Here is a 136,191-nt window from a genome sequence, read left to right on the forward strand (position 1 = left end):
ACAATGCGAACACACAATCATTCATTATAACTCAATTACAGTGATTAAAGCTGGTGGCATGCAGAGGCAGGAGGGAGTGTTGCCAACAAAATTTACACTCCGTGTCATCAGCGAGAGATAACAGCAGCTGACGCGGCCGATCGCCTCCCCTGCCATCTGCTCAGTGCGGGGGCCGCCCGAGGGGCGAGGGTTGCTGCGCGCTAATGGTGGACGGCGGAGCGGAGAGCTGTGGAGATGCGCTGCCTCGGGCTGGGACTGGGATGGCAGCAGCCCTGGCTAGGGAAGCCAGCCGCGACCCCTCCCTGCAGACTTGGCTGCCCCGAGACTCGACATCTGGAATGGGGGTGTGGGGAGGCCACGGTGCTACTCTTCTGGATTGGGCCCACCACGACAGAGGTTGGGATTCTGAAGTCTGGTTTCCATCTTCCTGTTTCAGATGAGGAAACTGAGGCACAGATGCACAAAGGATCACACCCAGTAAGCCTGGGGCACAGCTAAAACACAGGCCTGCTCTGGGTCTCCTGGGAATGGTGCAAAGGAGGCAGGGAACTGAGGCCACCGTGGACTACAGGGAGAGGGCAGGGGCCAGAGTGAGGCCTGAGACCCTCGGGCCCCAGAAGGCATCAAGGCTGGTGACAAGAGGGCCCACAGGGCAATGCAAGGAGCCCTAGGCACAGAGCAGGGCTGCTGGGGGAACATCGTGGGTGGGGGAAAGATGGCTGGCAGCAGACCTGATGCAGGTGGGCTCTGGCCACAGTGACCAAGAGAGACTCAGGGGATGTGTCGAGGCAGAAGCCCACAGCTGAGGTCTGTGCTACCACAAGGTAGAGGGCTGGGGAGGGCAAGCTGCCTTTCAAGGGACGGCAATAACTCAGGCCATCCTAGAGCACTATGCTTCCAGCTTTGTCAGCCACAGGAAACAGGGCACCTGTGCAATGGACCTGCAGATGTAGTTGCTCCCCCATCTGGGAGAGTTTCCCTTCTAAGCCCCGTTGAGCAGCAGTGGGGGTGGGAAGGGTGGGATATGGGAGGTGAAGAATGGGTTCAGGCTCCTCTTCCCCCGGTTATGCACTGGGTACATTTTTCTGGCTGTGCCATCCTCGGAGGCCACCATCACCATGCTAGTCTGCATGCTGTGGGCTGCCTGACCCCCTCCTCTATGCCTCGCCCTGTCTGATGCCAGAGTAGAGTCTCCTCGTTAAATTGTCAGAGGCTCTTTGGTTTCTCCAGAGTCCATGTTAGTCCTCAGTGTTCTCCTGTCACCCTCACCCTCCCTCAGGAACCTTGGCACATACCACACTGCCCCTACTCCATGGCCTTCCTCATCCCCCCTCGTCCTTCAGAGCCCAGTTCAGACCTCACCTCTTTCAGGAAGCCATCCTGGCCCTGAGGTCCAGTGGGTGACTGATCTTTGGGTTCCCATGCCCCTGGGCCAGTTAGTGCCCTGGGAGCACTGGTCATGGAATATGGGGGCAGGGGCTGGGTCATTTCCCCACACCCAACCTTGGCAGTAGCTTGGGGGCAGGGGCTGGGTCCTGTTCATCTCTGAAGTCTGGGGCCCAAATCAAGTGGGTCTCTGGAAATGTTTGTTGACCGGATAGAGGCTGAATGAGTGTGTGCCACGGTGGCCAGACAGGACCTAACACACACAATGACTGTCTCATGAGGACTGGCTCGGAAGAGTGCAGAACACAGCCCACAGTCAAAGGGGCCAGACATCAGTGTCCTTAGAGTGAAGAGCAAGGGACAGGAGCCACTCTCCTGCTGGCTCCGACCTCTCCCCACATCCATTCGGAGCCCCTCAGTTCCTGCCCATATGACCCTCCCTAGTGTGTGCTCACCAGCTCTCCCTCCCCAGGTGACAGGGCAGGACTGATGCTCAGAGTGGGTGCTGGGAGCTGCTGACTGTGGAGGCCAGAGGAAAGAGGGAAGGTGGTGGGGGGAGCTGTTGCCTTCTCTCTCCCCCTGCAATCATGGGTCACGCCACCTAGAGACTAGGATATAACCAGCTGGGGACATTTGGATACAGCATAGAAAGAATGAGATCCAGGCAGGATCACATGGCTCTGCCCAAGATACACAATCCCCAGAATTCCCCAAGAAGAACTGAAAGAGGAAGCTGAGGAGGGTGGTGGAGGCTGGGGATGGGGTGGGGAGCTCTGCAACACAGAAACACTCAAGAGTGAAGAATCTGGGTTTTTGTTTCAGTCCTGACTCGAGGTTGTGTGAAGTTATCCATTCCTTCGTTCTGCAGGTGGTACAAGGCACTGGGGATACCAGGGGAACTGAGCCTCACAGGGGTCCTGCTTCCATGGAATTTTGTATTCCAAGTCACTGTGCCCTCTGGGCCTCAGCTTTCCCATCTGTAACAAAGATACTGGACTAGATCTGGCTTTCCCAAGCTGTGGCATGGAGGAGGGTTTCATAAGAAAGATGACAAGGCATTGAAAACCATGGGCTGCAGAGAAGGAAATGATTCTTTTCCCAGTTCTCATTTGATCATTTCTGATTTGGACAAGGAGCAAGTTTCAGCTGGGTGTGAATGGGACCAACACAGGTCGCAAACACTGGGCCATCTTCCTTCTTAACAAGGAAGGGGTGAGAAGAACTTGAGGCACAACTACTTAGAATTATTTTCACTGCATTTACAAGTATGCAGACTTTTAAATTTAAGGTAAGGAATACTGGTTTTTTATTTAGGATAATATATAAAGTTTCCTTTTACAATACTTAGTTTTAGACTTTTAAAAGTGAACTTATTTTTTTTTTAACCTATCAGGTAAATCACAGGCTGGTGGGTTCTAGACAAAGGTAAATATCATTAGATGACTGTGATTCTCTGATTGAGTAGACCTAGGTAGCTCTGCCCATGTTGGTGGGAAGGCTTAGAGGCCTGAACACCTGCGCCTCCTGGAACTGAGCCAGCAGGGCCAGAGGAGGGTGCTCACACTGATAGAAGGGTGATGGTGAGTCAAGTAGCAGTCTTGGGTAACATCTGTCCTTAGGGCTTCCTGGAGACTAGGGAGTGTGTCCCCAAACAAGCTTGAATGCAAATTACTTTCGTTGACAAACAAGCTGATCTACATAGTGCACGCACAGCAGTTGGCAGCAGCTTCCAAAGACTGCCCTGCACAGAGGGATGGCCTCTCTGTGCAGTGTTCAGCAAAGTGATTCAATACTGAGGGCTTTCTCCCTCTTCCCTTCCTCCCTTCCTCCACCTGCTGACCCTCCTGGAAGACACTAGAGGTTCTCTAAGGAGTAGCTCCAGCCCCAGCACAAGGAATGTACAAACTCTTCAGGACCATCTTAGGACAAATTGGCTCAAGCAGTTCAGGGACTGGCATGTCTAAAATGCCCTTTCCTCTCTAAACCTATGGCTCTGATGCACCCTTAAACACCTAGTCAAATGTGATCTCCTCTGGAAAGCCTTCATGAATACTTCCCCTTTTTGACCCTTCTGAGAGTCACCTCTTTCCCCCTGTTGAGGACCCCTGCAATAGGCTGTCCAGGCCACTAATTATTTATTAGTAGATTTGTTTTCCCCACTAACAAGTGCATTATGTGTTGGTGTACATCACTTATCTCTATATTTCATGCCCCTAACCTCCAACACTGGGTCTGTTCTGTCTATATTTATCAAATTAATGCATGGGTGTAGGGTCAATACGCTTGGCTTGCAATCCTGAACTAATTTTCAGATTCTATTCGCTCTACTTCTCCTTCTAAGGAAAGGAAACTTTTCATTGAAAGCATTGTTTTGGCCATTCAGCAACTATTTGCCACACACCTAACCAGATGACAGGTAGTCCATTAGGAACTGGGAATAGAGAAGTGAACCAAACCTATCTCTGCCCTCAAGAAATTCACTGTTGGGTGGTTGGAAAAGTGAGGCAAGCAGAAAATGAACAACAATAAGGGAAGGATTTGAAATTCATCTTAACTTAGATGTAAACCACTCAGAATTTAATCTACTTAGAAAGGCGATACAGGTAGAAGATCAATGAAGTTAAGTAAAAAACCTTGTAACCCTAAATTTGAATTAGAAGCCTCAGTAGACTTCATGATGTTAACAAATATATAAAAATACACACACACACACACACACACTTCTTAGCTCTGCTACTGAAAATGCCTAGAAACAATGATCATTCCATTAGCATCAAGCACCTGGAGCACCCAGATTATGGTCTCTAAATACCACTTTCCACTAATAGGAACCAAGGTTCATTGGAAAAATGGTCAACTCCACATCCAGGATGGAAAAGATAAGCCAGTGACATTATCTTTTACCAGAAAGCATGGAAGCTCTTAAAGACAAATATGGTCGGTCATATTAAAAAGACTCAGGAGGCATCTTCAAGAGGATCCTCAAAGAGGATGATTTCTGAAGTGATAAGGATAACTCCACTTGACTCAAACCTATCAGATACATTTAAATTCCCACATTCATAATGTTTAAAAAAAGAATATCTCATTGGACAATTGTTGAGGATACCAAAGAATTAACTTATTATATTGAAAATTGGCAAATAAAGCAAATGAACCAAGCATTCATCTTGCCTTTCCTATACGAACTGTTCTTCAAGGTAACCAAATGGTTGGTGAGGGGCAGTTTCTCTTTATAGCAAAATTCAAGGGAATTATGTAATTGGAATATGACCCTTTTGTGGCCCCTAATGAACTGATGACTCTGCACAATGATCATCAGTGATTGCTAACATACAAAAGGAGAAACATCTAGCTACTATGTGTGTTTCCTAATGAATCGATGATGTATTCTTGCCTCCCTCCAAAATCAAGCCTGGATCTAATCAGGTTCCAAGATCTGACTACAATTTAGCAATCAGCAAAATTCAGGCTGTGTGAAGCTCTAGGGAAAAATTTTTTTTTCCAGTAAATAAATGTGTGTGTGTGTGTATGCATGTGTGTGAGAAAGAGAATAAAATATGAAGGAGACTCTAAAAGACATATCAATTGTACTTGCTCTGTGTGGATCTTATTTGGATTCTAATTCAAATAAATATACTTTGTAAAAAAAAAAAACTTATGAGACAATTGGGGATCGCTGAATACAGATTGGATATTTGATGATATGAGAAGTTATTTTTTAGTTTTAGTGGTATGTGGGTTATATTTTTGAAACAGGTCTTACCTTTTGGAAATAGTAAAATGTGTACTAATTTAATGATGAAATGTCTGGAATTTCCAGTGGCGATGACAGATGGAGATGGGTGGAGTGTAGATAAAAAGAGATTACTCCTGATTTGATAACTGTTGAAGCTGGTTGGTGGGTACATGGAGATTCATTATTCTGTTCTCTCTACTTCTGTATCTGTTTGGCATTTTTCATAATGAAAAGCTAAACAAGTCTAATCCATGCTGCCTCTGCATGAGAGCACTGCCCCATCCACTTGTAAAATCATTAGAACCCCAAGCTGGAGAGAACCCAGGGATTGATTATTCACCTGCCTTCAAGCATCACATAAAGGATGAAAAGATCAAGGACTGGAGAGACCCCGTGATATGACTAAGGAGATGCAGTGAGCCTGGACCTTTGCTCTCTGTCACTGGGCATGGACGCCCCCACCCCAGACCCCCTTTGATTCACCAGCAACTGTAACGGGGGCAAGTTCTTAAGTCTTGACCTTCCTGGCCTTTAAAAAAAACTTTAATTATAAAATATTTCAAACATTTCACAAAGAACAGAAAAAAACACAACACTTCTAAAGCCACCATACAGATTTTTTAAAATGTGAACATTTTAACATTCTCTGCAGAGTTTCTAAAAAGTAATAAAATGTGATAGGTATAGCTGAACTCCCACCGACCCTTACCTTCCTTCCCTCCCCACAGATAGCCATTATCATGGTGGTGTAGGGTGTTCTTTCTACTCGTGTGTGTGTGTGTGTGTGTGTGTGTGTGTGTGCGCTTAGAGAATTGTTTTGTGGATTTCTATTTTATATAAATAGTATCATATCATGTATTTCCTCCCACAACTTGCTCTTTTCACACAACATTGTGTTTTTGAGATTTATCCAACTGATACAAAAAGATCTAGCTTATACATTTTAATGCCTGTGTGCAATTTTATTATAGAAAAATGCATAGATTTTTAAAAATCCATTCCCCCATTAGTGGGCAGGTTGTTCCAATTATATTTGCTCAAACAAGGAGGCAGTGAAGATTCTGTACATATCTCTTCATGGAGTTAATGAAGAGTTTCTCCAGGACACATACCTGGAAGTAGATTTACTGGGTCACAGGGTTGTGCTGCTTCTCCTTCATGATTGCCAAACTGCTTGGCAAGAGTAACCTATTAGTAATGATAATAGTTGTTTGGCAATCAGAGTGGTTAAACCAATTTATGCTCCCACAGTGTTTGACAATACTAGTCATTCACCATCCTCGTGGAAGCTTCATATGATCAAACTTGAAAACTAGCCAGTCCAATGGGAATGGGTCGTTCCATTTCATTTTGTTTTGTAAATTTGCATTTCCCTGATAGCTGGTGAGATGAGGCATCTTCATGTGTTTATTGACCATTCCTGCTTCCTCTTATGTGAATCACCTGTTTCTGTCCTCTACCCATTTTCCTCTTGGGTTGTTGGCTTTCAATGTACCAATTTAGAATAATTCATTATATATTCCAGACACCCTTTTTGTTGGTCAGTTATAGGTATTGCATTTATGTTTTTTCATGTTTTGTTACTTTATAGTATCTCCTGTTGTATAGCTATTTTAAAATTTAATGTCATCAAATTGATCTCTCTTTATTTCACTATAGCTTTTGCTTATTGTCTTGTTCAATAATTTTTTTCATCCTCTGGGTCCTGAGGTTGTTCTCCAATATTCTGTACTAAAAACTTAAAAACCGAACGTATTTTTGTGTACTGTGTGAGGTAGGGATCCATTTTCCCACCATGAAGATGGCCTGTCGTTCCAGAACATTTTGCTGAATAGTGCTTTCCTCTACTGATGCATAATGCCATCTATGTGACAGTCACATTATTGCCTACGTAGAGGTCTACTTATGGACTCTCTATTCAGTTCCATTGGTCTATTTGTCTACACATGCAGCAAGAGCACACGTTCCTGCTTACTGTATCTGTAAAGTAGTCTTGATATCTGGCAGGCCAAGTCCTCCTTCCTTATTTCTTTTCAAAATTATATTTGCTATTCTTGGTCCCTTACTCTTCATATAAATTTCAGTATCAGATTATCAAATTACATAGAAAACATTTCATTTGGATTTGTTTAACATTCTATTTATAAAAAGTTGTAAAAGACACCTTTTTTTTTTTTTTTTTTAAGACGGAATTTCGCTCTTGTTACCCAGACTGGAGTGCAATGGCATGATTTTGGCTCACCGCAACCTCTGCCTCCTGGGTTCAAGCAATTCTCCTGCCTCAGCCTCCTGAGTAGCTGGGACTACAGGCACGCCGCACCACCATGCCCAGCTAATTTTTGCATTTTTAGTAGAGACGGGGTTTCACCTTGTTGACCAGAATGGTCTCGATCTCTTGACCCTGTGATCCACCCACCTCGGCCTCCCAAAGTGCTGGGATTACAGGTGTGAGCCACCGCGCCCGGCCCTGTATTTTTATCTTTAAAGATCTTACGTAGTTTTACTTGGATGGACTCACAGGTAGCTTTGATTGCTATTATAAATGCATTTTTCTTTACGTTTTCTAATTGGTTACTGCTTATGAATGGGAATGCTATTGAAATGAATTTTGATCTTGGATCCAGGAACTTGACCAACCCCCCTTATTAAACATTTTTATATTTTCTATATATCTAGTCATATTATCTGGAAATAGTTACAACTTTGTTTCTTTCACTTCAATAATGACACTTTCATTTATCCTTTTATTTTTTATTTTGTCCTATTACATTGGCTAGATCCTCCAGTACAATGATGAATAGAGATAGTACTAATGAATATTCCTGTGGGTTTTTTTAAGACATAGGATCTTGTTCCATTGGCCAGGCTAGTCTCAAACTCCTGGGCTCAGGTGATCCTCCTGCCTCAGACTCCCAAGTAGCTAGGACAACAGGTACACACCACTATCCTGGCTTATTGTTTGTTTTTCATGATGCTTCTGAAACTTTGCTATTATTTATTATTTAGCTGCAGGTCTGATATAGCTCTCCATTGTCAGATTAAAGTTTTCTTTGATTCCTGGTTTACAATTTAAAGAAAGTCATGAATAGGTGTTAAATGTTGTAAAATGGGCCGGGCGCGGTGGCTCAAGCCTGTAATCCCAGCACTTTGGGAGGCTGAGGCGGGTGGATCACGAGGTCAAGAGATCGAGACCATCTTGGTCAACATGGTGAGACCCTGTCTCTACTAAAAATACAAAAAATTAGCTGGGCATGGTGGCACGTGCCTGTAATCCCAGCTACTCGGGAGGCTGAGGCGGGAGAATTGCCTGAACCCAGGAGGCGGAGGTTGCGGTGAGCCGAGATCGCGCCATTGCACTCCAACCTGGGTAACAAGAGCGAAACTCCGTCTCAAAAAAAAAAAAAAAAATTGTAAAATGCTCTATCTGCTTCTTTTTATTGGTAAAAAGAAAATAATTTGTGCTCTCCAATAGTTGCTTATAGGGTTGTCTCAAGCTTGTAATTATGTTGTTCATATCTTTTATAACCTTATACATTCCTCTCAGCTTGATCTACCAGTTCCTATTCATGGTATGATACAATTTCCCATTCCTCTTTATAACTCTGTCCATTTTTCCCTTATGTAATTTTTGGGTATAATTCTGAGCTTGGGATCCCCACTCCGCCTTTGAAATCTTTTATTTATCACATTAAAGGATTCCCCTTTCTCTCATGTAGGCTAGCAAAATTGTTTTATTTTAATTGTGTACAATATGTCTGTGTTCGAATGGTCAAAGGGATTTCTTAGCAGCTTGTGGTTTCATTTGCCTGAGTTTGAAATTCTAGGCCTGATCTTTTCCTCTTCTAACCTGTTGCCACCAAACACTGGCATAGGGCAGCTTCCATCTGTGATACCCAGGAGATGCAAGGCCACAGCCCCATCCTCACTCCCTCTCTTGCCTCAGCAGTCCAGGAGCTCCCAAGGGCCCACTTCTGACCTGTCTGAGAGGAGCACTGAGTCTGGGTCAGGTTGAGCATATTGTGGGGTTTTCTAGGCGTTCACAGTTACTCAAATGGATGTAAGGAAGGTCTGATTTGGCCAGGAGAGCTTCTGTCTCTTGGCTTTTCTTTCCATACTGTTTTACCTAAGTAAGATCACTGATCTCCTCTACCCATGGGGTCAGTTCTGTTCAAGCTTCTATGCCAGCCCTCATGAGGCAGGCAGTCCATCATCCATCCTTCACTCACCCACCAATCCTCTCATCCATCCACCTATCCACCCATCCATCCATCCATCCATCCATTCATCTATCCATCCATCCATCTATCCATCTATCCATCCACTTATCATCCACCCAAGCACTCATTCATCTATCCATCCATCCATCTACCCACCCATTTATCCATCTACCCAGCCACTCATTCATCTATCCATCCATCCCTCCATTCATCTATCCATCTATTCATCTATCCATCCAACCACCCATCCATCCATCCATCTATCCATCCATTCATCTATCCATCCATCCATCTATCCATCTATTTATCCACTTATCCATCCACCCAAGCACGCATTCATCTATCCAACCATCCATCTGCCCACCCATTTATCCATCTACCCAACCACTCATTCATCTATCCATCCATCCCTCCATTCATCTATCCATCCATCCATCCATCCATGCATCCATCCATTCGTCTACCCATCCATCAATTCATCCATCCATCCATCCATCCATCCATGCATCCATCCATTCATCTACCCATCCATCAATTCATCCATCCATCCATCCATGCATCCATCCATCCATGCATCCATCCATCCTCCATCCAGCAGCAGTGTCATACAAACCTTACAAGTTGTGTGACCTTGGGCAACTTGAACTTCGGTTCTCTCATCCATATAATGAGTATAATAATGGAAATGACCTCATAGGTCAGTTATAAGTATCAAATTAAACACTATTTATGAGGCACTGATTGACATGCACTAGCACTCTAGAAATATTAGTGTATTATCTTCATCACACACTCACTGATTCCTTCAACTAACATTTTCCTGGGTACCTAGTATGCACCAAACACTGGAGATATGAGACAGTCACTGTTCCCCGAGAGCCCACTGTGTGGTGGGAGGGTCAGGTGGGCATCAGGAGAGAGAATATCATTAAACTAATACAGATGGTCCTTGACTTACAGTGGGGTTATGTCCCAATAAAACAATGATAAGTTGGAAAAATTCTAACTCAGAAATGTCCAATAAACCCATCGTAAAGGCAAAAGTGCTAAGTAGAACTATCTGTAGTCAGACTAACATTGTGCTTGGTATGTGCTACCTGAAGTTGGGAGAGAATACTTTGAGAGCACCAAAGAGTGGGGAAGTGGGGAGTCAGGGAAGCCTTCCTGGAAGAAGTGACATTAGGCCTACTCCTGAAGAATGAACAGAAATTCAAAGGATGCACCGCATTCCAAGCTGACAGAGAAGCACAGGCAAAACTCCTGACCTCAGGTGATCTGCCCTCCTTGGCCTCTCAAAGTGTTGGGATTACAGTCGTGAGCCATCGTGCCCGGCCCACTGGTTTATAATTTGATGAGAACTAAAACCATTAAACCTGGCCTCTGACAACTATGCCCCTCCATTTTTTTTTTTTAAATAAAACACATCTTGCTTTAAGCAAAAATAGCAAAATAGAATTGAAAAAAGCTCCAGACATCATTTCACTTCTCTGGGCTCGGGTTACTGAGCATCCGATGTCCTGGGTATCAGGCCAGACACTGTGAATTAGGATAATCTCAAGCTGGTGAAAGCTCATCATTCACTAGACTGCTCTGGGCTGATGACGTCCTGTGCACTGCCCTCCAGGGAAACTAGTCTCAGTGGGAAGAGACAAATACGTGCAGGGATGTGCTGTAAACGCTAAGGTTGTTACAAGCATGGATTTCTGTGTAAGAGGAAAGGAACACTTAGAGGGTGACAAAGAAAGGCTAGAAAAATGGCATCAAGGCTTCTTGTCACCCTGTTAAGTAAAAAGAGGGGACAACCTGGGGGGTTAAGGATGGGAATAGGATTGTTCACCATGGCGTGGGCCCCTCCTCTTAGACTGGAATGCTTCACTAACACTGATGTGCACAGGCATCACTGCAGCATGTTAAAATGCGGATTCTGCTTCGGTAGGAATGAGTGAGGGGCTCAGATTCTAGGCTCCCAGATGTGGTTCGTGCTGCGAGCCAGGGTTGGGTGGAAAGTGATGGAGGGGGCAGTGAGTGGGGAGAGGCAGCAGGAGGAAGCAGGTGCAGTGAGAGGCTCAGTGCGCTGGCATTAAGGACAGCACAGTGGGAACACAGGTGAAATGCAGGAAGGGGCTGTGCCGTCTCCCCCACTTTGATCTGTGAGCGTCTACGGCAGGGACTGACTCTTGACCATCTCTCTATCCTTGACTGTGCCCAGAAAATCTCAGTGAACACTCCAGAGGTTCCGTTTCTCCTCAGACATTAACACTGGCCTTCCTTTCCAGGACAAGCCTGGAAGGTGAGTCTTCCCTGACAGACATTCTCCAAACCGGGGCCTGCAAGCCCCAATTCCGCCCTGATCTTGGCACCGATGGGTAACTCCATGCTCTGAACACACAATCTTACTCTGGCCAGAGCTTGCTCCCAGCCCCCCAGCCCTATGTTGCATTGTCCAGAGATGGACACACGAGAGAGGCGTGGTCCAAGGAGTGCTGTTTTACTAACACCCCTGCAACCAGCGGAGGCACAGCTGTCACCCACTGCAGCCCCAGTCGGTCCCTCCTACCTGCTGGCATTGTCTCCTCCCTAAGCCTGAGAGGACCACCCTCTCCTGCTAAACGACCCTTCTGTGCGGAGAGGCCAGCTGTCCTTTCTAGTCATGAAGACTGTGCTTTATGCTGAGACTGTCACTCCTTTTTTTAAAGATGTTAGATCACCTTTCTTGTATGAAATGACAGCAGGCAATTGTTTGTGCGGATTGAGAATGACTTTGATAAAATAAGGAGTTGGAAACCACGTTAATCTCCAGTGCCCTGAGAACTTTTGCTAATGGGTTCATGAAATCCAAGCGCCAGAGGAGGGCCCCTGGGAATAGGCTCCGGCATTCTCCTCTTCCCACCCGGCCCCCCACTGCCTCCCTGGGGACAATGACCTGCATTTCTGGGTCTGCCCCTTCTGCAAATCTTTCCTTCTGAATCACCCAAAAACACACCTTTGTGACCTAGAGACTGAAGAGCTCCTCATCCCACCTAAACGTGTTAAGCTCAAAATAAAACGGTGCGGCAGGTTTTCCGGGTCCAGATGTTCACACAAACTTCGCAGTTTCACTTCAAGTTCATTACATTTAATTTTTTTTCCAAAAAGTTTTGCATTGACAGCTGTACAATACTTTGGTGTTAACCTGTGGTCTTCCTTCCACTCAGTGAACTCTGCCCTGCCCATCTGTCCAGTCCCACCCCCCCACCGTTCCTGGCGCTTGGATGGGAGGTGAGGCCGTATGGGATTGTGAAAACCCCCTCCACCGTTGGGTGTCTCGGGAGCAGCACAGGGAATGCTGTGAGATGAGCAGAGCTCACATTGATGGCCATGGGACCCTGGGAAATGGCTCAGGTTCCAGAATGTGAGCGACAGTGGCCTGGCTGTTTACCCGGGGAGGGGAATGACAAACTGGGGGAAGAGGCAATTAAGACGCAACAATCAAACCAACCTTTAAATAGTAACTTTTAAAAATATAAAAACAGTTCATTACAATGACTTTTCATTCTTCCGGAATAACGTTCTTCTACCCTCACCGTCCCTTCTGGCTAGAGCCTTAACAAGAGGTGGGAGGTGGACATCTGACACCCAGAGAGACTCTAGGCGCCCCAAGCGCCCAGCCTCGGAGAGGCACAGGGTGTGTGGCGCCAGCCTCCACATCCCATGCCAGTGTGCTCAGCTGGGGACAACCTCACTGAAGGTGGGAGGCTTTCCCTGGAGCCCCTCCCTCCTCCTCAGCAGACAGAATCACACATTACAAAATAATCCATAAAAATGCAGTATAAAAATTATCTTCGATATGCTACATCCATGGAGAGCCCGCCACCAGGACTCACAGTGGCCTTTAGCTTTTCTTTAAAAGAAAAAAAAAAAAGACCAAAAGAAAAAAAAAAAAAACAAATCCTAACACCTCAGAACATGTTGGTACTAAAACGTGGCACCTGCCAGGGGCGATATTCTACCTGCAACGTGTTTGGGCTCATGAGAAACTGAAATCTGCAAGAAATATCCAGTGTGCCAGGATCTGTGTCCCTCTCTCCCACCCCCCATCCCCCACTGCTCTGCCCCAGGGTGAGGGTGAGGGGGGATCCTTTTTTCAGACTCACAACCCTGTAGGCTAATACACTTGCCCCCGCTTCTAAGGGGAGAGGAAAAGGCTGTAGGCAGGAAGGGGAGGAAGGCATTTTATAAAAGGACGTCACTTCTAATTCCTTTTATTCAAATTAAAAAAAAAAGCACCCACATTAGTTGCTATTTTTCTCTGGTAGCTCCCTGAGCTGAGTTGCTATGCTGTCTGTCCTCTTTTTGTCCTTTTTAGGCTGCAGCCCAAGATGCAGAAGGGCTGGAGAGGGAGTTCCTTCGAACTTCCATTGCTCATAACAATAACTAAGTGTGCACCCAAGAGAAAAATCAGGCTGAGAAGAGGGGGAGAGACCAAGAAAGAGAGACACAGAGGGCAAGAGGCAAGCAGAGCCCAGGAGACCACAGAAAGCTCGGTTTCTGCGGGTGTCTGCAGGACAGGTGCCCGTCGGAGTGCCTTCCATTTCTCGGTCTGGCCGCTGGTGCTCAGTCCAGATGCCCAAACCCCTGTGGAGGCAGATGCAGGCACCTTACGGCCAACCCGCTGTCTTTTCCACACTGTAAGACTTTCCTCCCCATTCTTCAATTGGCTCCCCTCCCTGTCTTCTCTTCCCAGGTGAGAATATGTTTATTTAAAAAAAAAAAAAAAGCCACCACCACGAGTGGATTACAAATACAGCAGGCGAAATACACGGTCAGAGTTTCCGGTGGGAAGGGGCCTCCTCTCCCACTTATCAGTCCGCAATAGGAGTCTGTTATTTACACTTTTCACAAATCTTGTGCACTGCACAATCGGCAAAAAGAGATTCCCCCCTCCCCCAGCACAACAATGTGGTCCACTCCAGCATCCCCGACCCAAGGTGGGGGACAGGGCAAAAGAAAGGGGAAGAACAGACAGAGACTCATGAGCGGGTCTGTGGGGAACCAGAGCCATAAGCCTCCAATAAATCTACTTGTAGCAATTGCCAGCATTGTTCAGGGGGAGGAGGAGGAGCAGAACCCATCCGAGTCTGTGAGACACATCAATCCAGGCCTAGGAGTCCAGACCGTGACGGGGCACGCACTCTCTCAGCCGGCCGGAGCGCAGCCCTGAACGCTCGGCTGCCTGCGGCCCATCCTCCGCCATCCTCGGGGCCCCTGGCCCAGGGGTCTCCCTGTCAGAACCGAGTCGGTTTCTCCCAGAGTCTGACAGCCCTGCTGGAGTTCTTGTTTAGTAGATGACCTCATAAACTGTGGCCTTCTTGTCACCAGAGCCTGTTACAATGTATTTGTCATCCGCTGAAATGTCACAACTCAAGACAGACGAGGATTCTTTAGACTGGAGGAGGAAGACGAAGACGAGGAGAAGCAGCAGGAAGGCGTGGGGTGCGGGGAGAAAAAAGACAAGAATTCATCTTCCAGTGCTCTTGGAAACAATCGCCCTCCTCTGCCCCTCTCTGACGCTCCGACCTGGAGCCCAGTGCAGGAGGTCGGGAAACTTTAAACCACCCAAGAAGCATTTTCAGGTAAAAATCCCCTCCCACCTGCTTTTCCATAAGGAAAAGCGCAGCAACAGTCTCCCACGTGATCTTTATAGTCAGTCATAGTGGTCAGAACCGGACGCCTTAGCACGAGCCTCTCCTGAGTTTACAAATAGAAAGAAGCCTTTCTGAGCTAGGAGCTGGCTTCAGTAGCCCAGGCCCGCAGCCTGATGAGTTAGGAAAAGGGTTGGCACCTGCTGTTTGAAGCATGTGCTCTCACTAGAGACCCTAACAATGAGCTTTGACAGCCTGGGTCCAGAAAGCCACGTGTTGGCTGAGGGAATGAGAACGCAAGTGTGTGTGTGTGTGTGTGTGTGCACATGTGTGTGGGAGACCGAGTGTGCGTGAGTAAATGTGTGTGTGTGCTTATGAGAGTGCAATATGGCAGGCCTCAGATCCTGGCAGATCACAAAGAGCCTCTTCCTTCCCTCCTCTCTTTCCTGCCCACATCCCTGCTCGTGCTAAATGGAGGTGGAAACACTCACTCACTCGAGGAGGGAACGCTGCTCTGAGCAAGGCTGCCAGGTGTGCCCAGCTGCCCAGCGCACCTCCTACAAGGGGGCTCAGCAAAAACAATGCTACTCCTCGCTATCCTACAAGAGCCCCTGCTTAAAAACCGTTGCCCTCAGGGGTCAGAAGCCATTGTGACCTGCTGAAGTCCCCAAGTCCTCAGGAGAACCCAGCTTGCTCCCCGATCAGGTAGGGGCGGGGAAGGTCCAGGGCAGGTCTGACCCTGGTTCCAGGCTCCTCCTGTCCTTCCTCCTGCTATCCTCACTCCCATCACCACCACCAAGTTTCAGTGCTAGGTAGGTTCCACCCACCTAGCTCTGGGTGGAACCCAGAGGAGGACTCACGGCGGGCAGTACCTGGAATATGCTGGCTCCATAAGGCGTCCTCCAGGCGTTGAGAAGGTTATCTTTCCCAGTGCTCACGAACCACTTGCCTGCAGGTGGGAGGCAAAGGGATAGTCAAGTTGCAGCTCACTGCCCGCTAAAGCCAAGACCTGCCCCAGACATGGTGGCTGCTGTAGAAAAGCAGTGAGAACTCCTAACTTGTATGACCCTCCAATTTCAAGAGGCATTTTGCAAACAGGACACGTGGATACCCGGAGAGAGCCTTTCTCTGCAATCCAGAGGGAGGGCTGGAAGTGGTTGGGATGGAAAGAGGTAGGATTTGAGGTTAATTGCAGTGATCACACTGCCCCAGAAGGTTCTTGTTAAAGACACTAAGGTTGACTGGCCCTTCTAAATTCTGCTACTGAATTCTGCTACAGCAGTCAGTGGCTGCCCATCCTCCAAGCAGACGCTCTGCCAGGGCTCCCCCTGAGTTAAAGCCCTGATGCTCCCCTGAAGCCACTAGCACCATGCTCTTTCCAACCAGAGAGGAAAATCCACCAGGGTTCAGAAAGGGTGAGATGTTCAGACTGCGCAGCTTGTCAGTGGAGGAGCAGACATTCCTGTGAGGCTATCAGATGTGCGCCACGGTGGCTGTAACCTCAGTGCGGGACTGCCTGCACTGCTACTGTCCTGTTCCTTTGCCCCAAACCTGCAAGAACTGGCTTCTGGCCTAATGTCCTGAGCGTTCAGGAAATCGAAACAAGGATCGGGGACAAGATCACCAAAAGGTGTTGAAGGGGCACCAAGCCAGGGGTCAGGAGGCCTGGTTCCGGGGCCTGGCTTGTTCTAGAAGCTTTGGGCCCCTCTTCTGTCCTGTTGGGCTGGGCTGCCCTGGGATCCCTGCCCTGCCCCGTCAGGCCTGGGCCCGCCCCAGGCTCACCGCAGTAGGCAAACTTGAGGGAGAGCACACAGCTCTCGTGCAGGTGCAGCTGGTACTTGTCAGGCTTGGTGTGGTGCAGCACCTCCACGTTGCTGCTCTCCATGCCCACAGCCAGCCACTCCCCGGTGGGGCAGTAGCCCAGCGAGAAGATCTGCAGGGGGTGGAGGGGAGACAGACCAAGCTCAGCATTCTCTGCCCTCAAGAGCAGGCGGCTCCCAAAGCTACTGCTCACGTCCTCTGAGGCTGAGTCCCTCCCCACCCACCCAATAACCCGGGACTCTGGGAGGTCATTTTCCATCCCCATTTTATAGGTGAGGAAGCACAGACATTTTGCACTCAGAATTATTCTGTCTCTGTGACTTCTGTCTTTCCTTAAGAAAAAAGTGAGCAAAAAAAACCCCACTATTAAATTTTTGAGATTAAAATATTAAAGTGAAGAATGCAAATAAGGAATAATAATCCCTGGCATTTACTGAATGCTTTCTGTGAGTCAGGTTTATGGCTACGGCTTTTAGAGAGATCATGTCAGGCGCTCACATCAGACCTGGGAGGGAGCTGCTATTACTTCTAGTTTGTGAATGAGGATGCCAAGGATGATGTGCTCAACAGGAGTGGACAAAGAATCCCATTCCCATAGTTGGGTCAAATGTGTCCAACCCCAAGGTCACCTTCCGTTTCAATGCTGCTTCCTCCAGGAAGCCTTCCCAGATAACTCAGGTTGGTCCCAAGTCTCTTGGCAATGACCACCCTGTGAGGGTCCCTTTGTCCCTGACCCAGCCACTGGGGCCATGGAGGGAAGGGAAACATGCTGCTCTTTGGGAAGGGTGGAGTCTCGGGCTGCACACCTGGGAGGTGAAGTCGTGCTGCTGCAGCTGCCGGCCCTCCCGCAGGTCCCAGGAGCGCACGGTGTTGTCCAGGCCCCCTGTCCACAGTTTGGTGCCATCATGGGAAATGTCTATGCAGCTGGCCCCATCCGTGTGGCCCTGGAACTGCCTACAAAAGCAAGCAGGGAGGAGGGTGAGCCCTGGGAACCACAGATTGCCAGGTGGCAGCCATCGCAGGGGCATTCTGGGCAAAAGAGGAAATGGAGGCCCAGAAGGGTACACTATGCACACGGTCCCTTAGTGACCTTGCAGCAAAGATAGCCCCAGTCTCTTTCCAGCTGGACGGAAGGATCTTCCTCAGGGACAAGTCCCCTGAGAAATAGGGGGTGAAAAGGGGACCTCCCACCAGGCTTCTGAGACTGAGTCCCTCCAGGGTGGGCCTCTGGAGGAGGTGGAGCCAGAGGCTCAGGAGGATAAGGAAGGCAGGAAGACCCTGGGGAAGCTACTCGTGAGATGACCGATAAAGAGAATGCAGGCCCCACTGCCTTTAGGACACAGCTCCTCAGCCTGCACTGGACGCACCTTCAATTTGCCCTCTTCATCTATCTCTTCACCCCCACATGAACTACGGGGCTGAGGCCATGAACGCGCTGACTGATAGCATGAGTAACACAAACAACTTGTGTGTACAAGAGTAAACCGGGCTAGGCACCCCATCCACCTTTGCATGGCGGCGCAGTCAGAGGGAGATGCTCCCCTGACACTGTTTCACACAGGGAGAAACTGAGGCGCAGGGGTTTATAGTGCACTAGGTCATAGTGGAGGCAGGACGCAAACCCGTAAGTTTTATCCTGAGGCTTGTTTAGCCACCCCGAGACGTGGCTTCCCAATCTGGTCTCCTCCATCTGGTCTCTGGGCCTCTGCTCCCAGCCTCTCTGCTTGCTCCACTAACTTGGCGTCCACTTTCTTCCCAGAGCCTCTCCAAGCTCCTGGGCCCAATGGCCTCCATCCTCTGTCCCTCACACAAGGCAGGTGGAGCGGTCTTTTCACCTATGCATCCCTTATCCCAATGGTTCTGGCCACCCCACAGCGTCTCAGACAGGGCCAGCAAACAAGACCAGGCAGGATGGGTAAAAATGGCCCCAGGACCAGGCATGAATGCTCCCTCCTGCCGGCCTCACCTGACCAACGTCTGGTTGTGCAGGTCCCAGACGGCAATGTTCCCATCGCTGCAGCAGGAGAAGCAGACTTTGGCGTCGGGGCTGATGGCCAGGGCGTAACAGGCGGGAGCTGAGGACGTCAGCTCGGCCTTGATGCGGGGCGTGGGCGAGGCCAGGTCCCAGATGGTGAGCGTGCTGGCCTCACCGCCCACAATGAGCGTGCGCCCGTCAGGGAGCAGCTTGCAGGAGCGGATGTAGTTGTCCCTATTCTGGAGGGAGAAGTGGCAGGGCTGAGTGCTCCCTACTTCCCCTCCTGGGCACCAGGAGAGTCCTGTCCAGCAACACCGAGCACCCTCACCAGCCCTGCTTACAGCCTCCCCTACACCCAGCAGCTGCCAGGCTGTCCCCATTCCTCAAATTCACAACTCTTTGATCTTTCATGAATACCAGGAGGTCGGTATCAACCCCACACACAGAAGGCACAACTGGGGCACAGAGAGGTTAGTCAGCTTGCCTGAAGTTGCTCAGCCAATATGATACTGAGCTGGGTCCTGGGGCTCCCCTATGGCCCAGGCTGCCCCATCCTCCGACACCAGCTACAGGAGGCGCAGTGGCCCTGGGATTCTCACCAGGCAGTCCAGCTGGGAGATGGGGCTCTTGCTGCCCGGCTGGCTGATGTCCCAGATCTTCACGCAGCCCTTGCCACCTGTGTAGACGTGCCTCGTGGGGTTGCTGATGGTCACGGCACATACCACCTCCCCGTGGCTGAGTGTGTTGATCTGCCGGGCGTGCCTCGGAATGCCAGGGCCTGCCAGGGCGTCGTGGGGGAAGGGCACAGGCTGCATCTGCCCATCAGCGCTCACATGGAATGAGTACGCCCTGAAAAGCCGAGAACTGTCACTGCTGCCATCCACCCCTGACCCCTCAGAGTTCCCACAGGCCAGCCCAGGTCAACTGCACAGTCCCGGACTGGCTGAGACCACACCACTGCACTGAACCCAGTAACCTCATGTACTAGGACGGCTCCACCATGGTGGAGAGCGCTTAACAGACCAGCTTTGATTTTCACACCCGGTTATATATCCTTGCTCCAAATCAGATCGGAAACCCACAGGTGTCCTGGGATGCCCTTTCTCACCATCCACACATTCCCCCAGCATGCCGGCCCTGGAAAGGGCCTGGCTGAAATGCCACCTCTTGCTTTAGGAGCCGGTGGTATTAGGGAAGGGGTCTGCTTGCCCCTCCAACAGCGAATGGACAAGTCCGTGTGGGAAGCCAGCCTGGCCCGCCTGCTGTTTGAGGCTCTGGTGGGTGCCCTCTCAATCAGCGTGATTCTCGTGGACAGTGAGAACACTGTGTCAGGCAGTGTCTCAGCATTATCTGCACGCTCCATCTTTTTGTTTCATAGCAACCCAAGGAGGTGAAGGGCCAGGAGAGTGTGCCCTCCACTGCTGACAGGGAAGGGCCTGCGACCGGCAGCAATGGGCCTTCCCAGCAGGTAGAACCCAAGGGAGTTGGGGAGGTCCACGGCAGCTCCGGGTGACTCAGCGAGGAGTGTTCCTTCTCCACCAGCCCAGTGGCCATGCACTTAGCACCCCTGTGGCTCCTCTGCTGGGGGAATGTCTGTAGGTGCTCAGAAGTGTGGCCTGGCTACAGTTTCATGGGGCTGCAACCAGGCTTCGGTGCCTCCAGAGAGACAGACACCTTCCCAAAGGGACATGCACCAGGCAAACCCGTGGTGGGGGTATGGGGGGCGTTGTTGGAAGTGGGGGTAAAGTGCTCTCTCCTGCCCACCCTACAAAGCATACAGTAAGTATAGCCAAAGCTTACGGTTTTCCTCCAGGAATGGAGGCCAGGCTTGAGGGGAGGCCTGTGGCCCGCATCGGGGGGTGAGGGTCAAAGCCAACCTGTAAAGCGAGGAAGACAACCCACTGTCAGCTGCGCCACCACACACCCCCAGCCCTGCCTCCTCCACCACCCACCCGGGTCCTGCCTGCACCGCTCTGCCACTTCATAACCCAGGAGACGAGCTGAGCAGAGCAGGACCCATTGACTGAGAGGAAACCCAGGCCCAGGAGGGCTCGTGACAGGGAGGGGCTGACAGTGTAGACCCCCACTTTGAACCAGCAACCTCCCTGTTCTACAAGGCAGAGCTGGCCCCTGCCCTGCTTCTTTCCTCTCCTGGGGTCACAGTGGGCCTGCCAGTGTAGAGGAGGCTGCCCTGGGCCCAGGAGGTAAAAGGAAAACCGTCTCCTGAAAAAGAGCCCCTCTCCTTGCCAACCCTCATTTTTCTTTTTTTTCTGAGATAGAGTCTCACTCCGTTGCCCAGGCTGGAGTGCAGTGGCATGATCTCAGCTCATTGCAACCTCCGCCTCCCAGGTTCAAGTGATTCTCCTGCCTCAGCCTCCTGAGTAGCTGGGATTACAGGTGCCTGCCTCCACACCTGGCTAATTTTTTTATCTTTAGTAGCAGGGTTTCACCATGTTGGCCAGACTGGTCTTGAACTCCCAACCTCAGGTGATCCAGCTGCCTTGGCCTCTCAAAGTGCTGGGATTACAGGCCTGAGCCATCGTGCCCACCCCCTAATTCTTGTTATTCATTCACCACAATATAAAGTCTTCTTATAACGACTAGTCCCATCTACGAGACCCCTGATATCACCTGACTCACCTTGAGATTTCCAGCCCCTAGAACCGGAAAGGCAGGTATCAAGCCTGTTTCTCAGACTGAAAGGGGAGGCTGCCTTAGGTGAGGTCACAGGGCAGCTCACAGGCCAGTGGGGTAGAAACCCAGGTCTGCTGGCCCCAAAGCATGTGCCCTTCCAGCCAAGTCTCAATTGCTTCCGATACACATTCTCCCCACATGGGCAGCTGCCTGGCCTCAAGACTCTAAGGTGCCCCTTATGGTGTGGGGAGCACCCCTCCAACTCCCACCAGTTCCCAATACCATGCCCAGTCCCCAAGAAAGGAGCCAAAAGGTCTACGTACAGCTCCAAAGCTCACCATTGGTGATCGGCCGTAGGCAGCAGCTGCAGCGGCAGCGGCGGCGCTCATCTGGGGTGGGATGTTGTGGAGACCAGCGTAGGCGCCAGGGCTGGTGAGGGACCCATTCATCTCATGGTGGCTCATCATGGCGAAGGGCGCCGCGTAGGAGCTGGTGATGGAGATGGGCGTGCGCAGAGCCGAGGCTGCGAGGGGGTGGGCATCAGGGAAGTGAGCCTCAGGTGGATCGGGACGTGGCCATGGCCGCCTCACCCAGCAACAGCTCTCCTGGCATTCTTAAGCTGCCTACTCCAGGCAGTCCTCTCAGACTGAACCCACCCAACTGGGATCCCTGCCTTTGAAGAGCCAAAGCAGCTTCAAGCTTGGCAGATGCACCCGCTTCTTTTTACAGAGCAGGATATGGAGAACCAAACGGGCTTGCTCAGAGCCTCACAGGACTAATGACAGTGGTGGGAACAGATCTTGGGATCCCTGACCTGTCCCACACTGCTTTCATATGCCTGGCCCAGAAGGGGCCCCAGAAACTTTGGCATCACCTCCTCCTCAAACCTGACCGAAGTCCCCAAGGGCAGGCCCTGGGAGACACTGCCTGGGCTCTATCCCATAGGTGTGCGGGGCTCCTGCCCTGGCCACGGCCAGACCCCCTCCCCCCAATCAGATCAACTTGGCCCATGGTGCCTACCCATTATACCTATCGGGTCCATGCCCGGAGGTTTGCCCGGCATCGACCGGAGCCCTGGGGTCGTGCTGGTGCCTGGAGTTGGGGCGTCATTCCTCGGGGTTGGTGTGTTGGACTTGAGCCCAGGGGTGGAGGATTTGTCGTTCTGAAGAGGGGAGATGCAGAGACGAGGGAGGCCATGAGGCTTCCATTCTCCTAGCAGCTGGGCACAGCTGTTACGGGTCCCAGCACGAAGCCCAGCGCCAGCCCCTTACGAAGCTTCTGCCAAATAGCCTCTCAATCCTTCTCCAACCTTGTTTGGCAGGGACTGGGGTGATCACTCCCATTTTCCAGACACAAAAACCAAGGCTCAGAAATGTGAACCCATTAGTGCAGGCCCAGCAGGCAGAGGAGGTAAACCAGGGCCAATCCTCCACCCAGTTTCTTCCACTCCACCCCTCTGTCTGTCAATCAGCACCCCCTAACCTCCCGTCCCTGCTGCTCCCTTCCCACTCCCATCTACCCAGACTCCACATACATGACCAAGGTCTTTGGTCTTGGAGGAAGGTGTGCTGCTGGAAGAGGCCACCGAGGCAGGGCTGGTGGGGGCATCCTTTTTCAGGCTACGGGCCTTGTCCAGCCCATTTTCAGGAGGGGAGTGTGCCGGGCTGACCCGGGGCGTTGGGGGGTCCTGAAAACAGAAGTGATATAGAGATGCACTGAGGGCAACAGCCAGCCTTGAGGCCTCCCTGCTCTGGGAGTGGGAAGGGAGAGGGCATGGCTGATGGGGAGAAAAGCTTACCTGAAAGACTGGGGTCCCCAAGGTGAAGGGAAGCTAACTCAACCATCTAGTCTGACTGAGGCTGGGGAGGGCAGAAGGGTGACCTTCCCAATGTCAATCACAAGTTCAGGACTCCAATCCGTGTGGCTGGGATTGGCTGAGTGTAGATGCTCTCCAACTCCTCCTACCCTGCTGAGGCTGAGCCCCTGGGGCTCACAACTGTCACTTCAAGATAGGGAGAGGAGTGGGCTGAGCTGACCTGGACGGAGGATCACAGGGAATCGAAGCTGGCCCCTACCTGGGACCTTTCGGAGTGTCTCTCCGGAGACCCACTTCGGGAGGCCCTTCGGGCCCATGAATGCTCGGACACCATACAGCAAAGTCCTGCCCTGATCCTCCTGAACCCCTGAGCCCCAAGACCCCTGTTCAGGCTGCCAGGAATACTAGGACAGACAGAACAGATCCCACCTCGGGGAGAAATAATCCCAAACTCAGAGGCCCAGGCCCGCTGCACCTGGGCCTGCCATACCTCATTGGAAACATCCACCACCAGGTCGTCACTCTTGTCCCCATCACTGTCCTGTGGCCAAGAGAGAAGACAACTGGTCAGTAAGAGGCCACGCTTTCCCCACCCTGACTGATCCCTAACCACCCTAGCCTTCTACAGGCCAGGACCTGAACCAGGGCCAAGCCCCACAGTCCATGCTTTCTCCTGCAGCCCTGCCCTTCAGCAGGCTCCATTCCAGCTCCACAGTCCCCAAGTATCTCCCCTAGACTAGTCCCCAGTTTGCTCCACTCCCATGCCCACTGGGCAGCCGTAGACACTCGCCCCATTGGAACAGTTCTAAGCCCCTCCCCCAACAGCCTTCCCTTCAACTTCTCTCTGAAGCCAGAACCTTCTTCCCAGCTGGTGTTACATTCACCATCCTTCAGTCAGTGTGCTGCTCTCACCTGGTCATTCCCACCCCTCTGTGTGGTAGGGTGACTCGCCTCCTCTCAAAGAAACATTTGAGTGTCCTTCAGGTATGCAGTGTGTCCAAAGCCACACAGCAGTCATGTGGCTGAAGAGGGCTGAGTACATATCCTCCCCTTTCCTCTGCCCCAGCTCTCAGCCCTCACAGACTGGCACAGGGCAACACGATGGTCATGCTTCCACTAGGGTCTCACGTGCCAGGGGCATCCCATTAAAGGGCTGGCAAAAGCCATGACTGGGAGACCAGGTGGGTGCATGCCTGGGGCAGACTGAGAGGACTGTAGGGTCTACATTTTGGGGGCACCGGGAGCAGCCCCTTAGAGCCAAGTGGGATTCTGGCAGCAGCAAGGGGTTGTTGGGCCATCTGTGGGAAGAGACCCCATGGAGGCCAGGACAACCTCCCCGTCCACCTGCGCCCCATGGTGGCTTGCATGCTCACAGAGTGTATGAACGTTAGTTACCCTAGCTCCATCCTCACCCTGCCCTCCTCAATGGGGCCACCCATCCCCGCCTGTGCTTCTCTGACTCACTGCCAACCCCAAGAGGACCCTGGCCATAGCTTGGGCCCTGCAGACACCCCTCGCCCTACCCAACAGAAACCCCAGCGGCGCCACCACGCCTCGCACATACGTATCGGCTCAAGCTGTCCTTCTCCTCCGCCTTCCGCTTCTTGGCTTCCATGCTGTAGTCCGCAGAGCCCCGGTGCTTCTCACTGGCCCGGAGGCTTTCCGAGGGTGACACGGAGTTATTCTGGAAGCAAGACAGTTCAGGGTTAAAACTCTCTGCTGCGTGTAATGACTCACACATCTGCACACGGCTAAGTGCAGGTGACACGGAGGTCAGGGGAGGGAAGAGAAGCTGAACTCCTCTCTGCCCTGCAGATGGTGGCTCCATCAGAGCCTCGCCAGGGAAGCCTTCCCCACTCCCCGGACTAAGTCCCCAGGGAGATGCCCTGGGAGCACCCCCAGTCCTCTTTTGCAGCTCTGCCACTGCTATTAAATAATGAACTCTGCAGCGAGCCGCCTGCCTTCTGGCCTATGAGACTACACTCTGTGAGGACGAGGGTCACCCGGGTCTCCTTCACCACCCATCTCGCGCCTGCCGCACTCATTTGCTCAAAGGAGGGATAAGTGGAATTTGCATTGAGTCTTGTAAGATGGATATGAGTTGACAGGCGGGAGCCATGAGAAATACTTCATCTGCTGAGCCCGACAGGAATGGGGAGATTGATAGGGAAGGAGGGCGTCAGGCAGCCACCGACTTCCCAGTGGAGATGAGCAGCGAGCGTTTGGAGTGAACACCCCCGCCTCCGCGGCAAGGCTGTCAGCAACTCCGGAGAAACACCAGGGTTGTCAAAAAACAAAAATGCAACGTCATGAAGCCTTTCCCTCTGATAGACAGGAAAAGGTGCAAGGGCAGGGACAGTGACTACCTTGGTAGCCATCACCAAGTGGGGACCCTGAGAGCTTGGCGAACCCCCCATTTTCATGAGTTCTCCCTCAGCTATAAAGCAAATGAGGATGAGAAGCCTTTGGGATGGGAGGCCTGGGAAGAGGCGAGATGGTGGAGCATTCCCGGGGGTTCAGAGTGGTCAGAAATCACCATGTGGCTGTTCCCACTGGGCTGGGGAGCAGGGAGGGAGGAGCCACTGGCAAGGGCACTGGCCAGCAAACCTCTGTGCACAGAGAATAACATCAGGACCAAGGCCCCTCTATGATACCGGTGAGGTTTACCCCCTCCTAAGTGCTCAAACTTAACCTTCACCACCCACCAATTTCTGAGCAGCTGCCCTGGGTCAGGCCTGGTGCTGTGGGCCAGGAGTGGCAGAATGAATGAGACACAATCCCTGCCCTCCAGGAGCTCATGGGCCAGTTATGATGGCACTGGAAGGAAAGGCCAGCCCATCCCAGGTCCCAGTCCCCATGCAACATGGAGAACAGAGGAGCATCTGTTCAGAAGAGAAGAGCATCAGAAGGCAAGTGGAATGAGGCTTCTCTTCTCTTCCCCACTTTCTCAGAGGCCAAGGCCACCTGGAGGGAACGGGACTGGGCGGTGCTCGGTGGGAATGGTGCAGCCACCAGCCTCAGAACTTAATTTCCTTTCCTAAGTCAGTTTCTGGGCAGTCCTTCCCTGCCAAGTTTCTGCCTGAAGCAAATTAAAATGGCAGAGTTATCAAGCCTTGAAGAAAAAATGGAGGTTATAATGGAACTGCAGCTCAAGCTTCCCCACAGCCGAGCAGGAACCGGGCAATGCGCACACAGCCGCAATTCAATTAGCTGCTGCAATCGCCGGCAGAAAAATCACCGTCATTTCATTTCATTTCCTCTGACGGTGGCGGCCACCCTGTGCTAAGCAGAAATGCTTCCAGCCCCTCGCGCCGGCTGCCCCTCACTGGCGGGCGGGCAGGGGAGGGGGCGTGTGGCTGCTCGTGTTTCTCTTTGCGACCCGGTGCTCGGCTCAGGAGAACAGCGAGCTCTTTCTTCTCATGCAGTCAGGCTGAAAACCCTCGCCGCTACCGGAGAGTCATGTCAGGCATTTAGCGGCATCGATCCAGCCCGCCTCTGGCTGGCAGTCGGCCAAAAAACTAAGTATTTTTTATTGCTTCGGCTAGGCAAGGAAATATGAATGAAGCTACCTCTAATTGGACTCCAGACTAACCCCTCTGGGACAGCTTCCAGCCCGTCCCCCCATCCCCCCTCCCACTCTGACACAGCCCTGTCCTTCCTGCTGTAGGCCTCATCTGTTGACAACCTGGTTTCCAAAGCCTGATTATTTCAGTCTACACCGCCCCTGACACCGTCGCTACATGCATGTGCACAGCCTCAGCTCCAAGCTGCCCACTGCTGCCTCTGCCCAGCGTCTCGATTCATTCCCGGTGGAGTCGCTGGTGGACCGTGTGTGCCATGCATGGACCTGAGAGTATGGTAAAAAGCCCAGCTCTTGGGGGTTCTCGGGGGTGGGGAGTGTTCTTTTAGCAGAAAACTTTCACAGATGGGGCACAGAGCCAGAAGCCAAGAGGGATGAGGATGCGATAAAGACTTACGCTCTTTAAAGAGTGCTGGGCCTCCCCGTCCCCGTCCAGTTCCACTGCCATTACCCAGGTAATGTGGATGCTCTGTCAGGTTATAATGAGTCTTCCTAAACAAAGCTGAGAGGCTGGCTGAGCTGGAATTACTCCCATGGCATGGATAAGGAAACTGAGGCTCCGTGAGGCCAAGAGAACTACACAAGGTCTCAAAGCTGGGACCAGACCTCAGCCTTACAATGTCCAATCCAGCCCTCCACCTACCTAGGCAAACTGCCTCTCCAAAAATGCTACTGTTAGAGGATCAGTACTGAGGCAGTGAACGTGGAATTTCAGCTTCAAGGACTCCTTTCGTAGATACCTAGCCATGAGCATGTAGGCAGGGCACGAGGAGACACCAGCCTCGCTGCTAACGGGAGGTTTAAAAAGTCAGCCTGGGCCGGGGGAGGGCCATGAAGGGAACGAGGTTGGGTTGGAAAGAGCTGCCCAAGGAAGCTGCTGTCTAGATGGTTAGTTAACTGCCTGACCTTCCAAGTCCTACTTAACACGAGGTAATAACCAAAGCCATCCTAACAGATTAGATGGCCCCAGATACAAGGACGGCGATGAGGAATAAAATAGCTTTGCTAATCGCTGGAGGATTTTTTTTATCCAGAATCCACTGCGCTTATTCAGAAGGCTTATTCACTTGAAACAGAACCTCGGAGCCTCAGTGTGATCAGAAAGATTTACAACAAATCTCAGAGCTGGCAGACACGCAGGCGGCCTGGCCTTAATGCTCGCCTGCTAGCACTTTCTTAAATGGAGTGAAAGCCCAGAGCAGGCAGAAACCGCAGGCATTTGAAGGGAATGAGGATGCAAGATCATACAGGAGGCATCCGAGCTGGGGGGGTGGGTAAGAACCTTGGCCCTGGACATGGGACACCTGGGTCCTAAACCCTGGGTTTAGCCCACGGACTCCACAAAGCCCCTCGCAATGGAAGACCCAGGGCTGGTCAGCTGACCTCTCAGAGTATCACCTCTCATCTGAAAGGGAGTTAGAGCTCATTTAGCCAAAGCTCTTCATTTGACAAATGGCAGACCTAAAGCCTGCAGAGATGAAGAGCTTCCACAACTGAAGGTCAGTCTCAACAGGTGACAGCAGCTCCCACCTTATGACAGTAACTACCCCTCACTCTGCCACTGCCACTATTGGCTCTGGACTGAGACATTAGCACTGAAGCCAGGTCTCCCAGCTCGGCACCAGTTAACACACAAAACCCCATTTCAACCCACAGAGCGGAACTGGGAACCCAGAAGCCAATTTTGGACACCACTGGGTCTCAGGCCCGTGGTTCTGGGAGCCCAGATCCCACCTCCTCTCAGTACCCACACACCCCTATGGGTTCCAGAGTGCCAATACTTACCGCACTGGATTCTCTCTCTTTGGGGAAGGAAGACCAGGACAGGAGGAAGGTCAGGCCCCCAAGACAAAAAGACAAAAAAGAAAAGAAAAAGGTCAGTCTAAGCCAAGCTGGCTTTGTGATTTGCTAATTCACTGGTTTTAAAACGGGCAGAAGGCCTGGATTGCTGTCTCCGTGGATCACCCAGGGCAGGGCCATTAGGTGGCATTTCCCGGTTTGGAAATTCGCCACCCCAATTCCAGTAATGCCCCTGCCCCTCCAGTCCCCTGGGGTGGGCAGGGGAGGCCTCTGACCCAGTTCTCCCTGTCATGCCAGAGGGCACCAAGTTCACTGTTTGGCAGACTAGGGTTCTTAAGGCCACAGGCTTGGGAGGGATCGTGCCATACAAAATACCAGTAGGACCTGGGAGTTAAGAACTTTATTGTTTAAAAAAAAAGTAGGGGAATTTAAGAGTGGTTTCTTTAATTCTGTTTTTGGAATTAACACCATTCTCTGATTCTTTGTCAGGATGCCCCTAAAAGCTGAAGCCTCTGATAATTTGCCCAGCTAAGCACTAGCTCCCCAATTCTGTCTGCTGGGGAGAGGTCCCCCTTCCTCTGCTAAGAGACCATCCCACCGTAAGACAAAAAATGTAGCCTCCAGTTCCTGGGACCGGCTACCGCCCTGTGGCCTGGGCCAAGGCAGGATGGTGACACACCAGGTCCCAAGTGGTCAGAAGGTGTTGGCTAGGTGCCCCAGTAAATACTGTGACTAAGGGCAAAGTGCATATGGCGGTAATTTTTGAAAAGGGTCTCCCAGGGAGCCAGACCCTTCTCTTTCCTGATGCAATGCACCCCGCTGAGGCCACGCTTGTTGAAGCTTCCGGGGTACTCATGGTAAGGTCTGTGGTAAAGGATCAGGGAAGAACTTCTGACTCCAGATGAGCTCTGACTATGCACCTTTCCCGGGTTCCTGCATTGGTGGGACATAGATGTAAGGAAAACACCCAGGAACCTGGCCCCTGTCCTAGAGAACTGATGATTTTGGTGAGCACAACACACTTTCCAGGGGTAGGATATAAGAGGATACTTAGCCGTGGCATCCCAACTCTTACTCTTACGGGAACTAAAAAAAGGGCCCTAGTGGCCGGGCGTGGTGGCTCACGAATATAATCCCAGCACTTTGGGAGGCCGAGGTGGGTGGATCACCAGGTCAAGAGATCGAGACCATCCTGGTCAACATGGTGAAATCCCATCTCTACAACAACAAAAAAAAAAAACCACACAAACCGAAAAAGAAAATAAGAGAAAGAAAAGAAAAGAAAAAAAAAAGGGGGCCCTAGTCCAACCAGGAAGGCATCCTGAAGGGGTGGACTGGGGCTGGCCCCTCAAGGACAGGCAGAGTTGTTGTTGGAAGATGGGACGGAGCTCCAGATGAACATCAAGGTCTTCAGGACACAGAATACCAGCTCCACACCAAGGATTAGGAAAAGGTGCATGGGACATGGATGGTGCTGGCTTCCATGAGCCAGGTCTTCAACAGATGACTCCAGATCTTTGCTAACTCCTGGTCCTAGGGTGACTGCATTTGCTGGTCCACTCACTGCAAGGCCTATGAGGGTCCACTCCACGTCCCCCCCACCCCGCCCTCTGGCCCAGCCCAGGCCCACCTCTGTGATCCAGTTCATGGTGGTTCTTCTCATCCTTCACCGTCAGGTGGGCCTGGCTGCCCAGAGCGCCCAGTGCCAGCAGCCCAGAGCTGCTCCCCGTCACCGGGGGGATTCCTGGAGGCTGGAGACCTGATGGGTGGGGTGGCAACTGGACCGGGGGGCCGTGTGTGGCATGGGAGAGGTGCTGCGCCTGGAGCTGCTGCTGCTGCAATGAAGTCGGTGATGAGTACAGCTGAGCCCGGGAGGGCAAGGGAGGTGTGGCCACCCTGGGAGGGAGGGAGGGAGCAGCTCTTCCCATCCCCCTCACTCCTTCATTGGGTGGGTAGCAGGGGGAAGCACCCCCAAAACCTTTGCCCCCAGCTCAGTCCACATGAATATCTCACTGAAGAAAGTCTGTTAATAGACTGCAATGTAAAGATTTATGTCTTCAAGCCCCCTTACCCCACACCCCAGTTTCAGGAAGAAATCTCTCAATGTTTGTTTCCAAGCCTGAGATAAATAATGCATGCATTAAAAAAACCACACAGTCATGGGGTTCCCTCTGAGTGAGAGGGATCCATTTTTAAGCTCACAGCACTGGTAGTGTTTGCTCATGCATACATGCCTTCAGCATTAGCGGCCAGCATCTCCCACCCCGAGGCTGGACTCTGGGGAAGACTCCTTATTTCTTAGGAACTCCAAGCCTGCTTTCCAGAGCAGGAGCAGGGCAGGTCATCACAGCAAAGGCCCCAGAGCCAGAAGAGCTGGGGGCCAATGGAATGAGAGCTAATGTCACCAGACATTAGTGGAAAACCAGGTAACTGCAAGAGCAGAGGCTTTGGAACTAGACAGATAGGACTGAAACCCCAGCTCTGGCACTTCCTAGCTGTGTGGCCTGGGGCAGGTTACTTCAAGTCCTTGAGCCTCAAATTTCCTTATCTGTAAAGAGGGGAGGCAACAGACCCCAGAGAATTATTGTAAGATAATGTATGCAGCACCTCATGGCGCACAGCTACTATTCATGAAGCCTCATGGCAGTAGCTAACATTTACAAAGAGTTTAAAATGGATTCCCGAACTCTTCTTAAAACTTGCCATGCAGCAAGTCAGAATCATCTTCAACAACAATGCATTTCTCTGTCTCCTCCCCAGGACTCTGCGGCCCTGGTTCCAGAGGCCCAAATTCCCTACTCAACACTAGCGTCAGGGGCTTCACTCTCCTCTCCTTCCACACACCCAACTTCTCCACTACTGCAGAAGTTAGGTGTGCTGGTATCCACCTATGCAATGCATCTTTCTTTTCAAGTAGTGGAAGAGAAGAGAACCAACATTTGCTGAATGCCTGAATGAATGCCTGGGCACCTTCCAACCACCTGGCCAGGGAGGGGTTGTGCCCATTTAACAGATGCTTAGAGGGCTGGAGTAGGCAGCCGGTAATTGCCCAAATCCCACCACTAGTAAATCTGTCAGTCACCATCCTCATCCAAAGAACATTCGTTCCTAAAAAGATCCCCAAAGCAGGTGGGGTTGGTGGAGAGTGCCATACAGAATAGATCTAAGAAGCTCCCAGATCTCATGCCTTACTGAGGGAGCTCACCTGTCAATATGAGATGGCTTTCTGGCAACTGTGAACAGATAACAGAACACAGTGAAGGCCCATGGCTCCAGCAGGAGGAGGCAGTAAGTGTCTCAGGTTATGGATAAAGGGCCCTACCTAATCTCCCCCAGCTAAACTGCAAACCGCCCCCCTGGCCTCATCCCAGCCACAGTAGCCATGGCACTGCTGGCCCCAGAGGGCTCCCTTTATCAGTTGTGGGTGAAAGGCTGGCACTATGGCCATCGCTCAAAGCTGTCAGAGTCTCCGTGATGTCTGTTGCGAGGCAGTTCATGGGCACTGTCCCAGGGTGGGCTGACCCCACATCTGCACTGAGACACTATGGCAGATACAAAGCTACGGGGGCCCCTGGAGCCAGCATCACATAGTCTAATACGGAGATCCAACCCCTCCCAGCTAAGAAACTCCAGCTTCTCTCAGATGGGAGCTTACTCTGAGCTCCTCTACTTTTTCTTTTTAAAGAAAATGTAATTTTTTAATATCTTATTACAAAACTAATACATGCTCATTTTAAGAAAATACTAAAAATAAGTATATGTTAAAAAGTTTTTTTTTTAATTGCCCTTCAATCCTACCCTCAGAAGATTCTACTGTTAATCTACCTAGGTTTTTCTTTATGAAAATCTACACATTTCAAATGTATTTCTGCAGAAATTGACTCTTGTGAACCATACTACTATATAGCTTGATTTTAATTTAGGAATGTTCTGAAAATTTTTTCTTGTCCTTTTTAACGGCTACCTAGTATTCCCTTATGTGGTTGAACAATACAACATTATCTGGATACCCGGTTTTTAAAACGAGTCTCCAGTAGGGCCCTGTGGTTCCAATTGCTGGTAGGTCCATTAATTCTGCTGGTGATAACTATTTAGTAAAATCCCAGAAAACAAGGGCTGAGGTATTTAATCTGCATTTTTTTTTTTAAGATGGAATCTCACTCTATGGTCAGGATGGAGTGCAATGGTGCCATCTCGGCTCACTGCAACCTCTGCCTCCCGAGTTCAAGCGTTCAAGCGATTCTCCTGCCTCAGCCTCCTGAGTAGCTGGAACTACAGGCACATGCCACCATGCCCAGCTAGTGTGTGTGTGTGTGTGTGTGTGTGTGTGTGTGTGTGTGTGTGTTTCAGTAGAGACGGGGTTTCACCATGTTGGTCATGATGGTCTCGATCTCTTGACCTACTGATCCACCTGCGTCAGCCTCCCAAAGTGCTGAGATTACAGGCGTGAGCCACCGCGCCAGGTCTTAATCCGAATTTTATAGTGCAGAGCCAGTAAGATCACTGGAGGAAGAGGAAGGGGAGGAAGGCTTCAAAGATACAGGTTTGCTGCCTGCAGACACAGCTAACTCCTTTCAGGAACAAGTCTGTTTCTAGAGAAAATGCGCATTCAGCATTTGTCCCCAAGGAAAGACCGAGCTGAATAGCTCCACACACCCTGACTTATCTTACCAGGTAAAGTCTCCTCTCCTACGCAACCTTCTAGGCTCAGCTTTGCCCAGTTCAAAGGCCATCTCCCCTGGACACCCTCCCCCTCATACTGATCAGAATGGATTTCTCTGTTCTAAGAGCTCTAACAGCTCAGACAGTGGAGCCAGATAAAATAAGGCGGACGTCAGCTCTATCCTTCACCAGATGTGAGTCCTTGGACTAGTCAGCCAGCCTCTCTGGGTTGTGCGAGGACCACCTATGTGACTACAGGTAAAAACAGCAGGTGCTCAGTCAACCTTAGCAAACACTACGGATGGATCCCAGGTGGAAACGTTTCTTTCGCCTTTGTGCACTGCTTGGCAACCTGTGGGTACCAGGAACAGAGACTGTGTCTTCTCCATCCTAGCACCTGTAACAAAACAGTGCCTGGCGTATTTGCTCAGTACATGTCTTCTGGGTGAATTCGTGAACATTTTGGAAAAGGTACATGAAGAGGCTGAGAAAGAGTGCCCACAGGTGCCAGCCACCTCCCAGCTCCACGCCTCCCTCTAAGGCCCAATTAGATGCAGCTGGAACGGTCAGTTGGGACAGGAAGCATCAATGGGGTCATGAGGTGTCCTGCTTGCCCAAAACATGAACTAGTGAACCAGCATCAGAATCCTGGACCCGAGGCAGCGGCGGCCGTGTGGCAGACAGTGACTTTCGAAGCTGTTAAGCATCCAAGGCTGAGAAGCTGGTTTTCAGCTTCAGTGTAGTCAGGTCGGAGCGTCCTCTTTGCAAAAAAGAGAAAAGGAATCTCCCAGGCAAAACTGAAGCGTTCCTTATCTTTGAGGGCAAAAGCAACCAGCTGCAAAAAGCCAGAAACTCCCCCGAGGTCTCCTTGGGATGGTTGAAAGGCACAGCGGGGACCAGCCCAGCAGACTCTGTGAAGCAGGGACAGGAGAGCCAAACTCCAAGGCTCCCTCCTCCATGTGAGAGTAGATGCCAGGGTTGTCGGGTGGAGGGTGTGCCAATAACAGTCATGGGTGGGTACAACAGAGAGTGAAATGAAGATTTTTCCCTGACAGGTCTGGGGCCAGCTGGCAAGGCCTCCACCTGACCCCGTCCCTATCACAGCTCAGCACCTCCGCAGGCAGGCAGGCAGACAGGGCCCAGCTATCCTCAGGCTGTATTCCTATCCCCTGCAACACGTCTGCTGGCTTCAGAGCACAGTGTGCTCAAACATAGTGATGTCTGAGTGGGAGGATGATACTGTTTTCAACTGGGTAGCTTTCCCCATGGCAGAGAAATGGAATCGGTTCCACAAGCTGAGACCGCCTGTCTCCAGTATATACCACTCCTTCCAGTATGGGAACTTCTCCATCCACAACATGAAGGAAAGTCAATTCTCCCTTGTACCCCTGACCCCAAAGAGGGGCTAGGAGTCTGGAACCAGGCCACGCCTGAGCGTTCACTTTTCCCTGCTTGAACAGCTCCTGCCAGAGCACAAACGAGCCAAGGAACCTGTACTCCACACAAGTGATAAGTGCCCATGGCCTGGCTCAGAAGATGCGGTCACTTCCAAGAGAGGAGGAAGGGAAGATCTTGCTTGCAGCCTATGTCTAATTGGATTACACACATCACGCCTTATGCCTTCGCTGGCTGGTTGAATGCTCCGTTTCTCAGGTTCGCGATTTGGAATGAACTTAGTCAAGTTGTCTAAGCATTTCCAGAACCAAGGCTGAAAGTTCACTTTCCAGAAAGTGAACGCTTTCTGCCCTCCATGGACAGGGAGAACAGCTCCAGGCCTCTGATTGCTCCATCTCTTTCGCATCGCTCAGGGGGCACCACAGCCCCACGCCCATTGAGCTTCCGGGTTTGGTAATAGCTTTTAGTGCTCACAACAACCCTTGTGATCCCCACTTCAGAGAGGGCGAACTGGCTTGGGAGGCGGAGCAGCTCCACCAAGCCGGCAGCAACCAGAGCCCAGACTTAAATTCAGTGTTACCTCCCTCCCCCACGGCTGCCTGGCTCAAAGGCGGATCCCAAGGCACGCTCTCTTGGCCATCCGTTCCCCTCACGTAAAATCCATTCAACTGAATTCAGCTCATCCACATTCTGGAGTGAATGCAAGAACCTTAGGTATGGCTTCAAAATACCCTGTGTATTTTGTGACAAGGGAAGCTTTCTTCCCTCCCTCCCACTTAAAAAAAAAAAAAAAAATCAAGTCGATGCTCTACGACATCTTCCCTACTGTTAATTTCCTAGGGAATGCAGACCAAATTGTCAGTGTGGTCAGTGGGTGAGCAGATGAGAGCCCCTTCACTTTCCAGTCCAAAGATCTGGGCCACGATACAGCAATGGAAAAAGAGGGTTCCAGAAATGGGTGATAGATACATCAGCTCACCAGGTCTTAAATCTGCTTGGGAAAGATAGATACTGCCTTCTGCAAGTTGCTGACCAAGGGTCAAATTTCCCTCCTCATGCTCAGGAATCTTATCCTTCTCCATAGCCCCTGCCATTCATTTATCCAAGAAGCATGTAACACAAACAGGGCTATGGTAACCAGGTCTTGCCAGGCCACAGCTAGAAGAGAGACCATCTTCTACCTGTCTGCCCTCGGTGGACCCCTGAGGTCCAGCAAGGGAGGGGGCAGGCTTGACTGGAAAGCCCAGTTCCCTTGATCTGTCGTTCCTTCCCCTTTCCAGACACACCACCCTGACCTCGGATCCTGCCTTTTCTTACCATCCTCATGATCAACACGCCACCAGCTACCTCCCTGCCCATGCCAGAGGCATTTGATTTCTCTTTGAGTTGGGCTAAGCCACGACCTCAGACTCTTTCAAATCCATAAGCAAGAAGGTCATTAAATGAGTAGGGAGATGGAGAAACTGAGGCCCAGAGGAAGAAAGTGACTTGCCCAAAGCCCTTCCTCTAAGTCCTAGACGAGGGTGCCAGCTGCGTTTCCTTCCAGAGCAGCAAATCCAGCAGTGCCGTGGGGGCAGCCACTGGTAGCTGCCAAGAGCCTCCTAGGACCCTCCTCTCCTGCCCTTTCCTGCTGGGGCCAGGGTGCCTGCCCTTTTGCTCAGCCCATGGCTCTGCACCCCCTGCCTTCCTTCTCTACCTGGCTTCCCAGAGGCGGCTCAGCTGCAGGCTTGCTCTCTGCTCTCCTCGAGGAGGAGATAAAGAACGCCCTGACTAGCTTAGCGACCTCCTTCGATAGAGTGCAGTCAAGCACGGCTCCCCAGCGCGAGCACGCCTCGGCTGTCCGTAATTCCTGCCTTGTGAGGCTCTGTCAGGCACAGCGATTAGACGGCTGCCTGCTTAATGACAGGGCGATGGCTGCATTCACTCAGAGCTGGAGAAGCAATTACCTTGAAAATGGGGGTCACAGGCCCCACTCGTTGGCTTTAATTGAATTCCAATGTCTGCCTCGGGCTGCCTCGACCTAACTTGGAGCTTCCTAAATACTACTTAAAGGAAGTACAGCTAATCCAAGCAGTGCTTCTCCCTCAATTTTACTCCTTTCTTAAAACTTAAAAAAATATATTTTCATAAGAGGATTTTAATTCCAAAGATTGAGGTAGAGGCGGAGAGGAGACCCTGCTGTGGTCACGGCAGGGGTAGGAGAACTTCACCTGGAAACCTCAAGAAGATGGTTAGACAGGAGATGGGGGTGAGGAGCTGGAAGAGGAAAAACTTCAGAAGACAGAATTCACAAGCTATGTCCTGTCCCTGCAGCCCCCTGCTACCACTAGCAGCAGAACCACCAAGCTAAGAGCCAGGCACTGAGACAGAGGACACAGGCCACCCTCCAGGGCTCTGCCGGGGCCAGGGGAAGAGCCCTGAGCTGCGAGTCAGCCACCTGGGACTCTGGTCTAGCTTTGCTCCTCAACATCATAATCATTTCCTCTCTCTCTAAAACAAAGGCACTGAGCTAGATCAGTTGTTCTCAACCAGGGGCCATTTTGCCTCCTACAGATATTTGGCAACGTCAAGAGACATTCTGGGGTGTCACGAGTGTGGGGGGTATGATTGACCTCTGCTGGCTACAGGCCAAGGATGCTGCTGAACATCCCACAATGCACAGGACAGCAAAGAATGATCTAGCCCCAAATTTCAACAGCGTCAAGGTTGATGATCCCTGGGCTAGATGATCTCTGAAGATACTTCAAACATTAAAATACCATGATTTGCCCTCTTGGGGTGCTGCCTTCCAGCACCGAACACTTCTTCACACTCCAGTTTCAAGACTCTTCTCTGCCCATTCTACACAATAGGCCAGGATTCAAACCAGGCCAATGCTTACCTCCCCCACTACCTCCAAGCAGCACTGAGCAGTGTCCCTGTGGGCTCAGCCCAGAAGGACAAACCCATTGGGCTGCCTTCACCAAAGGACTCTGCAGCCATCACGGGTCCTAACGGCGTGATGGAGGGTGGGTGTCCATGTGTCATTCCAGGATTCCAGCCTCCCAGCATTCCTGGTAGGAGTCAGGACTGCCCAAAGAGACGAGCTGGTGTACCCTCTCCCTTTACAGATATAGGAACTGAGGCCCAGGGAAGAGAAGGGACTTGCCAAAGGTCACGTGGGGGAAAAACAATGACTAAAACATGGACCTCCAGGTTTCTGCCCCAGACGGAAAAGTCAAGAGTCATCATCATGTTTCCCATCAAGCAGAAGAAAATTCTGGAGCCTTCAGTTCCACCTTGAAATAGTGACTTCTTGTAAGAACAGAAAGAGGAAAGAAGACGAACCAGGTTCCCAGAATGTTAGGGTTGAATCAGCCCATTGCTTCCTGAGCCTAACTACACTTCAGAATGAACTGGAAATCGTTGCAGACTCCCAGCCCTTTTCCCAGACCTACGGAAAAGACGACACATCTGTACTATCCAGAGGCTCCTCCATGGATGGGCAAGCAGTGATCCCACCCACTCCCTTCATTTTAGAGATAGATGTAAGGTGGACAGTTACACCCCAAGGTAAGAGCTTTTCCCAAAGTCACCCTGAAAAGACTTTTCTTCCTCAGGGGCTTATCTTAAATACGCTAGCCTCACACCAAAGCAGCAGGCAGGAGGGAGATGCCACTTGAACCTAAGAAATCCATTAAACATACAAGCCAGGGAGGCCCAGCTGCCCCTTCCACGAAGGAGCCAGTCCAGAAGTACGCCTCACAGAGCACTCTTGGGTATGTTTTCCTATGTAAGGGGGACACGGGACTTCTAGAAGGTCACGAAGACCAGTCTAGGCTACCCAGCTGGAGTTCACAAGCCTCCATCACGAGTGCTCAGCTGGGCATCTCCACTCATGGGACAGCAAGACGCAAACCCAAACTTCACAGCACGATGCACATCAACAGTACAGCAGAGACTGTTCTGATCCCAGGCGGCCAAAGAAGGGCAGACTTCTGCCAGGGAGGAGGCAGACAGGCCCCGGGGGAAGTGTGAGAAGGTGGCCAGGCACTGGCCAGTCAGCCTGGCCTTGAAAGTGACCCTAGGCCCCTGCCCTCCTCAATGGCAGGGACACCAAAAGCCAGTGGAAGATGAGGCAGATGGCCAAAGTGGTGGATTCGAGGCATGCCTGGCTCCCCTTTAGTTTGAGGACTAGGAGGCAACTGGGGAGCAAATGGGGAAGCAGCCCCACATGGGTCCAAGCCTTTGGGATGCTTGCAGAAGCCGGAGCCTTGGGGCCGCCATTCTTTGAGGCCAGCTAAGGTCAGGGTCAATCTCTGGTTATGGTAAATGAGAGGAATAAAAGGGCTATACACACGGTAAGAGGCAGATTGGGGAGTCCACGTACCCCGATGATGGCGTTCAGCTCCGTCATGGTGACCTGCTTGGCGCGCTCCACTGCCTGCGCCACCTGCTGCTGGTGCTGGAGGGAAGAGCGCACGTGTTAGGTGCAGCCACCCTCCTGGACGGAGGAGGTGACAGGCTGCGCAGCACTGGCAGGGCCTCTCGGGGAGAGCAGACAGAGGAGCCCCCACTGAACACAGGGCACAAGGATGCAGGAGGGTGACGGGTGATTTCACTTTCTCTCTTAGACGTTTTTCAATGAGCATGTATTACTTTTGCAATTGAAACTTCCTTTTAAGTTCTAAAATAAAGATGGATGCCAAAAGATGGCTATTAGTCAACCACGTGCACACAAATTTTTCTATGCAATTTGCATATGAGCTGGGTATCAGATGATGCATTACAGAATGATCACTAATTTTCTAAACACAGTAAGAGTACTGCAATCATGAAGGAGGGTATCCCTATTTTTAGGAGATGCAGTTCTATAACTATATAGTTAGCGGTGAACTGTCAGGATATGTGCAATTTACACTCAAAGGATTTGGGGGGAAAGTGTGTCTATATACACCTTATCCATATCTGTCTAAATAGAGAGAAAACAAAGTATGTTTCCAGATAAACAGATAAAGAAGAAAAAGTAGCAAAACAAACCCTAATGTAAACTATGGACTTTGGGTGATGATGTGTCAATGTAGATTCATCAGTTGTAATAAATGTACCCCTCTGGTGAAGATGCTGATAGTCAGGGAGGATATGGGAAATCTCTGTGAACCTAAAACTGCTCTTAAAAAAATAAAGTTTATTAAAAAAAAGTTGTTGCATTAATTCCCTTTCGCTTTGAGGTAGTACCAACCACATACACAGCTGTCTCCCCTACTGGGCCGCAAGCTCTGAGGCCATTGATTCTTATATATCAATTCAGTCATTTATTGGTCACCGCTCTGTGTCCAAGACCCAGGAGTCTGTGAGGGAGCTGTCATGGTCCCAGCCACTGAGGGGGAGTAGAGGGCAGGGCATGCCCTGTCTGGAGTGAAATCAGGGGACAGAAAGAGACCCTGCTAACGTCGGCCTAGCTGTCTAGTCGACACCAGGGAGCTTCTTTGGAGACATGTCTCTCAGATCACCCACTGACCCAGCTGCTGCCCCAAATGGAGGTCCCTTGGAAGGTGTGCTTAGAAGGTGACATGACCATCTGGTTATGCTCTCGGCAAGGGCACTCTCTGTAGCAGGGACCAAGGTCCCCTTTGGGCTGGGAATGCTAGTTTGGATGGGAAAGAGGCACCCACTGCCCACTGCTGGTTAGGTCGCATGCCAGAACCCCCACCTCTGGACACAGGCAATGGCAGAGAAAACAATTCTACCAGAAGAAGGAGCAAACCGTCCCTCTGATGTGGCCCCCTGCCCCCAGACTGGCCAGAGAAGGCTCTGGAAATCTCCAGGTTGTCAGCTCAGTCAGTATGAATAGACAGGGGCTGGGGCTGGGGCTCAGGCTCCAATGAGACCCCACCAGCCACTGGGCTGATTTGGAAAGAAAAAGAAGAAATAATAAAGGAAGGTCTTACCTCTTGTGACAGGAAAGGCATGATCTGTGCTAAAATTGTGTTCAGTCTCTTCGCAATCTCTGTCTGCAAAGGGAAAGAGACCACATGAAGCTGAGGCAAATAAATCAAGCCACCGAAATGTCACAGACCAGTGGAAATGCAAACTCCCCCCAGACCACAGCCCCCCTCCACTGGGCTCCATGCTTTCTGGTCTCAGTCCACCTCCGGCCAGGAGGTTCTAGCGAAATCCAGAGCATGAAGAAATCTCTTTCAACCCCCTTGCAGCCAGGCTGCCTACATTTTGGGGAGCTCCAGTTTCCATCAGAGGTGGTCTACATGTTTGGTTCAGAATACGGTTTGCATCCTCTGGATAGAATCCCTAATTAAAGCAAAATGAAATAAAAATCACCCCCCAAAACCCAGCAAAATCCATTGTAAGAGTGAAACGGAGGTTAGTGAGAGAGGAACTGCTTTGCTTGCTGGTGCCCCATACCAACAGGACTCGAGCTCTCAGACAAATGGGACAGAGCTGATAAGTGGCCCCTATGTGGCAAAGGGTTCCCTGGGGTAGCCTCTCCCTCATCAAGACTAATCCCTCCCCCAATATTTGCTACCAGCCTGAAATCCTACTATTAAGCCTCTTTCTTTTTTTTTTTCTTTTCCATTGAGATAGGGCCTCACTGTCACCCAGGCTGGTGTGCAGTGGTGCGATTTTTGGTTCGCTCAGCCTCGACTTCCTGGGCTTATGATTCTCCTGCCTCAGCTTCCCAAGTATCTGGGACTAAAGGTACACCGCCATGCCCAGCTAATTTTTGTATTTTTGTAGAGACTGGGTTTCACCACATTGTCCAGGCTGGTTTTGAACCCTTGGGCTCAAGCGATCTGCTCACCTTAGCCTCCCAAAGTGCTGGGACTACAGGCATGAGCCACCACACTCAGTCAACACATCATTTTTTGAAATATAGCAATTCCTTGTCTAAGAAGCTGCTCAGACCGTAATTCATTAGATCCCTAATCCCTCACAGAAGTCAATCTTAGAAAGGTAGAGCAATTCTCTGCCTCATCTCCCAACACCCCAGAAACGACTGCATTTAGAAAATCAACAGTTTCCAGCAGCATCCTGTGCAAACTTTAGATCTCAGATCAAGAGTGGTGCTAATGGGTTAACTGAGTCCAGACAGAAAGGCCTAGAACCACTGACAGCCGACTCTCAGAATTGCTTTTCTTATCTCATTCTGAATCTGAGCCTGCCAGGACTGAGGTCCCAGAGCTGGCTTCAAAGCTTTCATCAGCTCATAGCAATCTTTCAGAGACAAAACCATGACAACAGCCTTTAAAAATCTGTGATCATCTGCATGTCAAATGATTCTGGATGAGAAATCCTTGCGCACTTAAAATAAAAACAATGCCATCCGAAGGCGTACAAATAGACCCTAGACTTCAGAAGAATTCCTGGGGCTAACACCCTCCACCCCCTCCACCCTTGGCCACTAAAGAGGACGCCTCTGGTTTGTGGACAGGCAGGCCATCAACTAGAGAGCCTTATGGGCTTTGCAGGCCTGCGTCCTGGGCTGCCAGCCACAGTGGCAGGGCTCGCCAACCTACAGAGCCTGTCCGCTACAGTGGGGGGTCCTGGCGGGGAGAGGCCGAGGGATCACTACTGTCAGCTTTCTGCCTGGAACACTCTAGCTCCTCAGGAACAGAGTCGGTGTTTCCCAGCTGGCACCACTGTTGGCATTTGGGGAGAGACAATTCATGCTGTGAAGGGCTGTCACTCATATCCCAGGCCAACTGTGTCAACAAGGGCCCCCACTTCCAAACTGCCCAGCTCAGACCCACTGGGACTCCATATTCACACATGTGTGGGGCACTCGAGCCAGGACACCATACATCAGGGGTTCTCAAACAGCATGCTATTGACGTGGGGTCAGATAATTCACTGATGTGTGAAGCCATTCTGTGCACTGCAGGGCCTTTAACAGTATCCCTGGCTTCTCCACCCGCTATACACCCATCATTCACACTCTAAGGAACCCAGGAGGATCACTAAATAATCACTATATAAATTATCTATCTAGTTAAGTGGGAAGAGCTCTCCCAAACAGTCCTTCCTCACTCTGCTTATTTTTTCCTCGCCTAAATCGACAGGTAGTAGAAACAGGGAATGAAGTGTAAAGGTCCAGGTTGGATAGGGCAGGAGTTCTGGAAACAAGCATAGGCTGCATCTCACTCCAAACCTGCACATAGTGACAGGTGCGCTCACCTGTGCATTCAGCGCCAAATAAGCATCGAAAGACAGGTTAGAAACAAAAATAAACAAAAGAAACCAACCTTACTATTTAGGAAGCTCAGGTCCAAGGCCTGTTATCTTAAACAAAGATAGAGTAGTGCCTGGCACACAGTAGTTGCTTCATAAATGTCTGGCCCAAAGAATAACATCACCGGCACCCCCCACATTTATTGAGACTTCACATTGCAGTGGCCCCTGGCTGCAGATCTGGGCCTGCCCCAGTGTGGGCAGCATCTGAGGGAGGGGTCGTGGTGGATGGAGTGTTGACATACAACCGGCTGGTAGGTGGCCAGTGGCCCAAGCCCTTCACCAACAGGATGGGGTGGCACCTGCAAGCCAGGCCAACTGCAAGTCACCTAGATGGGTCTCTGGCCACTGGCCCTCCCCATGGCCAGAAAAGCAGGGGGCAAGCTCAGAACATCCTCAGTCACGCTGGCCTCCTCGGCAGCGATCTCTCAGTCGCCATGGGGTAAGGGGACAGGGTGATTATGAAAAGGTTCTGGCTATGGCTTCCTTCCACTGGCAAACAGTGAAGGGTCAGGGTCTTGGGAAATGACATTAAAAAAAAAAAAAAAGTAGCTGCCCTTCCCCTTCCCCACACCCTTCAGCAAACAGTTGGCCAAAGGCTTCCCACAAACAGGATCTTCCCATAGGGCTGGTCTGGAGCACAGCCCACTCTGCTTATGAGGACAAGGGATCTCCTAGGCTTTATGTAGCCATCCGGCCACCAGGTGACCACAGCTGGGTGGCCCAGGGCAAGTTCCCTCTCATTCTCGCCCGTCCACCCTCCTAAAGTAGTTCCTGCGTCCCAACATCACAAACAAGCATCAAGTGAGGAACAACACCACGCAGATACAGAACCTTCCAGAAGCCTGGGGTAGTGGCGTTCGTTCAGGCTGTCTTTCCTGAGGCCCACGTTCGATGAAGAGAGGCCTCTCTGAATGACAGGAAGGCCTCTGGCACATCACAAGACAGAACCGTGTAGGGTTGAGGCAGGCAGAGGGGAGGGGCTGGGTTTCCAATGGGAGAACCTCCCAGTTCAAGGTAAAAGTTCTCCCAATGGAAACCCAGCCCCTCCCCCTGGGAAAGGGATATGGAGCAAGCACTTCCCATCTCTCCCAGCTGTCGCTGTGCCATCATCTGCTAGTACCCTCTTGCAGAGGTCTCCCCACTAAGTGGAAGCAGGGACTGGGCCTCCCTCATCTCTACACAGGCTGCCCAACCCTGAGGACGGGCTCCGTGCACTCTGCAGAGTGGAAGTATGAACAGGAAAGCTTTTCACTCAATATTTTTAAGAAATGTTTACTTTTCGGAGGGTGGCGCTTGGGGGAGGGGAAGTTCCTGGAAATGGAAAGTTGGCATAACAGAAACGCTCCTAACAGTAATGACCGCTGACATCCACCCACCCAACTCACCACGTGTGCATCCGCAATAATCCCACAGAGAAGGCGCTTAACACCTCCATTTCTCAGACAGGGAAACTGATGCCCAGCCATGAAGTGACTTCCCTAAACGACTTCCTAGCAAGAAGCCAAATTCTGATATTTCCAGAGAGCTTAGAGAAATATTTTTGAAAGAAAAACCACCATTAGGGTTAATAATTGACAGCGCTTCTGATTAGAACAGCTGTTAAAACAGCACTGGCTCCAACTCAAACAAGCCCTGAACATCAGTTCCAAAAAAGGAAAAAAAAAAAAAAAAAAAAACAAGACGTGTGACCTCAACAATTGGAACAGGTCACAAATCACAAACTGGAACGCCATCACACCTGGAAAGTTGCTCCTTTTGATAACTCAGCGCAATCCGTTGTTATCAATAAGGCGGCTGCAGCTCCCAGAGGCCGACCTCCATCCTTCCCTCCATCTCGGTCTCGGAAAGCCAGGTCTTCAGAAGCGAACCTGAGAGGTGGTGGGAGGTAGGAAGACGGCTCCCTTTGGAAAGCACTTTGGAGAAGGTGTTCGGGGAGGCTGGTGCCGCCTTTGTAAGTTTCTTTTCAAGTATGGTTCAAAGCAGGCGGCTTTGTTGGTGGAAAAAAACATCGTGCCTGAGAAGGAACTAATCTACTAGATACACACAGAGAAGCAGTTCAGAGAAACGGGCACAGAGGTCCCACTACATTCAGAATCTGCACTACCGACTGGGCGCTGGGAGTAACATCTGCCCTGCAACTCTGTGGAGGTTGTTAGGCAAATAAATGACAGAACACAAGATAGTGGGGGGCAAGTGTAATTTCCCAGAGAGCAATCTGTTCCGTGTGCCTTCCGAGCTCCCATTTGCATGATCATCTCCTCATTAAAGCAGGACCTCTGAACATCTTGCTGTAAACCAAGGCTGCTTGAGCATTCTAAAAGTCGATTTCTCCAATCACACTCTGGCATTCAGGCTTGCCGCTACTTCAGGCCATCCTTGGCCCTCGACCCAAGACATAACTTAAGGGAGATGGAGCCTGCTCTTGATCCACACCCCCCAGCAAGCTCCTGCTCCCGGGCTTTCAGCACCCAGCCAGACGTTGCCTTTATTTTTTATTTAGGTGACTGTGTTCAACACACCGGTGAGAGCTACTTCCATCTGTTAGTTTTAAACTGCCCTGTCGTGTGTACCTGTGGACTCCGAACGCACAATGCCTTTTAACCTCAGCCAAACAAAGATAAAAGAAAACTGCCCCTTTCGAGAGCATGTTCTGCTCCAATGTTATGCAGAAATGACCTGGTTTTACCTCTAACTCTGCCTCCATCTAGCTGTGTGACTCTGGGCAAATCACTTCCCTTCTCTGGACATTAACTTTGTTGTCTGCAAAATGAAGGAATGAACTAGATCACTTGTAAGATCCAGGAGCCCTCATTTAGAATTTTAGAACCCTAAATATTCCCAAAGTGCTGTGCAGCATATCATCTCCTCCATAAAGATCTGTAAAACACAGCATCACATGAATTTACAAAGCAGCAGAGAAGAGCAAACCACCTTGAGATGTGGATGGATGCTGGCCGGTGGCTGGGCAGCTGACCAGGGCCAGGGCCCAAGGACCAGTCTTCAGAGCACGAGCCATCCAAATTTGTCCATCAGCAAAACTGCACTTCACTGTGGAGGGAATAGCCTCTAGGCAAAAACAATGATGTCATATTTCTAAGTGTCAAGCCCCTACTGTGCAGTTTCTGTGATTCACAAGGGAAGACTGGTTGGTGGGCTGAGACAGCCAAGCCAGGGTTCTCCAAGTTGTCGCATTCAGTGGGAAGTAATTCCACGTCTGTCAGACAGGCAAGCGGCCATCCGACGCTACGAGGTTTCCAGTTATTTGTGAAATGAGGATTTCTTCCTTGGAAAATCAGGGCAATGTCTTGCAAAGAGCATGGTACTGTGAGTCTGGAGACCACACCGGTCTGCAGATGTGTGTGAAAGATGAGATGAGGAAGAGACTTGCCCATTTTCAAAGGTGAATTACATTGCAAAGCCATGGCGAGGTGACGATTTTCATCCCAGCAGGTCTCTGGGCCTTAGGTTACTCCTCCGGAAAACGTGTACATTTGGGGGTGTCGTTTCATTCAGCTCTGGGGTTCTTAAAATTTTAATCCGGTTTCACCTGGTTCTCTGACTGAGTCGTGGGGGTTTAAAGAAGATTCTTCTTCATCTTGAATTAAATCCCAGGGCTATAGAGAGAGGCCTCGGTGGGAGGCTGCGAAGAAAGAGGTGGCCCTGGCCCCAACCTTCCCAGCAGCCAGGCGCCACAGTCATCCAGATTCAGAACACCACGTCTGGGCAATTCTAACTTAAAATATCCCACCGCATTTCCTAGGCCATTCTAAATGGATAGCCCCTCAATGATTTGACTGAAAGAGGATAGTCCTTGCCAGGTAGTTTCTCCTTAGGCAGAGCTCAGAGAACACTGAAATAAAGCAAGTGGGTGTTCTACAAACAGAGGAAGGAAAGTCCATGTGGAGTGCAGGGGGAGGGGGGGCGCTGGGGGACAGCCACCAAAAGCTGGGGGAACTGCTCCCAGGCCCGGTTCCATCCTCGCCATGGGCTACAATGTAAGAAGGGGAGCACGGTCAGCAAATGATCCATGCAGCAGCCCTGGGAAATGCAGCCCCTCCCGCTACTGTAGGGGCGGCTGAGGTTCACATCACAGATCACTCAATGATAGGTGAGCCTTCTTAAAGGCCCTTTTAGCAGTGACATATTGATCAAATTATATATAACTACAACGCCATTAAATATTTATGCACTCCAAGGAAGCCTGCTGAATTCTTTATGCTGGGAGGACTTGGTACAAGAAAGGCCCAGCCCCCTCAGCATGACCCTGAGGATCTGTCTCCTAGGGGAGGGAAGGGGATGCTGGCTTGAGCCTGCCTGTAGGGACACTCTCGGCACCAGCCCCCGTGCCCTTCACAGGTGGGTGAGGATGACAGAGAGGATGCAAGGCAGGGAAGAGAAACACACTCACCCTTCCCCAGCTAGAACCAACCAACAGCAAGGGACTCTGGGGCTGCTGGGGTTGGGATGACCCTTCGGCACACTTCCCTGAAAGGAATCCCACCTCCCCTTTTCTTCCAGTGGTCTACAGTGTAAGGGAGTCGGGGATGGTGAAGCCGAGTAAGCATGCATCCAGGTGAACTGACCCTGGAAAGAGGTGACAACACACAGTCTAGAGCCCTGCATTCCTCGCCCAGATCAGTCCTGCACTTGGGTCTCAGTTTCCACTGAATAAAGAAGGCATATCTGAGTCCAGCATAATACTTGGAGCTCTCAAAAATGAATTAGGTCCTGTGTGAGTGCCCTGCCCTTGGGAGCATTCCATGGAGACCCAGCACAGACTTGGAGGCAGACACCACAGGGCCCAGATGACAGCTCAACTCCCTCCTGGCTTTAGGACTCTAAGAGTTTCATTCCTCAGACTCTCAGTTTCCATCTACCAGGCTTCCTGTTAACAAGATCCAATAATCTTTAAATATTTGTTCACTTTAATTTCTTGGTTCCCAAACACACTGAACTCTGCCTGCCTCCCACCCCTACTTGTGGGGGGAGATGGCTCTCAAAGAGCTTGCTTGTACAGACAGAACAGGGAGTGCTTTTTCAGATTACACCTTCCCCGAGCACTGCCCGTTCAACCCAGGCACCACCACCCCAATCCTTCCCTCTCTCTTTCCCTCCCTCCCTCCCCTCAGATAACCCCCTGCCCCCTCCCCCACCTTCCCAGTCTCCATTGGCTAACTCCTGCCAGGAGGAAAAATTCTCAATTCATCCCAGTGGGGTTGCCATGGCAACCCCCAGCCACCTAATCCCCCTTGGAACATTATGCAAATCTCCCCTCGCCCCTCAACAGGCTGTAAAAGTCACATTACCCTTGCAGAGACAGCTCATTAAATTTTGGGGGTCTCCCCACATCCGGTAAGCACTACAAATGAAATGCTGGGTAGGACTTTTTAAGGGCAGGGACTCTTGGGGAAACCCAAGGGGCAGTTCTATCTACCTGCCATATCTTCTTCCCAAGCAAAGAGCATAGCTCTTCCGTAAATTAAAATCAAAAGGGTTACAGGGTCGTCTTTCTCCAAATAAAGAAGGCAGGAGTGATGGCATTTCTTAGGCTATGAAAATCAACATCAGTCATTTAGAAACTTATTTTATATGAGCTGCTTCTTCTCAAACTGACCTCCTCCCAAGCCACACCATTGGAACTCTCATTTTACAGATGAGGCAAATGAGGCCCAGAGAGGGTAAAAAGCTGTCCCACGTCACACAGCAAGACCAAGTGGTAAGCAAATCTCCCAGGTTAGAGCCAGACTGACTCCTTCCCTCTCAACCAATATAATTGTTTCCTCAAGGGATTCTGGCAACGTCTAGAGACATTTTTGGACGTCACAATGGGGCAGTGATACCGACAACTAGTGGGTAGAGATTAGACATGCTGTCAAACGTCCTAAACACAGAGGACAACCTCATCACAAAAAATTATCCAGCCCCAAATGTCAACAGCGCCCAAGCTGAGAATCCCTGATCCACATGTGGCTGACGCTCATGTTTTACTGAATGCTTAAAGGTTTCACCTGGTTTCTTCCCAGCACTGGAATCGATGCCTGTAGTACGGTGGTCTGGGAGTGGATATGTGTGAAGACCACAAAAGACTTCATCTTGGTATGGCCTATGGATAAAGATCGCTGAGGTCCACGAGGGAAGCAGGCCTGGTTTCCAGCTCTGAACCGGCCGCTGGTCTGCTATGCAAGAATAAGCGACTGCCTTAACCTCTCTCTTTTTTCTCTGAGACTGATTTTCCCTTTCGTTGCCCAGGCTGGAGTACAATGGTGTGATCTCAGCTCACCACCACCTCTACTCCTCCCGGGTTCAAGTGATTTTCCTGCTTCAGCCTCCTGAGTAGCTGGGATTACAGGCATGAGCCACCTGGCCTAGCTAATTTTGTATTTTTAGTAGAGACGGGGTTTCTCCATATTGGTCAGGCTGGTCTCGAACTCCCGACCTCATGTGATTCACTCGCCTTGGCCTCCCAAAGTGCTGGGATTACAGGCGTGAGCCACCACACCCGGCCATACTTAACCTTTTAACGTCAGGGCTGCTATCTGATGAGTGGCACGCACGGTACCTACGCTGCAGGACGGTAGAGACAGCAAGTCACATGTGGCAAAGGGCTCTAGGAAATCTTAAAACATATCCAACACCAAGGATCTTGTTCTCCATGTCTCAGGTCTTGACAATCTGAGGACTCTGTCCCCTTGTGACACTACCTTGCCTTTCCATGTGCAAGATATTGTGCTAAGCAGGCTATACACATCCTTCATGGCACTCCCCATAACTGTAACTATACAATTTATGAAGCCACCAGCCGCGTGTGGCTAGCCAAATTTAATTAAAATTCAATTTCAAGCTCGGTTCCTCAGTCACAGTAGCCATACTTCAAGTGCTTAAGAGCCACATGCGGCTGGTGACTGCCTTACTGAAGAGTACAGCCATACAGCATTTCTATCACTGCAGAGCGTTCCACTGCACAGCACTGCCCCAACAGGCACGTGTTATTATGATCTCTACTGCACACTGAAGATGACAGAGGTCAAACAGTCTGCTCGGAGTCACACACCAACAGGAACTGACCTAGGACTCAGACTCACAGGTGTCTGACTACAAAGCCAGCCTCTTAGTCACGAAGACAAATCTCCCAACTCCTGGTACTCAACAACTAATTCTCCAGGATCCCCCGGCAAGAATCTATTATCTTCTGAGGGAGGAACAGAATCCACTGCCCAATAAAAACTGGCTTATTGGGAACCCGCCCCGTCCATCACCCAGTAGGCCTGGAAAATGCCCAATGGACATTCAACCTCTTGAGAGTTTAAGAAGGGGGTCTGGGCAGATGGATAGTGAGGAAGAGCTGGGTAGGGGTCTCTTGAGAAGTAAGGTAAAAAAACAGGTAAGCGAATAGTGAGAAAACCCAAAAGGCTAAGAGGAAGGAGGATCTAGACACTTCTCGAGTTCCTGCAGGCTGGTCCTGTGGGGGCCACACACAAGTATGGGGTGACATGGAGGCCAACCCCAGGCCAGGGCTGCTTTCCCCCCATTTCAAGTCTGGCTTCATGGAAATCCCCCATGTCTCTGGGATGAAGTAAGAGATTCCCCACATTTCTAGGATGAAGTAGGAGATCCCAAGGACTGAGAGGTTGGAGGCAGGGATTGCATCATCAGTCTCAATTTTTCCAGTGCTTCCCCAGGACTTCTGCTGTTAGGCAAAGCAAAGTGAGGACTGGACTTCAGCTTTCTTCACTGGAGAGGGAGATCAAAGGAGGGGGCCTCCTTCTAGGAAAAGCAGGTAAGGGTTTAAGGATGAGCTAAAGACCTAATGAGCCATCAATCAGGGCCAACAGCCTCACTTCCTCTATCTCCCCGTGCTCCTCCTTCCTCCATCTCACCCCACCAGTTAGACCCTCCCTCCAGACCGTCTGGCATCACCTGCTGCTTCTGAGCCCTCTCTGTCTCCTACTTCTTCCTGGACAGAGGCCAGGAAGGTTGATAGAAGTTCTTGTGCCCCACCCCTACCTGGGAGCTAGAATGGACTCCCATCCCTTGTTCACTAGTCCCCACCGAACTGGCTTCCTCTCTTCATTCTCCCCAGCAGAAATCACTGGCTCACAAAGCATCACCGGTTCCAAAGCATGCCCCTGCCAGTATTGTCAGAGTAGTCAGTTTCAGATCCAAAGTCAGGAAAGACCTGTCAGGGGCTAGCCCAAGGGAACGATCTGGAGAGTGGGTGGAAGGCCGCCTCTGCCAACCTTTTGGTGGTGTAGCTGACTGGGTGGTGTAGGAGTCTAAAGCTCCAGTCTTCATGGCTGACCAGGAAGGCCTCTCCCAGACCAGGAGAGCCCTGCCCTGTACCCAAACTGCATTTGGTATTCAGTGCTAAAACACTAGCGGGAAGAGCTCTTCTGCATTTGAGTCTCCCTTTTCAGCCTTCCAGTGCAAACGACAAAGAAATTTCTATCAGCCTGCTACAGTTTTCATTCAAAATTCACAAACCAAAAAAAGCAGAAGAGCTGTGAACAATAGTCAAAGATTTAAAAGGTGAATGAGATAAGGCCCCCGACACTTGGAAGTCCAGGCCCAAACAGCCAAGGCATGGCAAGCTGAGTTCACCCATTTACCTACTCAGCAACTGTCTCTTCCCCAGGTCTGCTCTTCCCACCCCCACGCTGCCTTCTTCCCCTTCTGCACTTAAAACTGTCCATAGTGTGAGATGAAAAGAAAAAGATGCCTAAGATACATTAAAGACACTTTTAAATAAAGGTTCATGACACCTTTACAACTCTTTCTACAGTCACGTTTGCAGCCTACAGGCCTCTGTGAGAAAACTAAGAAAGCCTCTATTCTTCCCAGAGAGTCCATACCACTGTTCAGGGTCAGACAGTAACCTGAGTTGGATGGAATATTACCTTCCCTCCCCGAGTCCCCACAGAATGCACACTGTACGTCCAGTATGGGCCAAGCACCGCTCAGGGTTTGGGGACCTTAGTGAATGCAAATACGAAATGGTCCAATCCTTCAGGGAACTCAGCCCTTTCACAGCGCAAGCCTCACCTCCCCACCCCAATTTGAGAAGACAGCCCTCTAGTACACGAGCCATCTTTCTCCCCTAAGCTTTCAGGGTATGCCCCTGGTGTCTGTCCTGGATCCCACTGCTTTAGCTACTAAGGTGAAAATGCTTTGCAGTCAAGCGCCACAGAAATTCAAAGGGGCTATATTGTTTATCATCTATAACATCTGGAAGATCAAATCTTTCAAACGGTTTGTACTCAAGAAAGTACTTCCCCTGGGAGTATCTGGTGGTGGCAGCAGCTGCCCAGAACACTGGATCCTGTCATTCACACGGTGGGTGATGGAAGGGGCCATCTAAGACACACCAGCCAAGCCCATCCTTGCTCCTACCCTTTGCCAAGAGCAGCCAGCCTGGGACAGAACAGGACGACAGAGACTCCAGGCCCCAAGAGGGTTTCCCTGGCCTCTCTGGCCCCACAGATGGGAACTTGCTTCTCTGTTCACCCTTCATAGGATACACTGGCAATGGGACGCTTTGGAGACAGACAGGCAAAGGAAACCTCTCCCCCAAAGGGCTGCATCTTCAAAGCAATAATGAAGCCAGCTGGTATGAAGGGGAGAAAGTTATTTGTTCTCGGGTAAAATCTTCAGGGTTGACTAGACTAGACAGGCCCCCTGGTTAACCCTCCAAGACTGGTCCGAACCTCTACTTAAGAAGCTAAGTCCCTGTTGATTTCCAGATGGGCCTCTTGGGCCGTCAACCCTGCAGCCTCCTAGAACCTGATTCCTTGGCGTTCCAACCTGACTCTCCAACAAAGCGACCCCTCCCCTCCAGCCTTCCCCCAGAAGGTGGCCTCAGCCTGAACATTCACTGTGACAGCTCCCGCAGCCCACTGATTGTGCAACACCCTTAGCAAACAAAAGAATTCAAAATCAATGGTGGTGTGAATTAAGACTTCCCCCATCACTTCCTTGAGAAACGCAAGGGCCTAAGGATTCTCAGTAGAGAAAGGCTGGCCCACAGCTTGCTGCCTGCAAAGGAAGATGCTTCAAAACAACAAATCCACCAAACACTCCCCGCCTACCTGGCGGCAGCACATTTCTCCCTTCCTTAAGTTTCCCCTTAACCCCAACTTGAAGGGAACATTGATTTTTATAAAGAATTTTTTTTTAATATGCATTTTGAAAGAGAAGAGAAAGCCGCAAGAAGAAAGGAAAAAGAAAAAGGAAGAACGCATCTTGGCTGTGAGTCTCAGAGAGCATTTGTTGAAAACAAGATATTGTCCCTTTAAGCATATAAAAACAAGGCCCTTGAGCACGCAGTTCTCACTCTGGTACACAATTATGGGTGCTTTCAGCTGTCTAGCACTACTTCAAGTGCTCTCTTAAACCAGACTGTCAATGGCATGTTGAAAGCTATTCTGCTGGCTGCTATCATTAATAGCAAAGTGGAGAGCTGGGCTGATGAGAATTAAATATGGGGGAGGGGGCGGGTCATAACCAGTCATTACAGAATTACCAATATGAGAAAGGAGACAATGCCACTTTGGGGAATGATGTTCAAAGCAGCGTATTATGGTAGGGAAGCACGCAGGGCAGGCCACAGACAGCCCAGAGCGGGCCCCTGGCCCCACCCCACGGCAGATGGACTCAGGCCAGCCCTGGAGAGCCAGCCACGCAGGGATGGAGGGAGCCACCCAGCTGGGAGCCGTGAGTACAAGGGCAGAGGGGCCTTGGAAATCGCTCTGCGGCAAAATATCACCACCTCGCCTCACTCCCCAAGTGCAGTCCCTGCCCCATATCATTCCGAAGACGTGCGGCTTCCAGAACATATCTCACTGCCTTGCCGTGAGCTGTGGCCACTCTGGAGGGGCCTCTGCCAGACTTCTGCCTCATAAACCCTGCCCTCCCTTTAACACTCGCCTGGAGTAAAGCCCTTCAGTGAGGTCTGCTCTGACCAGACTCTCTTCTCCCAGGAAGAAGCAGCTGCTCTGTGCTGGGTGCTCCTCCTGTGACACTGGGGCCACATTAGCACTTACCTCACCGCATTGCAATTACTTCGACACCCGACTCCCCAGCAGAGGGAATGGTGTCTTATTCGGCTGTGTAACCAACTCCTGCCCACACCAAGCACATCCCAGGCCCCTAATAACTGCTTTGGGAATGGATCCAACCCCCTCATCTCACTGATGAAGAAACTGGATGCTGGGCCACAGGAGGAAGCCTGCAGAGCAGGCGGCCAGCCCACAGCTAAAACTCCCACTTCCTACTCACAGGGTTCAGGGAATCGGAACTCTACACTCAGACAACCTGAGTCAATTTTCAAGAAAAACCAAGATGTTTACTGAGCACCTATTACGTGGTAAGTGCTACACAGACATCAGCAGAGGGGCTTCCTTCCTTCCCACAAAAATGAGATGAGGAATGAGTGCCAGATCACAGGGGAAAACACTGCTGAGATTAGGTCTTTGTCACCTTTTTGCCCTGGTGTCGCCGTATTTTGATAGAACCACATTCTCCTACGGAGAAAGCAAAAGGAGATTTATTACTTGACTGCCTCACTCCTTCAATGAAATGGAAACAAAGGCTAGACCCTTCCTCTGCTGTGGGAAGGAGTTTAAGGAGAGAAAGAACTCTGTCTGCCACGGGCTCCTGGTCCAGGAGAGTTCACAGAATGAGTCCTGAATTAGGAACCAGATTCCCACCCTTTGATCTATCTGTAAAGACAAGACAAGGGGCCATTTGCTCATCTCCCAGGGTCATTTCAATCACAAATGTACAAGAAGGAAAAGACCCCAAAAGCACTGAAACCCCCACTCTGTACCACTCCCACTGACAACTAGAGAAAACGGGTCATCCAAAGGCAGTCTTGAGGGGTGGGGCAGCCTCCCTTTGGCTAGACAGTATGCTGGGAGCATGGAGCCCAGCAGACCCCAAAGCTGAGCAAGGCAGGCACCCACTCAGTGAGAGGACTCATGTGATTACAGTCTTTTCCAGGGAAGATCAATATGACAGGAAAAGTCAGATGGATACCAGGGTATAGGGGGGTTCTTGGATGCCAGCACTCTGGCAAAAACAAAAAAAGAATTCTACGGCTCAACTCAGATACCACACAAATAGGCACTGTCCTAGTGGAAGGACCTGTGACCCCTTCTGCTTTGCAAGTGGGCCCACATTCTCCTACCAAGATAGGTTCAGCTTCTTGGCAAAGTCTTTTGTAACCTCACCGCCTAGTGGACTCCCTTTGGTCACCGGTACTACCTTGCACCTTCACTGTGGTCCCAGAACTGTGTCTCAGGATCTTCCAGCCAAGCCTCTTATCACTTAGACTAGATGATCCAGAGAAGGGAGGGGAGAGGAGTGACAAATGGGATTTTCCATTTCCCACCTCAGCCCTGTGTTTATGGCCCCCCATGGCTGGGGTGTAAAAAGTTCACAGGTTGTACCACCTTTCCCTGTGTGTGAATCTTCCCTCTGGGATTGCTAGTTATGCATTATGGATCATTATTACACACATCAAATCATTAGTTGTGCAAATAGCTGGCAATTCAGAACAGGACTGTGGACAATAAGGGTTCAGCAATATGATTATACAACCCAAATGGGGCACTTTGGACTTTGGTGGGGCCAGGTTTGTAGCCTCAGCCTGTTCGGATCATAATGCAGAGAGAAGCAACAGTAATTAAAAACACAGAGTACATTAAAAAAAGAGCACTCTTCATTTCTTGAGTCTTGCAGAAAAAAGTCCTGGGTTGGAAGGGAAGCGGCAGTAGCAGCTTCTCCACTAACGTGGGACTGTATGACTGGAGATATCAGCTTCCCTTCTCGGGGCCTCCGTTTCCTCATCTGTAACTTGAAAGGTTTGCATGAGAAGCCAAAGGGTTCTTCCAGTTCCAGGATTCAAAGAGAAACTTACAGGAAAGGTTGTTCAGTTTACAGAAAAAGGTGACTGATTGTGTTGGCACGGTACTGCCCTGAAATCAAAATGGCTCAAGTCCACTTTCAAAAACATCAGTGCTCACCAACAGTGGGTAAAAAGGCTGCCTGACCCAGCTTTGCGGAGCGTCAGTGTCTCAAATCTAATGCATGGCAGTGGCTCTGCGGCCCCTGGTTCTAAGCTGGCTTTGTTATTTGTGGCTGACACTGGAAAGCCTCTGCACAAACAAGATGGCAACTGATGAGCCGGTCAGTCGCCGCTGCCTCCCCAGCCTCACTGAAGATGCTCCACATTCTGCCTGGAAGCAGGGGGTTTGGAAGAGGTGGGTGACCTCTTGAAGTCCCGGGCCAGGCCTGTGATTCTGTAATCTTTGCTTTACCGTAATTAGGGAGGGAGGCAAAAGAGTAGGAGGAGAAACCATTGATTACTTCTCGGGGATTTTGACAGCTTGGAAAAAGCGAGAGGGAGGCAGAGAAACAGCTAGAAAAGGAGCCAGCCACATGAGTTTAACCTCTCAGTAAAATAAAAATGGGCTGGCCGCACCTCATCAGCTGCCCTCTGTCAATACCCGGGCCCATCTGGCAGGACTTGAGGTTCCCAGCTAATTGGCATTTCCCATAGAGCCAGCAAAGGCGAGTTTTAAAAAAAAAAAAAAAATACGTGGTGGTGATGGTGGAGTGCGTGTGCACGCGCAGGCTGAGTACTGCCACACTTCCCAAGGTGCTAGCTCTGTAGACCATCTATTATATAAAAGTACAGACAGTCCCCACCCCCACCCCTCGCTTAAAGATGAAGAATCCAGCCTGTTTGTTCCAGGCAGATGTAATCACACGAACAGTCAAGTCTAGAGGGCAGGACACTGCATGAATAATTCAAGCACTCCAGTCACTTGATTGTGTGTGCAGATAAAACACCAGTCAACCGCTAAACAGGTCAGCTGATAAACTTGTTTGCTCAGGCCTAACCGCCATTCGCCAAATGCACCCAAGACCCACACTACAATTAGTGGCAGGGCTTTCTTCTACAGAACCCTTGCAAACCTAGGGAGTGGCCAGCCCCATTAGGTCAGGGTTGCATTTCAAGGCACAGGATTTCTTCACCTCTTTGCCTCTTTGTTCCTCCACAGCCACAGGGTGATTTCACCCAACTCAGAGACCTGCAAAACCACTGCATTCAGAAGCACACATGTTCATGCTGGGAACTGAGACTGGAGGGCAAGGGTGAGGGGCAAGCAAGGTAAAGTGCCCCCTGAGGAAGCCAGAGGCCTGGATTTGAGTCCCAGCTCCTCCCTCCTGACCTCCCTGAAGCCTCAGTTTCCTCACCTGTAAAAATGGGGCAAAGAATCCCTGTATCCATGACTGGCAGCTGAGAGGATTAAATGAGACAATGTAGCCAAACCCCAGGCGTTCTCCCCCTAAGAACCTTGTCTGGGGAATGGCCAGAAATCCCAGATGCACACAGCTGCTCTTGATATAAACCCCACCACCAAAAGCATTAAGACATTTAACTCTTCCTGCGTTCACAGCATCCCCAGTACTCGGAGAACAGATCTGCTGCCAGCCGAGGTGGATTCTTAGTGCCAAAGCACCATTCACTCACAGACATGCGGAACACCACCCATGCAGACCTCAACATGCAACGAGACATTACACCTTAATTACCAAGCTCTTATAATAACTGCTGCTATAAATTTTAAACCTGGATCCAATTACTCTCTTTAAACACACCCAAGATGCTAAGCATTGAGAAAAAAAAAAAATTTAAGAGGGGGTAGAGAAAAGGAGGAAGTGGCACCCTGCATACACCCCAAGGTCCTTGAAACACCTGGGACCCCATTTTCATTTCAAGCATTATTACGGGACGAGTCAGAGCTGCCCAGGTCCAGTCGCAGAACCTGTCTCTATTCTATTTTCCCAAGGAGAACTATCTTTACATATAAAGCCCTGTCTGTTTATTATTCCTGTGTGTCAAGAAGTAAAAACATGGTAGCCTTCATGTGTCTTCCTAAGGGACTAACTAATCCCTCAGGAAGCCACAAGCTGGCTTCCCACATTGCTGGATAAACCCAGGCCCCTTTCTGGCTTCCCTTCACCCAGCACTGGGGCTCCCTCCAGGAGGGGAAAGGAAACTACGGACCCCAGAGGCTCTACAGGAAGCCACTTAGGTGGGTAGGAATCTGCCTACTTTCCAGGGTCACCTGCCCTTCTCACCTGCCCTGGGTCCTGCCTCCTTAAAGAGCAAACTTGAACCCTTGTAAACGACTGTTAATTTAGAGCAGAAAAATCCATTCAAGTCATGGTCACCAAAGGCTAGAATGAGTCAACAGCCTTCTGAGATTTCATGAACACCAATTGTTAAAAAGAACAACCGGCCTGCCAGCTCCATTATACGTGCCAAGTCAACCCTAATCGTTGGCCAAGCCAAATTATAGGCAGCCTTTCCTCAGAACACAAATACACAAACAGGCCTCTCCCACAGCCCAGCCTAGCACCGGGACTAGTTACTGATATGCACTGAGATAAAGGTGTTTGTATTTGCTCGGTTTGAGGTATACTGTTATTAGAAGAGTGACAATAGCAGGTAGTTTACATATCCATCAAATGACACCACACTAGCTAAACTGGTTTGACTTCAGGATTTCAAAGCTGAGCTCAACCCCCAGCCCTCTCCAAAAGTCCTGGCTAGGCTACCCCTAGGCAAGTTAACTTCACCCAGGAGCTTCGGCTTCCTTCTCGGTAAAATGGGAATTCGGCTGCCTTCAAATCAAGACAGAGATGAGAAAGCCACCTTGTCAATCCAAGGCATTAGAATTGTGTTTCATTCCGGCTTAATATTTTTAAGCAGTTAGTGGCTCCGTTCCTTAAATTTCGACAGCTCAGCCAGGCTTTTAAGGCTCTTGAAGTTTAATCTTATCAAGGCAGAACATCACATTTTTGCAAAAAGAAAAAGAAAAAAAAACCCTCCTGCATTTCCTCTTGAGAATTTTACATTAAAACAGATAAAAGCAGCCAGCCACATCTGGGCTTTCAGGAGTTTGTAAAGCAGATCCTGGAGGTACAACTTTCCCTCTGGTCCTTCATCCTCCACCAAGATCCAAGACCAGGACTAATTTCACAAGCTCGAATGCTAAAAGCTCAACGTGTCTAAAAAAATCAGCAAAGCTTCAAACCTTGCATTTCAAGGCCCAGATCCATTCACTCTTCAAGGAGAAGGGGGAGGAATAGAAGAACCAGGCTCATTTTCAAACAAGAGAGAACATGAGAAGTCCACATAGGTAAGTCTTTTAAAAATGAATTTGTAAAAGAGAACAGCACTTACCTGCTTGTGCATTTCAATGTTCAAGCCATAGGACATCTCATAGTACTAAAAGTAAAAAGAACGCTATTAACACACAGAACTCTGCTCATTTTTCAAAATCAGTTTTTTCTTGGAAAAGTTTCGGCCAAGTCATACTTTTATGATACATTTGCTGAAGAAGTTTAAATCAAACCCCAAAGCCAGCTTACAGAGCGGTTTGAGAGCTGACAAGGGCGAGTGTTCCTCTCCTCTCAACAGAACACTATATATTGTGGTAGTAAGGGGGGCTGGGCTCTGCCTCCTGCAAGCACCGCATGTGCCCTATATCCTGTTTATACAAGTTCAGGTTCAACAGGGGATCGTGTGTACACTGGGACCCTCTTGTCCTCTGAGAGTTATTTAGCACTGTGTCGAAGGCCTCTTATGTGGAAGGCAGTGCAAGGAGCCGGGTTTAAGTGCCTCCCATGCCATCTCACAAAAGAAGATTAAAACTTGCTGAAACAGACACTGGGCAAAAAAAGGGAGACAGTCTGCCTACTGCCCCAGGGTGGACAAGATACCCAGCTGGGGGATCCCTGAGGAGGGGAGCAGGGGCAGAGGGCTATAAAGGCCTCTCCACTCCTCACAACACCCTAGGGAAGGAGGGCTTGTCCCACTCTGGCTAGATCCCAGCTGCAAAGCAGGAAAGTTTCCGAACACTCCCAGGAGCTCACTAAGAGATTTTTTTACCAACCCTAATTTCACAGGGGCTGGTTCACTATCTTACTAGCCAAGATAAGCCCCTGAGAAACCTTCAAAGCACAAATTAAAAGCACACAAACACAGTGCAGGAGTCCCCAGCCTGGAATTGGGGTTTCTCTTTCTGCCTCTCCCCACACCCACCCTCCTCCAAGTGGCCCCGGCAATGGAAGCTGGGGAAGGGAAGGACAAGACCAGATTATGCCCTCTCCCAGGGCCGCCCTGCGGCTGGGCGGTCGTGGGACCTGGCGCTCAGCTCCCCAGATCCACACCGCGTCCCCGGCCGGGGGTCGGCGCCCCCCACCCCCCGGGCCCGAGGCCGCCTCTCACCATCACATAATGGCGCTGCATCTCCGTCTTCTCGTTCGCCAGCTTGTCGTACTCCACTTTGAGGCTGCGAGGGCAGGAGGAGCCGGCTGAGGCCTGGCGCCTGCACAGTCTCCCGAGGCCCCGACCCAATGGCCTCTGAGAACCACTTTTCCACTTCACTGACACCCCCCGGGGGCGTTCCCATTATCCCGCAGCCTGGGGGCGCAGGGAGATTGGGTCCCCGAGGTGGGGAGGGAGATGTGAAACAATTCGAAACTTCCAGCCAGAGGACTTATCCCGGCCGCAGGAGAGCAGGACCCCGACGCCGGCTCCCGACACCCAGAACCCGGAGTGAATCCGCCCGCGACCCAGACCCTCATTCGGGGACCCCGCTGGCGGCGCTGGAAGCCAGGCGGCTGCAGGCAGTAAAGGGTTAAGGCGGCGCGCTCGGAAAGGGGAAACAAAAGGCGGAGGCCCGGACTGCCCCGCCGCCCCGGGGTCGGGAGCCCCCTCCGTCCCCGCGGGGGATGGCAGGAGCCGCGCCGGGGCCGCCCCTTCCAGCCAGCCCCTGAGCGGCCCCCACCGCCCTTACCTGTGATACTGAGCTTGCAGGAACTGGAATTCGTCTTTGATCCTGTCACAAGACTCAGCCACCGTAAATTTAAATCCCGGCTGCCCGGGTTGATGGGGAGCCTGGAGCCCGAGGAGACAAGACAGGGGAGGGGGCGGGGGCAAGAGACTGCGCTCAGAGCGGCCCAGGCCCCTCCCCGCCGGCGCCCAACCAGAGAGGCCACCCTCAGCCCAAAACCTTCCCAGCAAGTTTCTCAGCTCTCCGACGGGGCGGAAGGGGGGCGCCCCATCTCTCCCCGTCGGCAGCGGGGCTCCCATCCCTTTCACCAAGGGCCTCCCTCTCCCCAGTAAAGCGGGGGTGGGAGGCACGCCGGTGAGTTGGGAGACTTAGGAGCTGGGCCGGGGACCGCGTGAACAGCTCCCCCTGGAACAGAGACAGCCCCCCTCGCCACTCGCGCGGAATTAACCTCCTCTCTCAACGGCGCCCCCAGTCCCCATCCCCTTTGTGTGAGCGCACACACACACACACACACACACACCATAGAGGTAGCAACAAGCAAAATGGAGGTGCCAGATAAACTGCCTCGTTTACTCTGCCATGATAGATGCTTAAATAAACCGAGTTGCAATTACTCACCGGATGTCTGCCCTGCGGATACATGGCAGGGAGGGGTCGTGATTCCGAGAGCGTGGAAGCGCCGAGAGCCCGGGCCGGGGAGGTGCGGGGGAGGGGGGAGCCAAGCCCCAGCGGGGGGCGGCTGGGAAACCTAGAGCTCGCCCCCGGCCCCCCCAGCTCTCTCTCGCAGCGAAATCCCAGAGTCGGGCGCCCGCCCCAAGTGGAGACAAAGAGCCGCGGAGCAGGCGGCAAAGTCGTCGGCGGGCGCCGGGGCCGGGCGGCGGGCGCGGGCTTTGTGCGCCTAGGGCTCGGTGGGCAGCGGCCGGCAGCCTTCCCCGGGCTGCGTCGAACGTGTCAGTGCCCGGGACTGCGCGGACATCGTCGGCTCCCCAGCAGGTCTGGAGCGGGGTCCCGAGCCTGGGGGCCCCTCCTGGGGCGAGCTCGGGCCCCCTTCGGGTTACTCAGCGCGTCGCGCCGGGAGGGGGGCGCGCCGGGGCAGCCCCAAGCATCCGGGGCGCGAGGGTCCGATTCCAGAGGCGGCCGGGCTTGGGGCTCGCGGCAAGAAGAGAAAGGAGGCGGGCAACGAGGTGGCGGCTTGGGGCCGCAGGAGCGCAGGAGGGTGAGGGCGGGAGCCCGGCGCGGGCGCTTCGACGCCCCCCCTCGGAGAGCAGAGCCTGCTGTTCCGTCTGCTACTGCCGCCGCCGCTGCCGCTGCAAGCCCTTCCCAGGGCCGGGGAGGAACTCCGGGCTCAGTAGATGCAAATCAAACGCCCTGGCATCCTAACTCCAGCGGGCACGGGAAGCTTTCGCAAAGGGTCCTCGCTGCTCCCAGCTCGAGCTCGGCGTCCCCCAGTGAGGAGCGCTCGGCGCCACCGCCGCTGCCGCCTCGGAGCGCACAGGCAGGAGAGCGCCGGAGGGAAGACAGCCCGAGACCGGGGAGCTCTGCGGCTTCCTTCCTTCCCCTCGGCCTGGCTCTCCTCTCCGCGCCCCGGCAAATCCCCAAAACACACACCCAACACACACACGCCAAAAAAAAAAGTGCCCCGGACCTACGGATACCACACACAGACAGGCGAGGGGGACGAGCACGAGGTCTGAACTGCCGCGAGAGCAGTTCCAAATAGGGACTGAAAAGTAACAAAATAATGTGGCAGCCTCGTCCGGCAATGGCCAATGGGAGCGCGGGGCCCCCACGTGGGGCCGCGGGACTCGGCCTACGACTGGGCGCCGCCGGGCGCGACGTCACAATGCCCTCTTGTGTCTAAAACTATGCATGAAAAGTAGCAATCAGGCCCTACCCGCCGGTGACTTTCGCATGGGAGTGAAAAACAGCGCTCCTCAGATCAGGAATTAACCGAAAGACATATAATAAATAGATATATATTACAGTCCTGGGCTGCTAGAGGTTTTTTACTCCTTGTTTTTTCCCACGATCTACTAGCAAATAATTATTTGGCGGGAGGAGGAAAGAGGGAAGATAGAGGAATAACAACAAAAGAAAAAAAGACAAGCTGTACAATCCTCAAAACCTGTGGCTGGTAATAATGTATCAGTTTATTCCGCAGCGAAGGCGAACGATTCCTCTAATCTCATTAGGTCTGCAAAGCAGCCCAATTAGATACTATAAAACAAACAGAATCACTTTGTCACTTTAATGTTTTCACTTCAAAAGATTTAGGACCGATAAAATGGTGGCTTCTAAAGTTGCCTCCGACCTTTAAAAATTTGCTCGGAACTGAGGACGTCCCCTCTTCTGCGCCCCTTCTTCGGCCCGCCTCCCCGCCCCCACAGCCCCCAGCTCTCCTTTGTTCACTTGCCCTTCTTTTCAGAAAGCCAAATAAACAGTTCCTTTGATGTGCGGCGGCTGCCTGCCTGCGAGGAGAAGTCTGAGGGACTCTGGCTTGGCGGGCAGCGCAGATGGAAGGCCCTGCAGCCCGTGGACAACAGGCTCAGCCACGGCTGGCCCCACTCGGGGCGCCTTCCCTGGGGGAACAGCTTCGCCCTCGCCGCAATCTCGGCGCGCGGGCTCCTCACTGCATCCCCCGGCTGAGGGAGGATTGGGGATGGGGTCGGGCCCCTGCTCGGCCGAGGCCCCGGAACTCCGAGTTCCCACCGGCTTGCTCAGCCTGCTCCCGGCACTGTCACGGCGTTGGCGGAAGCCTGTGGGTGTCTCGGTCGCCAGCCTCGACCCTCCGGGGCACGCGGACGCTTCCCCCGCTAGCGCCTCGGCCACCCCTGTCCCGCGCCCCCGGGACTCCCTGCTCGGTCGCACAGGCCACTCGACTCCCCGGCCAGCTTGCCCGCAAACCGACGGCCTCGCCCTCCGGCGCTCGGGGTTACGGTGGGGCAGACCGGCCAGCGAGCAGGGGCCCTCGAAGCGCGCACCGCCCGGTGGGCGGCCCAGGCGGGACCCCCAGGGCCCTCCCCGGCCTATCCGCGAGCCCGCACGCACCCCGGGGCCGGCGGCGGGCGCGCGCGAGCCGGCTGCGCGTCCCCGGATCTATATTTTCCCCTCATTAGGAGCCGGAGGTTCGCTTTTGCATCTTAATGAGGAGCGGAGAGCTAGCGGGCGCTCGGAGGCCGGAGCGCGGGGAGTTACACGTGAGCACCCGCCTCAGAACTGAACCTCCCCGCGCCCGCTCCGGCCGCCAGCCCCGAACCGCGCTCCCCTCTTCATTTATTTATTCTCCTAAATAAAAACATAAATCGTGTTTCGGCGCGCACCGAAGGCGGGGGGAGGGAGAAGCCCGGCTCGACAGATGCGAGCATCTGGCCGCAGCATTCATTAGACACAAAATGGCTCCTCTTTGGAGCTTCCTTTCCCCCTCCTCTTTCTCTGCCCTCCCCCTTACGTCACGGGTGGGCGCACCCGCTTCCTACCCGCCCCGCCCCTTTCTCGCTCCTGCCCCCCACGTGGGGCACGCTGACCACGCCCCCGAGCAAGGTACGCGCCACCAATCACGGATCGCCGAAGGAGCTCTTCGTTGCTGATTGGCGAAACTGCCGGGTGCTGTCAGTCCGCGGCCAGAGCTGTCAGTCAAAACCACGCGGGGTGGGGGAGCGCTGACAAATGCCGAGGCTTCTGAGCCTCCCGCTTGCAAATAGTGCTTGGAATGGCTGCTTAATTAGCTTTGAATGGCTTTTCCTTCCAGCTCAAACAATCTGTCACTACCATGTGGTATAAAGGAGCCATGCATAAAAAAGTAAGCAGAGGCTAAATATCAATTTGATTTTGTGTATCAAAGGAATATTTTATTTTTCTCCCTAGTAATGAAACGTATCAATTTAAATAATAAAAGGTAAAAACACACACACAAACAAAAAAAGAGAGAAAGAAACAAAAAGGAAAAGGAAAGGGGGAAAAAAAGAAAAAGAAAACCAGAAAACCCAAACTCCACGGTATTCCGACTCCTGCACGGGCCTGAAACAGGTCACTTCTACAGCCCACGTTCTGGAGGAAGCCTGGAGACTTCCCCCTCCCCCCTTTAAACTTGCATTTAATGTTTTTTGTCGTAGTCCTCCAGAAGTCTGGGAGGGGGCTGTAAAAAGGGAACGTGGGGGCGGGGAGGGGGGCGAACTTTAAATGGAGCTCTTTGAAGCTGCTACTCAAAGTAGAGGGGGTTTTAAGACCCCGTAAATTGGGGTCCTACAGCAGGTCTCGATTTGGGAGCCGAGAGGAGAGGGGCAGGAGAGCGGCTGTGCGCCTCGCTCAGATTTATTAAACACAATGCCTTCAAGATACCAGGGACACGGCGCCTCGCCGGGCCTCCCCCACGGTCTCCCTCCGGACTGGCTCCGACGGCGCCCGCCCGCAGGGGGCCGAGAAACTCCAGGGCACCTAGGTCGGGTCTTACGAGGACTCTGTGTACAGAAAGGCACAGCTGCTCTGTCTCTGGCCTGGGGGGGGTCCCTCCTGCCCCGACGTCCGCGCCCCTAGTGACCACACGAGCCAGCGCGCTCCCGCAGGGCAGACCCACGTCGAGTTCACCTGCGAACCCCAGCGCCAGCGCGGAGCCTGGCACGCTGGAGGAGTTCGCGGCTGCGTGTCCCCGACGCGGTTTTGCAGAGCGCCGCCTCCTCCGCAGAGCCGGGCGGTGGAACCACGCCACGCAGTCAGGAAGAACGGCGCTTGAGCGCTCACTAGGTACAAGGCAGGGCACTGCTACCCAGGCAGCGCTCCGCTCTTCCTTACCTCACTCCCGAAGGAAGCAGTTTGGCCGGCGACCCCATTTTATAGAGCAAAAGAGAGGCTGAGAAAGCTGTCATTTGCCCCGAGCTGGGCAGAGTGGTCAGGATTCGAATCCAGGGCAGCCGTTTTAATGGCCAACCTCTCAGCCACCCCTTTGCTTGAGCAAGCTGAATATGTACAACCTTTTGCTGAAGAAAAGACATTCATTCATTCATTCATTCCCAGCCCTTTCTGACAGTCTGGCTTTAGAAGAACAGGCCCAGCTCCCCTGCCTGTATCTCCCACTCACTCCTCACCCAGCGTCACTCCCCGCTCTCACAGGCTGCCTGAACCCTGAGCAGGAAGGGGGCAGGGAGGTAAGGAACCAGGCCAACATCCCTTTAAGCTTACCACCGCTATCTCCCCCGCCCCCCCCGACATGCCACCCCACAAATTAGGAAAAACAAGGAGAAAAATACATGGCTTTTATGCTGGAGAAAGAGAAAAGAAAATAAAAAACATGTATACAACACCCCGTCCAAAGGCTTGACAATTATTTTAAAGAAGGAGGGGAGTCGACAGAAAGAGTTCAAACGTCTCTGTCTCCAGTTCTAATTGGAAACGTTTCAACTGTTTATGTTACAAGAAGTGTCAGGGTCATTTGCTACCGGAGAGCTGACTTTTCATTGGCTGCTTAATTGAGTACCTCGGAGTCCACCCCACGTGGGAGAGGAATTCCTGGCACATTAAAAAAAAAAAAAAAAAAAAAAAAAAAAGTCACCCGGTGAGACAGAAAGCCCGGCCTGGATTTCCAGAGCAGAGGCTCCCCAGTCCCCAGCCCCTCATTTGGGGTGCAAGGTGGCTCATGAGAAACTGTCTGCCAGTCGGAAGAGCCACTTCTCTGGTTTTTAAAAAATATTCGTCAAGCACCTTTTAGCTGAGCTAATATATGTTTTGCCCCCTTTCTTAGGAATTAAAGGGTATGGCTCAGGCCAGCCACGGCGCTGTGGTCACCTATTTGAGGAACCGATCACAGCCTTGGGTGGGGTTGCAAACCTCTCCCTGTCATTCCTTCCTCTAGCGCCTCACTGGCTTTGATTTTTGGAAGCCTCCTGCTGGAACCTCTCAGGGAGGACAGAAATCTCCCTCACCATGCCCCGTCCCCTTGGTTGATTCTATAAGGTTCCTCCAATTCTTGAGGTTTGTCTTCATGACTAGGATTATTCTGCCCCACCCCCCACCCCTCTACTCACCAGGCATCCCAGACCTTCCTCCACAAGCAAGCACCTCCACACAGAGCAAAAGGAAGGGAAATTTTTATTTATTTAACAAACTCTTACATAGTGCTCAAGCTGTGCACAGTGCTATTCTAAGCACTTGACAAATATGAACACATTTAATACTCACACAAGAAATGAAGTGGGTACCATGGGTATCACCCCTATTTTACAGACTGGGCAATTGATACACAGTGGTACAATGATGTGCCCAAGGTCACTTTAATGACTGATGGACTGAACCCAGGCAACTGGGTATTAGTATCCCCCCTCTTAGCTACTACACCCTGATGTGTCTACAAGCTTGGCTTTCCTGAGAATGCAGGCCAGGGCCACAAGAGGTACCACAGGAACCTGGAGGGCCCTAGAGGGTCCCAGAGGGAGCCCCTGTAAAGCTCATCCTGCAGCCACCTCATCTCAGGCAAGGAGACCGAGGCCAGTGGAGGTAGAGGACTTCCCAGGGTCTCCCAACTCATCTTCCCATTCTCTGACTGGTTCAAGCTATGTGACCTTCGGGGACTTATTTAATCTTGCTAAGCCTCCATTTCCTCATCTGGAAAGTGGTGATAACAATCCAGTACCTGAGAGGATTGTCCTGAGGATCGATGGAGATAATGCATGTGGTGTACTTAGTACAGAACCTGGCACATTAAGTGATCGATAACAGTTAGCTGTGGTGGCCATGATGATAATGTACAACTATCTGGGTGATTCAACTCCTCCAACATTTTCTGCGTGTCTGGACAGGCTAGGAAGGACTTCTATCCCCGTCCTGTGGGGAGCAAGCTAGACATCAGCCCCAACCTTATTCTGCATAGGCACAGCCAAGCCCAGGAGGGAACACCCAGCTCCTCTCCTCTGGGCTCTCAGGAAGGCCCTCCTGAGGTCACTGGGCCTTCCTCTCCCTCTCTTGAAATCCGATTCTTTATCATGGTCCTCAGATGACCTTGGGCACCCCTGCGGCCCAAGGACCCCTGGGGTGTGCAAGAGAGGAGAAGGAAGCAATGGGGAGGGGCAATTCCACACTAAACCCTGGGGACAGCGGGAGTGGATGGAGGCAGAGAGAGAGATCTGTCTGCCACCACAGTGGAATTCATAGCATTTCTGAGAAGCCACAAAAAGTAAGTCTATGAAGTATGAAGTAGGGGAGAACCGTTGTCAGAAGGGTGATTGTGGAAGCGCTTCCTGGAAGGGTGGAACTTGAGCTCAGCCCAAAATGATGGACAGAAGTGGGCAGAGGGGTCAGGATCAGCAAATACTTCTAACAAAACCCTTCCTTTCCCCCTCACCCCCACCTGGGTGGTTTCTGCTTCCTTAGGTCTTTTCTTAGTTTTGCCACCTGACAGGCTGTTTTTGCTCCCTGGAGAAGGGAGCTACTAAGAGCTTCCTTCTCTAAGACCATGCCCCCATCCTGACTCCCAATTCGGGCTCCCAGGAGGATGCCTCTGAAGGTTACACAGGCAGGAGTGAGGGAGCCACTCATTGGGACAGTGTGGCAGCACCAACCTGGGCTTCAGGAGGCCTGAAGATCTGCACGATCTGGGGTGAGACCCCAAACTTCCTGGGGTCCCCATTTCTACCTCTGTAAAATGAGAATGATGGCACCTAATTTCTTACCTGGCAAGAGTTTACAGAAAGCTTTCCTCCAAAATCTAAGGAAGGCCCTTGCCTTTGAAAACATACGCAAGTCCAGACCGCCCCAGTTCCAGGCTGTATTCCAGGCGGTATCTAGGCCCGCAGAGCTAAATAGAGACTGTGCAGGGAAATAGACGTATTTGGCAGGGTGGGGGTTGGGGGAGCCAGGACAGTTAGCGAAGCTGCCTATAGAGGGTGGCCCTTGCTGTGGCTGGGTGGGGAGGAAGAAAGAGAGTTCCAGATAGGAGCAAAGATGCTCAGCCAGGACACTCCAGAGAACACTCTCTGGGGAATAGTTTGGTTTGCTCTGTGGCCCAACTAGCAGAGGAGCCCCCTGCCTCTCTCTAGAAAGCTTTAGAAGCCAGACTACCAGGCGATGATTTACAATGAGGCCCCTCATGTCCACCTGAGACTTTGTGGGGGGCAGGGGAGGGTGTGCAGAGTAGGCATGGAATGTGTTTGTTCACCTGTCTTTAGCAGAAGCGTAAGACTGGAAACCTTCTCCCCACACCCGCTCCAAAGTGGAGCTCAATTGCATCCCGCTGTTCCCAAGGTGCACTTTGCTGACCTCTATTGACTAATGGCGCAGGGTTTCCATGCCTCATGCCCGAACCGGGTAAATATTTATCGAAGTGATCCGGCGTTCTAATTAAGAGATTTCTGCCATCTCTTTCTTCCCTTTTTAAGGATTCAAAGCTGAGGCTTAGGAGATTAAGTAATATTTTGCTGGTATTAATGCATTCAACTTCACAAGGGTGGAGGCCCATGCTGTAAGAATTATCCAGGCCGTTGGAGGGGAGTTCTGGGGTCAGTCTGGATCATTTAGGCAGAACTTGCACCAGGCAACACACCTGGTCTTTGATGGAGCTTCTGAGTTGGGGCGGGGATGGGAAGGGAATGAGAGATGAGAGGGTATTTGCCTGCCAGATTTGATTTTTACTCCCAGATCTGTTATCAGCTTTGTATCTTTTTAATAAATGAATTTATAAATGTAAGCTTGTCACATATATCCAGCAACAGTGACAGTCTGATTGTTTATCAAGTGTGTTCTCTTACACCAGTGGCTCTTTACTGAGTGTGATTTTGCTTCCAAGGGTAATTTGGGCCATATCTGAAGACATTTTTAGTTTTTACAACTCAGGGTAGCAGTGCCTTTGGGTACAGAACCGAGATACCTCTACACATCCTGCAATGCACAGAACACCCTCCTCACAAAGAATTATCCAGCCCCAAATGCCAATAGGGCTGAAGTTGGGAGACCCTGACATATACTATCTCATGTCATCTTAACAAACAGGGCCATTGTCTATGTCCTTATTTTGCAGATGAGTAAACTGAGATACAGGAAGGAAAATGTCACACGTGCAGGAAGGGAAGAAGCTAATTGGTGAGCCCAGACCCCTCTGTCTGTTTCTAAACCCTACGCTCTGTCCTCTCCTCTCAGTGCCTTCTCTACTAGAAAGTGATTCAAATTCCCCAGCTCTAGGTTCCCTGCCTTGTGCAGTCTTTGAACCATTTTAACGATTGTGCTACAAGTTAGCAATTATCTAGTCATTCAGATGAAGTCTCTTAATGGAGCGCTAACTCTAGAGAAGTCCTGGGATCCTCTGGCAGCTCCTCCAAGTGGGGACAACAGTCCTGGGCCATTAGGTGCCTGTGTAACATTGGAAAATAGTCACAAAAGTTGCTGTTGGCACATTCCTGAAAGATGTCAGGGTGGAAGGCTAAATGGAATTAGGTTGCATGGAGTTTGGCAGGGAAGAGTGATCAAATGATGGGGTATTCTTTGCCTTTTTGGGGAGTGCCCTTCCTGAAGTTGAGAGAGATAGGGGCAAGAAGAGAGGAGTGGGTTGGAGAAAGGTTGGGGGGAAAACACAAGAGACTGATGGGGACTCTGGAGGTCCAGGCTGCAGGTGGACCTTGGAGTTCTGGAAATAGAGGGAGATAGGGGTAATAAAAGGGGTAAAGGGGCTTCACTTGTAAGAAATGCACATCAGTGACTATAGATTTTGATGCCGGAGTGGAATTGAAAAACAAAAAGGCTCATTTTTGAGGGCCTGGAGGTCAACTTATTATTTGACCACTAACCTACCACAAAATATCTGTAGGATGAGGCAAGGTACACACAAAACCAACACCATCTTACTTCGGTCTTGTGTTTTCTGCTTAAAGCATTTTTATGTCTGTGGATTCTTAGTTAAGACACAATGTGTAGAGCAAGGCACGGAATCGCCATGCAGATGAAGAAGCTCAGGGCCAGGGAGGGTTAGGCAGTTTGTCCACCACCACACGAGTTGACGAGTTGACGGTGCAGAATTCTGACCGGAATGAGGTCCTCTGCATTGGAATTGATTCTTTCCATAAACCAGTCAAGCTTTCACATTGTGCCCCAAGGAGGTCCTGGGATCCTGGGAAGTTGATGGGGGTGAAGATGAGGAAGTACAGAGAGTGGCTGCAGGGTTCGCTCCCCCCACTTCAATCAGAACAGCTTCAATTTTCATCCGTTTTACAGTTTAGGTGTCCCGATGATGCCTCATTCAGAGGACCTTTTGCTTCCTCGTGCTTGGAGAGTCTTTTAGCTCTTATTTTGCATCTCATTTGCTTCTGTGAAATGGAAAAGGGATACACTGAGAGGCTCCATTCATACCCCCAGAGCTCTTGGTAGGGAAAGTAGACTCAAATTCAAGCCTTGCTGTGTGGAAGGGCTGAGCAGCTCAGAAGGGAAAGGCTACAGACTATTCTGGGGCAGCCAGTCCCTCTTGCCATCCTTCTACAGAGAAGGAAAGGAAGACCCAGGGAGATGGAGTAACCTAGCCAAGTCATGCATCTCATGCAGGATGGGCCTGGGCTTTCATGTACGCCCTGTCCGGCTGCAGAGGCTGTGCCCATCACCACTACACTGCTCTATCCAATGCTACACTGCTTCAGTAACCCACCATTCCTTCACGCCAGGTCCCAGTGAAATAATGCTCTGCTTTCTGCTAAGCAGGGGCCTGGCACTTCCTAATACGTCACCTAACTTACTATCGTGGCCTCCTGGCACTTGTCTTCCATTTGAACCTCCTCACTGGATACGTTCTACACTGCAGAGGCTGACAGCTGAACTTCATGCTTTTAGACTCTTTCACTGCAAGAGTTCTGAAGAAAACATGGCTCCCCCATTAGATGCACCAGATGCACCCAAGCAGGTTGGGAAGGCAGCAGTAAGACAGAGACCATCTCTGACTACTTGTTTTTTTCTGGCTGGTGCTGTGTTTGCAGAGATGGTGAGTTTTTCTGCATCTGTGTTCCAGTCTCTAGTCACTACCTTCATCAATGTCAAGTGTAAGTTGTGTGTGTGAAGGGTGCAACTCTCTTAGCTCTGAATTTTGATGACAGCAGACCTTCGTGAAGTTGGAAGTTCTCAAGGTGACCATCTATTTCGCCATCCTCCAGACTATACCAGAAGAGGCAGCTCTCTGACACTATAAAACTCCTAGATGAAAACACAGGGGAAAGCTTCATGACATTGGATTTGGCAATGAGGTGTTGGCAGTGACGCCAAAATCACAGGCAGCAAAAGCAAAAATAGACAAGTGGGACTAGAACCTAAAAACTTGTGTGCATGAAAAGAATAGATTAAAAAGGAGGAAAAGGGGGCCAGATGTGGTGGTGCACACCTGAAATCCCAACACTTTGGGAGGCTGAGGTGGAAGGATTGCTTGGGTCCAGGAGTTCGATACCAGCCTGGGGATCATGGAGAAACCCCATCTCTACACACACACACACACACACACACACACACACACAAAATTAGCCAGGCATGGTGATGCACACCTTAGGAGGCTGAGGTGAGCGAATCATCTGATCCCTGGAGGCTGAGGCTGCAGTGAGCCATGACCTCGCCATTGCACTTCACCCCAGGCAACTGGAGGGAGACCCTATCTCAGAAAAAAAAGCAACCTACAGAATGGGAGAAGTATTTGCAAATCATATATCTATAAGGAGTTAATACCTAGAATATATGAAGAACTCCTACAACTCAATAACAACAACAAAAAACAAATAACTCCATTAAAAAAATGGGCAAAGGACTTGAAAGACATTTTCCCAAAGAAGATATACAAATGGCCAACAAGCATATGAAAAGATGAATCAATTATATCAAATATCAATTCCTCTAGTCAATTATTAGAGGAATGCAAATCAAAACCACAGTGCTATATCACCTCACCCCCATTGGGATGGCTGCTATTTAAAAAAATAATTGATGAGTGTGGACAGATTAGACCACCCTTGGTGCATTGTTGGTGAGAATATAAAATGGTACAGCCACTATGGAAAACAGTATGGAGGTTCCTCAAAAAATTATAAATAGAATTACCATATGACCCAGCAACCCCACTTCTGAGTGTATATACAAAAGAATTAAAAATAGAATCTCAAAGAGATACTTGTATACCCATATTCATGGCAGCAGTGGTCACAACAGCCAAGACGTGGAAGCAACCTAAATGTCCATTGGCAGATAAGCAAATAAAGAAAATGTATTAGCTGGGCACAGTGGCAGCACTTGTAATCCCAGCTACTCAAGAGGCCGAGGCAGGAGAATCACTTGAACCTGGGAGGCGGAAGTTGCAGTGAGCCAAGATCGCACCATTGCACTCCAGCCTGGGTGACAGAGTGAGACTCCCATCTCAAAAAAAAGGAAAGTAAAAAAGAAAATGTGATGTGATGTGCGTGCGTGTGTGTGTATACACACACAATGAAATATTATTCAGGCTTAAAAAGGAAGAAAATTCTGTCACATGCTGTAACAGGTATGAACCTTGAGAACATGGTGCTAGGTGAAATAAGCCAGTCACAGAAAGACAAATACTGTATCATTTAACTTATTTGAGGAATCTAAAGTCATCAAATTCATAGAAACAGAAAGTAGTGTGGTGGTTGCCAGGAGTTTCGGGGAGAAAGGTCTGGGGAGTTATTATTCAATTAGCACAGAGTTCAGGTTTTGCAAGATGAAAAGTTCTAGAAATCTGTTGCACAACAATGGGAATATAGTTACTGTTGAATTCCAAACTTAAAAATGGTTAAAATAATAAATGTTATGTTATGTGTTTTTTTATTAGGATTAAAAATATAAACAGAAGGAGGCAGCGCCTCTGGCAGGTGAGTTCTGTGGAGTTCTACTCACAGTTCCCGCAGGCCACGCCCCCAGGCCTCTCCTCCAGTTTAAGGTACTAATTCCTTCTATTAAATGTCTGTTTTAAGTAGCTGGCATGATTCTTGTTCCCAGCACCTGGACTCTGACTGATAACACTCCTGCTTCTTCCAGCTCACCTCCCTACTGTCCCAATCTCTGCCCAACTGGGGCCTTTTCGCAACATTTGTTTCCTCGATGTTTATCTCTTTCATGAGAATAGTGATATTGACTGTAATGATGACATGAGGCCATTAAGCATAGACACAAACAGGTGAATCTGTGCAACCTAGGCACAGCGTGCTCCTCAGAGCTAAGTGCTATTCGCAGATACACGAACTGAAATCCTGACTCCCCAGCTTTTTTGCTTTAGGACCTTAGGCAAGACACTTGTTTTTGCTAAGCCTCAGTTTCCTCATCTGTAAAACTGGGATCATGCTGGTGCCTCGCTCACAGGGTTATTGTGAGAATGAAGCAGGGTAATGCGGCTGGCAGCAAGCCTTTAATGACTGTGAGTGATTCTGAATGAATGAGGACACATCAACCGCTTGGTCTCAATGTGTTCAGACTCCTCAGCCTCTTTATCTAAATTCAAGCTCGGGCACTTTTCTACCTACAGCCAGATTCTCTGCTTCTAAAATTTAAATATGTCTCACATTAATGGGAGACATAGAAAGATGGGAAGCTGGGGAGCCAGAGGTCTCAATGTTAGAAGTCAGTGTTAATTAGAGATTCCCTGGAGTCCTCAAAAAAGGAGACTCCATAGGTGGGTGGGTTTTCAGTAGACCTGAATGTGTGTGTAGGGGGAGAGAGGTAGGGAGCCGCTCCTCCAAAGCCAGCAAGGGCCAAACGTGGAGGCAGCCCCTGCCCACCTGCCTACAGCCTTCCTCTCTATGGAGGCCCAACCCAGAGAGACTGGGAGCCAGAATCAGGCTGCCCTCCACAGTTGGCATGCAGGGATCCTCTTTTAGCCAATGATGAGAAGGCCCTCTCCAGCCTAATTAACTGCAGACTTGTATCTTCTAACTCAGACAGGAATGAGGCCAGACACAGACTGAGCAAGAACAAAGCCCCCACGACTGTGTCTATGGGGCTTGGCTTCAGAGGGAATCTTCAGAAGACCTCTGTTAGGCTGTTTTTGGGACCTGCAGAATTGAGGTATGGAGAGGATCCACATGTGGGGCCATCAACCCATGGGGAATTGTGAACATGGACCCCTTCCCAGATGATACTCCGGCATACCTGATTTTGGAAAGGGTTCCCCAAAAGGGGCTGAGGGAGATCAGAAGAGCAGACAGCTTGGCTCTAGATGGCTGATGGGTTGAGGGCCAGGCTAAGTGACCTGGCCTTTCTTCAGGTGATACTAAAATTACTGACTTGTAGGTGTCAGCTTTGTGCTAAGCTATTTACACGATTGTCTCATCAAACTGTGTAACAACAGGGTCATGATTGCTTTCCTCTCCCAATACTCCCTGCAGCCCCACTGAAGCCCCATACCCCAGCTGCAGGGAGTATTGGGAGAGGAAGGCACTGAGCTGAGACCCCTTCAGCAGAAGACAGGTAGCTGCCTCCCCAGGAAAGCCAGCTTCAAATGAGGATAGGATGTGAGGGTCCCTGGAGGCCTCGTGCCCCACCTCAGTTTGAGGCAGTTCTGAAAGGCCAATCCAGCTCCAGAGCTCCCCGTGGGGTCGCAGGGGACCCTTTTCATGATGTCATTAAGCCCTGTCTACTTTTCTCTATGCTTCCTGCTTCCAGGTGAGATGCTGGCAATGAAGCACTCTTCAGTGAATACCCCCGCAATGGAAATATTCTCCACTTTATGGTTTCCAGATTTAGCAAATAAAAATACAGGACACCCAGTTACATTTGAATTTCCTTTAAACAACGAATTTTTTTATTTTTAAGTATAACTATGTCCCAAATATCGCATGGGACATACTTATACTAAAAAAAAAAAATCACTCGTTGTTTATCTGAAATTCAAATTGTACCGGGTGTCCTATATTTTAATTGGCAACTCTGCTCCATCTCAGGCTGTGCTTTGGGGAACCTGACCTACAACAAACCCCACTGAGTGGGCACTATCATTGCCCTCATTTTAGAAACAGAACTCTGAGCCTCAAATTCTGGTCCTTTGAGTGACCCTGGTTATTAAGGGAGGAGTGGAACAACAGCAGTGGATTTGGGAGCTGGATCAGCTGGACTGGGATGGGGGTGCAGAAACTCCTCAACTGTTTTCACAGCCCCACCTTGAACTGGGTCTACAGCTCTGCAGGAAAGGGCTCCAGTACGGGTTTTCCAGCCAGCCTTTCCCTGGGCAGGGCTGAACAACCCCCTGGAAGAACATTTTAATCAGCCGCCTTGTCTCTGCCTCTCTTGGCCTTTGCTTTCATTGTCAGAGTCTCTGTCAATAGCTGGAAATCCAGGCAGCAGCACAAGTAGACGTTTCGCTCCTTCCCAAGCAGAAATCTCACAAAGGGCAGGGCTCCCCTCTTTGCAAGGAAAACAAACAGGTCTTCAGGCTCCCAGGGGCTGGGGGTGGGCTGGGGCAGAGGGAGGCTTAGAGGAAGGGGAGTGGGCAGCCAGCTGGCTCAGCCTGGCCCAGGCTCTCACCCTCTCTAGCTTCCCACTTCCATCTGCCTTTCCCCCACACAGTTCCAGACTGCTGGGGGAGCCTGGGCGGGCTCCCCTGTCCTCTGGAGAGTGCAGCTGGCTGAAGCCTCAGTATTGCTCAGCCAGCCCTAGCAATTCCACTCCATCCCTCCCTAGGAACCAGGGTGACCTCTAAGCAAATTGGGTTCTGCCACTCCCCTGCTCAGAATCATTCCACAGCTCCCTGTGGACACAGACAGTGCACGTTCACACCTCAGGCCTTTGCCCATGCTGCCCCCTCTACCTGGAATGTCCTTTCTTCTCTATTTGAACCCACCCATTGTTCAAGACCCTTTTTTCTTCTGTGAAACCTTTGCTGTCTGTCTCCCACTTAGTCAGAGTGAGTCAGCTCCCTCTCTGGGCTAGCATGGGATCTTTACTTGTGTCTGACGCCCTCATCCCAGGCTGTCCTGCTCCATGTTTCACTGGGCATGTGTGATCTCTCCCCTAGCCTGTGAGCATTCATCTGACCTTCGTGCAGCATTTTCCAGTTCGTGAAGTGATTTCACGTCTCTGCTCCCTTATAGCTCTCCTGGATAGACACCATTGTCCTTGTTTTCAGGATGATGCAATGGAGACCTGAATGGTTTCCTGATGTACTTATCATCAGGTACCTAATAACAGCAGAACAGGACTCGAATGCATAGATCTTTGAGTCAAAGGCCAGCGCTGTTTCCAGGAGAAGCTGGCATTCTCGCCTCATATGCAGACACCACCTAGCTCAATGGCTAGACATGCATTACTTCAATTGTGCTAAGAGGAACCCCTTCCCCTGCTCTCCCCACCAACCCTCCTGAGGCCCCAGCTCCTGGCTGGGTATGAGGATGCTGGGGCATAAGTTTAACTTCTGGCTCTGCCTGCTTCCTCTTTAAACGGAATGCTGGGGCCGGGTGACTGGGAGGTCAGTTTCTGGGGAGTGCAATAGGAAGCTACCATCATTGTGCCGTTGATGGTAAGGCCAAAAGGAACTGGGATTGGGGCCCATGCACTCTGGAGAAGGGGAGTTGTACCAAGGTGCTCTCTACCTCTGGGGGGCCTCAGCATCAGCAGCCTACCTGGCAAAGAAACAGGCCTGGGGATCTCCCATTTCCCACGGGCCACTTGCAGGGCAGCCCCGAGTACAGAGTGTAGATAAGGGCTTCCGCCCTAGACCTTTAAAGTGGACAGCAGTCTCACCAGGGAAGCATGATGACTCTTTGTCCAAGCAGACCCCAATCCCACCTCTTGTCACCCTCTCCGCCGCCACCACCAGGTCCCAGCCACTGTTTTGCCTCTGACGGCAGACTCCTGCAGCCCCTACCAGGCCTCTGTTTCCACCCTTCCACTCCCTCTGTGTAGTCTGCTATCAAGAGAGGAGTCAGGAGGATCATGTCAGTCCTCAGCTCCAAACCCTGCCCTGACTTCCCATTTCCAGTCAAGGAAAGCCCATGTCCTTCAGTGGCCTGCTGGGCCGCTGACAGCTCATGGAGACTATCTGCCCCCGTTGTCCTCCACCTCCTCCACCTCGCTCACTCCACTGACTCCCTCCTGCGTGCCAGCTCCAGCCCTGCCTCTGGCCTTCACACTGGTTGTCCTTCTGCCTGCAAAGTTTTCCCCAGAAACTCGCTTGGCTCTTTCTCTCCTTCTTCCTTCACATAGTGCTAAGAACCTCCTCTTTTGAATACGGACTACCATACTGGAGTCAGTCCCATTCCACCCCCACCACTCCTGACCCTACTCCTTGCTCTACTTTTTGTTTCTTTGGCAGTCCTTTCACCTTTTTTGTTTTTAAGATGGAGTTTCACTGTGTTGAGAAGCTGGAGTGCAGTGGCGCAATCTCAGCTCACTGCAACCTCCGCCTCCTGGGTTCAAGTGATTCTCCTGCCTCAGCCTCCTGAGTAGCTGGGACTACAGGTGTGTGCCACCACGCCCAGCTAGTTGGTTTTATTTTTTTATGTGTACTTTTAGTAGAGACAAGGTTTCACCATGTTTGCCAAGATGGTATGGATCTCTTGACCTTGTGATCCATCGGCCTCAGCCTCTCAAAGTGCTGGGATTACAGGCAGGAGCCACTGCGCCCGGCCCGTATCGCCTCTTAACAAACCGTGAAGCTCTCTTATGTTGATTGCTTACTGTCTGTCTCCTGCCCTGGAATGCCATCTCCAAGAGGCAGCGAGGGACTCTGTGTCTTGTTCACGACTGTAGTCCTAAAACAGTGCCTTTGCCTGTGGTATGCACTCAGTAAACATGTGTGGGTGGAACTGAATCTATGAATGTGGGTCAGGGGTCCCCAACCCCCAGGCTGTGGACCAGTACCTGGCCATGGCCTGTTAGGAACAGGGCCGCACAGCAGGAGGTGAGCAAGCATTACTGGCTGAGCTCCGCCTTCTGACAGAGCAGTGAGTAGGCAGGTGTGAACCCCATTGTGAACTGCGTATTCAAGGGACCCAGGTTGTGTGCTCCTTATGAGAATCTAACTAATGCTTGATGATCCCAGGTGGAACAATTTCATCCCTAAACCATCCGCATCCTGTCCGTGGAAAAATTATCTTTTTCCATGGTCCCTGGTGCCAAAAATCTTGGAGACGGGTGATGTAGATAACAGTCCCCACATCATTGAACTATATGATAATTAAATCAGTCCGTCAAGAGCATGAATGTTCTCATGGACAAGATGTGAAAATGAACATGACTCTCATCCCCAGTGAAAGGGGGTAAGGGTGTTCCTACCCTCTTCCTTTCTGCTGCTGGGTCCTGGGCCCCATTCTGGTAGTGAGACCTCAGCTCATAGAGACCTGGCCTTCTCCCCTTCTAATCTCCTGCTTTCCCTGGAGAGTGGTAGGTGGGGTGGGGAGGGATTCCCAGAGCAGCCCGTGTTTGTGTCATAGAGGAGCATGATGGCCCCATGTGGGAAAGGGCCTGGCCTGAGGTCTGATGCCCAGCCTAATTTCCTCTCACCATCCCTCTGGCAACTGCATATTTGGAATCTCAGAGCAAGGGTCAGTATCTAGCAAAGGACGCATTAAAAAAAAAATCTGTTTGTGAAATGTTTTAATATAGAAAGCCTTACATAGGCATTTTTCATTCTTATTTGGTTGTGTTTATATTAAATCACTTTTGATGCAAAGAATAAAATAATATGAAATTTAAAATGTCCTGGGAAATCTGAGGTATATGATTGTCTGTATTTTTCATTTCAACAGATATTTATGGAGGACCCATTACATGTAAGTCTTGGAGATGGAGAAGGACAAGGCGCCTTCTCCGCTTCCGAGAGTTCTTTGGCTGCGGTCAGGAGAGGATGGGCCGTATTGTGTAGGAGAGGATGCTGCTGCTATAGCAGTTGTGCTCTTTGGTATTCACCCAAACGAATTCAACACTTACATCCACAGAAAGGCCTGCACAGGGATGTTTACCGCAGCTTTATAATTGCCCAAACTTGAAAACAACCAAGACACCCTTCAATGGATAAATGAATGAACCAACTGTGGTACATCCAGACATGGGAATATTATTCCAGGATTAAACAAGGATATGAGCTGTTAAGTCACGAAATTACATGGAGAGACTTGAAATGCATATTCCTAAGTGAAAGAAGCCAGTCTGAAAAGGCTGTATCATTCCAACTAGATGACTTTCAGGGAAAGGCAAAACTACGGAGACAGGAAAAAGAGCAGAGGCCATCAAGGGTTAAGGCCATCAAGGGAGGGATGAGTAGGTGGACCATCAGAGAGTTTCAGGCCAGTGCAACTACTTTGTGTGATACTTTATACATTTGTCAAAATCCAAAGGACGTACAACACCAAGAGTGAACCCTAATGTAAACTGAGGACTTCACCTAATCATGTATCACTACTGGCTCATCAATGATAGCAAATGTACTATACTAATGCAAGAATGTTAATAATAGGGGAAACTGGGGGTGAGGTGAAAGGGTGTTGGGGAATTCTACTTTCTGCTAGATTTTTCTGTAAACCTAAAACTGCTTAAAAAAAAAAAGTAGCTGGGTGCAGTGGGTCACATCTGTAATCCCAGCACTTTAGGAGGCTGAGGTGGGTGGATCACAAGGTCAGGAGTTTGAGACAAGCTTGGTCAACATGGTGAAACTCTGTCTCTACTAAAAATACAAAAATTAGCTGGACATGGTGGTGTGCACTTGTAACCTCAGCTACTAAGGAGGCTGAGGCAGGAGAAGTGCTTAAACCTGGGAGGCAGAGGTTGCAGTGAGCCAAGATCGCACCATTGCACTCCAGCCTGGGCGACAGAGCAAGACTCCATCTCAAAAAAAAAAAAAAAGTCTGCTAAGAAAAAAGAGCGCCATGAAGTGTAATCATGGAGAAATGCATAGGTGTTGTGGGAGCAATCTGGAGTGGGAGTGGGGAGGGCTTGGGAGCATGAGAGTCGGTAATCAAGTCAAACCCTTGTATGTAAAGTTAGACAGTTTCAATCTCACCTCTGCCACTTATCTACCATGTAGCCTTAGCCAAGTTACTTAACGCCTCTTAAACCTCAGCTTACTCCTCTGTAAATTAATGATGACGGCCACCAAATTATTATGAGATTTAAATAAAACTCAAATAAAGTACTTGGCACTGCCAGTGATGAGAGTCAGCACTTGGTGAAAGACAGCTCCTCTTTGTGCCATGGGAGGTGAGGAGGCTGGCTCGGGTGGAATGCAGGAGGAGAAAGCGTGCTAGCCCCGAGAAGCCATGTGGGCAGAGCTCTGGAGGTTCAAGGAAGAGCAGATGCAGGGGGTTTGGTTCAGCCGAGAAGGGCATGTGGAGGGAGGGGCCATGGCTGCCTAAGCAAAAGAGATAGGTAGGGTGCTGATGGCCTGGTTGCCATGCCAGGGAGTTCCTCTTTCCTCTTGAGGGTTGATGGAAGGCAGGATGACCGGTACCGGGGAGAGCCATGATTGGCTTGTTAGAGTGTTCCCTCCAGTAGGCACAGAAAATGGTGGGAGAGAGTGGGGGGGGCAGGGGGGAAGCAGGACAGGAGTGACAGCAGCAATCCAGCCCAGGGACAATTTATCTGGGGCCAAAATAGTGGGAAGAATTCAACTGTGGGGCCTGGGAGCTTGGGATATGACTTGGGAAAGCAGCTTAGCTGAAGTCATCCACTGGCTGGCTGTGTGACTGTAGGTAAGTCATTTAACCTCTTAGAGTCTCAACTAGTTCTTCTTTAAGAATGTGTATCTCCAGGCCAGGCGCGGTGGCTCACACCTGTAGTCCCAGCACTTTGGGAGGCCGAGGCTGGCAGATCACGAGTTCAAGAGATCGAGATCATATTGGTCAACATGGTGAAACCCCGTCTCTACTAAAGATACAAAAAATTAGCTGGGCATGGTGGTGCATGCCTGTAATCCCAGCTACTCAGGAGGCTGAGGCAGGAGAATTGCCTGAACCCAGGAGGCAGAGGTTGCGGTGAACCGAGATCACGCCATTGCACTCCAGCCTGGGTAACAAGAGCGAAACTCCGTCTCAAAAAAAAAAAAAAGAAAGTATATAGATGGTAAGTAACATGAAACGGTACTCAACATCATATGTGATTAGGGGATTCCAAATAAAAACAATGATGAGACTCTGCTCCACACCTATTAGAAGGGCCAAAATCCAAAACACTGATACCGCCAAATCATGGTGAGGATGCAGAGTATGTATGCACTCTTGTGCGCTACTGGTGGGAATGCAAAATGGGACGGCTGCTTTGGAAGACAGTTTCAAACAAAACCAAAAGTGCTGTTATCGTAGGATTCGGCGGTCTTACTCCTTGGTGTTTATTCAAAGGAGTTGAAAACGTATGTCCACACAACAACCTGCACGTGGGTGTTTAGAGCAGTGTTTCTCATAGTTGCTAAAACTTGGAAGTAACCAGGATGTTCGTTAGTAGGTGAATTAATAAACTGTGTTATATCCAGACCATGAAACATCATTCAGTGACAAAGAGAAATGAGAAGCCAGGTGCAGTGGCTCACACCTGTAATCCTAGCACTCTGGGAGGCCAAGACAGGAAGATCACTTGAGGCCAGGAGTTCAAGACCAGCCTGGGAAACATAGTGAGGCCCCCATCTCTACAAAAAAAGGAAAAAGAAAAAAAAAGAAATGAGACATCAAGCCATGGAAGAATCTTAATGCATTTTGTTAAGTGGAAGAAGCTAATCTAAAAAAGCTACAGAGTAGGATTCCAGTGATGTGATATTTTGGTAAAGGGAAAACTATGGAGACAGTAAAAAGACCACTGGTTGCCAGAAATTAGGGGAGAAGGAGGGGCGAATAGATGAAGCACAGAGGATTCATTTAGTTTCAGAGACATGTTTTGCTCTGTTGAACAGATGGGAGTGCAGCGCTGCAATCATAGCTCACTGTAACCTCAAATTCCTGGGCTCAAGTGCTCCTCCTGCCTTAGCCTCTGAAATAGCTGGGGCAACAGGTGTGCACCACTGCACTTGGCTTTTTTTTTTTTTTAGCAGAGTCTCCTTCTGTCACCCAGACTGGAGTGCAATGGTGTGATCTCAGCTCACTGCAGCCTCCACCACCCGGGTTCAAGCGATTCTCCTGCCTAAGCCTCTTGAGTAGCTGGAATTACAGGCATGTGCCACCACGCCGAGCTAATTTTTGTATTTTTAGTAGAGATGGGGTTTCACCTTGTTGGTCAGGCTGGTGTCGAACTCCTGACCTCGTGATCCACCTGCCTCGGCCTTCCAAAGTGCGGGGATTACAGGCGTGAGCCATTGTGTCTGGCCACCTCGCTAATTTTTAAAAAGCTTTTGTAGAGACGAGGTCTTGCTATGCTGCCCATGCTGAGCACAGAGGATTTTTAGGGCAGTGAAACTACTCTGATGCTGTCATGGTGGGTGCATGTCATTATACATTTACCAAAACCCATAGAATGTACAACAGCAGCAGTGAGCCCTAATGTAAACCATGTAGTTTGGGTGACAATGACTCATCAATGTAGGCTCATCAGTTGTAACAAATGAGCTCTCTGGTGAGGGGTGTTGTTAATGAGGAGGTTGTATAAATGTGGGGGCAAGGCGCAAATATATGTGAAATCTCTGTATTGTCCATTCCATTTTGCTGTGAACTTAAAACTGCTCTGAACAATAAAGTCTATTAATTTTTTTTTTTTTAATTAGCTCAGAGTTGACACACAGAAACATATCCAGGAGACCAAGAACAGATGAAGCTCATGGATTCAGAATCTTGGAGAGGGGGAGGTCTTAGAGATCCTGTTTTCTCAGTCTCCAATCTGTGACCCCCATTTTTTTTTTTCTTTTGAAATGAAGTCTTGCCCTTGCCAAGGCTGGAGTGCAGTGGCATGATCTTGGCTCAGTGCAACCTCCGCCTCCCTGGTTCCAGTGATTCTTCTTCCTCAGCCTCCTGAGTAGCTGGGATTACAGCCGTGCACCACCACACCCGGCTAATTTTTGTGTTTTTAGTAGAGATGGGATTTCATCATGTTGGCTAGGATGGTCTCAATCTCTTGAACTCGTGATCTGCCCTCCTCAGTCTCCCAAAGTGCTGGGATTATAGGCACGAGCCACCATGCCCAGCCTGTGACCCTCACTTTTATAGAGGATTCCCTCACTAAACTGGCCTGGTTGGACTTTTTCACTGGGGCATTACTTTCTTAGAATCTCAGTGGGTCCAAAGTAAAGACCTTAAAGATCGTCACCTAGCCCTTATGTGGTTCTGATAAGAATTAGGGTATAGGGGACAGTGCCCCACAGTCTCCCCTCTGTGAGCAGCACAGCTGGATTGAGCCTCTGAACTCCCTACAAAGAATGCTCTCTCCTGTTGCCTTCCCCCTTGCTGGAAACCCCTTCCCTATTCCCCAAAGTGGCCTGTGAGGGTTGGACCTGGGAGGATCAGGATGGCCAAGGGGTGCAGTGCCAGGCCCAGGTGGAAAAGTAGTGGAGGATAATAAAACTCTCCTGAACTCCAGGCCCAGGCCCAAAAATCATCCTGCACTCTCCGACCCTCCCCCTTCCAGGCTGATTCTCCTGGGTCCCAACCTTTCATTGCCTGGTTCCCTTGTCCTTGCTCCAGTCTTCCCTAAGGAGAGAATGGGGAGGGGCCTCATGGTCTAAGAGCACTCAGGGCCAGGCCTCGCAGCAGGCACAAGCTGGGTCTGGACTTTTCCATTCCAAGCCCCACTCCTCCGCCCCTAGCCAAGCAGTTGACCTCTGGCCGGAAGGGATGGTGGACAAACAGCTTGCATGTGGTCTGCCATTTGGAGGGAGGTGGAGGCGCTACCCAGAGCCCCATCCATGGTTGCACAGCACCTGCTGCCCTGTCATCAGATGAACAGCCAGCAACTGCTCCTGAGAGGACCTCATTGATTAAGTCTTTCCTTGTTATTAACGGCAGGAACTCTGGGCCTAGGGTGTAGCCTTGCAGAGCTCTGAGGGAAACAGGGTGATGAAACAGACCTGTGGTCACAATCAATACATATCCCTTGCTGGCTAAAGTCCACACTCCCTCCAGGGCCCAGAAGGTGACCTCAGCAGCCTCCGCTGGTGCCCTGTGCTAGGCTCCAGAGCTGCACCGCTCCTCCACAGGCCTGTGGACCCACTGGCACCCAGTGATGGTCTGGAGCCACCTCCCACTGACCTTCGATTGTCCACATTCAGTGGCATCATGCCACTTTGAGTGTTTACACCATACAACATCGAATGCTACCCATCTGCTGGCCCCTCCACAACCCACCCTGGAGCCAATTATTAGAAATTTACCAGAAGGTGGGGGTAATTATTAGAAATTTACCAGCACAGTGTCTGAGGGTGGCCTGTAATCCCTGCACTTTGGGAGGCTGAGATGGGTGGATCAAGAGGTCAGGAGTTTGAGATCAGCCTGGCCAACATGGTGAAACACCATTTCTACTAAAAATGCAAAAAATTAGCCAGGCATGGTGGCATGTGCCTGTAGTCCCAGCTACGCAGGAGGCTGAGGCAGGAGAATTGCTTGAACCCAGCAGGCGGAGGCTGCAGTGAGCCAGGATCTGCACTCTAGCCTGGGTGACAGAGTAAGACTCTGTCTCACAAAAAAAAAAAAGTGAAAAAAGAAATTTATCAGTAGGTCACTGTGTATGCTGACCCTTGCCAGACACATACTTCCTTCTCTCTTAAAAAAACAAACAAACTTTATTTTTAAAAAAATATTAAAAAATTATTATTTTTTTAGAGACAGGTCTCGCTCTGCCGCCCAGGCTGGAGTGCGGTGGTGCGATCATGGCTCACTGAAGCCTCCATAACCTGGGCTCAAGCAATCCTGCCTCAGCCTCCTGAATAGCTAGGACCACAGGTTCATGCCACCACACCCAGCTCATTTTTAAAATTTTTTCCAGAGGTGGGATCTAGCTATGTCCCCCAGGCTGGTCTTAAACTCCTGACCTCAAGCAGTCCTCCTGCCTCAGTCTCCCAGAGTACTGGGATTACACACATGAGCCACCACACCTGGCCACTTCCCTCCCTTTTTATACCTCAGTTCAGGTGGGGCTTCCTTAGAGAGCCCCTCTCTGCTCCCCCAGGCCTGCTCACACGGGCTGTTACAGGCCTGTGTCTCTCCTCTCTGCTCAGAGCTGAGTAGAGTGTGGGGCACACAGCAGGGACTCTGTAAGGCCATGGGGAGGTGCATGGGACAGGCTAAGGCATGACGGTCGCAAGAAGGGAAGAGCCCTAGACACCCTTCTCGGGGGAGCTGCAGTGTAGCGCTCTCTCCGTCTGCTCGGGTTAAGAATGATGTCTTCTTCCTGCGTCCCTCCTCCCAGGAACAGATGATCTTCATTTTCTGCCTTGATAGCTTCAAATCACTGCCTGTCTCTGGGAGGACTCAGCCACTTATCCTTCCTCTTCAGCAAAGGGAGGATCTCCCTGGACCTCTAAGCCTGGCTTTCTGTTTTCAGCAAAGCCCTGGAAGTTGTAACCTCCACAAGGCTCCCCTGCCTTTCCAAGCCCTCTCCTTCTCCAGCACCACCTTTCCCTTCCTCCCTGAGGGCCTTCACCCTGCCCTCAGATTCCCTCTTCCCTTTCGTTTACAAACCTTGCTTTCAGGCTCAGAACTGCAGTTGGTCATTTACAGGTTAGTGAGAATTAGTGGTGAGGCAGCCGGAAGCAATGGGTTCCTTTCACCTTTCATCTTTCAGGGCTCAGCTCAAACCTCCCCAGAGAAGTCTTCTTGGAACAATTTCATCTTGACTTGGGATCATAGAACCTTGTTAATTTCTTTCACAGCCCTGACCACAAGTTGTGATATGTATCCATTTATCTTCCTGTAGCTTGTCTGTTTGCTGGAATGTTGGCTTTGGAAGGCCGGGAAACATGTCTGTCTTCCCTGCTCTGAAATCCCTGGTACCCGGCCAATTGATGTTGAAGGCGAGTTTCTTGGCCACACAAATGATTTCTCATCCGTGTTCGAATTCCGTGCTCTGCCCTGCCCTGCTGGGTCACCAGGGACCACTCCCTTGCTCTGTGTCTTGCATTCTCATCTACAGGTTGGAATAACAGTACCCGCCTCTTTTGATTTCGAGCTTGTTGTAAGGATCAGATGCGATGCCAGGAAGGAGATGTGGACCTCGGCCACGTGTTTTGGGGTGCTAGGGCTTACTAATCCCAATGGCTGTGCAAATGGCACTGTCTCCCTGCTGTGTGCAGTAAAGGGGTTCGAGGAACTCCAGGTGGCAGCAAAGAGGTGAAGAGAATAATAATGAAGCAAATAATGAAACCAAGTAAATACTAATAATACAAGTAATAATAACTGACTTCATTAGGCATTGCAACAGAGGCTGTTCTCAGCTCCGTACAGGAATTAACCTCATTTAACTTCAGAACAGCCTGATGAGGTAGGTCCTCTCACGGTTCCTTATTCTACAGGTGAGAAAACCAAGGCACAGAGAGATTAAGTAACTCATCCAGGAAGTGGAGGTGGGATCAAGTTTTACTTTATGGCGGGACTTTCCCCCAAATCCTTTCAATCTAATAACTTTCCCCATTCAGTTTCATGAGTGTTTATTGGATTGCTAAAACCAAGAGTTTATGTCTGAGTGTGACTTTGCCCTTTTGGCAGCCTCTGGAGGCCCAGCAGTGAGTGGAACTAATCCCTGCCCCCAGGGAATCCATTACTGGGGTGCAAGAGTGTGTGTGTGTGTTATTGTGTGTGTGTGTGTGTTATTCTCAGCTCCCCAGCCAGTCAGGAAACTCCCTGGGGACACAGGGAGGACTGTTCCTTCTCTGCTGTGTTACTCTAGGATAGACTGCATACTTACAGTCCTAGAACCCCAGAAAATTGGCACCAGAGTCAGCTGCTCATCAGCAAAGTTGCTGATTCCTTGCTTGGGACTAGGCTGGGTGTTTCATGCCAGGGACACAGTGGGAGTGAAGCCAAGCCCCTATCCTCAAGAGACATCCATATGTAGGGGTGGGGCTGGGACTCTGTAGGTCAACTGAGTCCAGAGAGGGCAGGAGCCCTCCAGGGTCAAGAATCGGGTCAGCGACAGAGCCTGGACTAGAACCCAGGGCTCCTTCCTCCTAGTATTGCCCCTTCCAACTCTACCACCTGCCTCTGGATCCTGTGGGAGGCCGGCTCTCCTTCCTCCAGGATGCAGGTGGCTGACCCAGACCATACTTTTAGCTCAGGGCCTATTGGGGCCTTCAAGGGAAAGGTAAGAATGAACTCACCACCCTCCCCTCTACCTGGCCCTCAGCTGCCTCCCTTTATCACCTTGTTAAAGGCTTTTTCCTCTCCATTTGGAACCTAGAATTTCATTATTTCGCATGTGAAGCTTAGGGATAATAGGCTGCCACTTGAAGGCTGCTTTTCATCTTCAAAGCCCTCTGCAGACTGTTAATTAGTCCTCTCTGGCCTGCTCCAGTAAGTGTTCTTGGGCCAGGAAGGGGAAACCCAAGGGAGGCCGAGGGACTTCCCTCAGGGATGTGGGGCTGGCAAAAGACCGAAGAGGAAAAAGAGGAGCCCTGGATTCTGGAAGCTTCTCCTAATTGGTTCCTGGCTCCCAGGCTCCTTCCTGTTAGGACGGCTGAATAAACAGGGCAGGAGCAGATGGGGGGCCCTTCTGCGGGAATGTGGCTCAAAGAACGCCACAAGGGGACCCTAAGTTGGAATCCCATCCCCTGCTAATTGCATTACCTTGAATGATAATTAACCTCTAAAACTCCGTTTCTTCTCCGTGGAATGGAGTTATTAACAAAGTACTCCTGAGTTGTTGAGAATTGAGCTAGGTAAGTATCTGGCACAGACTGGTGCTCACTAGGAGTGAATGAATGAATGAATGAGTGAGTGTGGCTAGTGGTGGGCTGGAGTAGGGGAGGATTAGAAGTAGGGAGAGGCAAGGTGAGGACTGAGAGGAAAAATAGGGACTCTCCTTCCTTTGCCCCTCCTTATCCTTACCCCCAGGGCCAGGGGTTTTGCCCACAAAGCAACCACTATCCATGGTGTTGCATGGCTGGTCAAAGAGGGATTGATGTTTGTCTCTGTGAGCCCTTGAAATCCCCTGAAAATGGTGCTATGATCTATTGTTAACAGTGGAGAACCCTGTCTATGAGTTATCAGGTGAGATTATGTCCATCTGTTCAGCCTCCCCAGCTGGACCGCTGTGAGGGTCAAAACTAGACAGTGGATGCTGCAGCCTCAGCTTCAGGGTCTCTCAGACCCGGAAACAAATCTCTCTTGCTCCATCCACTTGGACAAACACTCAAGCCAAAGCAGGTGGATTCCGTCCCCTTCCCCCGCCGACCTCTCAGGGTGACTGAGTTTGGTTCTGTGATGAGCAGTATGTGTGTACTGAGCAGCTCCCTGTTGAGCTCAGTGGCAGCCAAAGCCAGCAGGGTAGGAGCCTGGAGCACCAAGCACAAGTTTCACCCTTGGGTCCACAGCCACATGGAGTGGGGAGAAAGGCTGCCTCTGGCCAACTGATCACCTGCCCTATCCTCTCCATAGACTGGCATTGAAGCTGAAAAGGAGGGCTGAGAAGTGTGTTCAATATTTAAAAGTCCTTGCTGACTAGGCGCTGTGGTTCACGCCTGTAATCCCAGCAATTTGGGAGATTGAGACAGGAGGATCACTTGAGGTCAGGAGTTCGAGACCAGCCTGGTCAACATGGTGAAACCCCATCTCTACTAAACAAACAAAAACACAAATTAGCTGGGTGTGGTGGTGCGCACCTGTAATCTCAGCTACTCAGGAGGCTGAGGCAGGAAAATCTCTTGAACTCAGAGATTGCAGTGAGCCGTGATTGCGCCACTGCACTCCAGTCTGGGTGACAGAGTGAGACTCCATCTCAAAATAAATAAATAAATAAATAAATGCCATTCCTTAGCATTCTGATACCCTCTGAATTTCAGTACCAGGAATCGCTTTGCCCCATCCTACTCCGGACTCCTATGGAAGTTTTTTAATGATGAAGGAAGTTTCATCCTTCATGTCCTCTCTTCAAACCAGTCAAAAGCAGGGACGGAGTTTAGGGTGTGTCTGGGTCCCCAGTGGCTGGCACACTGTAGGTGCACAATTAATACTTGCTGTTGGTGGTGAAGATGTAAGGAATAGGGTTTGGAACATGGGAGGGATCAGAAGGACATCATCTCGTGAGGAATCAGAAACACTGATCTTGCCTCCTGTCTGTGCCCAGAAGGTAGAAATATTGAGAGGGGGGATGGGAAGAACTCCCACGAGAGAAGTGAGTACCATGTGGCTGGCACTTCCACCATCTGCCCAGCCCTCTTGACTGGGACAGGGCGTACAGAAGGGCTAACCAGATATGACCAGATCCCCGAGGAGGGTGGGAGGAGCTAGCTGGTTAAGGGGTGGCATGGGGAGGGGTGTGCTAGGGGAACATTCTACGTTAAAACCCCAGGGTGGGCAAACCCCAGAGCAGCCCAAGGTAACTTCTGCCTGGGGAGATTCCTCCTTCCCTCAACAGCCAATGTCTCCTGGGGCCCTGCAGAGAGAAGTCCAAAACCCAAGAGACCTGGGGCATCTCAACCCTGCTTCTCACAAGAAGTGTGATTTGGGCAAATTATCTAACCAGATATGGCTGGAAAAGGTTTGCCCCTCCCTTGTGCAAAATCCCCACTGGCTCCCCAGTGCCTGTGCCAGGCGTCGGTGGTCTGGCAGCTGTGAGGATGGTTTCGTGAGTGACCTATAGGTTCTTTCCATACCTTTCCAAAGCTTCGTGAGTGCCTGGTACCTTCTTCTGTGATATGACTCTATGGTCAACCAGAAATGACACATCACATTCACTCATACGCTCACTTGCTCACTATTCAAACTTCATTGAGTTTTGCTATATCACACAGTGCTGGCTGCTGGAGGTTAGATGGGAGAACCCACCTGCCAGTGGTTCACAGCTCCCTGAGGGAGACAGACAAGCAAACAAAGCATCACCACACAGACTGATCAGAGCTCAGCAATGAGCGTGTACCCGGGGGTCAGCAACACTGCCTGGAGGAAGCATTAAGGTTTGAGCCCAGAGAGGAGAGAAGATACGGAGGTTGGGAAGAGAAGCTTCCGTGTGGAGAGGAAGCTTTCCCATGGGGGCATGTATGCAGATCTGGAGAACCGCAAGCACTTCAGCAAGGCCTATTGGAGAGCTGAGGGGCTAGGTGATCAACGGGCTTGCGTGCTGGACTTTATTCTGAGGGTAATGGGGAGCCATGGAAGAGTCTGGAGCACCAGAGTGAAATGTTCAGAAAATTTTCTTTTCTTTTTGGCTAGAATAATCATAACGGAGCCAACACTGGTTATTCCGAGGGAAAATACATGTCATTGCTTAACAGAAGTGGTCTATTCAGAAGAAAAGGGCTGCTAAAAGGTGGGATCCAGAGAGAGAACCAAACAAAAGGCCTTTGGTGGTGACAACATTGGTGACCTCAGGCCCACACGCTACCTCCTCACCTCACCACCCCAACTTTGCCCCATTAATTTAGGCAGACCCTCCTTCCAGTTGGAACACATATATGTGGCTGTGCCTGTGACTCAGCTCCGAGGTCACCCTGCCAGTGTGTGATACTGCCCCGCCTCCCTTCTCCTCGCCACTGTCTCTCTCCAAAGCCCAGTTCTGCCACCTCCTCCAGCAAGCCTGCCCTGGTTCCACCCAGTTCCAGCGAATATTTTGCCATTTCCACTTGGAAGAACTTCAGTAGGGTTTCTAAGGCAATGTGAATGCTCTAGTTGAGCTGTGTGGTAGAGTAATCAGTGCTCAAACCTTAATCTGCACAATTAAACAGTAAGCAATTTGAGGCCAGGGACTATGCTTTATTCCTGTTGGGAGACCTCAGTCATCCGGCTCTGTGCCTGACAAGCAGCAGGTCCCATATTAAAATGTCTGTTCAGTGGAGTCGAGTTTTACTGTGTGCACCCTAAACACATCCAGGAATATGGTGAGCCTCTGGAATAAGTGTGGGACCACCCCCCCTAAATTTCTGCAAGTTCGGTCTCTTCAGTGCCTGGTGGCCCAGTCCCCTTTCTGAGTCTCCTGGACTTTCCAAGCATGATTTAACATCCCTTTTGCTGGGCTCCCATAGAGATTTTGGTGCCTATCTCTACTGTGTTTCTTTTTATTTTCTTTTTCTTTCTTTTCTTTTCTTTCTTTGAGATGGAGTTTTCTTTTCTTGCCCAGGCTGGAGTGCAATGGCACAATCTTCACTCACTGCAACCTCCGCCTCCCGGGTTCAAGTGATTCTCCTGCCTCAGCCTCCCAAGTAACTGGGATTACAGGCATGTGCCACTATGCCCAGCTAATTTTGCATTTGCAGTAGAGATGGGGTTTCACTATATTGGCCAGGCTGACCTCGAATTCCTGACCTCAGGTTATCCACCCGCCTCGGCCTCCCAAAGTGCTGGGATTCACTGTGCCTGACTTCTATTGTGTTTCTTATTCTATGGGGTCAAAGGCATGCTTTAAAAAGTGTCCACTCTCTCCACCTCCCAACCCCCACACCCGGCCCAGTGTCTCATCCACAGTAGGAGATCAATAAGTGTTTGTTGAATTAAAAAAATGTACTAGCAAGAGTCCAGGACCACTCTTAGGCATATTCAATGGGAACACAATCACCAATTGAATTTGTTTCCTTCAAAAGAGCCATGTATCCTGGAAGCTCCATTCCAGACGTCCAGATGGCAAGGCTGGGGAGAGTTGGGAGTTATTCCTATTGAAACCATTTCCTCCAGAAGGTCCAGAGTTCAAAAGGGAGGCATTTGCCACAAACAATTGGGCCAGTGTGAGACGATGTGGGTGGCAGGTTTCCAAGGTCTTGGTGGGACTTTGAGCAGTTACCAATGCAAATAGGAGAGAAAAGACTTATCCCCAGGGGCAACTGTGGTCACTCAGGAATGGAGCCTTTGGCAACAAGGAGAAAAAAACCAGGTCAGCCAGTGCACGGGGATTTTCCTAGGGCTGTGGCGTGGGCTCTGGACTTGGAGTCAGGAGGCCTAGGTTCTAGCTGGGATCTGGGTTTCAGATCAAGGGTTGAGATGATCTAATGCCAACCTTATTGCCCAGAGGCGTTTCTCTGAGCCAAGAATTAAATGCAGGGCTCATCAAAGGAATTTTCCTGATTTGCAAATTGTTTCCACCAACTCAGGCTTCAGAATAAAGCTCGCTTTTCTCATTCTTTGAGATTTATCTATTGAATGTGGGACTATCCTGAAAAACTAAATGCCAGCGAAGCCTATCTCCCGGAGCTGTCCCTGCGCATCCTACTGTCTGACCTCCCTGCCTTTGCTCACGCCCTTCCTCCTTTCAGAGAGTCCTCTCCTGATACTGCATCGTCATCCAGACTTTGTTCAATGGTTAACTTTTCTCCGAAAGCGTTCTCTGATCAGCACAACTTATAGGGATCCAGAGAGAGAGAGAAAGAGAGAGAGAGAGAGAGAGAGAGAGAGAGAGAGAGAGAGAGAGAGAGAGAGAGAGGAACCAATAAACATGTAGAAGACAGGGAGTACCTGTTACTAGCTAGCATTACTCAGCACTGCTAGCCAGTAATAGTGACTCAGCGCTTGCCATGCTCCAGGCATTGTGCTAAGTGCTCTACAAGTGTGATCACACCCAGCTCTCACAACAACCCTCAGAAGATCATTCCTATACAATTTTTAAAATCCCTATTTGTGGGCTGGGTGTGGTGACTCACACCTGTAATCCCAGCACTTTGGGAGACCAAAGTGGGAGGATCACTTGAGCCCAGGAGTTTGAGAACAGCCTGGGCAACATAAAGAGACCCCATCTCTACTAAAAAATAAAAATAAAATAAAAATCAGCTGGGCATGGTGGTGTATGCCTGCAGTCCCAGCTGCTCTAGAGGCTGAGGCAGGAGGATTGCTTGAGTCCAGGAGACAGAGGCTGCAGTGAGTTGTGGTTATGCCACTGCACTCTGGCCTGGGTGACAGAGTGAGATCCTGTCTCAAAGAAAAAAAAAAAAAATCCATTTATGGTGGTCATTAGTGCTGTCATCCTATGCTTCTAGTTCTCTTTCTTCTGAGTACAAACTTTACTTCCTGACCCTCTTGTGTTGGTCAGATGGAGCCATGTGAATAATTCTGGCCAATGCCTTGTGAGATAAAGTAACACATCATTCCTGGTTGGATAACATTTCATGTTCCCTCCAGCATGGCGACAGGCCAGTGATGTTTGTGATGACGGCCACATTAGCCTGCTTTTTGCTGAGTAGAATGAGCAGAAACTCTTACTGACCCATGATGAACATGCAGCATGAGCAAGAAATACATTTTGGTAGTTTTATACCACTGAGAATTTTGGACTTGTTTGTTACTGCTGCATAATCCAGTCTATGCTGACTGATACACAATTTTACAGATAGAGAAATCAAGTTTGCATCGGGAGGCCTGGATGACCTTGGTGAAGAGGTAGCTTGAGCCCTTATTGGGCTGTGTCCTGACTGGCTGGCTGGCTGTGAAAGGCTTTGAGAGGCTGAAATGACAGGGTTTGATGCTGTTATCCCTGAAGCACAGGGGAGAGTTTAAAAACAGGAAGCAACACAACCATCCTTCTTGAGCTTTCAGAAGAATGGCTCTGGCAGCTGCTTCTGGCTGAGAAGTCACTCTCTATTTGTCCATCTGGAAAGATCAGTCCTGAACCCAAAGGAAAGCCAAACTCCCAGCACACACAGAGACCCTCAGGGCAGGTTTTCCATGGGCTTACAATTCCCCAGCACCCCGAGTGGCCCATCCGTGCCTCCACACCAGCAAGGCTGGTAGGAAGAGGGAGCTCCCAGGAGGGCTTCTCCCCATCAAGGGAGGTGTACCGGCTCGGTTGTCTTTCTAAATGACCATAAACCAGCACGGAAATGAATGCCAACTAACAAGGTTAAAGGATCCTTAAAAAACAAATGATGCCATTTTCCCCCCAACTCGCTGCTGAGTAAAAATTTGTCACTTCAGTAAGCATTTTATTGGTAATTACAGAGTTATTTTATTTGCATATTACAGGGCTGCTAGCGGCCCTAGTGAAAATGCTTAATGTCGCTGAGCATCTTGGAAGGAATTACTCAACCCAGGGAGGGAGAATTCAGTAATTATTTCCTTAAAACTAGAATTTGCTAATAACTTTGCAGTAGATCACTTCGTGCTCCCCAATACAGCAATTAAATAATAAGCAATTAAGTGCCAAAGTGACTCAGGCATAGGGCCTATCCCCAAATAGGGCCTCAGCTTTATTTCCTTTGAAAGGGGAATAAAGTTACATACAGTTAACCCTTTTGACTCCTGAGCCACCAGGGAACACAGATTCCTCTTAGAGCCAATTAGAGAGAGCTGGTGCTAAATGTCATCTCCTCATCTTCAGAGCAGGATCTAGAAGCCCAAAGAGAGGCCGGGGGTCCAGCCTGCAGTGAGGAAAGGAGGGTGGCTCTCCACTCCGGCAGCTGGGATGGTGGGGGCAGAGGCTAGGTAAGAGGATTCTGGCATCAAACTGGCTGGGCTTGTCGGCTGGGTCCGGCTTATTATCCAGGCATCTTGGACAGGTTACTCAACCTCTCTAGGTCTCGGTTTTCTCATCAGTAAAGTGGGGTTCGTCATGTGATCAATTGCACCTGGTGGCTGTGAGGCTTAAAGAATGTGTCACATGGAAGGAAGAACTTCAAACACAGGAAATGCTCGGCAAGTGTGAGTTACAGTGTCTGACCCAGAACTCGCCACCACACTGACAAGGAAAGCCCAGGCCCCTGCCAACTAGGAGAAGGGAAGACATCTGCCTGCAATGGGGAGGTGTGATAGCGTGGGGGGAGGGGTGGCAGTTACCATGTGGGGTTCGTTCTGCCCAGGATCAAATCCTGGCTCCTCCTACACACACTCAGAGCCAGTGTGACTTTGGGCCACTCATACATTCTCTACAGCACCAGTTTCTCACCTGTAAGATGAGGAGCGTGATACCCATCTGAGTGCCAAGGTCGCCAGGTGACCTGTATTTAAGTACATGCTTTAGTTGCTTAGCTTCCTGCCAGGCAAATTTACAAATATATATAAAGAGCAAGTGGACATGGACCTGTCCTTGAAAAGGATTCATTGCAATTTCAGACTTGTTTTGTCTTCATTTCTGATTGATACTTAATCAGCAATGGCTTGGAACGCTGGCTTTTAGTTTCTCCCTCTGTTAAGTATTTAATGATCTGAAAACAAACATTGGAGAAGAGGCAACCTACAGGGGTCCCTGATCCTTCTGTGATGGGTCTGAGTCCACCCTCTATTTTATCTTTCTCTGCTCCAGTGTGCTATTTATTTTATCTGTATCTGCTCCAGTGTGGTATTCTGTTGAATCATGTAAAATGCTATTTCATGAAGGAGAGAGTACAGATGGGTATCTTTTAAAAGCTTTGCTTTCCCACCTCCATGCCTGGCTTGACCCCTGCCTCTAGGTAGGTTTGTGGGGAATATCTAGCAGCCCTTTGAGAAGGAATATCCAGTGAGGTAAAAGAGGTCCAGCCCTCAGTACAGGACTTGGCACCCAGCTCTGTACAGGCTAGTTCCCGTGTGCAGCTTGGCATTGCCTGATATTATACCTAGGAAGTTTTTCTCTATAGCTTAACGCATTGGTTCAGATTCACATTTTTCCCAGCCTCGGTGCTGATCTCACTGTTACTGATCATTTACCTTTTGGCACGGCCTATTTTCAGGACCATGCTTCAGAGCTGTCTCGCATCTCAGGGCCAGGAGAGGGGAAGAAGGACATCAAGTTCTAGCATCAGCGGAGGTTAACACAGAGAGGGCTACCTTGGACACCCCTCTTAGCTCCTATTAGTTGCTGAGGGTGGAGTGGCCTAGGTTCTTGGGGCCCTGCCCCGTGTGTTAGCAGTGGTCATTTTAAAGGTGGCGCTCTCTGACTAGTGTCCGGCCCGTGGCGATCCGGTTGGCCTTTGCTTCTGCCAACTTTAGAGTCCTCTGCAGGCAGCAGGCTGGACAGCTCTGGAACTGGGTCGTGTCTGCTTTGCGGATACTCCTCTCTTTGGCCACACAAAAGATGAATTCCATGTCCACGTGGTGGCTCTGCCAGCTTCCAAAGTAAGCTCTTCGGGTCAGACTCTCACCAGACCAAATGATGCCTGGTCCCTGGGCCTCCTCCTGTGACGTGGCTTTTGGGGTGCAGGTTGATCACCGGCTCCTGGACTCATTCTGGCTCATTGATGCCTCCCCTAAACATAGTGGCAATCTTCATTTCACCTGTGCTAGCACTTCAGATGGATTCGTGTGGAAGCCAGCTGGAACTGACCGGATGAGCTCATCTACCATTGCCCAGCCGGGAGTTTGCAAGGAGAGAGGATTGCTGATCAAAGCAGAGCATGTGTGGGAGGTAGGGAGGAGAGGCTTGGGAAGGACTGGGCAGGGTTCATCAGGGACTCCAAGGAGGCTGGCTGACTCTCTGCTGCAACCAGAGCATCCAGCGCACCCCACAGGATCCAGCAGGAGCTTTTAGCAGGGGCTCTGGTGGGGGGGGGGTTGCAAAAAAGGCCTAAACAATAAGAAGTATAGACCAACATAGAAATGGCTTTGGGAGTGCTGGGTGCAATGGCTCTGTAATCCCAATACTCTGGGAGGCCAAGGCTCGGGGATTCTTGAAGCCATGAGTTTGAGGCCAGTCTGGGCCACAGAGCGAGACCCCTATCTCTATAAATAACTAAACCAGGTGTGGTGGCACATGTCTATAGTCCCAGCTACTTGGGAGGCTGAGGCAGGAGGATCACTTGAGCCCGGAAGGTTGAGTGAGCTGTGATTGTGCCACTGCGCTCCAGTCTGGGCAGCAGAGTAAGACCCTGTCTCAACACACACAGAAATGTCCCCGTCTTTGTGGGAATAAGATAGCACAAAGCCAAGTCCTCCCCTTATGAGACGTCCATGGACAGCTGAGCAGCCACCACCTTCTTCCTGCCCACCTGCCAATGCTAACTGCCCTCCACAAAGCCCAGCCCTTCTCTGGGGCTGCTGACGTTTGCAGCGTGTGTTGTTGGCACATCCATTTGACAATTCTGGACTGTGATAGTCTCATTTCTGACTTAATCTCTCATCCATCTCTTCCATGGTCATTTAACTTTTTGCCTTCAGCGTTCAGTGAGTGGAGGCTTTGAGGGCTGGGATGAGGTTTCACAGCCTCTGGGGTCCCTCTGGGGCCTGCCTGTGTAGAGTGAGGGCCAATCAGTGTTGGCAGCTCTGGTTTGCTGTGGGCAGCATGGGCTGGAGGGGTGTAAAACTGCTCACATGGAGGGAGGACCAAGGCCCAGAGGGGATGGAAGACACATTTCCAGCCAGGAACTCTGGAACCCTAGGGATGGAGCCCATCCTGGAATAGAAGACACATGGTTTAAAAGTCTGACCTCAGATGGAAAGTTCTCATCCATAGCCTGTGACTCTCTTTTCAGTTCCGAATGGAAGCTTCTACAAACTGGCTTGCTTCCACACGGCTTGTCCCAGCCCTGCAAACTCTGCCCAGCTGGCAGTCAAGCCCAAGGACAGTGGTATGCTGGCAAATGTTTAACAATGGGCTCTCTGGGGGAAAAGACTGATTTGTATCCTGATTGGTGCCAACTTCTCGTGGTCCTCATCATCTCATCATGGCTGATCCTAAGCTACCCAAGTGAAGCCACTGAACACAGAGTTGGGAAGAGGTGCAATGGAGTAGCTTTCTCGGACAGGTGGGAGCTGGCCCTAGCACACCGCTGCCTAGCAACCTCTTAGCGCCACCCATTCTGATCTCCCTACTGCATTTATCCCCCTTCCTGGGCTCCACCCCCTGCCCCGCAGAGCAGCATTCTCAGGCCTGACTATGTGTTTGGCTCCCATAGGGAGCTTTTAAAACTCCCAATATTGGCTACATGCGGCCTGCAATTCCAGTACTTTGGGAGGCCAAGGTGGAAGGATCACTTAAGCCCAGGAGGCTAGCTGGAGTTCCAAGACCCTGTCTTTATAAAAAATTTTTTAAAAAGCTGGGTGCAGTGATGCATGCTTGTAGATCCAGCTACTCCAGAGGCTGAGGCAGGAAGATGGCTAGAGCCTGGGCATTTGAGGTTGCAGTGACTAAGATAGGGCCATTGCACTCCAGCCTGGGCAACAGAGTGAGACTCTGTCTCTAAATAAATAAATAAACTCCCGACGCCCATGCCTTGCCTCAGAGCAGTTAGATCAGGGTCTCTGGGTGTGGCATCCAGCATCAGCAGTTTTTGAGGCTCTCTCCAGGTGATTCCAATGTGCACCCAGCTTTGAGAGCTGCTGATTTAAAAAATACCATTACTGGTTCTTCCTCCCCAACCAGTCAGATCAGACCCTTGGAATGGTCTTTGGTTCACTGCATGACCAGAGCTCTCTAAATTAAGCCATGTGTAGCCACCACTGAGGCTCACTGTCTCTGAAGCCCCGGGTCCTGTCCTCCGCCCTTTCCTAAGCACTCACTGTTCCCCCAGGTGGCCTCATCTCCCTTAATGTCCTCCCATAATGTCTCCCATAATGTCCTCATCTGTCCTAGAGATTTGTCTTTTCAAATCTCCATTTCCAGCCCTGATCTCTCTCTTGAATTCTTCCTGCTTTGTCATGTCCACTTGGGACGCCCCAGACGCCTCAACTGATCACGTTTGCCGCCTAACTCAGCCTCTTGTCCATTCCCTGTCTTCTCCATTTACACTCTTGTCTTAGCGTAGGGCACCCTCCACTCCACGTGACTCTTCCTTTCCCACCACTTGTCCTGGCTTGGCCCTGAAGAAGTCTGCAGTTCATGTCTCTTCCTATTCCTGCTCCAGCTGCCCCAGCAGCTCTAGCCTGGGCTTTTTGAAAGTCGTCTTCTGGACTCCAGCACCCTGTACTACCAGTGACCTTCCTAAATAACTCCTCTGCCCCACCACATGCCTTGGCTTCCCTTGGCCTGCAGTGACTCCACAGTGTCTCTCTTGCCTCCTGGCTTCACGATAATCACATCCCAGCCTCACTGAATGGCTCGGTGCTCCCTTACAAGGCCCAGCACCGTCCTGCCTACTCTGCTTGTTCCCATTGTCCACCAGCCTTCCTCCCTTCTCCACCCATGGACACCTTCTTCATCCTGCAATGCCCAGCTCAAGTGGTAGCTTGGATTAGTTAGTTTTCACACAGCTGATAAAGACATATCTGCTGGGCGTGGTGGCTCACGCCTGTAATCCCAGCACTTTGGGGAGGCTGAGGTGGGTGGATCACAAGATCAGGTATTCGAGACCAGCCTGGCCAAGATGTTGAAACCCTGTCTCTACTAAAAATACAAAAATTAGCTGGACACGGTGGCATGTGCCTGTAATCCCAGCTACTCAGTAGGCTGAGGCAAGAGAATCGCTTGAACCTGGGAGGTGGAGGTTGCAGTGAGCCAAGATCACGCCATTGCACTCCAGCCTGGGTGACAGAGTGAGACTCCATCTCAAAAAAAAAAAAAAGAGAGACATATCCAAGACTCGGTGATTTACAAAAAACAAGAGGTTTAATGGACTCATAGTTCCACGTGGGTGGGAAGGCTTCACAATCATGGCAGAAGGCTAAAGGTGCTTCTTACAAGGCAACAGGCAAGAGACAGAATGAGAACCAAGTGAAAAGTGTTTCCCCTTATAAAACCATCAGAACTTGTGACCAGTATGGGGAAACTGCCCCATGATTCACTTGTCTCCCACCAGGTCCTCCTGCAACACACAGGAATTCTGGGAGCTACAATTCAAGGTAAGATTTCGGTGGGGACACAGCCAAACCATATCACATCTCTTCCGTGAAGACTCCTTAACCCCATCCACAGAATGAATGATGCCCATCCTGGAGCCTTGCTCCTTCTGTGCACAATTATGGACTCATTTCTCTTTGGATGATCACAGTCAGCCCTCTATTTCTGCTCCTGCCACTCTTTTCTATGTTCTGAGGAGGTAGGAAGCTTTTTTGATCATCTTTATGTCTCCCAGTATTTAATAAATCAATTAGCAGATAGAGGATGCCTGCTACACGTTGTGATAGGAGTGGATTGAATTTATTAATTTAATTAATTCATAATTTTTGATGCTTTTTATTTTTAGGTGGAGTCTAGCTCTGTTGCCAGGCTGGAGTGCAGTGGTACAATCTCGGCTCACTGCAACTACCACCTCCAGGGTTAAAGTGATTTTCCTACCTCAGATTCCAGAGTAGCTGGAACTACAGGTGCATGCCACCACACCTGGCTAATTTTTGTATTTTTAGTAGAGACGGGGTTTTGCCATGTTGGCCAGGATGGTCTCGATCTCTTGACCTAGTGATCTGCCCTCCTTGGCCTCCCAAAGTACTGGGAATACAGGCATAAGCACCCACCCATCCACTTTTTTTTTTTTTTGAGACAGGGTCTCGCTCTGTCACCCAGGCTGGAGTGCAGTGCTGTGATCACAGCTCACTGAAGCCTTGGCCACCCAGGCTCAAGCGATCCTCCCACCTCAACCTTCCAAAGTGCTAGGATTATAAGTGTGAGCCACTGTACCCAGCCCAATGAATAAGCTCATCAACAAGTAGGATGGGTTGAGCTTTGTCCTCTATTGTTTTTTTAGAGACATGTTTCACCATGTTGGCCAGGATGGGCTCAATCTCCTGACCTTGTGATCTGCCCGCCTTGGCCTCCCAAAGTGCTGGGATTACAGGTGTGAGCCACCATGTCCAGCTGAGTTTTGTCCTCTAAACATTCAAGTGTTGGAGCCCTAACCCTCCGTATCTTAGCATGTGACCTTTAGGGTCTTTTCAGAAGTAATAAAGTTAAAATGAGTACTTCACCGTAAGGTGAATCCTAAACCTGTATGCTGACGTCCTCATCAAAAAGGAGAGAAGTGGACATAGACATAGAGGGAGAACCTCATGTGAAGACAGTGGCAGAGATTGAAGTGATTCTTCTACAAGCCAATAAATGACAAAGATTGCCCACAAACCCCCAGAAGTGAGGGGAGAGGCAAGAAACAGGTCCACCTTCTCAACCTCAGATGGAACCACCCCTGCCGACACCTTGATCTCAGACTTCTGATGAGGACTGTAGCGCCAATGTTCCTATTTTGTAGATTTGAAAACTGAGGCTCAGCCGGGTTTGGATGACATGTTAGTAAATGGCAGAGCTGGATTTCAGTGCAGGCCGGCCTGGTGCCAAGGCCTGTGCTCCTGATGAGCACGTAAAGCTTGTCCCCTCTCCCTCCAAGGTCACTGAGCCCCACCAGGGTCCAGGCACTAAAGATACTGAGAGAAACAAAATACAGTCCCTGTCTTCACTGAGCTGCCAGTTCAAAGAATTGCCACGCCTGTAATCTCAGCACTTTGGGAGGCCAAGGTGGGCTAATCACAAGGTCAGAAGTTCGAGACCAGCTCAGCCAACATGGTGAAACCCCATCTCTACTAAAAATACAAAAAATTATGTGGGCATGCTGGTGGGTGCCTGTAATCCCAGCTACTTGGGAAGCTGAGGCAGAAGAATTGCTTGAATCTGGGAAGTGGAGGTTGCAATGAGCCGAGATTGTGCCACTACACTCTAGCCCGCATGACAATGTGAGACTTAAACAAACAAACAAAAAAAGAGAATAACCTCGGAGACCACTGGTCACTATGTGTGAAACCTTCCAGCCTCCAGATCTCGAGAGAATACATTTCTGTTATTGAAGCAAATCGGGTTGTGGTACTTTGTTATGGCAACCCTAGTGGAGCAGACAGCAGGTAACTAGTACGTCCTAGAGCTTTGATTCAAAACTGAGTTCAAAATCATTTTCATTCTACAAAGGTTTATTGCATACTTACTATTGGCAAGGCAATGTGGGCCTGGGAGACACAGCAGTAAACAAAGGGGACAAGGCCCCTTCTGTCCTATGGCTGCCTTTCCAGGAGGAAGACAGGCAATAAAAACACAAACAAGGACAGAGCTAAGGATGACAGTTGCAAGGACTCCTGGGACATGGCCCCTTCTTCCTCCTCTCTTTTTCTTATTTGGGTCATGAAAACTCACTGATAGATGTTCCGTCTCTGAGTGTTGCTTGTGTGGGGTCCTTAAGAACAAAATGAGATCCGCTTTGTTTTGTTTTTGCTTTGTTTTTTTGAGACAGGGTTTTGCTGTCACACAGGCTGGAGTGCAGTAGCACAATCATGACTCACTGCAGCCTCTATCTCCCAGGCTTAGGCAATGCTCCTACCTCAGCCTCCAGAGTAGCTGGGACTACAGACACATGCCACCATGCCTGGCTAATTTTCATTTTTGTATTTTTTGTAGAGATGGGGTCTTACTATGTTGACTAGGCTGATCTCAAACTCCTAGCTTCAAGTGATCCTCCTGCCTCAGCCTCCAAAAGTGCTGGGATGACAGGCCTGAGCCACCATGCCTGGCCCAAATAAAGATTTTTAATAATCAAAGTACGTTTTTTTTCTTCTTGCCACTCCCCTGGTTAAAATAAAAAAGGTGTAGGGGGCTAACAAAACAAATGAAATAAAACAATTTTTTTCTTTTTATTCTTTTTTTTTTTTTTCTTTTGAGACAGGGTCTCGCTCTGTCACCCAGGCTGGATGACAATGGCACGATCTCGGCTCACAGCAACTTCCGCCTCCCTGTTTGAAGAGATTCTCCTACCTCAGCCTCCCCAGTAGCTAGGATTACAGGCACGTGCTACCATGCCTGGCTAATATTTTGTATTTTTAGTAGAGATGGGGTTTCACCATGTTGGCCAAGCTGGTCTCAAACTCCTGAGCTCAAGTGATCTGTCTGCCTCGACCCTGCAAAGTGCTGGGATTATAGGCATGAGCCACTGCTCCAGGCATCTTTTTGTTCTTTATTAAAAAAAAAAATTCAAACTACCCAGGTGGGGTCATGCTCTGCAGAATGGGTGACGAGGGTGACTGTCGCAGTGTCAGCATGTGGTTATGGGCTCACTGTTTCATTTGCAAATGGACTAATGGGCTGCAGAGCTCAGCTCACATGGGAGTCGGCACGTCACGGGCTGACCAGAGCGTGAAGCCAAAATCTTCCCACAGTGCCGGGGAGCCCTTCCCCAAGACAAGTTTTAACCAGGGCCCAGCTGCCTAGGAAGGCAGGGCAGGCAGGGTGGGAGGCTCTGGATAATTTTTTTTCTGGGTGAAGGATCACAAAGACTGTAATTTGAGAATCTATAGAATTGTAACACCTCATTTAGCCAGTGCCATTAGGGAGTGAGGAGTTCCACATAAGTGAGTTTTCCAGATAATTGAACTTCAGTCCCTTAGGAGCCAAAGCTTAAAAGAAATTAACCAGTTTGACAGAAGGCTTTCTAAAGTATGTTCCTCCGCTTTCAGACCCTAGTACCCAGGAGCGATTCAGCCCCTTCCCAGCAACAATGATGGGACCTGCAACACCTGCTCCTGGGTTGGATGAGTCACAGCTGCTTCCAGGGTGGTGGTTCCCAGCCCACCTTAGCTGTGCATTCAAACCTTTTCCAGACCTTAAACAGAAAAACCCCGATGCCTGCCGACCTTAGGTCATTTCATTCAGAATTGCTGGAAGGCAGAACCAGCTATAGACGTTCATGAAAGCTTCCCTGATGATTCCAAAGGCCAGACATGCCCGAGAACTGGTCTAGCGTGCACTGAGTTTCCCCCTGGAGGTGATCCAGTGATCACCCTGGAGATGGTGGCTCATCCTTCTAGGTCAGACCCCTAACAATACAAAGTAGCATCGTCTCAGCAACCATCATGTAAATGACCGCTCCTGAGTCAGATGCTCAGCCGGTGGCCCACCTGCCTCATTTTCTTTCATTCCTCCCACTCTTTGGTGGTCTTAACCCTGCTTTTCAGGTGGGAAAACTGAGCATCAGAGAGGCAGGAACTTGCCCACCTCCCTTGGCTAGACAGCAGCAGAGTCAGGGTGTCCAGCCCGTTTCATCCCAATGTCCTAGGTAGGACGGCCCTAGCTGGCTCTCTGTTTGGAGCACTCTTCCCCATCTTGCTTTGTTTTTTCTGTCCCCTTCTTCACAGCTAGTTTCCAGTAGCACCTTCCCCCTGTTGCTTACATACCTTCCTCTAACCCTGCCATGCCATTCTGGCACCTGCCCAGTCTGTTCTAACATCAATTTCTCCATCTGTGAAATGGGGATGGCACCACCCACCTTGCAAGGCTTAATGTCAACAGGGCATGTAAAACAACTAGCCCAGGTAATCACCCTGGAGGCGGTGGCTCATCCTTCTAGATCAAACCCTCCTCCAAACCCATGAGGATTTCTATAAGTCAACCCTGCCTCCCCCTGCTGCCCCCTTTACCTCTGGTTTGAATCTGCCTGGCACTGGGAATCCGGGTCACTCAGCTTGCTGGGCTATGGGCAAATAGGCTCCGAGGAGAGGCCTGAAAGGTGGCCCTTTCTGCAGGAGATGCACGTGAGCCTGGTGCATCATTTTTGGCAATTTGTCTTCATTGCATAGGACCCATGAGATTGCTGTATAAATAAGTCAGCTCACTTCTCTGCCTTTTGCATGCTCTTTGGGGGATCTTAAGGCACCGGGCACACTGATAGAGCTCCACCATTATTTGCTGGCTGTCTGTTTTGGAGATCGCCCCTGGTTGGTCACCCCATGATGTATAAGGAGGATGCAGGCCCCTGTAGAGTCAACTCCTGCTGCTGCTCCATCCTGACCTCCCCATCTCTTCCCTCTTGGGCCAAATGCGCTTCTCACGAGCCTCTGAACTTGTCCCGAACATCCTCACCTTGATGCTTCCATGCCAGCTTCCCCCACGCTCCCTCCTCTGTAAGCCTTGTCCTGCTTCCTTTCAGCAAACACTTCTTAAGAGCTTTCAGGCTGGGCGTGGTGACTCAAGCCTGTGATCCCAGCACTTTGTGGAGCCAAGGTGGGTGGATCATGAGGTTAGGAGATCGAGACCATCCTGGCCAATGTGGTGAAACTCTGTCTTTACCAAAAATACAAAAAAATTAGCCAGGCATGGCAGCACATGCTTGTAGTCCCAGTTACTCGGGAGGCTGAGGCAGGAGAATCGCTTGCACCTGGGAAGTGGAGGTTGCAGTGAGCTGAGATTGTGCCACTGCACTCCAGCCTCGGTGACAGACCGAGACTCCATCTAAAAAAAAAAAAAAAAGAGCTTTTGTAGACAAGGAAGGTCACTGGACCACACTCTGAGAGGGAAAGACAAGCCCTATCAGGACCCTGTGTTCAAAGAGCTTCTACCAGGGTCCTGGTCTCTGGGTAAGAAGCCCAGTCTGTTCTATTACAGCATCAGTTTCTTCATCTGTGAAGTGGGGATGGGACCGCCCACCTCATGAGGCTTAAACAGGGTGTGTAATGATCACTCAGGATGTGGCGGCTCATCCTCCTAGAGACCAGATCAAACCCTCCTCCAAACTCATGGAGCTCTTCATCGTCCACCCTGCCTCCCCTTCTGGCCCCATCTACCTCTGCTGTTAGGTTAAGACAGCTCCTTCTGAGAGCAATGAGGCTCAAATGAATGTCATTCCTCCCTCCCCAACTCTTGGCAGAACGAAAAGTTTACATACTCCACGGGTGGAGAGGTGGAGGTGGGTGCCAGAGCAGAGCCGGGGCTGGAGGAAGCACCAAAGTCAGCGTTTCTGTGGCTAGGTCTTCAGGAGATGACTTCTTCACGCAAGCCGGTGGTCCCAGCTGCCTGTGTCCTGGGCTTACCTGGACATACCTCCGCGTGCCTTCGTCTGCTCTTCTCAGCCAGAGGCGGACTCCGAGAGAGCTTCCTCTTCCACCTCTAGTGGCTTGCCTCCTGTTGGCCAAGTCCAAGGGCAGAGGGCCACTGTGTTCTTCCACTAGGGTCGGATGCTGTCACCCACATTACCTCTAGCCTCTCTGAACACAGGCTCTGAGAGACCTGAGCATGTATGGGCTTCCAAATGCAAACAAGGAGTGAAGTATTTCAAAACCTGGTATTTCACCAGAAATGGCCCTTCAGAGGGGCCCAAAATACACAGCCCAGTATTTGCACTTCAAAGAGTGGGAGGCCCAGCCAAGGCTCCAGGCAGCCAGGTCTGCCCTGTGTCAACAAGGGGAAGGAGAGCAGCTTGGCCCTGGCTGGGGCATCCTGAGAGAGGGGTTTTCCGACTGCAGCTGGAGAAGAAGGGAGGGCAGGGAAGGGCTGCCAATCCCCGGGGCGCTTCCTGTGGATGGTGTGGAGACCCAGGGGCTTTCTAGTGAGTTCACAGAGGAACCTTTTGGGGAATTCCCCAATGATAATACTAATAGTTCCAGGTTACTGCCTGTGATGGGCTAAGCTCTTTCCATGTTTTTTCCCATTCATCCTGATGAGGTCTGCAGTACCAGTCTTCCCATTTTGAAGATTTGAAAACTGAGGCTCAGAAAGGTTTGAATCACATGTGGCTTAATGGCAGAACTGGATTTCACTGCAGGCCAGCTTGGTGCCAAGGCCTGTGCTTCTGATGAGCATGTAAAGCTTGTCCCCGCTCCCTCCAAGGTCACTGAGCCCCACCAGGGTCCAGGTGCTGAAGATACCCAGGGAAACAAAACACAGCCCCTGTCTTCACTGAGCTGCCAGTTAAAAGGGGAACAGCCTCGGGGATCAATGGCTACCATGTGAAAGTGAAAGTGCTTTGTCAGAGGCTTTCCGCAATTGTGGGAGTGGGAAAAGGAAGCACTTGCCTCTTCAGGGGCCCTTGGGAAGAGGGGGCTAGTGAGTTAAATCTGGAGAGAAGAGCTGGCATTTGCCAGGTGGGCAGAAAGGACAGCACCAGGGCCAGCCAGACCCTGCAAGCTGTGTTTGTTGTGGTCACTGAGTAGGCCTCAATGCCACAAAAGGAAGCACTCACTCTGAGGTCTCCATGGGGCTGTGGACCTTGGAGGATTTTTGAGGAGTGTGGAGAATGAGCTAGGCACTCACAAAGGCTCGGGGAGATGGGCAAAGGCATGGAGCAGCCACAGATGGCCCTGCCCTGGCCGCTCTTGGCACATCAGAACCTAGGAGGACCCCAGTGGCAATTTCTCAAGGCCTCACGGCAGCAGTGTGGGTAATGAAGACGCAGTGGTGGGGTCTCAAATGCAGCCAGAACTTACCATTGTCACCGTTCTTGACGGGTCCATCCTTAGCACAGGCCTCAGATGCAGGTGTGTTCACCCCCATGGGGCCATGAGAAGAGTGGAGTGGTTATGCTTCAGGAGAATGGGACCCTTTGCAGTGAATTCTGGCTGGAACAAAAGCTCCTGTGTGGTGTTGAAGGTGGAGGTGGTTTGGCTCCAGCAACCTGCCCTGGAAGCATGAGGAGTTGAGACAAGCCTGGGCTAGGAGAAGGACAGCAGCCCAGGATCCAGGCTAAGCTCTGTCACGGGCAGGATGTATAACCACCACAAGCCATTTCACCGCTGTAAAATAGAGATAATAACCCCTCTGCTGGTTCACTGATGGGGTTACTCTGAGCATCAAGTGAAATCACAAGCACAGAAGTGTTTAAATGGTAAGGTATGGTGTCAAGTGAATCATCTCCTGGTTCATGAACCACAGAGACCGTTTAACCCAATTCCCTCATATTCCAGAAGAGGAAACAGAAGTTCAGAGTGGCTGTGACTCGTCCAGTGTTCTCCGTGGCAGAACTGAGACCAGCTCCTAGAGGCGATCTCTTCCCTTTAACCACGGCTGTGGCTGCTGTGATTCAGAGACGTGACAACATTTCGTCATAGAAAAAAATTCAACCATCCCCCAGCTGACCCTTGGCATGTGATATCTCTCTGCCTTCAAAAGAAAAGAAGAAAAAAATTCCAAACCCCAAACCCCACTAACCACAGAGCAGCTGCTTCTCAGGAAAAGCTGCCACCGGGAATGTAACACGGCAGAAACCAGTCTCCCTGCCCACCACCAAGCAAACGTGGCCTGTTCTAATGGCTCAGTGGCCAATGTCTTCCTGTCACCAAGCTCCTCCAAACTGCGAGGGAGATTGTTTTGACGTTTGATTAGCCACAGAGTGTAACTTGTGAGCGCTTGAGCGAGCTGACTCAATCGCATCGCTGAGTGCTTTAGCCTGTTAGAGATACCACCGTATCAGGGAAAGCGATGGTGGGCAGGACTCCAAGAGGCAAGATAAGTGGGCTGCTGGGAGAAATTAATAGGAAGAAAGGAAGCAGCAACGAAGTCAAATGAAAACAGGGTCCTCTGCTATCCATGACTCATAAATTTCATTGATACCCGGAATGTGAGTTCCCTGCTCTCCCCTAAGTTAGTAAACTGCTTGTCCTCAGGGCGACCCTGCGGGAAGATTCATGGGCGGGAAGGAGGTGGGAGGAACAGGCTGGAAAGCCCACATAACTTTTAGGTGGAGCTTGCACAAAATCCTTTCGCTCTGCAGGGAAGAGCCTAGGAAGATTGCCATGAGAGAAAAAGATGAGTGTCTGCCTAGGGCATGATGCAAGGGGGAGGAGGTCACCCAAGGGAGGCAGGAGGGTGAATCCTTATTTCTTAGCAAGGTTGCCCAGGCCACCCTGCTCCAAACTATTCATTGCCAAGAGTCCCTTCATTATTTTTAACCACCATAAACCCCTGATGTGAAAGATTGAGTCTGTCAGATGAATTAGGTTTTGCCCAGAGCTCAGACCTTGGAGTTCTTGAGCCTGCTGGGAAATCTAAGTCTTATCTACGGGGGGTTCTCAGTAGGATGTTGGACATGTTGGAAACCACCTGCGGACCCCTCTGCTTTCTGCTAGACTCAACTCAGGCTGGCAGCTGCTGATCCTGTGCTGTCACCTTCACCCCTCCCACCAGTGCCCATGTCTCCAGGGCCATGATGGAGAGAGGTCAGCTCCAGGATGCAGGAAGGAGGGTGAAGTACTGGGAAAGGCCTGGCCTCAGAAGCTGGGGAGGGGTGTGGTCCCAGAACAGAATCGGGGGAAGAGTAGGCAAGGTGTCACATCAGGGGGCTTCCTGGAGTTGTGCATTTGCTAATGCTACCCTCTCTCCACTCTAAGGCCCTGTCTGTGATATCAAATGACCTCCTTATGTTAGACTCTTGTGTGCAGAAAAGGCTGTACCTTTGTAGCCAAGGAAAACCCATTTCAGTGGGCAGAGTCCCCAGGTAGGCACCCTTGGTAAGGCTAAATGAGGACCAGATTGGAAGACCTAAGAGATCTAGAAAATGGGGCCATTTGTGAACCTCAGAGGGAGAAACTGCCATTGCCCAAACCCAGCTCCAAACCCAACTCAGTAGGATGAGGCCTCCCCATACTCCACCCCAAAGCCTGCAGTAGAAACTGCAAAACTGACCTTCCAGACTGACCAACTTGGTAGTCTTAGCTCTAGATTGCAGCCAAGGAAACTGAGGTGCCTCGAGGTCGAGTCATTTGTCCAGCATCACATGCTGCACTCTACGTCCAGCTTTATCCAACTCTAAGCCAGGACTTGCAGTGCCGCACTGGGTACTGCGAGGAGGTTTTAGCGCACTTCAGAGTTTCCATGGCTGTCTTCCCAACGAGACTGTGAGCACTTAGAAGGCAGAAGCAAAGTCTTCTTTACTATTTGCACGGCTTCATTTTAACACATTTATTGAGAGCCCACTTCACGTCAGGTATTGTGCGAGGTGGGAACAGCTACATGATGTCCTGTTTGGGGCCTATTTCAAGATGATGACAGCACAGCAATAACCCAAGGGTAGGGCCTTTCTGAGACCAGCTCCTGAAGCTAGTCCAGGCAGCAGAGGAGCAGAGAGACTAACATAAAACCAGACACAACTGCTGTGTCCTATGAGGATGGGGACAGCTGTAGGCACAGGGCTAAGGGAGCTCAAAGGAGGCCGCCAAGCCCGACAAGCACTTGACTCATGGCCGATACTACATGGTTGCAGATTTCAGCAACTCTGTGCTGAGGAAAGCACCTCGGTGCCCGCGATGTCACAGTGACATAATGAGGCAGACGTTATTCATTTAACAAGAATACAGCATAGGTCCTTACTACCTACCAGACACTTCCTCTTCCCTAAGCCTTTGTAAATAGTAACCACTTTGCTCTTAATCTTTTGATGTAGTTGCTTTGTTATCCCCATTTTGCAGATAAAGAAGCTGAGGTTCAGAGACATGAAGTGACTTGGCAAAGTCGAAGCTTCAACCTCAGATGACTCTGTTTCTGGGTCTAGAAGTTTATCTAGCAGAGCAGCACTTCCATGCAAGTCACCTCAGTGAATCAGCTTGAGAAATCCTATGCTACACCAACACTGTGTGGAGGCCTCTGGGGTCCCCTCCTTGCTGGCATGAGATGATGGGTCCACAAGGGGGCCAGGGGCAGCTGGTGCCCAGGGAGGGGGCTGCACAGTGAGCCCCAGGGCCTGCAAGCCTGGAGAATCCTTGGTCTGAGGATCAGCATGTATAGGGGTGGGGCTGGTCTAAACAAACTATTGTGCCTTTCCTCCTTTTAAAGGAGAAAACATTGAGAACTGAAATTAGAGTAAGTGAAGGCGAGAAGAGCATCCATTGTCCCAGTATCCAAATACTACCACTGTTAATATTTTGAAAAATTCCCTGCCATTCTTGGGGAATGTGGGGAAAGTGGACCCTCTTAAATGTTGGGGGAAATGTGAAATGGTATATAACCTTTATGGGAAACAATCTGGCAATATCTATTAAAATTTTAAAAAGTATATACTCTTCAACCCAGCCATCTCATTTCTGGGAATCTAGCCCACAGAAATAAAAGTTCCATTAGGTAAAAATGTGATACGTGCAAAGATGTTTGTTGCAGGATTATTTCAGTGGCATCCATATGTGTGTACACACACACACACATGGAACACAGTGACTGCCCATCCTAGAGAAAGGCTGAGTACATGAGGGTACATAAACCGTGGACCATCATATAGCCATGAAAAAGAATGAATTAGCACTGTACTAGCTCACTGGGGGTAGGGAAGTACATTAGTCTGTTTTGCATTGCTATAAAGAAATACCTGAGACTGGTTAATTAATTCATTAATTAATTTTTGAGAAGGAGTTTTGCTTGTTGCCCAGGCTGGAGTGCAATGGTGTGATCTTGGCTCACCGCAACCTCCGCCTCCCAGGTTCAAGAGATTCTCGCCTTCCAAGTAGCTGGGATTACAGGCATGCGCCGCCACGCCCAGCTAATTTTGTATTTTTAGTAGAAATGGGGTTTCTCCATCTTGGTCAGGTTGGTCTCGAACTCCTGACATCAGGTGATCCACCCTCCTCGGCCTCCCAAAGTGCTGGGATTACAGGTGTGAGTGACTGAGCCTGGCTGAGACTGGTTAATTTATAAAGAAAAGAAGTTTACCTTGGCTCATAGTTCGGCAGACTATTTAGGAAGGATAGAGCTGGCATCTGCTTTATGAAAGGACCTTCATACAAGGAAGCCTATACTCATGATGAAAGGTGAGAGGCACATTGAATGGTAAAAACGGTAGCAAGAGAGAGGAGGAGGTGCCAGGCTCCTTTAAGCGACCAGATCTCACGTGAACTCATGGAGAACTCACTCATCACCAGGAGGACAGCACCAAGCCATTTATGAGGGATCCGTCTCTGTGATGCAGACACCTCCCAGTAGGCCCACTTACAACACTGGGGGCCACATTTCAACATGAGATTTGGACAGGACGCACATCCAAACCGCATGAGGCGGTATGTTGAAAGGGAAAAGATAAATGTAAAAAAGTGTGTGTAACATGATTCACCTTTTATAAAACAATAATAAAAATGACCTGCCTTTGCTTTGGATGCATATGTGTATATTGACACAGATCTGTATAGGATTACGCAAATCTGCATATAAACATGGATGGACACATAATAAGCTGTTTATTTGTGTTATCTGAGTAGGGGTAGAGGGTATGGGGTGGGGTGGTCACTGAATCCCATGGGACAGGAAAAGAGGAGAGGGAATTCTCAGAACAAAAGGGAGGAAGGCAAAGACTACTTATTTCCCACCAGTCTTTTTTCAGTATATAATCTTCCTCCAGCCAATGCCCTAGCTGTATAATCGGTGCTTCACAGGCAGAGCAGTTTGGTGGTAAAAACAGGGTCACAACCACACAGTACAGTAAACATCTACATCTAATTCCAGGCCCCACCAAATCTCCAGCCCTGCTTTTATTTGCGACAGGGTCTCGCTCTACTGCCCAGGCTAGAGTGCAGTGGTGTGATATCGGTTCGCTGCAGCCTCAACCACCAGGAATCAAGTAATTCTCCCATTTCAGCCTTTCAAGTAGCTGGGACTACAGGTGCACACCACCACACCTGGCTAATTGTCTCATATGTTTTGTAGACATGAGGTTTTGCCATGTTGCCCAGGCCGGTCTTGAACTCCTGGGCATAAGCAATCCACTCACGTTGGCCTCCCAAAGTGCTGGGAGTATAGGAGTGAGCCACTGCGCCTGTCTCCAGCCCTGTTTTGAAATCCAGTCCACCACTCTGGGGGTCTGCTGGTTCAGCGGTCCGGAACTGCCAGTCATTTTGTTCCTCTACTTCCAGAGCCTCCATTGCCTGCCAAACTTGACAAGGCTCCCTTGCTCTGCCGCTGGTCAACATGAGAGCATTGTTTCCAGTTCTTCCTAATCAGGAGGTGTGACCTCTGAGGTCTTGGAAACCACTGGAACTGTAGGAGTTCCACACGCAGCTGCCTCATCTCCTGTTGGTCCCTCCTCCCTGGGCTGGTCAGGGTTTGGGAGCTGCCTGCAACAGAAAGCAGAACAGGCAAGTGCAAATAACAGCATAAAAAGGAACTTGGTGGGAGAATTGGAAGGAGATCACAAGATAGAAAGAAGGATAAAAACTGGGCTGTGAACGGACAGGAAGTGGTGGCTCCAGAGCCTCTCAGGAGCAGAAACTCTGTCCATCTCCCTGGCTGGTCATTCCTGGGGTACTGCAACCCTACCTTCTCCCTTGCCTCTTCCTAAGAAAATGTGTCATTGGTTAGGTGTGCACCCCCTGGCTGAAGAAGAGCAGCCGGTGGAAGTTTCCAGAAAAAAAAGGAGCCTTTGGGCCCCCCTCCATCCTTCCCAGTGAAACACAGACCTCCTGTGCTTTCTATAAATTGAGACTGCATGTTGTGAGGGAGCACTCTACACAAAGGAAACTGGGGGCTGCTGGGGGTGGGGAAAATCCTCTGCGGTCTCAAAAAAGTCAAATATCTACTTCTCACACCCTCCCCATTCACAGTCTAAGGAGATGGGCTGGGTTGGTTTTTACTTGAGATTCTTTTGGTTGCCAGTGACAGAAACCAACTCAAGCAAGCATAATCAGAAAAGGGGGCTTTCTCAAAAGAAATCAGAAGAGCTTGAAGAACTCAGGCCTCGGCCAGGCGCGGTGACTTATGCCTGTAATCCCAGCACTTTGGGATGCCGAGGTGGGCGGATCGTCTGAGCTCAAGAATTTGAGATCAACCTGGCCAACATGGTGAAACCCCTTCTCTACAAAAATACAAAAATTAGCGGGGTGTGGTGGCGGTCATTTGTGATCCTAGCTACTCGGGAGGCTTGAACCCAGGAGGCGGAGGTTGCAGTGAGCCTAAATCACACCACAGCACTCCAGCCTGGGGGATGGAGCCAGAGTCTGCGTCCAAATAAATAAATAAAATAAAATAACCCCAAAAAACTCAGGCCTTGGGAAGGGCCATTTGAAGATCAAGCTTCTCTCTGGCCTCTACTTGAAACTAAGTGGTCTCTAAGTCTGCTTCTTTCCCCTCCCACCGCACTTGTCTGAGTCTGAGCCCTTCTCTTTCCCCAGACTGACTGTCTGCCCTTCATGCCCATAAAGTTGGAAATCTTCCAGCCCACAGCTCCTGCATTTCCATTTTTCCCTATCCAAAAAAACAGTCCAGCTGTCTGGCTGTCTCTCAGCCTCAATTAGGAATCTCCCGAAGGGAGAACCGGATTGGCTCTGCCTGGGTCAGGTGTTCATCCTTGCTCCAATCAGCTGTGGCCAGTGGGCGGGGTCACCTGGTGGAACTATGGCTGCTGGGAGCCTGGGGCTGGGATAGAAGCCGTCATCCAGGGCAATGGGAATCAAGAAAGAAAATGGAGGGTAAAGTTTAATTGGAGTGCCGAGTCCAGCAAGCCAAGATCGTTTTTGAAACCACAGAAAGTAAGAGGCAGAAACTCAGCATCCTATATGGAGTCAGGGGTCAGGGCAAGAGATAGAAAAGTGAGAGAATCAGGTTGGGAGCAATAGGAAGCCACAGCTTGGGAAACTGCTTGAAGTTATCGAGGCAGCAAGTCTCTGCTGCTTGCTTTTAGTAGCTGCACTGGAGCATTATATGAGACTGGGTTAATTTGGCTTTAAGACCCAGACATGGAGCTGACAGTTGTGATTAAATTGGGGAAACAATTTCTAAAAATTCATTTTTACTTTTTCCAAAGTGATATATGGACATGTTTGTAAAAAATCAAAAAACACCAAAGAGGCTTCATGGGCAAAGCAGCTGTCTCCTACCCTAGGGCTTCTCACCCTCCCATCACTCCTGAGAGGCAACAATTTCAACTCCCTTAGGCATTGCTTCTATTATTTATCTTCATATACTTCTAAATAATTTGCTCTGCTGCTCCCCCCCCTTATCTATTGACTTCTTGTTCTTGTAATTGAGGATTTAGCTACGTTACAAGCTCCCTCCTCCATTTCTCCTTTGATTATCTTACTATATTACAGCATAGTTTGGGGCTGTATTTACATTATTATGGCTGTGAAAATATTATTCCCCCATGACCCAAGTCAGGTACATTCCCCCATTTGTACATCATTTTGCTTTTTTGTTTGCTCAGTTCTCTGTCCTCCAAAATATCTATCAAATTTATATCAATATTATTTTCTAAAAGTTTGAAACAACATGCTGGATAATATACAAATTTCACCATCATGCCTTCCCACTTCATCCCTTATTTGAACTGGCTGCTCTTTGTTTGTCTCTAAAATCCAGCCAGTGTCTTGTGTGAGATCTCTAGTTTCCTGTATCCCATGTATTCCCATTTATTGGTTTCTTTTTTTGTTTGGCTGAAGCACATCCTATGGTAACTTCCTAAGAAGAGATGCAAGGGAGGTCAATTTTTTTGCATGTTTGAAATATACTTATTCTACCATCACACTTGATTTATGATCAGGCTCTGTATAGAGCTATGTGTTCAAAATAGGGTTCCTCCCTGCATTCATGTTTCCTCCCTGCATTCATGTTTCCACTGTCTTCTATTTCTCAAGTTCTGGGTGAAGTCTGACACCATGTGGATGTGGTGCATGTGGGGAGGGGGACCCTGGTGGGTAACTCCTCCAGATGCAGACTTTTAACTAAATACAGTACCTTCCGCTCTGCACATCAGCATGGATTTTTGCAGACTTGGAGCGTTCAAGCACTGAATCTCTCAGGAATCCTTTAAGATAAATCAATGTGCTTCTCATTGGTCTCCCTTCTGGAAGTGCTGAAGTTTGTAGCTTTCTCCACTGTGCTGAGTCATTACCACTAATCCCTCTGCTTTCCAGAGCCCAGGTATTTGTTGAAATCTCTTATCTCCTGATGTCACAAACTACTTTGGACTTGGGATTTTATATGTCTCCCCATTTACAGTCAGTTTAATAAAATGTTGCCAGTCAGAGAAGGTCAAGGTATATTTAATCCATTTTAGCTAACTGATTTGGAATTCTGATTTTTTCCTCATATATGTAATTATATATTTATATATGTTCATATTTTATGAATCTTACAAGAAGATTTCAGAAGGTGATTTCTCAGTCTGTTTTGTGCTGCTATAATAGAATACCTGAGACTTGATACTTTGTAATCAACAGAAATTTATTTGGCTCACAGTATTGGAGGCTGAAAGTTCATATATATGTCCATATCCATGTTATGGAAGTTTTATAGACTTCTTTTAAAATTGCTTATAGTATTGTATAATCCATTAAGATGATGCGGGATGGTTTACTTACTCAATCCCTTATTGATAAATGTTTAATTTGCTTTAATTTTTCACATAATGAACACCTTTATGCATATGGCTCTTTCTTTCTGTATTTGGTATTGTTTTCTTGGGATATATTCCAATATCCAAAGGATGTGAACCTTTTAAAAATCGTGTGGGCAAGAAGAAGGAATATCGTGTTTTCACTGCCCGGCCGGGTCTTCTCTGGCTGTATACATCTTGTCCAGCCTTCAGCCTCCTGCAGTTTGCCACAGCACCAAGTTCTGGTGAATCTGCCTGAGTTGACAATGGCATCCGTTCTTACTGGGAAATGTCCACATTCTTCTCTTGACCAGTTCAAAAAAATAATAATAATAACAATGTGGATGAGGAAAGAAAGAAATGTGAATTCCTTTTTTCTCTTTCTTAGCCTTACTTCTGTGGGGGGTAGGGGAAGTGCAGGGAAAAGAGAAATACTTTTAAACAAGTTATTTGAAAAAGACAGAAGTTAGCTTGAGGGGAAACCAGCTTGAAAGGTCAGTAACTGTAAACAGGAGAGTTTTACTACTTCGTCTCATTACTTCAGGAACAAAGGTATCTGGATATACCAGGAAGGTGACTGTGTTTTTAATGTGTCCCCTAAAGTTTGTGTGTTGGAAACTTAATCCCTAATTCAACAGTGCTGAGAGCTCCCTTTAAGAGGTGATTAGGTCATGAGGACTGTGCCCTCATGAATAGATACTGTCATTATGGTGGGAGTTTGTTATAAAATTAAGTCTGGCTTTCTCTAGTGCACGCTCTGACCCTGCGATGCTCTCCACCGCGTTACGGTGTGACAAGAAGGCCATCACCAGATGCAGCCCCTTCATCCTGAACTTCTAGCCTCCAGCACTATGAGCCAAATACATTTCTGTTGATTATAAATTACCAAGTCTCAGGTATTCTGTTACAGCCGCACGAGACAGTCTGAGACAGTGGTCACCTTCTGAAATCGGCTTGTAAGATTCATACACCTTCAGTGCTGAAAATACTGGTGAACTCACTCACTGAGGTCCCCATTTTACAGTTGAAGAGACAGAGCCTAGAGAGGCTCAGTCCACGGCCACAGAGCAAGCCAGTGGCAAGGCCTTATAGAGAGCCCAAGGCTCTTGGTGCTACACAGACTGAGAAGATCCTTCCCTCTGAATCGGTCCTGCCTGAATCATGCCTGGCATTTGTCAGGATCTTGTTCATGATAAACACGATCTCAGTGGTGGCACAAGGTGGGCTATGGGCTTTTCCCCAGCACAGTGCCCTGGAGGAACTGCAGCAGCAGCAGCTGAATCAATATCACACTTTGCAGAGAGCCCGTTGGCAGCTGGACATGCAATGAATTGTGGCTCTTGGTATTTGTGACTGTCAGAGCCCTTCCTGTGGGGAAGGCGGCCTTCCTGTGTGGAAAGCAGTCTTCTCTGAGGCCAGCTGGGCTTTAGAGCTCAAAGGGTAGGTCCCCGGGTCCCCAAAGAAACTGGTAGCTCTTGGAAGTTGCTGTGCACAGCCCTAACTGTCCACTGGGTTTCTCCACATACACAATCTCATTTTAGGTCAGGTGCAGTGGCTCGCATCTGCAATCCCAGCATTTTAGGAGGCTGGGATGGGAGGACACTTGGGCCGAGGAGATGGAGACCAGCCTCGGCAACACAAGAAGACCCCATCTCTACAGAATTTTTTTTTAAATTAGCCAAGTGTGGTTGCATATGCCTCTAGTCCCAGGTATTTGGGAGGCTGAGGCAGGAGGAGGATGAGGCTGCAATGAGCTACAATAGAGCCACTGCACTCCAGCCTGGAACACAGAGTGAGATTCAGTCTCAAAAACAAACAGAAAAAGAGATAGGCTGGGCACAGTGACTCACGCCTGTAATCCCAGCACTTTGGGAGGTCAAGGTGGGTGGATCACCTGAGGCCAGGAGTTCGAGACCAACCTGGTGAACATGGGAAAACCCTGTCTCTACTAATAATACAAAAATTAGCTGGGCGTGGTGGCACACACCTGTAATCCAAGCTACTCTGGAGGCTGAGGAGGAGAATCGCTTGAACCCGAGGCAGAGTGTTCCGCATCGAGCCAGATCTCACCACTGTACTCCAGCCTGGCGACAAGGGCAAAACTCATAAATAAACCCCCAAAACAACAACAAAAACTTCACTTTGGTCCTTACATTTAGTCCTTTCAGACTTTTAACTGAGTCTGAGCAAGTGTTTCTGGTACCAACAGGTTTGAATCTGTTCAGGGGCACAGGGGACCAACCCGTGAAAGCAGGACTCTGGAGGTTATTCTTTATTCCCTAGAGGCTGGTGGCTTCTCCCGGGCCTGCTGTTCCTCCACATCAACCCTGAAGCCAAGAGGCTTCTGTGTCTCCTGCCAGGCGCAGTCTCAGCTCCATCACTGGTCCAAGTGCCTGATCTGAGCACATTGACATCCCCAGCCCCAGGTGCCTCATCAGTAAAATGGAAGCCGTTAGGTTTAACGGATGAAATTGCTAGTAGTCAACCATTCTTGACCTACAAAAACAACACAGTTCCCAGCCTGACCAACATGGCAAAACCCCATCTCTACTAAAAAATTCAAGAATTACTCGGGCACGGGAGCAAGTGCCTGTCATCCCTGTTACTTGGGAGGCTGAGGCAGGAGAATCGCTTGAACCCGGGAGATGGAGGTTGTAGTGAACTGAGATCACACCACTGTACTCCAGCCTGGGTGACAGAGTGAGACCTTGTCTCAAAAAAACAACAACAAAAAAAACGAAAACAAAGAAAAAACAGCACAATTCATATGGCTCAATCTACTGGTAGTACCTACCTGATAGCATTTTGAAGATTAAATAAGAACATTCATACCCGATGCCTAGCACACACGACAAATGCAGTAATCACCACCGTGCTTATTTTCTCAACTCACGTTTGGGCAAGAAAGAACAAGTAAGCTAACAGGAACTGAGCGTCTACTATTTGCGGGCACTTTACATGCCATGTTGCTTCATCTTCTCAACAATTCCATGGAGGGTTGGCATGGTTATCACCATCTTACAGATGAGGAAATCGAGGCACACAGCGTTGAAATAAACTGCCCCAAATCACACGGCTAGTTGACAGTTGGGCTGGGATTGAGATGCAGATATTTCTGACTCCAGAGGCTGTGTGCTTTCCTGAAGCACTCTGCCACTTTCTGAGTTCCAGTGTTGGGTGCTTAGTAGTCTTTCCCCAAATTTTGTATTTGGAAAATAGAAAAGATGATTTTGAATGATCACCAATAAATTAACAAGCTTTATGCATGCATTTTATTTGAGCTCATAAAATAGGATGACTCATCATACTGGTCCATGAAAGAGGAACTCTTGCTTCCATTTTACAGATGGGGAAACTGAGTCTCAGGAAGTCACACGGCAGGAAGCAGAATAGCTGAGATCCACCTCCAAGTCTGCTGGACTACAAGATCTGGGTTTTCTCTCTGCTAGGCAAGAACTACGGCTTCTTTCATCTCAGGGACATGGCGGCAATGCAGCCAGGCCGCCACCTGGAATCTTCTCATCCCAGGGGACGTGGTGATCACTCTCCCTGTCCTCTCTGTCCTGTATGCGATTCACCTGCCTATGACTGGGGCAAGACCCAGATGTATGGGAAGGGATCCCGGCACTGGGAATCACAGTGAACTGCAGCCTCCCTGCAGCAGCCTCCTCCCCCAGCACATGCACATCAGAGCTCTGGGGGGAGGCAGAGGGCCCTCCTTGCTCAAAATAGCTCTGTGTTATTAGCTGCCTTTAATTGAAGGTGTTTCGAGGGCAGCCTCCACCGGGCCCAAACCAAATGGAAAATGACACACTGTCAAATTAATGTCCCCAGACCATGATAAATGGCCAGGCTTGGTGAGTAATGCTTCCATTTCTTGTTTTAAAGGAGAAGGATGTAGCCAGGCTCCGTGCGTCTGTCCCTGTTGTGCGGGGAAAGGTCAGGGGCATCCTTGGGATAAACAGCGTTCCTCGCTGGCCCGCCCACCCGGGCTGGGCTTCTCCGGCTTCTGCTGAGCTCTGCTTTCTCTCTCTTCCTGTCTCTTGAGGCTGGCGAGATTGCTGAACAGCTTGTGAGCCTCCAGGCCAATGTCCAGGGAGGAAGGAGCTGGAGATAAGACTAATCCTCACCATCCGCCGTACTTTATACCTTCCAGAGCACAGTCACCTCAGTTATCTCGAGTGTTAGTTGGCATTCGAAGCCTGATCCTCAGCCCCAGCTGCACGTCTCGCTGCCATGCCCTTGGTTCAGCCATTCTCATTCCTCAAACCCGCCCTGCACACCCCAGCCTCTTGGACAATGTGGGACATAATTGCTGAAGTTCCTGCTCTGTGCCGGGCTCAGGGCTCGGCCCCTGCCCTGGAGGACAGACGGCCCAAGACAGCCAGAGCTACCCTGGCACTCCCAGCCTGGCTGCGGTGATCTCTTATTGAACATAAACAATTTCCCAGAACATAAACATCAGACAAGGCCACAAGCAAGACAAAAACAAGACCACTCCATAATTGTGTCTGAACACAGACAAAAACAAGAACACTGTCCAAACCAGGAAGATTGCCAGACACCCCCACCCGCCCCCGACGTCCGCTAACATCAGGGACTACTGCTGCTACATCAATTACAGCTTCAGCTTTGCTCTCTGTTTCCCTCCTTCTAGGTAAGATCTGCAGACGCAGAATGGTTCCCCACCACTTGCTTCCTGACAGCATTCCCTCCAGAACCCAGCTCTGCTCCCTGGAGCACCTCGCACCTCGCACCAGCCCAGATCCTGGAACTCATTCCCAACACCCTCTCAACATTCGCTGTGGCACATGCTCTCCTTGTTGCAATGGGTAACATGCCCACCTTTGTTCAAATATAGGTGTGTTTCTGGCAGCTTGGGCTGAAAGGCACTGGCACCACCAATTTTGGCTGCTGGGCTGGGCAGAATGATAGAAGAGCTAAATCGTCCCACAAATAATCTGTTTCAGGAGCAAGGGGGGCAGAAACATTCATTCTGGATGGGGTGGCTTTGTGGAGGAGGAGGCGTGAGCTTTGTCAAAGAAGGAGACAGGGAACAGGTGGCCAGGACCCTCCAGGTGACAGGACCCTGAGCAAAGGCCCCCCAAGTGGGACAAGCACAGGTGATGTCCTATTTCCATCCTCTGCTAGGCAAGAACTACGGCTTGCCGTAGTTGTCTCTTGAAGTAGGGGAGATTCTGCTTGTCCTTCAAGGCTCACAGTGTGTGTCCCCTCCCAGGGTGCCTTGGAGTCCCATTGCTGCCCTGGGGCTCAGTTTCCCTGTTGTAAAATGAGAGGACTGGACTCTGTCAGTGCTTTCTATACTTTTCTTTTTAGAGGACATCCTTTGTCAAAGGTGATCTTATCCAGAAGCCCAACATAGAAAAGGCATAGAAGATGTAAGTGGCACTGCAGGGGTTGAAGTGGAGGCTGGGGATGGGGTCTTCAGCTTTACAGCAACTCTAGGGGGTCGGTGTTCCTGAAGATTCCTGGGGCTCCTGAGGACAGGCTGGAAAGGCATGCGAGGGGAAAGGGTCTGCAGTTTTCTCTAGTCCTCTAATGTGATCTCTGTGGCTCTCCTGGAAGCTCCCAGAGGACTGGAATCATCTCCTGTCTAGCTCAGTACGCTGCAGGCAGAAGAGGTTGAGTGTATGCTGCCTGAATCCATGTGGTTCTCACATCAGTCCTCTGGGTTCTTGCTCTGCCATTCTCCCCCTCTTCCTGAGGACCCCAAGGAAGCTCAGGTTGGGAAAGGGCAGTGACCCAAACCGTGTGGACTGTGGGTACCCTGCTAGCTTCCCTGATCTCTCCCCTCCGTCAGCACCTGTCCTGCTGTGCAGATTCCAGGCTCAAGGAACCCTTGTCTGTCTTCCCTGTGGGCCCAGGCTCCTTTCTTTCCCCCGTGACAGCCTGAAACAATATTGAGGGCACACAATGGCTCTCCCAGCTCCATTATCGCCAACTCCCCTGCTGCTGAGAGTGGACCATCAGTCCCTGATGATACATAGCAGAAAATTGGTTGTCAGGCCAATAAATGTATTCGATTGGATTTCTGACATCCGGGCAAACCCATTCGTAAGGCATTTGATTAAAGTGCTAAAAGATAGTGCAGAGATAGCTGGGCAGAGCTGCCCTCGGTCTGGCCTAAATAGGGTGCTGTCTTCCCTCTGGGCGAGATGCCCCCTCCTTCCTTGTCTGCTCATTCTCCTCCTTTTCCATTTTCATCCTTCACTGCTCTGAAAGTGCTGCACTCAATCAGGGCTCCCAGTGGCGAGAAGGACAGCCGAGCCAAGCTGGAGAGGGATTGCCTTCCCTTGGCTGCCTGTGCAGGAGGCTCGGGCTGGCCTCAGTCCCTGGCCCAAAGCCCTGCCTGCGCCGGCCCTTCCTCCTGGGCCGTCTGTGGGCATCAGTCACCAAGTCTCAGCCATTCCTCTTCCCCGGGAACAGAGTGGAAAGAGCCCCCATCAGAAAGGCTGTTTTCAAATCTCTGCCCAGCCTCTCCTGAGCTTGGGGACCCTGGGAGAGTTCCTCTCCATGAGCCCGCTTACCCAGCTGTAATGCAGGGATCATAAACATGGGTGCTTCCATACCTTGAATCGGAAATGATAGGGCTGATTAATTAGGGAACATGAGACATGTGACTGGACCGCTATTGGTGATGACAGTCACAGTGGGTGATGACACATGCACCCTGTATGTGGGGAACATGCTGTTCCATTATTTTTAGCTTGCAATCACAAAATGCAAGTTTGGCTATAAGACATTTTAATTGTTGGATTACCATAGAGAAAATAAATGTATTATGAGTCCATTTTTTTTTTCATTCTAGAACCTCTTGTTTTCGTATTGCAAAAGGTCTTTCTGTGATTTTCTTTTTATAACACGCTGTTTCGTAGGAAGCCAGCCATCCCATTTTAGTGGTGGTTCAGAAGATTGGATGAGAGATATCGTGCTGAGTGTCTGGCACACAGTGGATGTCCACTAAGTCCTTTTCCCTACTCTCTTTCTCTTACACCCTTTCTCTCCAGCCACCACCCTTGTTTAAGCTCCCATTATCTTTCTCGAGATCTGGTCAACAGCCTCCCAGCTAGTCTCTCTGCCCTGATCTCTCCTGCTTCCCATCCTGTCTGACACGTGGCCCCTGTATTGATCTTCCTAAAATCCAGCCCAGTGTTGTCACTCACAAGCTGTAAGCCCGGGTGGTGTCTGGGCCCCTAAAACACCAGCTTCCAGCCTCAATTCCAAAGCGAATTTCTCTACACAAACCTCCTTCCAGGTGTCCCCCAAATACCCAGAGTGCTTCCTCACCACGCCATTGTCCTGTGCCCCCTGCCCTCCAGGCTGTGCTCTGTGACATCTCTTTGTGTGCACGATTTCTGCCTGATCAGTGGCTCCCTGACTGCTGAGACCATGACCCCTGCCATTCCTCCTCCATGCTGTCCCTTTTAGAGCCAGGCCATGGTGTTCAGTAAATTAGCTGATCAGCCCAGAGCCCGTCCTCCAATGATCTGGAGCAGGAGGGTCCTCTGTGTTCACTGGCATCTTTTCAAGACCCCAGATCTGAAGGTATGCTCGGCAAAGGCTCTGATGATGACATAAAGTGCCCCAAACTGGGACAGCCATGCTGAACCTGGGCTGTGGGGGCCTGTGCTTGGGCCAGGAAGAAAAGGTCACCACCTTTTCTAACTGGAGTGTGCTTAGGCTGCCCTAGGGAGTTCCTCCTTATGTCCTTCTCCTGTGCCTGGAATCCAGCTCTGAGGCCCCCACCCTGTTCACTGTGTGTGAGAGGGAGTGGTTCGATTGCCCCAAGTTCCCTCCAGGTCATCCCAGTCGATGGAGTTGAATTAGCTGGCTAATTTGTCTCTGAGCTGGAAGATGGCTGCCTCTGCCTCCCCAGAGCTGGAGGCGCCTCTGCAGAAAGGCTCCCTTCTTCCCCACTCCCTCCCACAGTATATCTGCTATTAGACTGGGCTGAGCCAGTGAGAAGCAGGCTGAATCTCACTGGGGACTTCCCACCTGGCTGAGCTGGGCTGCCAGAATCCTCTCAGAGAATCTGAGCCACTGAGTGTGGAGCCCCGGCCCTGGACTCCCCAAGATCCTGCTCTAGGGTGTTGAATGTCGGGCCCCAAAAAGACATGGCTGTGTCCTAATTCCCAGAAGCTGGGAATGTTATCTTTCTTGGAAAAAGGGTCTTTGCAGACGTGATTAAGGATCTTGAAGAGATCATCCTGGGTTATCTAGGTGAGCCCTAAAGCCAGTGACAAGTCTCCTTAGAAGAGACACACAGAGGGAGAATTTGAGAGAGATGGGCGAGGGGGCTGTGTGACTGTGAGGCAGAGATTGGAGTGATACAGCCGCAAGCCAAGGGATGCCCAGAGCCTCTAGAAGCTGGAAGAGTCATGGACCTGGATTGTCCCCTAAGGTCCCTGGAGGGAATCAAGGTCACTGTCAGCACCTTGATTTTGACTTCTGGCCTCTGGACTTATGAACTATACATTTCCATTGTTTTAAGCCACCCAGCCTATGATGCCCGTTAAAGCGGCTACAGGAAACTGACACATCTGCCTCCAGCCACTGCTTCCCCCTGCAGCCTCTTCTTGGCAACCATCTTCACCGCCTGGGCTGAAGGGCTGGTGGCCTCTCAGGGTCAGGGCTCCTGTTCCCCAGCCCAGCAGCCTTCTAGGGGAGGTTGGGTGAGCGTGCCTGCCTCCAGGTGGACCCCTTAATGAAGCAGCCTCTCCACTACCCCACAATTCCCCCACCTCCAGATGCTGCAGCCTTCTGACCATTTTTCCTGTGGCTCCAATGCAGGCTGCTTTGTCATGGGTGCCCCCTATCTACCATCTTACAGAGCTAGGTGGAAGCTTGAGGGGTCACCTGACCACCCCCTTCTCATGCTCCAGGTGGAAATGAGGCTGAGAGATCAAGGGCCCCAGCCCCCCTCAGCCAAGGCTCCGAAGAGAGTCGGAGGGACAGGACCCAGCACTTGTGGCACCCAGTCCCACTTCCTCCTGCTACTGCACACGTCCCACCCCCACCCCTGCAGGGCCTCCCACTGAGTGTGGTTCCTCATGAAATGCTTGATTTCTGTGCATTCCAAAAGGCGTATCCCTTTTCTGTGTTTGAATTTCTTAACCTCTCCCTGGGCTCAAAGCTGGCCCAGGGTCTCTGGCTTCCTGTGAGGTCAAGTACACAGGTGCTCAGGGGACACCCTCTGCCCTGTGACTGTGTCCTGGACTGCCCTGGCTCAGGCCCAAGGGCTTCTATGTAAAGCTGGGAATGGATGGGGTGCAGGGAAGATGCAGTCTCTTCTGTCTTCAAGGTGGCCCTGGGTGGTAAATGGCAGCCATCCTCGTCACCGCAAAACACAGAAAGTCCATTCCCTCTCTGAACTTTGACTCTCTCATCTGCAAAATGGTTAGAGATAAATGAGTTACCTGCTCAGGGTCTACCACAGTCTGTAAGACAAGGGCTGAAGGAATTGAACCACAGGGGGTCTCTAAAATCCCTTCAGGCCCTCAGCATGACTGCAGCTAGGAGGCGTTTGATAAGAACCACCTAATGAATGAATGAAGAAAAAGTGTAAAAAGCTAATGCAAATATCACAGGGGCCCTAAACCAAATAGTCTCAGAGTTTTGTAGGCAAAGGAGAGTTAATCTCTCCAACCCCTGTTTTCCTTATCTGCAAAACAGAGATAGTAAACATTACCACCCAGGGCCATCTTGAGGATTAAATAGAAGAATAGAGAGAAAGCTGAGCCCAGACATTGGAGTACATTACTGTCCCCAGGGTATGAGGCTGTCCTGTTTACCACCTCATGGTTTGGCTGTGGGAGAACAGAGCCTAGTGCCTGGTATACAGTAGGTACTTAATAAATGCTTGCTATCCTCGTTGAGAGCTATGTGCCAGGGCTGACTCACTGAGAAGTCTGCAAGGCTCAGTGGAAGGTCAGGCCTGAATGTCACGGGGTGAATGAAGGAGGAGATGCAGCCAGACCAGAGGTCCGTGAGGGCCTCATCCAGACACAGGGAAGAGGGTGTGTTTCCAAGAGCCACCGTGAAGGGGAAAGAGGGCAAGGTTTGGTCTCAGACACACCTAGGTTCAAGTTGTAGCGTTGTCATTCACAAGCTGTGTGACCTTGGGCAAGTTACTTAGCCTCTCTGAGTGTCTGTTTCCCCTTGGTAAAAAGAGGGTGAATAATGCCCACCTCTCAGGATTCCTGGGGAGATTATATAAGGGTGTGTGTAAGGCATCTGGCACAGAGAAGCCATTCAACACACATCAGTGACTTCCTTGCCCTTCCCTGCTTCCCTGTGCACAAACTTAAGAATAAGGAGCCACTGGCACATTGTAGGAACTGGGAAGACTCCCCGGAGGAGGCTCTGCCTTGGCTCTGAGAAGGCCAGGGGAGGCCGAGTGTTGGACTGCAAAGTTCCTTCTCCGGAGGGCATCTCTGTGTCACTATACAGTGGGACAGACGGCTACCCCATCAGGCTGCCTCTAAAAATAACCTCCCATCTTGCTGTCAGCACTGGCACTTGCTCAGGGCTTCCTCTTGGCGTTGCCTCGGCCCTGGCCTGGTTCTGTTTATGGATCTGTGTGGGGTCTCTGCAGAGCAGCTTCAGCAGAACCAGAGACCTGGGAAAAGGTTTCGGTGCTTCTCAGAGCAGGGGGCTCCTAGGCCCCAAGGGTATGGGCTGAGGATGAACTGGACCAAGCCCAAGGGTCCTCTGCTAATGCAAACTGAATCTCATGCCTGGCATCACAGAGGTTTGAAGGAGAAGGCTCCTTGGTGGCAGAGTGGTCCTATAGGGCCTGCCAGCAACCTCTGAGCATACAGGCTCCTCCTTCCTGCCATGGCTGCCCAGCCAAGGAAAGGCCCTCCTGCTAGAGGCGGCGAGGCAGGTGGGGGTTGGAGAGGTGGCCATGCAGTGTCCTTGGGCATTTGCAAGCTCCTTCCTATCCATGACCTGATCTGTCCTTGACACCTCCCCAGTCACCTGGAAGAGGAGAGCTGTGCCTTGAAACATCTTGCTCATCTTCTGCCGGGCGAGGGGCCTGGCGCACAGTAGGTGCTCAGGGAACACATACCCCAAATGAATGGAGGAACACGGGCTTCGTGTCTGCACAGAGCTGGTTCTAATGTGTGTCCAAATTCTTATTGGCCCTGGGCCTTTAGGAAAGTGACTTTCCCTCTCTGAGTCTTACCTTTTTCATTTAAAAGATGGGCATAGTCCAGGTCTGCACTTCTGAATGAACCCCTCTCCACCGCTACCTCCATTTAGGTCCACGTAGGAGGCTGCAAGGGGGAGAGACAGGTAGAGTGGTTGCTGTGGAGCACGAGGCTCAGTGTGTGCTCATCCCAAAGGCTAGCCAGTCCCTCGCCCCACCCATACCGCCTGGCCACAGGGCTCACTAGCTTCATTTTGAGGATTAAGAATCAAAGCTCTGGGCACCAAGTGACCTGCTCAAGGTCACACAGACAGAAGTAGGGAGCTAATATTGAGCCCTGAGTCTCCTGATCCCGCTGCTATACCTGTTTTATTTCTGGGTGAGGAAGAGGAAAGTGTGTGTGTGTGTGTGTGTGGTGGGGGGAGGCAAGGCATAAATAAGAAAAGAGGGAGGATGAGGCTCGGCACTGTGGCTCATGCCTGTAATCCCAGCACTTTGGGAGGCTGAGGTGGATCATGAGGTCAGGAGATCAAGACCATCCTGGCCAAGATGGTGAAACCCTGTCTCTACTAACACACACACACACACACACACACACACACACAAATAATAAAAAAATAAGCCAGGTGTGGTGATGTGCACCTGTAGTCTTACCTACTTGGGAGGCTGAAGCAGGGAATTCCTGGAACCCAGGAGGCGGAGGTTGCAGTGAGCCGAGATAGCACCACTGCACTCCAGCCTGGGTGACAGAGCGAGACTCCATCTTAAAAAAAAAAGAGAGAAAGAGAGAGAGAAGAGGGAGGATGAAAGAGCAAGTAGGCTGGAAGAATGACCCAGACTCCATTGGTCTCGGATGCCTTTGGGGAGGGCGGGTTGAGAGATGGATCAGCCCTGCGGGGGTTGCTCTGGGTGAGTCAGCTCTTCTCTCTGGAGAGTGGGCTCTCACACTTGCCCCCAAGCTTCAGTTTTCTCTACACCCCACAGAGCATGGTGCTTAAGAGCACTGGCTCCGGGACCAGATGGATCCGGATTTAAAACCCTGTACTGCCACCTACTAACTGGGGGAAAATCCCTTAGCCCCTTGGGGCATGATTGCATCTTCTGAGGTTTGGTCAACATGATGAGGGACTCCTGAGAGCTCTCTCATGGAGTGGACGTGAACCACGGGCAGGAGGCCCATGTGAAGCACGGGCCGTGGACGGCATTTAGCACAGTAGGATGATGTCATGAGGACCAGTGATGGGTATCATGTGATTGTTGCAGGGATAATGTGTGACATGAATGTGAACATCAGTGCATAGCACTGAGCGTGTGGTAGTGCTCCATTGATTAATTCAACCCATCTTTACTGAGGATCATAGCTTAGACACGTGTGGGGCTGATAGGTCCTTCTCCTGGAGTGGGCTTCCAGGCAGCTGCCTGGAGGACAAAGGGCTGTGAGTGAACCCTATAGGTCCATTCGCAGCACCCCACCCCCGACCCCAGTGCTGCCAGCTCCGAGGTGCAGTGTTGCTCTGCAGGCTGGATTTGTAGCAGTTGATGGGAACGTTGGAAACATCCAGGGAGGAAAAGGAAAAAGTGAAGCTGGTAATTAGCTGCTGAGGATGCTGGGAAAATCTCTCCCTGGCTCCTCTCGGGGCTCAGGTTGATGAGGAACCAGCCCCGGAGACCAGGCCTGGCTCAATTTCTCATTTCATTAGTGCAGTTTCCACTGGCTGCTTCCACACTGGAGTTTTCATGCCAAGTTCTCGGCTTCCTCAGGGAGATGGCAGGTGGTGTGGGAGAAACGGCTGTGACTCTGGATTCAAATCGCGGCCCTGACACCTATAAAATGTGTCTTCTTGGGCAAGTCAGCTTCTTGGAGCCCTGGTTTCCTCATTTGTGACAGGAGGGTAACAAGACATCCCTGGGGGTATTGTTGTGTCAATTAAAGCAGAGAGGCAGGGTCAGTGGCTCCCAAAGCCTGTAATCCCAGCACTTTGGGAGGCTGAGGTGGGCAGATCACAAGGTCAGGAGTTCAAGTCCAGTCTGGCCAACGCAGTGAAACCCCATCTCTACTAAAAATACAAAAATTAGCCTGGTGTGGTGGTGTGCACCTGTAATCCCAGCTACCTGGGAGGCTGAGGCAGGAGAATCACGTGAACCTGGGAGGTGGGGGTTGCAGTGAGCCGAGATTGTGCCATTGCACTCCAGCCTGGGCAACGGTGCGAGATTCTGTCTCAAAACAAAAAAAAAACAAAACAAAGAAATAAAAAAAAAATTACCGCAGAGAATGTTTACCCTGTACCAGGCACACCTGAGTCATCAGCAAGTCTTAGGTTTTGTTTCCCCCGCCTGGTTCTCAGTACCACTGAAAAAGGAAAAAGAGAGGCTTATCCTCATGGAGACTGAAGGAGAGTGGGTGCTGGGCAACCAGGAGCTGAGGGCCCAGGAGAGAGAGAGGTGTACACCCAAGAGATGGCGAGTCAGGGACTCCACTATCCTGGGGTCTGGCCCACTCTCCTTCCTGTGGGTTTCTGGTTGCAGGAGGCCTCAGAGGGGCGGGTCCTGCCCCAGTCTTCCCCACCCACACCCCAAGGAAGACTGGTTGTGGATTTCTGAAATCCCAGAGTCTGCTTCTGCCATACTCTGGAGGCTGAGGAATGGGCTCAGTCAGGTGGGATCCCTGTCACTGCATCGGCACTAAGACAAAGGGACAAGCTCTGGACCAGGAATGAGGAGGCTGGCTCAGGGCAAGTTCTTCTTCTGGGTCTTGAATTCCCCATCTGGGAAACATGGCACCAACAGTATCTGTCTGCTGGGACTACCATGCAAGTCAGCACATGATACACCTACAGAGAGACGCTCACCCAGATATTCCTTTTGGGGCTCTGGGGGCTTCTGGTGCATTCTCTCTCTCTTTCTCTCTCTCTCTCTCTCTCTCTCTCTCTCTCTCTCGTGAGGATATAAGAGGCAGCAGATGCCCAGGACCTTTGATGTGGTCTCAGGAGCCCTCACTGTGTAAATAACATTGACTCCCAGTAAGACTGGAAATTTCCATTCTTTAGGGAGGACGTTAGTGAACACAGTGCCAGGCAGTATTTTAGTCACTTTTAACCCAGGCTGCCTGGCTCCAAAGACCACACTCTTGCCCACTACATGGTCTTGCTTCTTGTGAAGTATACACATGAGATTCAGAATGTGGCTCTGGAGTGAGACTGTGTATCAGTTAGCTATTGCTGTGTAATAAGTAAGTCTAAAAACTAAGCGGTTTATTTTTCACAATTCTATATGTTGGCTGGGCAGTGCCTCTCTTGCTTTCCAGTGGCTTCGTTCATGCAGCAGGAGGGTGGGCTGGAAGGGCTGCTGGACTGGGGAGTCCACGGTGGCCTGACGCACATGTCTGATGCTGGAGTGCTTGGTTCTCCTCCAAGCAGCCTCTCACCCTCCAGTAATATAGATAAGCAGCCGTGGGGCAGCATTCCAAGGGTAAGAGCAGAAGCCGTCAGGCCTTTGGGGCCCAGGCTGCTGAACTTGCCGGTACCTTTCCGTCACATCCTGTTATTCACGGTGAGTTCAGATTGAATGGGTGAGGGAAACAGACCCCACCTCTTGATTGGAGGAGCCTCAAAGACAGTGTGGACATATTCAGTTTGCCTCAGATGCCTGGGTTTAACTCTCAGTTTGGACACTTCCTGGTTGTAAACTTGGATTTTTCACTTAACCTATCTGAACCTCAATCTCCTTTTCTGCAAAATGGGGACAATGCTAATCCTCCTTGTCAAGTTTTATTATGACTAAGTGAGAAAAGGGCATGTGCCCTTTGCCCAGTGCCCAAGACACAGTGTCCATTGCGATTACATTAACAGACTCTGCTCTTACGTGACCTCAGAGCAGAAAAGGACTCTATGAAACTCAGAGAGGCCTGGTGCCCTGGACAGATGACAGCAGAGCCTGACAGTTAGCTAGGTCTCCCGACTCTCCGTCCAGTGCTCTTTCTGCCACATAAGCTGCCACTCTGAGACTAAGCACAAAAGACAAACATCCTAGTCTGGGGACAGCAGATCGATTTCCTCACCCTTGCTGGCTGTTATTGATTGGTGGTGCTGCCCTGTGCTCTTCAGTGAGAAAAGCTGTGAGGTCTGGCCCCAGCTTAGTGGGAAGGAGGGCCAGGATCGATCAGTGATGTTTGCCCAGGGTGCAGTGGCGGGGGCAGGGGCACATGTGCAGTTTGCTTGCCACCCCTGCTCTGGTCTTAGCTCTGACCTCACCTCTGTAGCTACACTGAGCGCTGAGTGAACAATGTGCTCTAGGCCTTTCATGTCACAAAAGAGGACGCAAGGTCCGGAGTGGTCAGGAGATTGGCCTCATGGTCACACAGCAGGACGGTTCCTGGTCAGCGCACGTTTCCATTCTTCCCAGATCCCTGAGGAGTCTGGATGAGTGTGTGTCTGGCTCCTGTGGCCTGAGTTTCCAATCTCCAACTTAAGAAAGGTAGAGGCTCCAGGGCTTTCTGCTCTGGCTCAGGCCTCAGGCAGGGGGTCCTCAAAGCATCAGCATGGGGAAAGAGGCTTCTCGGCTCTCTGGATTCAGATAGGGCATTTTCAAGTTTCTTGAGCTCACAGTGGCGGCCAGTCAATTCTGTTCCACCCGAGGCTCAATCATCTCTTTCCCTGGTCTTCTGCACACATGCGCTGGCGTGAACTCAGATGGGGCAGGCCTACACTCAGGAGAGAGGAAGGAGCTCAGGCATTCAGGGCCGGCAGGTTTGGAGCTCCCTTTCCGAGGCAAAGACATGACACAAATCTTCCCACTGCCCAGCCAACTCCTCCTCGTGCCTCTGCCGGGGGTGACAATGACAAGGTCTGCCCTCAGGGCCCAACCATTAAGGAATTCATTAATCAGAATCCTGTTTACAGCTCTCTGGCAAGCGATCGTCATTTACTGGCTCAAGCCAGACCCGGGCCTTTCTGCAAACTGCTGTGACATTTGGTAAAACTATCAGCTGGGGACCGGGCCAGGCTGGGAGGTGTGTGTGCAATTCATGCTGACTTGTGAAATGGAGGCGCTGTGTGGGTCACAGGCAGTAGGGAAGGCTGGAGGACAGGCTGTCACTGGTTCCAGGTGGCACCTTGGACAAGTCCCTTCCCTGTCATCTCACATCTGTATTTCGAGAGGTTTGGAGTAAGTCAGATGACAAGTCTGTCAGCCCACAGACTTGCCTCCCCTGCTCTGCACAGGATCCACCAGTATGGTGTTTAAAAACAAACAAACAGAAAAAAGAAAATGGGATCCCTCACCAACATTGACAAACGGCAAATTCCACTTGAAAATCCAGATTTCTGGTACATGGGGAGGGTACTCTGATCCGGCAATGAAGCCCTGAAGCTGAGTATTCCCTGACATCTCCCAATGGGTCTGTGGTCTCAGGTTTGCCAAGGTTAGCACGGATCCCTGCTGCTAGGCATGGGCCCAGGGCCTCCATGTACGGTTGTGCAGGTTGCACACTACTGTGGAGTCAAAAGGGGGCTGAATTCTTACGATCTGCCGGCATGCCATGGGCACTCACATGAAGTCTACAGGGCCAGAGGAAGGGTCTTTTTATAATACTCACAATGGCCTTGTTTGGGCCAGCCATGGTCCTGCCTGGGCCCATAGGTTCTGTAGTTTGCATTTCACGGAGGGCCAAGGTGGGGCTTCCTCAGAGCTACAGGTGGGGACACTGGCAGGCCGTGGGCTGGGAGGCCTTGGGGAAATCTCTATGCCTCTCTGGGCCACAGTTTCCTCATTTTAAAAACAAGGGATGAGCTAGCTGATCTCAGGGGCCCTTCCAGCTCCAGGAGAGTATAATTTACTGGAGGGAAAGAGATCATGGCCGGGGCACCCGAGTGGGGAGCTGGACTGTGTGCCTTGGCTCTGGGGAGAAGGCTGTAAAAGCCAGCAATAGGGGCACGGCACAGACTGAGCACAGCCCTCCTGCCCCCAACCTCATCTTTCGGTGCTCTTTAAGGCAAACTCCGGCCATCGGTGCTGGAAAAATGTACAATCTGGCCTTTCCAGAAAAAGTTTATTGACCCTTGCCCTGGACCCACCAGTACCCATGAAATTGGAGTCCTGATCAACCATCAGCCCATTTTTCATATTTTACAAATGAAGGAAATGAGGCACAGAGAGGTTAAGCAACTTGTCCAAGGTCACACAGCTAATGAGAGACAGAGTTAGCCTCTGAATCTAGTGAGTCTGACTCTGGAAAAGCACTTTTCCAAGGTAATGAGATTTCAAAGCACAAACCAATGCCCAGAGCACTGGCTAGAAAATGGACAAGGTACAGCCCCTGTGTTGGGCATTTTATTTCAAGCCACTCTCCTCCCTGGAATATATATTTTAGTTGATCACCAGAAGAAGGTTTATATAGGAGAGGTGTGTAATTAATGCTTTCTTCTGAACCTTGAAAGTGGGGCCGTGATATAGTACTAGTCCATGAGGCTCATTTGGAAAGTGGCTATTTGCACATGGCAGCCAGCGAGAGAAGGGTTCACTAAGTCACTGCCTAGGGCAGGGCAAATATTTAACTGATATAGGAGAATGAACAGGGTACAAGCAATCATGAAACTGTATTTGTACAGTTGATCCACAGTGTGGGTCCTTATAGAATACTGTTTGTTTCATGTTTGTTTCATGGTGATTGATGAACTGGTTTTGCTTCCACTAAAAAGAAAAAAAAAACGTTCCTCGTAACAGGTCCTTAAGGATTACCACTTAGGCAAACTTACTTAAAATCTGATCCACCTCATGATGATAAATATTTTATGTAAAATACGCTTGTTACATAATACCATGTAAGTGCTTACTATTAATCAGTTTTTCTCAGAATACTTTTATTATTTAGGTAGAATAGGTTGATAGAATGGATTGCTATCAGGATGTCTTCTATGCAATGTATGTTATTGCTCCTCACACATGCTAGTGTTCCTTCACCCTGAACAATATAAATACGTTTGAGAAAAGGAAACATGTGGAAAATTAGTATCCTTACACAGAGTTAACATTTAAAATCAGAACCAGGCCAGGCACGGTGGCTCACGCCTGTAATCCCAGCACTTTGGGAGGCTGAGACAGGCAGATCACATGAGGTCAGGAGTTAGAGACCAGCCTGGCCAACATGGTGAATTCCTGTCTCTACTAAAAATACAAAAATTAGCCGGGTATGGTGGAGGGCACTTGTAATCCCAGCTACTTTGGAGGCTGAAGCAGGAGAATCACTTGAACCCGGGAAGCAGAAGTTACAGTGAGCCAAGACCATGCCACTGCACTCCAGCAACTCCAGCATGGGTAACAAGAGCAAAACTCTGTCTCAAAAAAAAAAAAAAAATCAGAACCAAACACCTGAGTAGATGCTACAGCTCTTCCTGAAAGTCGCTCTTGACGATTCTGATGACTGAAGGCAAGCCCTAACTTGGCAGCACAACAGACAAAACCCAGAACAGCTCAGGGCAATCGTTCCAGTTTACCTGCTGAACCAAGTGGCTGTGTGTCTTCGACAGTGTAGTTCATTACTACCAAATGCAAAATGAATGCCAATCGAGGCATAGATTTGAAATATGAAAACAAACTTCTATTCTCACTCATAGGCGGGTGATGAAAAATGAGAACACATGGACACAGAGAGGGGAGTACTAAACACTGGGGTCTATAGGGGGAAAAGGGGAGGGCCAGTGGGAGGGGGAGGTGGGGAGGGATTGCCAGGGGAGAAATACCAAATGTGGGTGAAGGGGAGAAAGCAAACAAAACACACTGCCCTGTGTGTACCTATGCAACTGTATTGCATGCTCTGCACATGTACCCCAAAACCTAAAATGCAATAAAAAAAAAAAAAAGAAGAAAAGATAAAAAAAAAAAAAAAAAAGAAAACAAACTTCTAACCTGATAAGTCATCTTTGGGCATTTTAGAATCTTCTGGAAAAATATGATTTTCTGTACAATGGTATCTTCTCCAGCTTATACAGAACTTACTTATACATTATCTCATAGTCTATACTATATTGGAGTGTGATGGACATTACCATCCCCATTGCACAGCCAAAGAAACTGAGGCCCAGAGAGTCCAAAGGCTTCAACCAGCAGAGCTGTCTTCACTAGCTCGTCTGCACCTCAGCTCTGTACTCTTTGAATGTGCCAACTCTTTGGTTGAAAACCACACAATTGGCCAGGTGTGGTGCTCACACCTGCAATCCCAGCACTTTGGGAGGCCAAGGTGGGTGGATCACGAGGTTAGGAGTTTGGGATCAGCCTGGCCAACATGGCAAACCTTGTCTCTACTAGAAATACAAAATTTAGCCAGGCATGTTGGCGTGTGCCTGTAATCCCAGCTACTCGGGAGGCTGAGGCAAGAGAATTGCTTGAACCTGGTAGGTGGAGGTTGCAGTGAGCTGAGATCACACCACTGCACTCCAGCCT

General features: G+C 50.3%; 1 protein-coding gene across 15 annotated transcripts; it reads right to left on the minus strand.

The window, feature by feature from the left end:
• Positions 1-12,435: 12,435 nt before the first annotated feature.
• On the minus strand, positions 12,436-62,467 carry TLE3 (TLE family member 3, transcriptional corepressor). 15 transcript variants are annotated; one of them, XM_035259070.2, is made up of 20 exons: positions 61,361-62,467; positions 60,746-60,846; positions 60,175-60,238; positions 59,128-59,172; positions 40,577-40,639; positions 39,016-39,090; positions 30,220-30,421; positions 28,575-28,591; positions 24,774-24,893; positions 23,700-23,750; positions 22,928-23,080; positions 22,423-22,555; positions 21,732-21,916; positions 20,560-20,636; positions 19,359-19,608; positions 18,751-18,998; positions 17,591-17,738; positions 16,746-16,896; positions 15,836-15,912; positions 12,436-14,767 (listed from the first exon to the last, which is right to left on the minus strand). In XM_035259070.2, the coding sequence occupies exons 1-20, from the start codon at positions 61,382-61,384 to the stop codon at positions 14,660-14,662; spliced, it is 2,292 nt and encodes a 763-aa protein (XP_035114961.2). In that variant the 5' UTR covers positions 61,385-62,467; the 3' UTR covers positions 12,436-14,659. The 15 variants fall into 15 exon arrangements, with proteins under 15 accessions (XP_035114961.2, XP_035114957.2, XP_035114959.2 ...); XM_035259066.2 differs by having other exon boundaries at positions 21,717-21,916; XM_035259068.2 differs by having other exon boundaries at positions 22,414-22,555.
• Between the last annotated feature and the right edge of the window lie 73,724 nt (positions 62,468-136,191).

Source organism: Callithrix jacchus, chromosome 8, assembly GCF_049354715.1.
Source record: "Callithrix jacchus isolate 240 chromosome 8, calJac240_pri, whole genome shotgun sequence".
In the NCBI taxonomy this organism is placed as follows: domain Eukaryota; kingdom Metazoa; phylum Chordata; class Mammalia; order Primates; family Cebidae; genus Callithrix; species Callithrix jacchus.

Excerpts from the sequence above, each read along its gene's own strand:
- TLE3 (XM_035259058.2), bottom strand. The coding sequence starts at position 61,384 with ATGTATCCGCAGGGCAGACATCCG. Across the intron at positions 60,239-60,745 it reads CTGCAAGCTCAGTATCACAG|CCTCAAAGTGGAGTACGACA; the intron begins GTAAGGGCGGTG and ends CTGCCCTCGCAG. Across the intron at positions 14,768-15,835 it reads ATGGAGCCAGCATATTCCAG|TCTAAAGAATCCTCGTCTGT; the intron begins GTACTGCCCGCC and ends TTCCTCCTCCAG.